This window comes from Plutella xylostella, chromosome 28, assembly GCF_932276165.1.
Source record: "Plutella xylostella chromosome 28, ilPluXylo3.1, whole genome shotgun sequence".
Lineage (NCBI taxonomy): Eukaryota > Metazoa > Arthropoda > Insecta > Lepidoptera > Plutellidae > Plutella > Plutella xylostella.
In genome coordinates, this window is record NC_064008.1 from 7,576,376 (window position 1) to 7,700,783 (window position 124,408).

A 124,408-nucleotide genomic window follows, 5' to 3' on the forward strand; every position below is an offset into this window, starting at 1 on the left:
GGTTAGAGACTCGGACTGCTGTCCCGGGTTCGAGCCCTGGCCAGAGCAGATATTTGTTAAAAACGATAATTTTATTCTAGGTTACGGGTGTTTAGTATTTGTGTTGGGTATCCCAACGTGGTCGCAACATTCATAAAAACTACCTATTGTCTTGTATGAAAATGTTTCACTAATGTTACCACTACAACTACACAAAACAAACCGAGACATCTACCAAATAACACTATTTCAAATAGCAAGCCATGCAAATGATCTCTGCTCTAACCTCAGATTAACAATATACTAACAAGATGCTGTGTCACATACAAAAAACTAAGAAAAAGAACATTCCGCATTTGAGTTCTACCCAATGACAATTACAATGGTTAAAGTCGCAAATCTTCTATCCCAAAACGGCGATATGGTTCGCAACTTATTACGTGAGTAAAAATGTGCTGCGAAAAGTGGGTGGCTCGCTTGTGAGCCACCCACGTGGATAACAGTCGTGAGTGCATATGTATATGTATGTATGTATCTTCTAGCCAAACTTATTAAAAATAAGAGGTCAGTGGTACAAGTGGGATGTTATTAATTTGTCGAGACGTTTCTCTAGCACTCCATCTAGTTTGTATTAAAATATCGTAGCTCCCCTAACAGTGCCAACTAAAATAAACAAGTGAAACCCTCTAAATCTAAACCCTGTATGTTCGTTTTATTTCCATTTTGTATATCTTTGCTTGGATGTCAGATAAGCGTCTTTATAAGCTTAGGCATAGAGGCCTATATCCGGATGATCTGATATCCCACTTACTGGTTGTCAGCGAGGCGTCACTCGAATAAGGCTTTTACACTGTGCGATTCATTCTGAGTCTCTGGTAAGGTATTTGCAATAAGTATACAAAAACGAAATAAGTTTAGCTTTTCTTCGGCCACCTACATTATATCATATAAAATATACAATATTTCAAAAGTTTCATGATAGTTTCCGCTAGAGGCTCCACTTTGTATCCTACTAATTCTATAAAGTTATAAACGCGAAAGTTTGTTAGTATGGCTGAATATCTTTCACCGAGAAACAGCAAGAACAATTTTTATGAAATTCTGTATGTAGTTAGCTGTCAAATGGACGGCTGAGGAGCTGACAAAATTCTCAAATCTAAGGTGGATGCGGAGCTCACGGGAAAAGACAATGATTTAAATAAAGTTGGCCTTTTTAACACACAGCTGTACTTAGGTGAAAAAAAACAGCGTACTTTATATGATTCAGTTGTACCTACATTTTTTATGAATAAAACTTACCATACCCTCTTCCAACACCATCATTTTATATTTCATACTTTTCTTCTTGTTTACCGGATCAGATAGTACAAAATCACAGTTAACGCTCCACCATACACAACAACAGATGCTGGGTTGTGTAGTTGCGCAACCGAGTGCGTGGAACCGATGATACGTGAGATAGATACATCGGATCCGAGAGAACTAATAAAATACTCCATTTGACAGAAGAGTACCTATAAGTTATTATTATTAATAGTCATCATCTGCCTATATGTATAGCAGTCCACTTCTGGACGTAGGCCTCTCCCGAAGCACGCCACTGGATGCGATGTTTAGCTTTCCGCATCTTTAAAGTAAAGAGTATGATTATAGTAGAATGCTACATTTTGGGTTTAACACAAAGAAACAATTTTATACAGTGGAAATTACACAATCGCTAAAAGCAATCTCTTCCAGGGAATCTATGGGTAGGTGAATGACTTGAAGAATACAATGTACTAGGTACGTACGTACTTTTACTCACATCATCACAAATCACGGCACCATCGCACTGGCCCTAAAATCTTATAAATCTGTCATAGTTTGATTGAATTAGGGCCAGCGCGCAGGTGGCATTTTCTTTAAGCAAAATCCTTCCTTTTGAAATCATTGGAAATAGTTATTTTAAAATCATTGGATATATCAAAGAAGTCCTTGTTTTTGACTGACAATAGATATGAAAGAAAAATAATACCTACTAAATATACGCTTTCAAAAAAAATATGAAACTCTACATTTGCTTTACTTTGCCCAAATAAAGATTCGTCAAAACACGGCGTTGTTATTATTAAATAACAACCAATACACAATAAACACGCAAATAATTCAATACACCACAAAAATAGGACACTGCTAAATATTTAAAACAAACAAACCAATAATTAAACCATAATTGGCGCTGCCAAATAAAAACACAAACAAGATATTTTCACGAGTGGAAATTCTAACAAACCGACAAATTAATTTGAGTGGAACGGTGTAAAATTTAATTTTCAAGCGGAGATATCGAATTTTGCAAATACTTACCCACATAATAGTTTCGAAACAAAGGATTTTATTTTATATCAAGAAGTATCAATGTTGGCATTGTTTCAAAAATGGATGGGTCCCGGTTGCTGCTTCGACAGCAGTCGTTAAGTCTAGTCAGAGGCCTTCGAGCGGCTTGAAAAACATCTGACAGTCAGGTTGCCCACTTACCTGACAACTCTCTCAGCACAAGCTTGCTTGTGTTCGGGTCCACCAACCCACACTAGGCTAGCTTGGTGGAATAGGCCTAAACCCTTCCTTCATTGGAAGGAGACCCGTGCCCCAGCAGTGGGGACGTAATGGGTCGTGATGATGATGAAGCCAAAAGGGGTGACTCAGCTATTCACTTTTAACTTTTGCTCAAAATTCAACGACTATAAGGATGCCCATTCCCATTCGCGTCTTCCTAAAGGAACGTTTATAGTAAAATGGCAAAAAAAAACATACAAATCAAATTCAAATTGAAAACCTCCTCCTTTTTTCGAAATCGGTAAAAAATATAACGATGCAACGCACCAATCGGGCCACGCCCTAAGTGTAACAACGTACTATGAACTACCAACACCGCACAACGTCAATATCTCTAAGAATGCGCAATAATCTTAAAGAAAATATTAATAACCCTTTCCTTCGCCGTCACTTGAAACATAAGCCTCTCCAGACATTGTCCTTAGCAATCCCTAAATTACAAAGTTCTTTGTTTTGGAACGCACTTGAAGATATTTCGACCTTTATTGTATAAAGAGCCGACTTGGGGTTAATGGTACTGTAGACTGATGAATCAAACAGAATTTTATGAGAGAAAGTAATCAGTTTGCCTGTTTTCGCGCAGGTGGGCTGTTATTGGCTGAATAATTGGACGTGAAACTTCAAAATGGTGGAAAAGTACGTGGACCTCATCATATTTTAGAAATTCGGGTCGAATGTGGCCGGGTCGAATCCGGAATGGGGCGAATGTGGCTGGACCCATTTTAACTAGCTTCAGCTTCATATCATAACGTAATGTTAAAGTAAGTATTAATTTATCTTTCTGTATTGGATGGTGAGCATATAATTATGTCATCAGAGACTGTTTATAGGTACACTTGTCCAAAATTAATAATGCACATGCTGATCTTCACACCCGAATCATTAAATCGTAAGAGCCTTAAAAAAATACTTGCATTTTGCACCTTGTTCGAAAGAAATAGGAGTCAATATCATGTGTCACATAATCGAAAACAACCGATGTGTCAAAGATTTCTATGCGCATTATCAATTTTGGAGCACTGTAACGTGCACGGGTTTTGCAATTCACGGAGGTTTAGGTTTTCTTTGGAAAACAGTCATTATCTGTCAGAAATTTTCATTATAGTTTACGCTAACGCGCCAAAAATACGTTTTCTCGCAAAAAAGCGAGAAAACGTATTTTTTATAGTTTTCGACAAACTATCAAACCTGCACTAAACGAACTGTTAGCTGCCCATATTATAATCTAGAGTAAACATAGTAGGTCCGTTTTAACTAATAAAATTTCAGACACAGATTTCGTAGTATAATCGACATAATACGTATGTAAGTACAACGCAACAGTATCAGTAGGTCTAGTACAGGTTTGTTAGATTGTCGAAAACTATAAAAGTTTCAGTATTCTCGCATACAAAGTGCCGCCTCTACCGGAAGCTATCATGAAACTTTTGAAAGATAATGTATGCAGGTGACAGAAGAAACCAAAACATTTTACGTTTACGTAAATTGCAAAACCCGTACTAGAGGCCCAGTATGTTTTGTCGTTCTTTTTAAGCCCAGGATAAAAAAGGGTGATGATATTGAATAAATCACGTCGAAGTTGCAAACATCACGTTTATGATGGGTTAGGAAGGAAGCGGCTTATCTTATTGCTTACGGAAAATGTATGGCGATATGCGGCATACGTTACGTGTAGCTTGTACGTTCGTATTTATAGTCGTTGTGATATGATAAGAATTTTATGATGATGAAAAATCAGTGTGAATGTTTGAATTGAAAGCAATAAGGTAATAAACACAAAATCAATTAAAGATAATAAAATTATGTGGTGTAAAGTAAAGGGAATTTAACGAGAAAAGCAAGTTTGTTTTCACAACGATTAGTATTATCTATATATCATTCCGTCGTTTGAGTCCGAACTAATCAGTCGCCTCCTGTTACTCGAGTCAAAGTGCGCGTACAGACACCGTGAACTTTCTAGTGTCTCGTCGGAGAAACCAGTTCGCATTGCAAAGGCGCGTGGTCTGTACATACACGAACCGTCTGGCTGCGACAGAGTAAGTTACTGCCACAACAAACAGTACCTATCTGATAGAAAATGTTGAGGACTCCTTCAAAGGCTGAAATGGAGCATGCTTCATCGGTGCCGAATCTAACAGATGTATCAGTTGTATCGGCGAAGCAAGGCGAGATTTTTCATAAAAGAAAAAGGCGTGATTCAAGAGAAGAAATGACACAGGAACTACAGATATTTAAAACGGAGATATTGGGCATGTTAAACTCATGGAAAGAAGAACAAGCTCCTATCATAAAAAATATCCAGAAAGACTTATCGGAGGTAAAGGCACAAAACGTATCAATAATTAAAAAATACGAGGATTTAGAGAAATCGATCAAATTCTTCTCAGCCGAATACGATGACCTGAAAATAAAAGTTGAAAAATTGGAGAAAGAGCGAAAAGGTAATATTCTGCTAATTGAGAATCTGGAATCAAAGTTTGAAGAAGTTCAGAGACACATCGGCTGCAAGAAAATTGAAATTAGAAATCTTCCCGAGATACCGAACGAAAACCTAATGCAAATTACTGAGAAACTGCATGGAGAGATAGGATGTGAATATGGTCCCACAACTATTTGCGATGTTTTTCGTGTTCCTGCCAGAGGTGGTAAGATACGGCCAATAATTGCAGAGTTTGCATCTAGTAAACAACGCGACAACTTCATTAAATGTTGGAAAAAGGCGATGGGTGGAAGCAAGCCATCGTCATCGCTGTCAGGACACAACAAAATATATGTATCCGAATACCTAACACCGCTGGCTAAAAAACTGTTCTTCCATGGCAGGGAACTAACTAAACAAAAAATCTTCAAGTTCTGCTGGACAAACCACGGCCGAGTCTTTCTACGTAAAGAAGAAGGATCACCGTATATTTGCCTGAAAAGTGAATTGCAACTTCGAGAGATTACCGAAACCCAAGAATGACTAGCTAAGTTAATTCTACTTTTATATTACTCTTTCCAAATACAGTATTATCTATTGCTTTCATGTATCTTCCTATTACTATCTTATCATGCTAAAACACATCTCATTGCAACAAACACAGCGCAAACACACAACACAATACTAATAACACACTACACAACACTATATACCTACATATTAATACTACACTCCTATAAAATACATACATCACAACTAAACTACTCTTTAATACAAAACAGCAGAACTGCTCGACCTTACGCTGGTGTCTATGATTACACCTCGCAGAGTGGAGACCGCTACTTACCAAAACACGTCCGCCTTTGTTTGCCAGCTAAATCCGCTGGTAAAATTGTGTCTACCCCCAAGCTGCAATATTGGAATAAATTTATCTATAGTGAATAATTTACTTGAAATAAGTACCGAACTTGACGAAAACATTTCATTGAGCCACTATGTGAATTCCGTCGATGAGGTGAAACAATTTACGTGTAATAATTCACAAAAAATATCTATATTTATGCAAAATATACGTAGTGTAAGATGTTCACGCAATTTCGATTCACTGTTACTCGTTCTATCACGACTTAACTTTACCCCAGACCTAATAGTTCTTACGGAATGTTGGTTGGTAGAAGATATGATCCCTATACAGCTAGATGGATATAAGTTTAATTGCTCGAAAAAATACTTAAACCAAAATGATGGCATTATAATATACTCTAAGATACAGCTGAATATTACGATACAGGAACCGGATTTTCTAGATGCCAGTTGTTTAATGGTGAACATTGAGAACATAATTACATTAATATCTATATACAGATCCCCATCTATGTACAATATTGATAATTTTTTAACTTCATTGGATAGTGTTATCTCAAATACAAAGTCAACACACACTATAATTCTGGGTGACATTAATATTGATATTAAGCCATTTAATAAAGACAGTCGTTCTGACTCCTACCTAAATTTAATAACTATGCATGGATTCTACCCTACACATACTTATCCAACACACGAAAACAATTGCATTGACCACACTCTGATTAAATCACAGTGTAAACCCGAAACAATTGTTTGTTCATCAAAAATTACTGATCATGACAGTGTTATACTAACTTTGGATTGTAGGCTACAAAATAATGTAAGAAATATGAAAAAATATATGAAGCGAGTTGATTACGATAAATTGTATGCTATTCTCAGTGGCGAAGAATGGACTAATGTAGTATCCGAGGATAACATAGATATTGCAACTAATAATTTTATACAAAAAATAACTGACACCGTCGATAGCTGTACTGTTACTGTGAATATCCCACATAGGAAACAGTTCCAACAACCGTGGATTACACCCAATCTCCTAAGATGTATTCGAAAACGAGATAGATTGCACCAAAAATGTAAAAAAAGACCTAAAGACAATGCTCTAAAGCAAACTTATTATAACTACCGTAATTACTGCAACAACTTACTACAAAATCTAAAAAACACTTATAATAGCGAAAAACTTGTATCAAACAGTAGTAATCCAAAAAAACAATGGAGTATCATAAAAAATATATGTCACATCACTGAGAATAAAAGTAGCAGTAATAAGCTGCTTTACCTTAACAAAGAGTCTAAAAAAGATTCATTAAACTTAGTAAATAATTACTTTACCTCTGTAGGACGTAATCTGGCTAACACCCTACTACAAAAAAATCATCAAACGGAGCAGCGTTTAGCAGAAGCTTGTGAAGGTGAGGCCGTTTTGCAGTCATTCTTTTTAAGACCGACCAACTCATATGAAATTGCGAAACTTATAGATAACCTTAAAACTGATAGTTCCTCGGGGTGGGATAACATAACGCCTGAAATACTAAAAAATACTAAAACACTAATTTTAAAACCACTTGAGTATATTTTCAACCTCAGTATTAAAAATGGCAGCGTCCCGATGGCCCTAAAAAAGTCTTGCATATGTCCCATACACAAAGGCGGCGATCCTGAGGAAGTATCTAACTATAGACCCATCTCTTTACTGAGTGTCATAGCCAAACTCCTAGAAAAGATAATTAATTCACGTTTAGTCAGTTACTTGGAAAAAAATCAAATTTTGCCTGACAATCAGTACGGTTTTCGAGCTGGAAGATCCACGGAGGACGCCGTGAACTATTTGGTAAACCACATAGCTGAGAGCATGGATAAAAAACAGAAGTGCATTGGCGTCTTTCTTGATTTAGCCAAGGCGTTCGATACTGTTTCAATACCAATACTTTTAAGTAAATTAAATCATATAGGGGTAAGAGATTTACCATGGGCATGGTTCAAAAGTTACCTCTCAGACAGAAGACAGTATGTTAAAATTTCCGAGGATGTAACAAAAAGTGAATGCTCAGCTATTAATTTTGGTGTCCCCCAGGGCAGTGTCCTGGGGCCAACACTATTTTTAATTTACATTAGCACCCTTGGAAAACTCCAACTGGAGAACTCTAAAATATTTACATTTGCTGACGATACAGCTATTGTCTTTAATGGAAATACTTGGAAAGATGCGTACCAGAAAGCTGAAAAAGGGATGGCAGAGGTAGCTGACTGGCTAAATAGCAACTTATTAACCCTAAATGTTGGTAAAACAAAATTTCTTGGTTTTCACATCACAAAAAAAACAGAACCAAGACAAGACCATCTAACCATACATACCTGTGGCAAATACGCTAATCCCCCCAACATCAACCCGGATGCCTGTGATTGTACGTCCATCGAACGCACAGACAAAATAAAATATCTTGGAGTGATGTTGGACCACAAATTGTCTTGGAAACCCCATATTGAGGTACTCTCAAAAAGGGTGCGTAGACTGATGTATACCTTTAGGTGTCTTCGGAAGGTTGCCACACGAGACTTACTAAAATCAATATACCTTGCCCTATGTCAGTCAGTTGTGTCTTATTGCATAATAGCATGGGGCGGGGCCCCAAAAACCACCCTTATATCACTAGAAAGAGCACAAAGAGCTGTAATCAAAGTGATGTATTGCAAAAGATTCCGTTTTCCAACAACACAACTCTATGAAGAGACGAAACTTTTAACAGTAAGGCAACAATTTCTCAAATCACTTATATTATACTTTCATCGGAAATCTCTTCAAACTATTTACTCTAAAGAAAATGCAAGATTGAAAAAGTGGCTAACGCCTAAAACAAATACAGAATTTTACAAGCGTTTCTACAACTTTCTGGCTCCTTTTGTCTATACTAAAGTGGAGCAATCTCATTGCATATTTAAAAAAACACGCTTTGTGTGTAAAAAAATTATTAACTCCTGGTTACTTACACTTAATTACGACGACACTGAAAAAGTCATTAAAGTAAATAAATAAATAATTTGCTGTTTTCAACAATATGTAAGTATATAATATGCCCACTTAGTGATACCTTAATTATGGTCCCTCGATCCCAAGACTTAGTCGCAGGGCTAAGTGGGCTCTAATGTGAAAACACACACAATCACACACACACACACACACACACACACACACACACACACACACACACACACACACGCACACACACACACACACACACACACACACACACACACACACACACACACACACACATACACACACAAACATACACACACCTGACACACATACACACAGCTCACACACAACACTCACTATCATACATGATTTGGTTTTTATTTTTTAACTTTTTATATTCTACTTTCATAAAATGTACCTACAAAGTTAAATGTTCAATAACTGTTATTTTTAAATTTATTCATTAAGTATGTACCTACCAGATGTAATCTCATCAGATCTAAAGTATATCCCTAATTAGCAAGTAAGCATCTAACTTTTGTAATTTATATAATTATGCTTCTAATAGGCACTTTTAAATTAGATAAATAATCAACGACGGGTCCTGGTCCTCATAGCACAGGGAATCCTAGTTTGAGGACCAAGGTTGCAACAATTTGTATGTGTCTTTGTTGGTTTTCAAATAAACGAATTTTTATTTATTTATTTATTTATATTATAATTTTGCATAAATAAATTATACTGAAAACTCGTGACATAGGTATTTTTCATAAATATTAAATATCTTAATCATGATTTTGTTTCTGCAATTATTTTTTTTTAAGACTACAATGTGTAGGTTTCACTTTTAAATTTCACACAAAAAATATCATGCCTGTTCAGAAGTGAATACTATGAATACGGCATTCCGGGAGTTCAAAAGGATACTAACCACTCATGCATATGTGCCGATGTGTGAAGCCAATCGATCGTAAGAAGTCATACGTTCACTCGCATTGTCTGCTAATCTCATGTCAAAGTGACAAATAAACGATATTTTTAATGAAAATGTTTTCTCAAGGGAAAAAATGACGAAAATGACGAAAAAAATTTGCGTTGCGTAAAAAAAAGGAGAAAGTTTTTTCGACAATAAGTTTAGGTTTTGACATTTTACATTTAAATGTCTTGCCTACATAATCAGTAAGGGCCTGTTTCATAATTTCTGGCTAATAGCTACCTGTGGTATAAAAGAAATGCGGTCACTGTCTTAAACATTATTACACAGAGTGGGATATTATGAAACAGGCACTACAGACGAGGATCTAGACGTACGTCGTACATACCTACATACGGACATTTATGTAGATACTTTGATGTTTACTTTTAAGACCACTACGAATTCTGTTTCATGCAATTCTAGGAATCAATTATGGGTTCGTTTACTAAGTCTACATTGTCCGTGAGTGGATCTGGAATCTAGACCTTGGGCAGTGTACATGCACCATTTTATACAACATTCCCAGATCTCATATAGCTCTTATGAGTCACAGATTCAGATTGTTTGAAAATCCAAAGTAAACGCATGGTAGGCAACATTTATACACAAACTATTAGGATGAGTCTTCCAGTTACGTTAAATATATATATTTTTTTTACAGAAAAATAATCTACGTAAAAATTAAACTACAATTTTAAAATTTAACAGTGTTATTTTCGGTAGTGCATAATGGATTATTGATTGCAAACATCTCTATTGAAAATATTCATAGTTTAAGTACCTATACTACCTATAAAGTTGTCGATTATCGATCTTTTGTTTTTGATTAAGTACTTTAATTATTAATGGTATGAAACTATTGAAATAATACATAAGCTATAGATATTGTGTTTCATAATTTTTATTTTTTTTCACCTACCTATGAAGGTTTTCGTAATACTTACTTAAAATGTTTATTGTTGAAGAAATCAAGTGTACCTAAGTACCTAAATAAATTAATAAACAACGAGCCAAATTTAAGGGGTCTGATGTATTTCCCTTAGGGTTAACGAAATCGTTTGTGCTTACACTTATTGCGAGTCAACAAGATAGGTTAGATAAGAATAAGATAAAAAGCCATACTGAGAAATTCGTTCAAAAGAATAAATTTTCTGATATATACTTACTTATTCCTCTACCATTTTGAAACATGGTTATGGTTATTTTCTAATAGCTAAAAATGACCGTTTAAGACCTTCTGGGCCCCAAGTCTGCTAAGGAATGGCGGCACAGTTGAGTGTCGGCAGCATGGGTTTCGCACCGTATGTATTATCTGCGTTTTAGGAAATATTTATTGCATCTTTTTTAAAGAACTAACGTTAATAAACAGTAATAAGTGTTAAGTGTTTCATATTGCACTACTGGGACTCACTAACCAAGAGAAAACAGATACCTAAAGTCGGGGAACTATTCAGACGACACAGCATTGGGCCGCCATTCCTTAGCAGACTTGAGGCCCTGTACTCTTCAAATTTGAACAGCATAAAGCAGAAGACGCGAGGTTTTATCAGGTTTGTCGTGCGGGTCTTGCGCCCCGTGCTAGGCATGCAGAAGGTGAGGCCGACGATAGCGAGCAACAAAAAGTATGTCATCCGCAGCTTTAGACTACAAAATTGGTTCCGGAAATAAAGAATTACGGTTTCAAATGTGTGTTAAGTATTAATTTTGGATAAATCGGTTTCCTTTCACAGAGAAATGGGGTTTCGTTTCGGTTTAAAGCTTGTTGATTTTCGGGAGCGTGTACTGAATTACTCTCAGTATTTTATTTGTCAATACCGTTATACTTTCTGTTCACTGGGGGGTTATACTGCCTTGCGATAGCGATGTTTTGGTACGCTGCTGCACTAACAACGACTCTATCTCGTTTTATTATTATTATTAAATTCTTTATTGCACAAAGTAAATTGGTACAAAGGCGAACTTAATGCTAGCAACATTTTCTACCAGTTAACCTTTGCTGATGTTGAAAAAGTGATTGGTAGTGCTTAAGGTTTTGAATAAAGAAGATGGTTTATATTGAGTACTTAACCGAAATATTAATATCTTAATATATACCTATCTATACAATATAATTATAATTATACACATGATACCTAAATAAATACATTACATACATACATACATAAATACATACATAAAATTACTATCATCATCATCATCACACAGATTATGGGGATCAGTTAGGCAGAATGTTCTGCTCTTGGAGGTAGTGAAGACGAATTTTAGTTTTTTTTTTTTTTTTTATTACCTACACTTATACTTTACACCCAAAGGTTGTCTAGAAAAAAGCGCTTTAAGCGATAAACCCGCCATTTTTGTACCTATGTATTAGTACATAAGAATATTCTATCTATCTATTTTATTACATGGCAGCTGAGAATGAATATAGGGAGAGATGAGATTTTTGTAATTCTTTTTGAGAAATAAATGTTTTGAACCGTAAACCGTAGATAGGATGTAATTATAAATGCTTATGATTGGATGAGGATCATTATCATCCCGTTATCATCCCCTGTGAGACATAGATGAAGATGGTACGATACAAAGGGAAAGACTGTTTTGTCACTTGATTATTTTCAGGTTTTCGATTGACTAAGTAACTACTTTTTATTTATTCTATTTATTTAATTTTATTCTATTTATTTAATCTTTTCAATCTTTATTTAATTTTATTCTATTCTATTCTTTATATAAAAGTATAGGTACTTGTAGCAACAATAAGTAATTTAAAACGAATGAAAATGGCAGTAAGTTTAGGAATACAATCAGTAAAACAAAAGTTGTTCCTAGAATTTTCCGAAAGGTTAGTAGCGTTCCTATAGAAATACATGAAATATATTTCCAATATTACTGTTTCTCTTAGTATAAATTGTTTACAAGTGAAAATGTCAACATCTGGCCACAGCGGTAGATTCTTGGGAAAATAAACTGGCGGCAAAAATAAATAAGTATACTACCTATACCTTTAAATTCTTTCTTCTAAACTCCTTTATTCTATGAAACTTTGAAATACATGAACAGAATTATGTATCCGTTATTATATTATTCATAGTAGTATATGTATCAAAAAAAAAAAAAACAAAAATATTTATTTAAACACCTATGAATAAGTACAATATTATGAAATTAAATTGGAAGTGTGTGAGTTAGTAAATTTACGAGTTTTGGTGGCTTCCACACTAGGCTCGGCCTGTGTCGTGGATGCCGGTGTACCGGTTATAAAAGGTATAATATTAACTTTTTTAATTATTAAGTATAATATAATATAATATTAAGTATAGTTGGTAGGTACTTTCATTCAAGCTTTCTAATAGAAAAATCTAAGTTTTTTTTTAAAATTTCTTTCATTGTTCTTCAGAATTACTTACCCACTGATTTACCCGCTTTCAGCTACTACTTATAATAATATAGCTTTTTTAGCTTAGACGCGCCGACACTAAGGTGTGATTTGAAAAACGTAGAGTGTAGGATGAGTTGCATATGCTTAAAGTCCCTTACTTTAAAGTAATGTCGACTTTAAATGTATTTTTGCCTTACTTTGACTGTATACTGACAGAAAGAGATATACATAGATTTAATGTCGACATTAGCTTAAAGTTATTTGTGCAAATGAGCATTTGTCATTCATTTCAGTTGTCAATAAAAACATGCTATTAAAAGATTACAAAATGTATATTTTATAAAAAAACTTAAAGGTACACACAGACTCACTTAATCTAAAAAAAATATACCATTAAGTAATTGAGCTTTGCATAGGTATTAATTACATTGTTTTCGATGACAGTGTGAAGAAAAAGTTTGGCGATTGCTTAAAAATATACAGGATGTTGCAAAAAGAGTATATACTAAGCCGAAAGGGGGTGACTCAGGAGGTCATTCTGAAGGTGAGTTGATCAGAATAGCCCCCTGAGTCACACCCTTTCGGCTTAGTATACCCATTTTGCAACACCCTGTAGATACTTTAACTTAATTCTATGATATAATTTTATTGATTCGTCATTAAAATGGGATAATTTATTCTTTCAATAATTTCTCTCTAATATATTAATTGACTTTCTTGAGTTCATTTTAATATTCATCAATCCTAATAAAAAAAGTAGGGAACAAATAAATAAAAAATATATAGTGACGTACAAAATGCATACATACATACATCATTCTTATTTTACTCAGTTATCATTCAAGAAGAAGAATTAAGTATTGCAAACTTATATGTTAGGTATATTATATTCAAATCAAACGCCTCCTGAATTATGTGATACCTACTTATCAGGTACTACCAACCATCTATTTCTGAAACGCTATTCAAAGGTGATCATCTTAGATTAACAATATACGAACAAAACACATACAAGAAAACAAATTCCATCATTATTACGAATATGCATTCACATAATTATTACATAGCCGTTTCGAAATTTCAAGCTATAAAATCTAAAAACCTTGCACAAAAAAAAGATTTTGATAGCTGTTAACTTTTTAGGTTCCATCTGCTATTGTATAATTTTTAACCATAGATCAACTTTTCAGAAACAATCCCATCTATACTTTCTCCTTAATAATACTGTTTAAATATGCGTGGACACAGTGGACACGGAAACAGTCGAGATGCCGGGTTTCACTTGGTTCCCGTTATCATCTTCTTGCTCGTTCTTTGGTCTTCTTTTTGGCGTCAGAAGGAGTTTCTGAAGCGCGCACGCCGGAGCTTCTACGAAGAGGTGGAGAGGGAGGGAGAACAGGTATGTGACTGTCACTATTCCTCCGAACAGCATGATCTGAATAGGAATGATTATATCGTAAGTAAATTCTTTGTTCGCTACTGTGATGATGGAGATGTGGGCTGGTATCACACATGGTTGTTTAAAGTTTAATCCTGACTGCGAAAGAGAGATGAAAGATACATGAGTAAAAGAATTCTTAGTTAATCAATAGAACACCGATATTAGACCGATATTATTACTATCGATAGTATTACACGATTGGTAACCGACAGTAGATGATAATTATAGTATCGATGATTGTGCTATGTAATTTTTTTTCCAATATCTTCTAGCATCCAAAACTAAACCACAACGAACAGTAGTATAATCAGTACCAAAACTGACTGTCCGTTGTTGTTCCTAAACACAGTATAAAGAATCGAACAATACATTCCAAACCTATACATTTTTTTTTAATTTTTTTTAGCAACTGTCTCTCTTGCGTCTTACTCGATATCGCGCTTTCGGAAGCTCACAGGTTAAAGCTAAAGCGGTACTCACAGCGGTATAGTCAGTAGCATAGAACGATCTCCTCATCTGCCCCCCGTAGGTCCTCAACACGGTGGCGTGCAGCAGCATGGCGCAGTAGGAGAGGCGCCCGAGCGGCTGCAGGGGGCCCCACTCTACGGCTCCGACGTAGATCTCTGTGGGACACCGGGTAAGAATTAGACATGTATAGGGTAATAGACTGGTACAACACCGATACCACATCCTTGTTACGAGCAGCAGTCTGGAAGGAATGAATAAGCCAGATAATTGCTTAACAAAACAGGCTTAAGTCACAACAAAAAGGTACACAAAACACTTACTGTTAGCTCTATAGAAGCATCCGATGATGAAGACACAGATGGCCAGAGCGAACAAGTTCTGGTTGAAGGCGTTAAAGGTGGCTGCCTCAAAAGCACTCGCCTCCCTGTGGTGGAGGTCCCAGCCAATCAGGACCGTGATACACGCGATCGGGATGGAAGCTAGGAAGAGCAGCTTCATGAACTGGAAAGAGAGAGATGGATGTAGGTAAGATTAATGGATTGATAGACTGGTGAATGGGCTATTGGAAGGCGCTGAATGGATTTTTATTATCATCATCATCATCATCATCATTAGTCAATAATGATTCACCTGTAACGGACAGCACAACTTATTTGCGCCACAATACACTGTCAGCTGTCTTTTTGATACAACCACTACTTCTAAGCACCCTGAGGTTGTAGGTTCTACGAGTTCAATTTAGTATCGCGCTATGTTTGCCTATTCGTGGTCTCCACTTGAACTAATTGGAGATAAAAACGGCTAGAAAAGCTGTTTTGTCATAGCTTGTCGGTGACAGAGACTAGAGCTAGAATAGGTGTTTCCCCTGTGATGAATAACCAGTCAGATTATGGTCAGTCGTAGTTAGTACTACATTTAGGTTTTTAGTCCGTAAGCCATGAAAAAATCAACTTACGATAGACTCATGCAGGTTCCACTTCTCAGTCTGCGCCTTGTGGTAGAAGTAGGCGGTGATCACGCCCAGGTGGTAGCCGGCCCAGTTGCCCTGAGCCGACACGTACGCGTGGTAGAAGGTGTCGTTGAAGCCGAAGATGTCTCGGATGGATCTGGGAACAAGATTCGAATTAGTTAGGATGGTAAATAAACGACTTTTAAGAATGGATCTGGGGATGAGGTACAAATTACAATGGATGGTAGTTGACTTTTAACAGGAGCGCCTCAAATTGGATTTCTATCGAATGATCATCGTGGTTCATTGATTCATCATGTCGATTACACTCGCTAGGTTAAACTAGGTTATGCCTATAGTATAAACCTTCGCTAGGAGACGGCATTAGAAGAAGAAGAAGAAGAAGAAAAAGAATGACACTCAACACCGCAGTCCAAAAAACAAAAGCCACTCACTCCGGGAACAAGCTGACTCTGATTGGCAGGAGGTCCATGAAGTAGCTCTGCAGGAACGGGATGACGAGGCTGACGACCATGACGCTGGAGAGCAGTGGGACGGCGGTGCGCGGCCAACGCCAGATGATATGCATGATCACCAGGGTTATTAGGAAGAGCTGGGTGTCTGTGCCGAGGTACCTGGTGATGAAATTGTTGTTATGAGTAAAGGTGTAGAATTAGATTTCGTAAATGGCACAATTCGCTACAAAATGCATGAAAAAATAAAAGTGCCAGATGATGTGGAGAATGACGAGGGTGATGAGGAAGAGCTACGTGTCGGTGCCTAGATACCTGGTGAGGGAATTATTGGTATGAATAATGGTTTAAAATTATATAAGGTATAAGATACACTCAAGAGAAACAAAAAGTTTCAGTGACAATAGGACCAAAGTGCTTCTCTAACATCTTTATCACACATCTATGTCCTCCTCATTCCAGTTCCTACAAGATTTCCAAAAACGGAGGGATTAAATTGACTATATCTTAAAATTAAAATTCAATATACCTACTCAGCTTTATGAAATAGTTTTTCCGACCCCAGAAAAATCATTCTACACTTTGTTTGGAAACGTCACCAACTCTAGCTAAAATAGCGAAGTTATTAGGGTAAATGTTTTATGCGTTTTAATACAATTTACGCAACCCGCGGCGTGATAGATAGGTATATATTTATAAAATAGACACTAAAAGTTAATAAAGTTTGATTTTAAAAATGACAAGTCAATATTTCATGCTATCATTTCATTTGAACTAGCACGTATAAAACCATTACACAATAGTATATGCTAATAGAAACAAAAATCATAAAAAGCATACATGAAAAATATGTTTAAAAAATAACACATTCAGTTGAATAATCCTAGTGTTTGGCAAATAATAATTGGATGCCTCTATCAGCTGTTGCAAAAATGGAATTGTTTATGGGATAGAAAATGGTGAAATGAATTTTTGTATCAAATTCTCTCTTACACCAGAGAAGTACATAAAAAGAGCCTGCGCTAGTGACATTTTAATTGTACCTTATCCAGCGAATCCTTTCACCATGATGACAAACCCTTGTCTTGTCTAGTCCTAACGCCAAAGTAAAAGTTCAAATCGAAATACTCAAGAAGAGCCAGATTGGCAGTTTCCAAAATAGACGAGTGCATGTATGACATAATATGAAGAGACTTATGAAAAGGATACGAAAGAAGTAGGTACTTATGTCAGGATAGTGGCACGTAATTGATATTATTATAGTCCGTAAAGTCTCTGCCAACTCCTCTGGGAGAACTAAAGTGGTATAGTAAGCCGAAAGGTGACTCAAGAGACTTTTGTCCTACGACTTTTACAAAATTCGTGAAGAAACCCCTTTCAACGTCTACTATACCACTTCAACAAAACCCTGCACAAGTAAAATCACTCACCAAGCCTGCGGCAAGCACAAGTACTCAAACGGGAACAGATTGGGGCTCAATATGGCCAGTTGCCACCAGTTTTTGCGGCACATCTCGCGTTCCCGCCCCACGACAGCGTCCCACATTGGCCCTGAGCCCATGTGGGGCACCCACGTCATGGCGAGACCAGCTACTACTAGCACTGCGGGCATCAATCTGTGGACAAAATGAAGGGTTCATTGTTATTGACGACCGAATGGCGTAGTGGTTAGTGACCCTGACTACTGAGCCGAAGGTCCCGGGTTCGATTCCCGGCTGGGGCAGATATTTGTTTAAACACAGATATTTGTTCCCGGGTCTTGGATGTGCCCGTAAAATGGCAATAGGGCCGCCCCCTATTACATTGAGACTAACATAACACTCTGGCGAAAAGTCGGTGCAGCAATGCACCTCTGCCTACCCCGCAAGGGAGTACATTAGTACAAAGCGTGAGTGTGTTTTTTTTGTATTATTGTTATTGGAAAAAATGATAATGCGGTTCACAGAAGTCATCTAAAATCAAGTTTCAACTGTATAGAAAAAATGTTCTTTTAATAAAGTGATTGTTAAAGGTAAGCTTCCACCTATCGGTATCGTATGTATGGCTTCAAAAGGATTGTCATAAATGTATGGAGAAACTGCGTCGGCAATGCCGATGAAGTGGACGAACTTGTGTGAATTTTTATTCAAAGAATACTGAATCCATTAAATACGATGGCGAAAGGTGGACGCCTACCTTAAACAGTGATAAACAGGGACAGGCAGGACAGACATGATGAATGTAAAACAGAAACATTACCATAAAAACATAAACATTCTGAGCGATTGAAGCGGATATCGGGGAGATTTTAGACGGATATATAATAATATAATTATTATTATCTCGACACGACACTTAACAGTATCTCCTTAACTTTGGAATTGGTCTCCAGTGTGTTAGATTTAAAGATATTCATGTGTCTTTGTGTTCTCTAAATGAAACCATGTTATAGGAACTCAAGCAGATGAGAACAAAACAGATCTCGCAAACACCTTCCAGAAACATCCACTGAATAATTTCCAAGAATGCGAGTCCGGAAAAGATTTACGAATTCTCTAATCGTACTCCAATTTTCGTTTCAACGTTACCGCTAAAGGTGAAATTGCGTAAATTGATTCTTCGAACGTGAGACTAACGTTTTAGCGAGAAAAATAAGTGTTTTTCCCGACTTCCTCCTAATTTAGACATTTGGGACAAATTCAATGAGAATGCGCCACCCAAATCAATTGACAAGCCTTTATGACAGGAAGGATAATGCCGTCAGTTCTGTTACTTCGGGTTTGAATCTCGTCCGGGACATATTTTTGAAAGATAGACTTTGCGTCTCAGATCATAAATGTGCTCATAATATTATAATATATGGAAATAGGTATATACTGGAAACTTTCGATGGAGCATGGAAACATGAAAATATTATATACTCAGGGCTTTAAGACCGCTCTTAGTATGAGAATTGCCGACCACTAAAGCTTATAACTGAACTACATACTTACTGCTTTAATATAATAAATTCATTATAACAAAATTCAAAGAATTTGAAAAATACCTTAACGCTAAAAGAAAACGTTGAAAATAAAATAAAGGGGCAATTGGAAATATTTTCATTATTTCATTTAAAAATGGGTAAAGCGACCCCTTTCACGTTTCAGTCATGCGGTCAGGTTCCGGCAATTTGATAAATAACCGGTTCTTTTTCCGTTTTACGGATATTTTAACACCCCTTTGTTTAATTTTTCAACGGTGGAATTTACTTTTGATCGCAACGAAGTGAAAAAAAGAATTTTAAAATAACATTTTTAGCGACAAAGAAAACATTATGTTTTTGTGTGCCAAAAACACACACAAGAAAAACTTAGCGTGGGACCGATGGTATTTTTATTAGAAAGCTATTAAAACCTTAAATAAAAATTTATAGAGGTGTATGAAAGGGTACATCATTAAATAGGTAGGCTTTTCTTATGTTTAATTTCTCTCCTCCGAGGTAGTCTGGAAGAAATTACTCTTAGTAATAAGGCCGCCAATTGTACCATCTGTGTTGTGTATTTCCTCTTGTAATTTCTGTGTTTGTGTGCAATAAAGAATTATCTATCTATCTATAGGCACGTTCTATGGAAAACTCGCAAACAATTATAAATTAAGTATGTATTACAGTACGATCGATTGTCAATGTGTTACGCGAATTAATCACTAAACATAGTGAATTAAACTGTTGCACCGCATTCATTACGCTTCGTTCATGCGATTTCAACCAATGCAGGGGTCGACAACTTTGATGACCATTTTGTAATAAATATACGAGTACCGAATTAGATTTGTTTTGTGTCCTTTATGATCCGTTACTTATCATTTCGACTTTATTAGCTTCTAAGCAAAACTTATATTTACACAGTTAATATTCTAGTCTTTTGTATTTCTGACAAAAAATAATTTAAATTAAATAAAAATTTCCATTTTAAATAGTACATTGTGCAAGATTACTAAATTCAGCTACTCTAAGTAATTAATTCTGAGCCTTGTGCGGTTAGTCAATGAACGAGCCCTGCATTTTGTATGTTATACAGGAAATAATGCACCATCAAACCCACTCTACACAAACTATTCTCGTAAAACAACGTTATAAACAACTTAACATCTTTCATCGCAGTTACCTGTAGCGAAAGCATGTAAATTTCCCAACTAAATTAAGTTATAAATTGCACTGCCCTAAGTTTCGAATTCCCGACCGCAAAATTTATCTCGCAAAAGCCACTGTCTCGCAACTTCTTGGTGCTGGCGGGTAGACACACCACTTGTAAAACTTTTCGGTTAACAACTAAGCAACAATGCGTTTAATGTTGAAGCCTGACCACTTGTTGAGCGCCCCTGGCCGCTGTGCGGTCAAATGATATGCGGCTAACGCCACTTTGGATGACGTTTTTGCTTTAGTAACGGCGTTTATTGTGATGGTTATATCAACTAAAGAATTTACCATAGAAAAGTGCCCTTTCTGATTTAAATTATGGGGATTATAAATTTTAAAAGTAACAAAATTACGTACTGCTATTATATTATTATTCATCAGCAAATGTGCAGTTGTGCACTCCTATTACTTACATTTAAAATAAAAACAGGTCTCGTAATGTAAAACACGAAATGCATTAAGTACTTACCTACGTACCTGCGGCGCTACCGCATCAGGAAGGTTAATCTAGCTAAAGAAAACCCGAACGGACGTTGTAATGCAACGTTATAGTGTCTTGATTAGAGTGCCGATTGCACGACGGCTCTCGTTGGTTTGTGTATCGTCGTCGTGAGTATAGAGTAGCCCTTCTGATCTAGCATTGTACCTAATTATGATTGTAATCAAGTGTTGTTACATACACTACAATATTATAATAATGTACAAACACTACAAATAATTATCATAGGTATTGTAGAGTTCCTGGATAAAAAATGCAACATGGAAATGTTGGATTTACTCAACTGCGAGATTGCTAAGTACTACGGAGCAGGAGCACTATTCAGTTTAGTCACATCACATAGTTGCATTAAAAAAACGGTTCCTCTGTTGGAATCACATATATTTTATAACGACTAGTTTTAGTAAAATGATAATGATATTGAACATAATTATTAATGGTAACATCAGAGGTAAGATAACTTTGAACTGTCCGGCATGCTATGATGAATCAATTTTTTTAGCTGTGAATTAATCTCGCCATAGTCACAGTCACCAACTAGGTATGTGACGACCGAATGGCGTAGTTGTTAGTGACCCTGACTACTGAGCCGATGGTCCCGTGTTCGATTCCCGGCTGGGGCAGATATTTGTTTAAACACAGATATTTGTTCTCGGGTCTTGGATGTGCCCGTAAAATGGCAATAGGCCCGCCCCCTATTACATTGGGACTAACATAACACTCTGGCGAAAAGTGGGTGCAGCAATGCACCTCTGCCTACCCCGCAAGGGAGAACATTAGTACAAAGCGTGAGTGCGTGTGTGTGTGTATGAATACATACATATACCTATATGATATAACGCAAACTAGATATTTTAACATCGGCTGTAGCCTGCTCTATGTAGCACAAGAGAAAGGATTAAAGTTAAAATAATTTTGTTAAAGCACTAAGTGTTCCATCCGTATGTTACTTTAATGCAGCAGGTATGCTGGGGGTTAATTTAGCTTACGAGAAACAATCGATAGAAGAAAAGAAAGAAAGAAAGAACTTTATTTGAAACAGAGAGCGAGGAGTCATGTAAAGTCTGTTTTTTAATCTCAGATACTAAATTGACAGATTCTGGACAGTTCATCAACAGTCGACGTATCGTTCTATTGGCGGGGAAATCGACTGTTGATGAACCGTTCAGAATCTGACAATTTAGTATCTGAGATTAAAAGCAGACTTTAGTGTTGCCGCACATTACACTATCGGTTGTCAATAGGACAAAAGTTGAAGAGAGGTCGTTAGTATCGATAGTCTGTCGGTAACAATATTTATGTTTGGTAAGGCCTCTACACACCAAAGCCGCTGACCCGGCGGCATAGCCCGGCGGCCTAGTGCCGGCGGGTTAACATAGTACAACAAAATGAGGCATGATTGTACAAAATCACTCGCTCACAAGTTGTAGCACCGAACGCTCGTCTTTTTGCTAGCAAAAATCAGTGGCTGTCAACCTTTTACATTCAATAATTAATCAAATCATGTTGTGTGCTGACTGCAATACGACATCTGGGGACGGCGCCAATTGCTCTAATTGTCACAAGGATTTGTGTTTCTCCTGTTCCAACCTTACGGAAAGGGGATACCGCAACCTGGGGTCCGAACGTAGAGCAACATGGAAGTGTCCGAAGTGTCGTATCTCGTCCCCGAGGATTCCGAGTCCATCTCTGCAGAGGAACGATGGTGCCCTCGAGGAGATCCTCAGTCGGCTCGACCTACTGACACAAAAGCTGGATGTACTGCCCAAACTTATTGCTGATGTCAATGACTTGAAAACCAACATGCAAGAGGTCATTAAAAGCTGCGAGTTCGCATGCCTCAAGGTGGACGACTTCGCGACCAAGCTGGATGACTTAAGCGGCCGTGTTGGCCAGTTGGAGGAAGTCAAGAAGATGGTGGAGGTCTCTCAGGTAGCCGTAGACTCGCTGAAACAGGAGAGCGCTGAGAGAGACCAATGGTCGAGAATGAATAATGTGGAGATCAAGGGTGTGCCACTGAAAAGCACTGAAAATCTTTTTAAGATCGTCGAATCACTTGATGAGCATACTAATTTCAGCATTTCTAAGTCTCACATTAACTTTGTCTCTCGCATCCCATCCTTTCACGGCAAAGATAAATCGATAATACTTGGCTTTGTTAATCGCTACATTAAGGAGGATTTCATTGCAGCGGCCAGAGGGAAGAAAAATATACTAGCCTCTGACATCGGATTTGCTGACTCAGATCACCGTATATTTGTTAATGATCACCTATCGTCAGGTAACAAAAAACTTCTAAATGAAGTTAAGTTACTGGCGAAGGAAAAAAATTGGCAATACGTATGGGTAAAACATGCGAAAATCCATGTCCGAAAAAATGAAATGTCTCCGGTTTTGGTCATTAAATCACTAAATGATTTAAACAAATACAAATAGTCAGTTACCTTATACATATAATTACACTATTTCTATTCATAGTAAATATTTGTAATTGTTCCAAATTGTTTGCAATCTCTGTCTGCCTATCGCTTGACCATTTTTTTGTGCCGCTTCTTATCTTTTGTGCTCGCCTCGAAACCCTTTTGTTCGTAATCGCTACCTGCTGCCGCTCGCCCATTACTTGTTTTTTAACAAATCATGCCAATATTATATTAGCTTCTATTGCATTGCGTATTACATGTTATATTAGCTTACTTGCCGTACTTGATGTTTTGTGGTGTACTATGCTGTTTTGCCGAACTGTGACTATAATATTATTATGTTTACCGACTTTAGTTGTGAATTACATCGATATTTTTTTAATTATTTTTTACACGTATTTAAGTGTTCTGCGTTATACTTTAATAATAACACTAAGTACCTACGTTAGTGTGTGTTTATTAAGCTATTGTTGTAATATTCTATCCCCATGAGTAATTTATGTATTTATTATCAGAATGCCCGTGGACTTCGTACTAAAACTAATATTTTCAAACACAATGTTAGACTTAATAACTACGACATTATAACTATAACAGAATCCTGGCTGCTAGGTGGTATATCAGATGGTGAACTTTTTGACGAAAGGTATTGTGTATGGCGCCGTGATCGCGACTATGCAGCTACTGGGCAGACCAGGGGCGGGGGGGTCTTGATCGCAGCTAAGAGTGAGCTCCACGCATCTCGGCGGGTGGAATATCAGTCCTCAGCCGAAGATATATGGGTGACGATTCGCTCCCCCGACACACGGCCGCGCGGTGGGTCACCTAATATCCAACTTTGTCTGCTGTACCTATGCTCCGATAAAAAAGACTTATCTTTTACAGCGCAGTTACATAACTATCTCACCAAATTATCAGACGTTATTATTATTATTTATTATTATAGCCTTTATTTCCCAAATTGAAATAACTGTTTACATAAACATGACATAATTATACATAGACATTTCATGCAACTTAATAATAATTTCTAATCATTTAAATATTTAAATAACATTTCATTAATAAATAATAAATTAAATCAATATAAATTTCAACATATCAATCTTCTTTATAAATACCTAGCTTAGTTCTTAATCATATTACTACTTATTCATAATTACTAATTTCTAATCATTTAAATATTTAAATCACATTTCATTAATAAATAATAAATTAAATCAATATAAATTTAATTAGCCTAGCTTAGTTCCTAATCACATTTCTACTTATTAATAATTACATTTCATTCATATTCCTAATAATAATAACTTCAATTTCATTAATAATTTATATAGATTTCATTCCCTAAATATTACGACTATGTATTTTTCTATATCTATTAAATATATATTTACAATTGTATGGTTTGGGACGTCCATAGTTGGACGTAGGCCTCCTCCATCTGTTTCCATTTGTCCCTGTCTCCCGCCAGCCGCGTCCAGGTGCTGCCCGCCAGCTGCACCAGGTCGTCCGCCCAGCGCCGCCGCGGCCGGCCGCGCCCGCGCCGCGCGTCTCGCACCTGCCAGTGCAGCACCCTCTCGCTCCAGCGTCCGTCGCGTACTCGTGATATGTGTGTCCGGCCCATCTCCATTTCAGACTACATGCCATCTTTACGGCGTCAATTAAATTGGTTTTTCGTCTGATGTCTACAGCTCTTACTCTGTCTGTTAGTTTTAACCCCAACATGCTTCGTTCTGCGGATCTTTGAAATACTTTCAACTTGTTAATGATAAGCTTTGTTAACGGCCAAGTCTGGCAGCCGTAGAGCAGTGTAGGGAGAACCACAGAGTCGAAAGCTTTCTTTTTTAGCCTCAGTGGTAATTTTGATTTAAAAACATCTTTTAGCGACCAGTATTTGTTCCAAGCTTTTGCTACCCTTCTTTCCACTTCTTTGATGGCCCAGCCTTGCATAGTAATATTTTGGCCAAGGTATATATAGTCACTGACATAGCTCATTTTAGTTCTTTGAATCAGTATGTCCTTCTGTTCTCCGTTTGTGAGTATACAAGTCTTTTCGGGGTTCATTGCTAGACCGCACTCTCTACTTTGTTCATCTAAGGTACGAAGCATGTATTGTAACTCATCATGATTTTCACTTAGTAGAACAATATCATCTGCGAATCTCAGGTTGCTTAGCCGCTCTCCATTGATGTTCAAGCCAATAGAGTCCCATTCTAACTTTCTAAAGATGTGTTCAAGTAGAGCCGTAAAGAGTTTTGGTGAGACGGGATCTCCTTGTCTCACTCCTCGTTCGATACTAAATGGATCACTCTTCCTTTCTAATTTCAATGTGGCCTTGCTCTTACTGTAGATTTCTTTGAGGATATCAATGTATTGTCGGCAAACTCCTTGTTCTTTAAGAGCCGCCCATAAGGGAGCATGCAGTACCGAATCAAACGCCTTTGCGTAATCAACAAATGCGATGTATATTGTTTTGTTGAACTCTGAGTATTTTTCAATTATTTGAGTCAATGTGAACATGTGATCGACTGTCGAAAAATGAGCTCTGAATCCTGCCTGCTCTCTTGGTTGATTAAAGTCAAGTGTTGGTGTAATTCTTCTAAGTATTAACTGGGTAAATAACTTGTACATAGTCTGAAGAAGGCTAATTGGCCTGTAGTTACCGATTTCTTTCGGATCACCTTTCTTATAGAGCAGGCTAATCGTCGCTGTTTCCCATTGCTCAGGCACTAACTTTTGTGTTATTATATCATTGAACAAGGAGGTTAATAATGGTGTTATTGGCTCTACAACTGCTTTCAACATTTCGTTTGTGATTCCATCTTCCCCTGGACTCTTTGAAGATGCAAGTGAAAGTATGGCATGATTAACTTCTCGCTCTAAAAAGGGTGGTGGTGCGTCATCATCTGCCGAGTTTGATAGTACTAAGTGGGGCAGTGTCCTATCTGTGCTTTTATACAGTTGTTTGTAGAATTCTGACGCTATTTCTACTAGGTCAACACGATTAGTAGAGCTGCACCCCTCTTTATTTCTGAGTGCCGGTATCCATGATCTGAATGTTTGTAGTTGTTTCCTCGCTTGCTTAGTTGATCCTCTCTTCTCTAAGTTTTCTTCTAAAATATTTAGTTTGTATTGTCTTATATTCTTCTTTACTTTATTCTTAATTTGGATGTAGAGCTTAGTTAGTTGCTGTTTTTCATGCTTGGTTTTACCTTGTTTGTTTTGCAGTTCAACCCTTTCCTGAATTAAATTTTCGATCTCGGTTGTTATAAAGTGTGATTTGACGTTTTCGCTTGACACCTTTGGTAACATTGATAGTGTTTTCGTGATTTTTGAAATGATTTCATCGTAGCGTTGTTGTATAGTAGACTAGTAGTAGATTTATCAATATTTTCTGTCAGGAGACGGAAAATATTTTTCATAGACTCTGCTTCTAGTGGTGAGAACTTAGACTTTTTCGTTGTGAATGATTTTCTACTTTTTTTATTTTGCTTCATGTCTATTGAGTATCTACATCGTAGTAGTCTGTGGTCGCTCAGGTAGAGGGTATTCATGACTTGTATGTTTTGAATTTTTTCATTTTTCTTAGCTATGACAAAATCTATCTCGTTACGTGTAACTTGATCTGGAGACCTCCAGGTCCATCTTTGCTTTGGGTTCTTTTTGAAATGTGTGTTCCAGATGTATAGTTGGTTTTCTCTACAAAATTCAAGTAGCCGAGTGCCTCTTTCATTTCTTTTCCCGTAGCCCCATGGGCCCATAGTATTTTTATCTTCTGCCGTTGGGAACCCTATCTTGGCATTAAAATCACCCAAAATTATTACTGACCCTTCGCATTCCTCCATAGCGCTTGTTATTTCAGTGTAAATATTCTCTATCTCTTCTAAAGGGGCTCGGCCGGTAGGAAAATATACTTGAATTAAGTTCATATTTTGAGATGCTCCGATTTTAAGACTTAGTCTCGCGACTCTATCTGAGATTGGTTTAAAATCAATTATATTTTCTTTCAGTTTCTTTTTGATCATGAATCCTATTCCATTTGTTCCGCTTTTCTCTCCATGATACATAAATATGTACTCTTCTTGTTCTAGTATATGTGTATCCTTCTTTTTTACTTCCGACAATCCTAGAATGTCCCACTTGATGTTATTTAAGGCATGATCTAACAGGTAATTTCGGTGCGGATCAACTAAACTTCTTACGTTGAAGGTTCCCAGGTACAAGTCACTTTCCTTTGATTTTGTAGAAATTATGATGGAGGGTTTTGGTCTACTACTCCCGCGGTGACCAGCCGTATTGGGAGAGGAATCTGCTATGGTTTTAGCTGTTTTAGTATGGTTATTGGGTTGAGAGGAGGTGGCCAATGATTGTTAATCTTCGTTTGTCTTTTGTTTAGAGTTCGGTGTTAAATAGCTTTTAATATCTGGTCTGTTTTTCTTTTTAGGTTGGATTTTCTTTTCTTTTCCTTCTTTTTGTCTTTCAGAATCAGTGTCCGAGCTATTTACTATCTCCGGGGACTGCGATAAGGTCCTTTTATTTCTGATTTGCCCATCCTGTCGCATTTGGTCTTCATTTGGTTTCTTTGGTAGAGTAATTATTTTTCCAGATCGGATAATGGCTCTATTACCTAGCTCTCTTTGACGGTCTAATTCCTTTTTTAGTACTTGACGTTCTTGGAGTGCCTTTTGAGTATAATCTTCATTAATGTATATCTGTGAGTCTTTTAGGTATTTTTTGTGCTTAAGTATTTCAATTTTTTTCCCCAATGTTGTAACTGACAGAATAACAGGTCTTATTTTATCGCTTTTTTTCCCCAGTCGGCGCACGGATTCGATTTCCGATTTATTACAGGGAACTTTCATAGAAGAGTTTATAATTTCCAGAATCATATCTTGTAGTTCTTCGTAGCTGTGCTCCGACTCATTGAGTCCAAAGATAATTAAGTTCTTTCGCCACATCTGCCTATTCATTTGCTCAATAGTAATTTCTTGCAATTCAATTTTTTTCTCAAGTTCAATGGTTTTCGATTCCATAGCGTTAAATTTTTCGTCTATTTTGTGTGTAATAGCCTGTTTTATATTCTCCTCCATATTCTTCATTTCTAATTTTTGTGTTGCTAGGTCTTCTTGGATTTTTTTAAGTATTTTCATCATTTCATCCATTTTGTAGGTTTTAGTGCCCTCTAGCGTTGAGTAGCTGTACTTCTTGATTAGCTAGTTAGAACTCTTTTGTGTTGTTGATGTAGTTTGGCTACTTGTTATTAGATGGCGCTGTTAAATGTATGGTTTCGTGTACTTGCTGAGTAATTCTTTGTAGGTTATAAAAAACAACAAATGTTGAAAATAGTTGGTTTTCAGACACTTATTTGAGTACTAATCAACAAACTAACCTTTTTATCCTCGTCCAGCACGAATTCTTTGAAAAAGATGACTGCATTCAAAGTAACGGTCTATAACGGTCTCTTCACATTTATTTGCACTTTTCGTACTTAATTCCCAATGTAATCGGCTGCTAACAATAATCCTTTTGTTTTGGCACTTTTTAGACGTATTGGATACTTTTTTGAGTAGGAATCTCCAATAAAACTTAGAAAAACTGTAATTTTTGCACTGAGCGTTTGTTTACATGAGCACACCAGCGCCCTCTCATCAATCAGACGTTATTAGTGACAATGAAACGGATATTTTTTTGGTTTTAGGTGACTTTAACATGAGTTCTATAACCTGGTCCCCTTCACATGAAGGTTTTATACCAAGTAATTTATGTTCTGATTATATGATAGATTTTATTGACACTATTAATACTTGCAACCTACAACAGTACTGTGATATCCGTAACGCTCATGGCCGTATCTTAGATCTGGTCTTGTGCACCCGCGCGGTGTCGGTGCAGGCCTGTTTGGACCCGCTGGTGCCCGAGGATCCCCACCATAAGGCTCTGAGTATCAATGCATCATTCGGTAACTTTAAACCGTTAGCTAGTGTTCCGCACAAACGATATTCATACAACCGTGGGGATTATTCAGTAATAAATAAACTTATGAGTAAGACGGACTGGACCATCCTGTTGAGCGCAGCTGATTTAAATAACGCGGTTGAAGTGTTCTATAAATTTATTTTTGATTTAAGGGACACCTACATTCCTACCCATAGTCAGTCTAGGTTAAAGTACCCTCCATGGTATAACAGCTCTCTCATAAAGATGGTTAGAGAAAAGTACAAATATTTGAAAAAGTTTAAAAATTACAAAAATTTATCAGACGAATCATCGTTTCGCCTTCTGAGAGACCGAGTCAATAAAACCGAGCGACATTGTTTCTCAGCCTATATTTCAAACATTGAAAATTCTATTAAAACAAACCCTAAGGCATTCTGGTCGTACTTAAAAAGTAAAAACAATAATAGTACATTTCCCTCTTCCATGTCTCTTGATGGTGTAACTTCTGACACTGGCCAAGGTATTAGCGAACTTTTTTCATCATACTTTCAGTCAACTTTTTTGAACCACTGTAATAGTAATATTTCCTCTAGCAACGCTAAACAGAACTTATTTAATAATATAGCCCCCTCTAACTCAAATTGCGATATTGGCTCAGTGGAAATCAATGCATCTGAGGTTGAGAGACTACTGCGTTCATTAGATCTGACCAAATCTGCAGGGCCTGATACCATACCAGCCGTTTTCTTAGTAAATTGTGCATCTGAATTAAGTGTACCGGTTGCATTACTCTTCCAACGCTGTATCAATGAAGGTATTATGCCGTCTCGCTGGAAAGCCGCCTTTATTTCACCAATTCATAAAAAGGGCTCCAAAGACTGCGTCGAGCACTACAGACCTATATCCAAACTGTGTCTACTGTCTAAGATCCTGGAGCGCATTATCTACACGCAGCTCTACAGCGCTCTGAAGCATACGTTTAGTCCAGCCCAACACGGTTTTCTAAAACAAAGATCCACGGTCTCTAACCTTTTAATTTTTAGTGACTTTGTTACAAGTAATATGGATAACGGTGATCAAGTCGACGCAATATACACTGTTTACAGTAAAGCCTTTGACCGAATAGACCACTGTTTACTCCTGAACAAGCTTCATCTTGCTGGCATTAGAGGTAATCTATTCAGATGGTTTACATCCTATGTTAGCAATAGGTCTCAGGCGGTTGTACTTAATGGTTACACTTCTGCTTGGAGAAATATCCCTTCTGGAGTACCTCAGGGGTCTCTGTTAGGTCCCTTACTATTTATTGTTTTTATCGGCGACATTGACACCTGTTTTAAAAACTCCTCATATTTACTTTTTGCAGACGACATGAAAGTATTTATGGTCGTCAATAATGCTGCTGATGCCTTATGTCTGCAAGAGGATCTATGTAGACTTGACCGCTATTGCGTGAGTAACAAGTTAGACCTAAATGTCGCCAAGTGCTACTGTGTTACCTTTTCTAGAAAGAGACATTTGTTCGAAGCTTCTTATACAATCAAAGGTCAAAACTTAGCAAGGGCGCTCTCATCGCGTGATTTAGGTGTCACCTATGATAGTAAATTACTATTTGATCAGCATATTGACCATATTGTAAGTAAAGCGTCCAAATCTCTTGGTTTTATTATGCGAGCCTCTAAGCCTTTTAAATCAATGAAGACTGTAAAGCTGCTGTATTGTGCGTATGTTCGAAGTCATCTTGAATATGCCAGCCAGATTTGGAACCCTCAATACGATGTTTACATAAATAGGCTGGAGAAGATACAGAGGAAGTTCACACGCTACATCGGATTTAAATTTAAGATTCCCTACACCGACTACGAACACCGCTGTGAACGCCTCCATCTCCTTCCCCTTAAACTCCGTAGGACAGTAGCAGACGTTATTTTCCTTTTTAAAATAATTAGAGGTTACGTAGACTGTCCGGAGCTGCTCCAGATGGTAAACTTCCATGTCCCAACCAGACCATCCAGGAAATTTAAAACCCTCCACATACCTGCTTGCAGCACTAATTTCCGTCAAAATTTCTTTTCCTTACGAGCAAGTAATGCAATTAACAGTCTCTGCAACTCAAGCGAGGTCGATATATTTGGCAGTAGTTTGGAAACGGTCAAAGCAATTTTTATCCGCAATTTCGTGTCGTCTTTGGCGTAGCGGCAGTAGTAGTGTATTATTATTATATTATTAAGCCGTGCACGTTGCTTTGTATAAATGTTTCATGTCATTGTATAGGTAAGTATTTGGTATGTTTACTTTTAAATGTATATAAAAAAAAACTATAGAAATTATTTATTAATTAGTTAGTTATTGAGTTAAAATTTAGATAGGTAGTTAAATTACTATATTTACGTTTAATAACAAAAACTATGTTACATTATTGTTAGCATAATTAAGTATGAGTGTACAATCTTGTGATCTTTATATTATTAAGTTGTATATCAGTGAAAACTGATCATTGGCTTTTAGTTACACTTTACAATTGCTATCCAACTATTAATAGCTGTAAGTTTTCCTCAAATGTAAAATAAAAATAAAAATAAAAATAAAAATAAAAATAAAAATAAAAATAAAAATAAAAATAAAAATAAAAATAAAAATAAAAATAAAAATAAAAATAAAAATAAAAATAAAAATAAAAATAAAAATAAAAATAAAAATAAAAATAAAAATAAAAATAAAAATAAAAATAAAAATAAAAATAAAAATAAAAATAAAAATAAAATAAAATAAAATAAAATAAAATAAAATAAAATAAAATAAAATAAAATAAAATAAAATAAAATAAAATAAAATAAAAATGAGGCCGGCGGGTTGATCCGGCGGCCTGAGCCGCCGGGTCAGCGGCTTTGGTGTGTAGAGGCCTGTACATAGCAGGACAATCATCATCATCGTCATCTCAGCCATAATACGTCCACTGCTGCACCTTGCTTAATGTTCTCCACCTTGTCCTATCGAAGGCGGCCCGCATTATAGATAGACAGAGTTAGCATTTGTACACCAAAAAAATATAATTAAATAGCTGTTCCCGCGCGCTTTGCTTCGCCTTAAAAAGTTTTCCCGTGGGAATTCCGGGATAAAAAGTAGCCTATGTTCTTTCCCAGGGTCTAGACCATATGTATACCAAATTTCGTTCAAATCCGTTCAGTGGTTTTGGCGTGAAAGAGTAACAGACAGACAGACAGACAGACACAGTTACTTTCGCATTTATAATATTAGTTAGGATTAGGATTAGGATTAACAAGTTGTAACTTGACTTGCTTGAATTAGAGTACAAAAGGCGGTCTTATCACTAAAAGCGATCCGAGGACTTGACTAGATAATTCTATCGGTAACTTGAATGCAACGACGACGACTTGAGTCTGACTGCTATATAGTCCCGGGTTCGATTCCCGGCTGGGGCAGATATTTGTTTAAAGACAGATATTTGTACTCGGGTCTTGGGTATTTATCTATCTACAGTATGTATTTGTGTAGATATATCAGCTGTCGCATACCCATATTACAGGCTCTGCCTAGCTTGGGGTCGGATGGCCGTGTGTGAGATGTCCCCATACATTATTATTGAACTTAACTGCCTCTGTGGTCTAGTGGTAGAAGCTACGCTTCATGGCCCAGAGGTCCCGGGTTCGATTCCCGGGTGGGACCATAAATTTGTGTTTCTAAATTGTGGTTATAAGTTTGGTTAGGACATAGAAGGCTGATCACCTGATGTCCGAAACAGTGAAACGATCCATGCTGCTGGATGGGCATGTAAAGCAGTCGGTCCTGCGCCTAGCTCTCTCCAGTCGTTCAATCCGTCCCATTGGGCTATGAGAGTGATGGAACAGAGAGTGCTCCTGTGTACTGCGCACACACTTGGGCACTATAATCTACTCCTGCGTAGATGGCTGATCTCAAATGTGATTGGCCGCCGTAGTCGGAATTCGGCTAGGAGGACATTATCATTATTGAACTTAGTTTCTCGTAAGCCAGAGTGACCCCCTTGTACCTAGTTTCTACTTTATTTAAACTTACTTAAGTGTATAATGGACTAAGTGAATTCGTGTTTAAGGATGCTGTTAGTAGAGCTTTGTTTTTGAGAGTACTTTAGTTATGGCTACACCGGTTAGTTAGTTTCCATTCATTCATAATGCTTGTATGTATGTACTGAAAAAACTTATTTACCTACTTTTTTATATACTGCGTTTCTAAACCCTTTCTTCATTGGATGGAGACCCGTGCTCCAGCAGTGAGGACGTGATGGGTCGTGATGACCGCGTTTATTTTGTTTTCACAACGAGTGAAATGGATTTTTGTTAGTCCTAAATGGCTGTTAGCAGGTAGGTACTTAAACTGACACCCTGAGCTGAAATTTTGCAAAATATACTTAGATACCTACCTAAAATTAATAGTATGTCAATTGTATTTAAACACGAGGAAATGACATATTATTTGCCTACCAAATAATTATCAACAATGATATTTCCTAGTGTTTACATCAAATCCCCAAAGGGCAACCAAAGATCGCGGGAAAATCTAGTACTCACATATTACAATATGGGGGCACGGCAATACCCCAAGTCCCACCAATTCGAGCAAAAACAGCCGTACCGTCCCTTTTTCGAAACAGTTCTGGCCAATTTTCAGGCCTTTTTTGACCCCCTATAACATTGTTGTGGAAAGAAACAGATGACTGCAAACTTTATTTACCTGATCCACCGGTTAACCAGCGCCATAGGCACCATCTTCAGCGTGAACCGTTGAGTCTCCGCGTACTGGATCATCTTGTAGGCCATCAGGAAGCCTCCCATCACGAAGAAAGGCGGCCTTATTGCCAAGAACCACTTTCTCCCAATCCTCCTTCTTTTTCATTCCCGCTACTCCTCCGAGGAGTCTGGGGCTGACACCAGGCGCGAGGCGCTTCCATCCTTCTCTGTCGGTGGCCTACAGTTTAGCTCTGGCCACAGTTTCCCTTTCTCTTGAGCCTCGCTGACTATGAACCGCTTCCAGTTATGAGCTTGGTCGGAAGAAATTGCTTCTTAGTAATAAGGCCTCCCATGTATACATAGGTACATCATTTTTAAGTCTGATTTCGAAACTGTGCCTTTAGTTTATAATGATGAAGTGTTAATAAATAAATACTTATTAATAAACTGTACCTGATCCACCGATTAACCAGAGCCATGGGCACCATCTTCAGCGTGAACCGATGCGTCTCCGCGTACTGGAACATCTTGTAGGCCATCAGGAAGCCTCCCATCACGAAGAAGATTTGGACTATGACGCGTGCGTTGAACAGGAGCGCTTTGAAGAAGTCGTCGTAGGACTGGGGAAGAGGAAAAGTCAAAGTCAAATGCTTATTCGTCGTAAAAATATAAAATTTTCTAATGAATGTATTTTTTACAAACTACTCTAGTTAAGCGCTTGTACACGAAACTTGTGCTTGTGTTGGGGTCCACCAACCCGCACTAGACCAGCGTGGTGGACTAAGCCTATACCATTCCTTCAATGGAAGGAGACCCGTGCCCCAGCAGTGGGGACGTGATGGGTCGGATGACAAGAAACTGAGTTGCGACGTCGCATCGCAAAAACCTGCGACAGTGTGCGACAGTAATCAAGCATTCGCCCTGAAAAACTGTTAAAATGACAGTCACCTGTCAGCAGCATAATGCAGCATGTGCTGTAGACAATAAGGTCATAGCATTGGTTTTCAGATGGACCTTAGAAGCGAATTCTTTGTTAAAAATTCGTCTTTTTAAGATTTACTGCAAAAACTATTTTTTTGCCTTGTAAGGTTCACTATTAGTATTTACGCCGTGAGGAATATGGATGGAAAGATAAGTACCTAATTAAATATTTTTTATTGTGTACCAAGGTAAGTACATAATGTACCAACCAACCAATGTTTAACTCGACTTTGAGAAATACCGTTCCCTTCATTAAAACATTTCGTTTCCTCCTAAAATTACAATACACACAAAAAAAAAACATTAAATTTACTTCCAAGACCATTTAAGAAAGACATATGTATAAAGCATAATATACGATTTGTAATTTTTAATCTAGGCATAATCTACATAGTTATTAGGTTATTACACAGAGGAAACATGAATCTAAGTTTTACCACATACAATTTATGCTCAGTTTTGTAACTAACTTAGTAACGCAAGCATTTTGAAAGGTGCTTAGAGAATCTGGCCTTAGTTTTGCCCTCAAAAAGGTGCTGGCTGATAAAATTTAATATTTAATTTAAAGGAAATGTTACAAACTGAAAAATGAAAATTAAGAAATTATAAATAATAGACAGGGTGACTAAAATCAATATCGAATAAAAAATAGCTTCATATTTTATAAACGGCTGACAGTCAGACAGGCGGACAAAAAAAATATATTATTATAAGGCTTCTCTGTGTTTAGCTATTGAGATACAGAACTCAAAAAAAGAGCCACTAGTCTGATTATATTAAAAACGAAAGCAAACAAACAACATCACAGAGGCCATCTATCTATCGAACTTATAATACCTATCCCCCTTTTTTATCGCCACGACAATCACAACTCATATTTTTGTATATAAAAATTTAAACCATCGTTGCCATTTTTCCCTTGCCGCTTAAAATTTTTGTGGTTTTTTAAACACAGTATAATGGTTGCATAATAATTGTTTTTGAGGCTTTGACATGCAAACAGGGCAACATGTACTCTGTCATTTGGAGGGAAACATTTTTGCGTACATTCTTTGTCACTTTGTATAATATCATTTAAAATTTTCAATGTGGGAACGCGAAAAAGTATATTAAACATTATGAAAATATCGTCACAAAACCAAAACTTAACCTACACAGTATGTACAATATGCAGGTTGTTGCAAAAGTGGTAAACTAAGCCGGAGCGGTGGTAGCTCAGTCGGGTAAACGCCCGCTTCTCAATCAAGAGATGCGGGTTCGAATCCCGGCGCTGACATGTACCAATGAGTTCTTTTAACTTAAGTACAATGTATACCATCGCTCTTACGGTGAAGGAAAACATCGTGAGGAAACCTGAATATCTAGATCTAGCACATCTAGATATGTGAACCCACCAACCCGCAGTGGACCAGCGTGGTGGGAAATGGTCCAAGCTTAGGAAGGCAGTTTAGACCTTGGGGATATGCACAAAGGTTCCACTCGAGAGAGCCAGGTGCAGGTACTTACACCCCCACAGAGAATAGAATAGAATAGAATAAATAGCCGTCGGTGATTCAGGTCAATCACCCCCTCATCCATCAATCATTTGGGAATTCAGGACATAAAATGTACCGTGACAACATGTTTTTATGGGAAAGCGAAATAGATTTTTGAAAAATTTCTAATGTGAAAACTAACGTTGAACTGAATGATCCGCTTTGTTTAACATCCTAACTAATCCTAACTAATATTATAAATGCGAAAGTAACTGTGTCTGTCTGTCTGTCTGTCTGTCTGTTACTCTTTCACGCCAAAACTACTGAACGGATTTGAATGAAATTTGGTATACATATGGTGTAGACCATGAGAAAGAACATACGCTACTTTTTATCCCGGAATTCCAACGGGAAACTTTTTAAGGCGAAGCGAAGCTCGCGGGATCAGCTAGTCCTGTATAAATCCCTCGGCACACCCTGGGTTTGACAACTGATCTGACTGGCTAATCCTTTCACCACGGTGTCAAAGGTTAGTTCAGCTGTATTTTTTGTCAGCGACACGCTAAAAAGAAGACGTAGATATGACCGGGGTAGCACCACTTTAGCTTTCAGATTTTAAAGACCTATTCTGTATTATCGGCCAGTTTTGCAACACCCTGTATACAGTGGCAATCAAATAGCGCAATCTGATTTTGCGGTCAGCAATTTTAAACGTTTCAAAACCTACGTTGTAATATTGTGATTCCGTGTAGCTAGTCAGTGCAAATTTAATTTATATGCAGTATATAGCGGTAACATGCGAACTAATGTTTAATCTGTGCTATAACGATATTTTGTTAGAGCGGTTAAAATTATAGTCAATTTATTATAAATGAATCCTTCCCCACTGTTCCCTATTCCACTATTCAAATCTCTAGTATACAGGTTGTTGCAAAAAAAAATACCAAAATGGGGTGACTCTGAACTAATTTTGTTGTACAAGTCATAATAGTTCGCAAAAAAAAAGTTCTCCATTGTAAAAAATTACGTGAAAAAAATTTCTATGTGAAAGAAAATAATATTTTTTATGTGAATTTTCAAAACTTGTAGAACAAAAGTTGATCGTAATAACCCCCTTTCGGCTTAGTATATCTTTTTGCAACACCCTGTACAGTTTCATGGACGGACGTGAAATATGACTGTGTATTGTTTTCCTATTTTCGTATTCATATTGGTTATCTACTGTAGAATTACTTGTGAATGGAATTGGGATTTATGCGATTTATACGTATTGAAGATTTTGCAGCGTACAATTAAATAGTTTGCATACAATGTAGTGATGAGAGAAAATCTAATAGGAACTTATGGGACACCCTGTATAAGTTCATTGATCTTAATTCATTATGTCGTTTCGGTATTACAAACTAAAAATATTAATATTGTGTTTTTTTTATTGGGTTCATTTTGTGTTCGCATTTTGTAAGAGGACTTTGTCATTGCCCGTGAATTATACATTCAATGAGAGAAAACAATAAATAAAACATAAACATTACAATTTTTACGAGGCCTACAGCCTTATTATAAACCTTATAGAGTTATATTTGACCGCGGCACGGTCAATCCATTCTCTATTGAGCAACAAAATTGGCCTTCCTTTTGCCGTAACATAGCTACCACGTTTTGATAAATAAAGATAATTTTATTCCATTTTTTTTGTCTTTGTGGCTTTATCATAATTATTTGGCTTATCATCTTTCTTAACCAAATTATGTAATTAGTTACTGATTAAGTTTTTTGTAAAATCGGATCGCGGTTATTAGTAATGTTGTAGGACTTTTGGTTTTTTGATCCGTGGTTAACTCAACCATTGGTCAAAAATCATAACTAACTATTGGTTATCAACGAAATTCATGCATCTGGCATATTCATAACTTATGTTGTACCTAACTTGATGTCTCTATTAGTGAAACCCGAAGGAAAATTAAGATAATAGTAAAAATTACCCATGAGTGCCCTTGAAGTAAAGGTTCCTCAAGGTCAAAGTCTCAAAGTGCTAAAACAGCAACTTTAATCGTAAACTCTTTTTATTATGAGCACACAAAATATATAAACATATTAATTTCGCAAAATTATTACTCATGTTAACTCAATAAGGTTTTTATTCGCGTGAAGACTAGTGACATAATAAAATTGAACGAGAAAAGTGAGGTGCGGCCACCAAAACGTATAAAAAAAAACCCGGTCACTGGAACAGTATAGCGGAGTGTGGTACAAGGTTATCAGTTTTTTTATACGTAACTACATAATTTGAGAGTGCAAAAAGATATCCCGTAATAATATTATGTGTGTGCTTAACTGATTAGTATACAGTGTGTTGCAAATTTGGTATAGTAGGGTGAGAGGGGGTGACAATGACATCACAATTTTAACAAACGACTTTTTGAATATTTTTTTTACAAAAAAACATATTACTCTCTATAACAAAAAGTCCGTGATCTGCAAAATATTATCTACTAAATTACGGTCTGAAATCGCTCATAGCGATTTTTTCAAGACATCCTATTCTACAATAAAACATTTCTTACTGGTACGTTTTCTATTCCTAAAGTTGAAATTCGAAAAAAAGTAAGATTCGTGTAAATATACCTACCTAATTTGTTTGTATTAGGTATATTTACACGAATCTTACTTAAATATTTGCAATACTTTGGCCGTTGGCTCACTTGTTAATGTTATATCGACCATGAAGCGCATAGTTCATTGAACTGCTTCGCCTCGGTCCTAACTCCTACTATACATGACTTTTACCGTAGATTAACAATATTACGAACAAGATGGAGTGTGCGGTATCAGTGCAAAATAAATGTCTTGAAATCCCACTTCCACGCAGCTCTTATTTTTAATTGGTCCGGTTAGAAGATTTGTGACTTTATTCATTGGTACAAAAAAAAAAAAAAACACGCACTCACGCCTTGTACTAATGTACTCCCTTGCGGGGTAGGCAGAGGTGCATTGCTGCACCCACTTTTCGCCAGAGTGTATGTTAGTCCCAATGTAATAGTGGGCGGGCCTATTGCCATTTTACGGGCACATCCAAGACCCGAGAACAAATATCTGTGTTTAAACAAATATCTGCCCCAGCCGGGAATCGAACCCGGGACCATCGGCTCAGTAGTCAGGGTCACTAACCACTACCTACGCCATTCGGTCGTCGTTTTTTGAATTACAATTACTTTTATTCCAACAAATTGTGTAAGCACATATTATAAGTAGTATTAATAAGTATGTAACTTATTTTGGTAAGATCTTGTAGCCTGTCTCAAGAGAACAATCTTCTTAACTACTTCAGTCTCCAGGGATGTAAAGTCAGTCTCGAATAGTTCATTCAACTCCATTGAAACTTTATTTAATTCCTGCTGTCTATTTTATTTCAAATTCTTTCCTGTATGTTTTTTTAACTCTGTTTTAATAACCTAACCAACGTAAAATTTTGTATCGACATTCTGCTGAACTGATTTTCATGAATCATGGCTAGGAGCACTCGGGATAACATCACTTACGACCCGAACGTTCGTTTCAGCCGTTTGAGAGCTAAAGCTACCATAGACATGGATCTAATACGGGGAAATAATATAAAAAAAAATGTAGACCCAAATATGTATCATTTACAGTGCCACAAACTTATCTGTTCCGGTGACAGCTGACGTAAATGTGTAATATTTCTTCATTCTATTAGATTTTATGTTTGCCAGTAGTGGTAATTCGCTCTTTTGGTTTCAATAAACCCATCTAATCTATATCAATATGTAATTCATTAGTAAATAATGAGATATGCATCAATTTAGTTCGCTCGCTGTCACCGGAACAGATAAGTTTGTCGCACTGTACATTTAACAGACAGTTGTGTATTATATCGACGGTGGAAAGGCAAAATGGTTTAAGCGCCATGACATAAAATGTTCACCAGAGCGATTTAAAGTTTGAAATTTTCGAAAAAAAATCATATCTCTGTAATTATTCTAGCTATGGCTTTGAAAATTAAAATACGTTAAATTGAAATAGTTTTCTATGTTATTCTGTATATAAAATGAATGTACATATTCTATTTACTGAAATAAGGGACATAAGACATAGGCATCTGAAATCTCAGTCAGGTAAAATTGGCTTAAACACCAAGGAGATTTAACCATCACACCAGCATAATGTTTTATAATAATTTATGTTACTTTAAACATTCCATAAGAATGAATTAACCGCCAGACTAAGGCAATTTATATCTAAGATGAATGACTTAAAGAATAAATGAACTTATAATTGGACCTCAGAACTCGAGAACGGTTGAACCGATTTTGGTCTAGAAACATTTGTGGAAGTCCAGGGAAGGTATAAAAGGTAAGAAGGGTAGGGTAGGGTAGGGTAGGGTAGGGTAGGGTAGGGTAGGGTAGGGTAGGGTAGGGTAGGGTAGGGTAGGGTAGGGTAGGGTAGGGTAGGGTAGGGTAGGGTAGGGTAAGAAGCGGTACCTGCGGGCCAGCTAGATTGAAAACAAAAAATTCATAATATCTCACCAAGTCGAGCAAAGAAGCGGCATGGCCGTACCTTTTCTCGAAGCATTATTTTATTATAAACTTTATTAACATATTGTTCACCGCGAAATCACTTTGAGATTGAGATCCAAGTGATCAGCAGGTTTACTTATTCATTAATTAATAATCATAATCCAACCGACATTTCTTCGTCCGTCTCTATGCCACCATTCTGTCACCGCCTTTGTCCACCTTCCGTCCTGCCTTCGAGCCAAGTTTCCTGCCGACTCCCATTTCAGTTCCGTGACCTGCATACCGACGTCGAAGACTTTTGCCTTTTGGTGATTTACCACGCTGGGAATACGGTCTGTAAGCGAAATTCTTAACATGGATCGCTCCATAGCTCTCTGTGCAACTCTGATTCGGTGCACAGTTTCCTTGGTCAGCGTCCATGTATCGGCACCGTATGTTAGTGTGGGCAAGACACATAAGCAATTATCAATCCATAAGCAGCGTCGCTCGCTTTAAACTATCTGTCAGATTCATACAAGATACGCTAGATTTGATAAGCAAGCGACGATGCTTTAGGATTGTTAATGGCTAAGTTTTAGTGGTGGTAACCCCAAAGGACTATCACAATGTGAGTTGGGTCTCACCCGACAGCCGGACCGAGAACCAAATCGACCGACGATTAGTCGAAAATGGAGACACTTCTGGATGTTAGGAATAAGAGGGTTGCTGATGTCAATAGTGATCACCACTTAGTCGATGGAAAAATGTGCTTGAAGATAGCGGGAGTTTAGGAGCAGGCCACAAGATCTGCCAAAGGTGTCGTGTAAATAAGCTGCAGGACCCACAAGTTAGAAGAAAACTTAGTATCCAGATCGGCAACAACTGGCATCAAAGACGTGTTGTTAAAAATTAGCGAAGAAATAATAAGGCACAAGGAACACTTACAGAATGAATGGATGTCTAAAGAAACATGGGATATGATCAACCATCAAGGAAGACTTAACGTCGAACTAGACGACCATTCTAAAGAAGCACTTGCGTACGAGTATTTTCTTTGTGAACTTAATATCAAACGAAATTTATAAAAGGACAAACGCTGCTAGGGGTAACCCTATATCCAGCGATGGTCTCATCGGCTGCCATAGGAAACATGAAGGATCTATACAAAGCATCTTGAAGAACATTGCAACAAAACCCAGGATATCTCCTTGTTACTATGAAAGATTGACTTTCAAGATGGTATGGCCACATTGCCGAAGTTTTTAATGATCCTAACCACCACCTGGGGAGTTGGATGCAGATGCAAATATACCAGGAGCATCTTGTATCTTGATGCATAATCGTAATCATTATGATTAATAAAATCGGCAGGTCTTACAGGCTAGTCAGAGGCCTTCGGGTGGCTTGAAAACGTCTGACAGTTGGGTAGCCCACTTACCCGAAAACTCTCTCAGCACAAGATTGCTTGTGTTGGGGCCCAATAACCCGCGCTAGGCCAACGTGGTAGACTAGGCCTAAACCATTCCTTCATTGGAAGGAGACCCGTGCCGGTGGAGTGGGGACGTAATGGTTCGTGATGAGATTTATGACTATCCTGCATCTTGACAGAAATTTAAATATCCAACCCCCGAATAAGACGAATTGATACGGACCATACGATCGCTGAAGAGTGGCAAAGTACCAGGGAACGATGGATTTCCTACGGTGGCATAAAAAGCAGGATAGATGGAATATACCAGATATTGCACTCTTCAGCGATGGAGGATGATGAAGTGAAGTTAGAGAAAAGTTAATTTAATTCATGTCCAACTTTTTCCTATAAGGTTTGCTTTTCGTTGAAATACTTTATTCTGAAAATTATGGGATACAAACAGGTCGTGGTACTCGTGGTCACTGGTCTTCTATTTCGTATAATTACCTAACAATTATCAAAATCGGTTAAGTTGATCCAGAGATTTGCGCTTGGGAACACATTTTCGGTTAGATTTTTATATAGATAAGAAATCCTGTTTCTGACTAGATTTCGATATAAATTATTTATGAATAAGTTTATTTATGATATATAATTATTATTTTGTATAAAAAGTAATGTCATGTTAATACAATACAAATATTTTACATTAAGAACCATATTGTCATAGAAAAAATATTTTATAAAAAATAAATATTTGGTTGGATCCTTTTAGAGAAACGTTAAAATTCCCTACTTGCATAGAAACAGCAATTTAGGCGAAAGGATCCAAGTGCATATTTATAACTCAATAAATATTAATTATAGCAACACTATTTTTTAGAACCTGTGTAAAGAGTAATATAATAGATATCATAATTTAATGTAGTTATCGGTGATATAATCAAAAAATATTTACAGTTTTATACTGGCGAACGAATCTGAGTTTGTACCTACGTAATTACGCTGCGCACGCGGCGCCAACTGTCGCATAGACGCACGTCCTCTCCCAATGAACGTCCCGGCGGGGTGCTGAAGCGACACCTTTCCAACCGGTCCTATTTATATTATTGGCGTTTTCACACAATATCCTTCTGGATATAACAGCTTAAACACCATAGACCGCTTCATTGCGATTCTTTTGAATTATTTTATATCACTTATATCAATTATCTACAAATCGCAAAAAGCTGCTTAAGTGCCAATTGTACCACTAAACAGATTTAGGTAAAGTTGTATTAACTGCCAAACGCCGCGAGTAAGGCTGACTGGTAAAATGGTTTAAGTGCCAGTATGGCTTCAAATTACAAAATTGTAAAATGTATTAAGTGATTTTATGTTATTTTTGACCAGAAGGCATTTTGTTTTATATCAATTACGCAATCAGGTAGGTCGCTTAAGTAACTAATGATACAAATTCACATTAGTTCAAAATGAATTAAGTCACAATGTTTTACTGTTTTAGTGAGGGTACAATGTTTTATATAACTTTAGTTTTGATCAAGTATGTTTGAACATACAAATGACTAAAAAAGTGGCTCTTAATACAAGAAAAAAGTATTAAGATTTCCAAAATCACCGTTGTCTTAAGCGCCAAAAAGTGCTCAGATCGAAACGAGACCCGCACCATTCGAAAGAGAAAAATCAGGCGATTCCAACGGTATATATAACTCATATTCGCCAAAAGTGGCGGATAATACATTTTGCCTTTCCACCGTCGATATGTAGTTGCTATAGGTATTGAAATAATCTAATACCACTCCTTGCTAGACTAAACGCGGAGTTGTAGCGTGTTATAGCAAATTGGCTGCCGTATTGCACATTTAGTTGAGAAATAGTTTCCTTGCTAGCTTCATATACTGGGAGTTGGGAAGAAGTTTGCATTCCAGTGCTGCCTGCGTATTACTTGATTAAACAGTTTATTATAGCGAGCGAGCGTTGTATGTAGACGTTAGTTCTTGGGAAGCACACACATATAATTAAGTACTCTACATAGAGGTAAGTATATCCTGGATCAGAAGCATCGTGAACATAATTATTGTACATTTGTATACAGCGTGTGCTAAAGTACATAGTAAGTATAGTAAGCCGAAAATAGGTGACTCGGAAGGTCATTCTGAAAACCTAAAAAAAAAGACTCTTAAGGTAAGGGTGGTCCATCCTATAGATCGGTATCGTACGAATCGGACCAAACGGGTTTTCAAAATATAATAATTGGAGAAACTGGAGAAGAAGTGGGCGCACTTGTGCGAATTTCTGTACAAAGAATACTGAATGCGATGCGTCCGTTGCGTACGATTCCGAAAGGTTACCGCTTACCTTTAATGTTACATGGTTCTTGGTGTAGGTACTCACATGTTCGATAAACTCGGGGTTGGCGGTGTAGCCGTACCCTATGAAGATCATCGAGTGAAGCCCCAGGATCATCACCATAGTGTAGAATCTGCCGAGAGAAACAATGAAAAAACATTAGCGGTCATTATGAACCACTTTTGTTCAAAGATTTAAAAAAATACGCGAAAAGAAAATGCTTCTCCACATAGAACAGAAACAATTTAGGTCACGTGACTATAAACACACACACTCACGCCTTGTACTAATGTACTCCCTTGCGGGGTAGGCAGAGGTGCATTGCTGCACCCACTTTTCGCCAGAGTGTTTTGTTAGTCCCAATGTAATAGGGGGCGGGCCTATTGCCATTTTACGGGCACACCCAAGACCCGAGAACAAATATCTGTGTTTAAACAAATATCTGCCCCAGCCGGGAATCGAACCCAGGACCTTCGGCTCAGTAGTCAGGGTCACTAACCACTACGCTATTCGGTCACGTGACTATTTAAATTTATTTCACGAATTTCCAAAATTCGTAGAACAAAAGTTGATTGCCTTTACTGGTATCAGTTTGCGTAAGTTTGAGCGTTGTGCGTATGTTTTGATAGTTTAAGTATACGCAAATATGTGCGTTTTTGTTAATCACTATTGTTAATCATTATTGTTAATCAATATTATCATTAATCACACTCTAAGGGCTGATTTTTCTATTCTAAGAGATGGAGAACCGTTGTGTCTGCCCTTTGCCCCACGGGGGGGTCATAGGACGCCAAGAAGAAGAAGAAGGGCTGATTTTTCAATAGTCAGATAAAAGATATCTGTGGAATAATTCTGATGCTGTCACATCTGAATGTTTGTATTAGACAGTGACAGCAACAGTTTTATTATTCAGATAACATTTATCTGACCATTGAAAAATCAGCCCTAAAACAATACGTCAAATCTTTCAGATAAAACCTACTGTACTGAGTCATTATCACTCATTTTATTAGTACCTCTGTATAACTGTAATAGAATTTCGTCAGTTTATCAGAAAACGTATAAGGTATTAAAGTCTTTAGTTAATAACGTAAGCCCCTTTCACCATACTCTGTTAAATCACAACAAGGAATTAGTTCTTGACTTTTTGACACATCTGTCAAAAATTAAATATGGAGATGATTTATAAATAATAATTGATGACTAGAATGTAACAGGGATGTTAATAATCTAGCAGACTACGGTGAAACTAGGCATAAAGCTTATAATGTGGGTCATAATATATTTAGACCACTATTTGTAAAAACGTTATGGCATGACTAGTGCCGATGAAAACTAACCTCAAAGCCTGGAAGCACTTGAAGAGGCCTCCATCAGCTTTCCCGCCGTATTTCAAAGCCTTCCAGTTCTTCTGTACACAGAACGCCAACACGAATCCGTTACCTAAAACAAATAATTAGATCTGAATACCCATATATTTTTCTAAATGTTAAATATCTGACGACATCTTATACACAGCCATCTGATGCCTAACTAGGCAGAGCTTGTGATATGGGTGTCATACAGCTGATAAATATCTACACAAATAAATACATAGATAGATACATAGATAGTTCCGTCTCTCTCTCGACACGGGTGACATCGGCTCTTACTGTTATTTATCGAAAACGATACAAAATGTCGCAAAAACCGCTCGAAAACTTAGTACGTGAACTGCAAAAAACAGTGACATTGCTAATAAGCAAAGTGAGTTCTCTCGAAACTAAAATAAGTGAGCAAAATGCGCTATTAATTGCCCAATCAAAAATAATTAACAATATTAGTGAGTGCGGTAGTTGTGAATCCGTGTCCACCCCGCCTCCAGCCGCTGCAGCGCCCGCGCTTAAACTTGTACGGCAAGCGCGTTTAAAAGCAGCTACAGCGCTTAAAGCTGGAAGCAGTCAGCGGAGATCATCGCCGAGTACTCGCCAGGCGGGAGCTGAGTCATCCACGACGCGGGCCGAGAGCGGCCGAGAATCAACGAGCGCTTCCCCCACCACGCCCGCAGCCCCGGCCGTGCGCTCGCCGGCCAATTATGCGGCCGCGGCCAGCAAACCAGCGGAAGATGACTCAAGTAAACAAATACGAAAGACGACGGTGACGACTAACCAGAATGATAATGACGGTGGCTCTTGGGTAGTGGTTAACAATACCAAACGCAAAAAAAAGCCACAAACCATCATTGTCGGTTCGGGATGTGAGGATAATGAACTCCAAACAGTCGAAACTATAAAATATTTACAGGCTTGGTCGTTCCGACCCGAGACAACGGAGGATAATGTTAGGCACTTTCTGAATAAAGTCGCCAAATCAGACGACTATTTTATTGAAAAACGCGTTCTAAAAACAGACAGACATGCATCTTTTGTAATTGGCATTCCCGAGAGCCTGTATACGAACTTCAAATCGCCCACTGTATGGCCCCCGCGCGTCAAGCTAACGGACTGGTTTCAAAGACGTCCCCGCGGCTCGCAAGAGCGGCAGCGGGGCGACTCCAGACGAAGTGACGAATGCCCCACACCGCCATCCACCGCCGCGCCGGCCCGAAAATAGGAATGTTTCGTCGTTAACTACTACTCCTGGAACATCATCAGCGAGTGTCCCTAGTCCTTCCGAGATGACACTTCGAATTTGGTACCAAAACATCCGAAAACTGGATAATAAAATTGCAAGAATCGAATATTTATTGCAAACAATGTATGATTGTGAGATACTATTGTTATCAGAACACTGGATGAAAGAATGTGAAATTGATAAGATCAATATTTTTAACTTTAACTTAGTTTCTAGTTACTGTCGGCCTACCCGTGAACATGGTGGTGTTTGTATCTATGTTAATAAGCGTATGAATGTAATAGATAGGTCAGACATTCGAAAATTCTCTGTAGAAATGCACTGCGAAATAACAGCAATCGAGTGCGTCGACATAGATTTAATAATAATGTGTGTTTATCGTTCTTGCACAGAGGGCGACTATGATATTTTTGTGTCTCAGCTGAGGCTAGCGCTGGACTCATTAGTTCATGAATCATGCAATATCCTCGTAATGGGTGATTTTAACGTAGACCTACTCGTACCGTCCGCGCGTAAGCGTGAATTACTTGGACTTATATCTGAGTTCAACCTGAGTTCCCGGGTGCGGTTCCCGACGCGCGTGCAGGGCGGCTCCAGTACGTGCCTGGACCACGCCTACACTGACCTGGACGCCGCCAGGACCGACGCCTCCGCAGCACACTCGGACCTCTCGGACCATAAAGGTATTTATTTTAAAATAAAATATTTAAAAAAATTTTGCAATGTTAGACACATCAAAAAACGTATTTTAACTGACGCTAATATTAATAAATTTCTGGATAACTTACCATACTTAGATCTCTCACGGTTTGATAATATAAATCTAAACATCTTCATAGATGAAATCATTCAGCTTTTTCACAATTATTGTCCAATAAAAAAAGTCCCTGAATCGTATAAACATTTCTCGTGGAAAACAGAAAATATTTTAAATACGTTTAACATCTTGCAGATGTTGCAAATGTATAAGGACCACTATACTACAAATCATGATATTAAAGAACTTTACATGGAGTATAAGTCTAAATTTAATAAAGAGGTGAGGGCGGCTCGTCGTGATTGCATAAACTCAACCATTGCTCACAGCTCCAACATATCACGGTCATTATGGACTGTCATAAAATCGGAGACATGCAAGGGTCCCGCTATGAATCCGTTGACAATATTACAGAAATGTGTATTAGGGCCGTCGGGCTCGGCGCGCTCACTGGCGTGCCGCCTCAACGAGTACTACATATCGGTGGTGCGCGACACGGCGCTGCGGCCGCGCCTGCCCGCCGCGCTGGCCCTGCTGCGCGCGCGCCGCCCCCCGGAGCCCTCCTCCATGTTCCTCGTGCCCTACACGGTGGACGAAATTCAGGCAACTATAAAACGAATTAAGAAAAAACCAACCAAAGATGCTTACGGATTTCCGTGTGACTTACTTTGCAGATTGCCCGATATAATATTAGAATGTCTTTGCAGACTTTTTAATGAGAGCGCAACCGATGGCATATACCCTTCGGCTCTCAAATTAATAAGAGTCGTCCCAGTCTGGAAGGGCAAGGGTAGCAAAACTGAGATGGGGCGGTACAGACCGATCGCACTCGTACCGGCCATCTCTAAAATATTTGAGACAGGCCTCTGCAGCAGGCTAATGGGCTTCCTGAACCGGAACAAGGCGCTCTGCTCGGAGCAGTACGCGTACTGCCCGGGGCGCTCCACCGTGTGCTGCGCGCGCCGCCTGCAGCGCGAGCTGCTCGCGCGCCTGGAGCGCCGCCCGCGCCGCCGCGTCGCCGCCGTGTTCGCCGACCTCTCGCGCGCGTTCGACCTGGTCGATCACTCCCTCATTATCGCGAAACTGGAACACTATGGCGTCCGTGGACAGGTACTGGACGTATTTAAATCCTTCTTAGCCAATAGAACACAGGTGACGGAGGTGGACGGTGAATCATCCGAGCCGCTATCGGTTGGTGACAGGTCGGTCCCGCAGGGCTCCAACGTAGGTAACACCCTCTTTGTCATCCTGATGAACGATCTGCCAGGAATCTCGGAACGCGCCACATTTCTGATGTACGCCGACGATATCTGTGCGATTGTAGATGGTAAGGATGACCTGGAGCTGACCACGAACCTGGAATCAGTCATTGACAGTCTCACTGGATGGTTTTCGGCAAATGGGATGCAGTTGAATTTGGAAAAAACCCAAGTACTGCGATTCTCCCTGCGTGGGCAGTCGTGCGGCGACGCGGCCGCGCCCGCGCTCGTGGTGGGCGGGGTGCCGCTGCCGGCCGCCGCCGCCGTGCGCTTCGTGGGCTTCACCGTCGACTCTGCGCTCCAGTGGGGCCAGCATATAGATGCCCTGTGCTCCAAACTCGGTAGTGCGTACTATGCCCTATCAAGGCTTTCCGCCACCTTAAGTAAAGAGCATATGGTGACTGCCTATTACGGCTATTTTCACTCTTTGCTTACTTATGGCATAGACCTATGGGGCGTGTCCGCAGACTGCAACAAACCATTTATACTGCAGAAGCGAGCAGTCCGCCGCGTGGCCGGGGCCCCCGCCGACGCGCCGGCGCGACCACTGTTCATCGGCATGCGCATCCTGACAGTGCCGTGCCTTTACATTTTAGAAGTCCTAAAATATGTAAAGCGCAACCCCAATGAGTTCCCAGACTTCACTTCAGGGGATCGCAGATTCGCCTCACGAAGACCTAACGACCTAAGGTCTACTGAATGCCGCTTATCTAAAACTGGAAAGTCATTGCATGTAATGGGTCCCCAGATTTTTAACAAACTTCCTGAAAATATAAAGGAAATCAGGAGAGTTACTAGCTTCCTCATTAGCGTGAAGAATCACCTATTAAAAAACGCGTACTACTCTGTGCAAGAATTCTTAGACTCATAAGTGATATCACTATGTGTGTTAAATAATAATATAATATACTTACCTAGTTACTTTTATGACTTTAAATAATTAATTAACATACTTACCTATTATTAGTGTGTCTACTAACCATGTGATTGACTATCTATTCATTCTTTAAACATAATTATTCGAAATTTATTAATACTATAATATGTGATAATTAATTAATTTAATCTCAATTCTAATGACGTGTAATGTTTATTTATCAATAAATGAATATGAATATGAATATGAATATGAATACATTTTAGCACCTAAAACCCGAGATTGGTAGTCTGTATTTAAACAAAAATATCTGCCCTAGCCGGGGATCGAAGTCGGGACCCTCGACATAGCAGTCAGGGACACTAACCACTTCACTATTCAGTCGTCTTGGTCGTCGATGATACTTGATATCGTACAACATCGTACCTTCTACAATATTGGAGACGGCGGCATTAACTAGCCTTTTCCGCTTTGGAGCAATTTGGTGCTATTATCACTGAAACTGTTTCATTGCTCGCAAGTGTAATACGTTTCAGACATGAAACTGTACCTTATTATCTTGTACCTTCTGTTTGTTGGCAGGTAGAAAATGCTTTTAGCATCAAGTAGGTACACATTGTATGTCATATTTGTGGAATAATGTATTAAATAAAATAAAACCTGCGATGAATGTCTTACACCTTACCTAGCTGAACTGAAACCTGCCCCAAACCATATTACCGGCAGTTGAAAAGTTTCTATTATAAACTCCGAAACCAAAGTTTAATTTATGTAGGTGGAGTATTTGAAATGCAAATTCGGAAGGTTTGTCACCTGGGAATATTCGATATGATGAAACCTTGCTTTTACGAGAAGTTTTCAAAATACACACATAAAATTTGAGATTTGCGAAACGTATTTTTGGGAAATCATTAATTGCAGTGCTTGAATATATAAACCGGTTTAGTCACATAAATATAATCAAATAAAATTGTAAATAAATCGATGTATGCCGTCTTAACCACGGAGTTAACACTGGGTTATAAAAGATAAAGTCAAAATTTTTATAATATTTTATTGTGTATATATACTACTTAATGAACTTTATTGAATTTAATCTTTTGAAAAAATACTTAAATAAATTTAATTACCTAGCTAGTATTCTATGTTTAGTGATCCACTTCATGATGATATCAATAACATTTGAATATAATACAGAATGAGTCTTTGTAGTTGCACGTCTGAAAGTAGGTCGCAAAGCTCTTTATTCTGTTTTTTCTACACTTTGGGATAAACATATGCACAATACTCGTACGTATAATAAAGTCTCGTAAAAATATTTTTTCCATGTGGAAATAGGTATATATATATATACCTATATGTATTTATTTCGTGATTACTAAAACCATTGCAAAAGTTGTTTCAAAGAAAGAAGAGCTCTGGGACTTAATTTCAGATATGCATCTAGGAAAGATTCACCCTGTATAGGTATTATTATTAATCATTCACATAGAGTCAGTTCATTGATTGAGTGTCTTTGGCATGCAAATTGTAGACCTAATGCCGAATAGAATACCTATGTTAATTGGCTTGGTTGAGTGAACAGTTATTTGATACAATATCAATCAAATTATGAATAAATGAATCTCTTAATGAAAACCTAACCTGGACAACTTTAAAAACCCCGAAATTCAACTCTAAAAGTTGCATAACTTTTGAACGTCTAAGCTGATTTTGATATAATATGACAAAGAACCCTCGGGGTAACACTACCTGTGACCCTAAAAATACAAAACAAAAATCGATCCTGTAGTTTGGAAGCTATGCTATCACAGACATATACACAGACAGGGCTTAATAAATGAACTCACCTTCCCCTTTCTCCGGCGGTCACTCCCTTTCCCGTTAGTATACCAGTGGAAACTTGTAAAAGGCCTTTTACTGCTCATTCTATTGTTATACCTTCAAATTGTGCTGTAAGTTTTCCTTAAATAAAATAAATAAATACCTACTCTTTTTGCAAACCCCTGTATAGCTAGTAACATCATAACGTATACATGTGGTCCTGTGTACCTGTTCTGCGCACTTGGGCACTATTTACTCTCACGCAGATGGCTGTTCCCATAGGTACTGGCAACTGTGGCCGAAATTCTTTGAGTGTTTATTATAGCTATACATATAGTAGGTATAGAAATAAACCCACCTTCTCCTTTCTCCGGCGGCCATAAGAAGTACCAGGCGGAACACGCCAAGTAGACTAGAAACAGCCCGAGCAACACAATCCCGATGCTGATTTCTGTAGCGTCGATGGGAGACACCCAGTTGCCGCTACACGGGCTCGTTGTCGATGTAGATAAATGGCATTATATCGCGATTAGGTATAAATACGGCGCTGTGATTAGTAGATCGCGCATTAAACCAACCCTAGTGTTTGAATTCGTCAAAGAAAAACACAGTTTCTTAAAGGAAACGTTTTTCAGGATGAACGCCCATTTTGGCTTACTCTTTAACGAAGTCCTGAAACCTAGTGTATGCATGAAGCAAACACCCTACAGTCAAGTCGTCGTCGTCCGCATAGGCTACTTTTCATCCCGGAATTCACACTGGAAATCGTTAAAAGCGAAGCGGAGCGGTTAGCTAGTAACATCATAATATTAACATATGAGGTCCTGTGTATATGAACGTACCTTCTCCTTTTCCGGCGGCCACAAGAAGTACCAAGCTGAACACGCCAGGTTGATTAAAAGCGATTAGCTAGTAACATTAATATATGCTGAGGTCCTGTGTATATGAACGTACCTTCTCCTTTCTCCGGCGGCCACAGGAAGTACCAGGCTGAACACGCCAGGTTGACTAGAAACAGCACCAGTAACACAATGCCGATGCTGATGTCCGTCGCGTCGATGGGAGACACCCAGTTGCCTTGCTCAGGAGTCTTGCAGTACCGGACTTCAAGGGAGTCTACCTGTTGGTGAAGTGAAGGCAGATGTTTAGAAGGGTTGTGAGAATAGCTACTAACAGAGCGCCTATCTCAGCTTTTACATTGTCTAGGCTTGCTGGCTTTCTGGCTTGAGCTTAGGTGGCTTAATAGCTAGTCACCCCATAGGTATTTCACGCATAATGGCCCACCTTAGAGGCTAAATACGGGAAATCAGCTCGCCATGATAGAGAGATAGATCCAGGCTTGCTGCTCAAATTTTTGCGGTAGCTAGGCTGGCTGACCTGAAGAGGAGGACCTGAGGGATACATATCCCCCTAATTTCAGCTCAGAGGTTTTCAATTTCAGAACAAAGGATCCACTCGAGAGACACGGGTACAGGAGATTCGGCATCCTCAGAATAGTTTCTTGCAGTCTGGGGTAAAGAAACCTAATCCTATCTAGAAATTTAGAACAGAAATACACACAGATTTTAAATAGCTTACTGCAGCTACTGTACCACCAACACATAAGCAACACAAAAAAAGCAGCATCACTTATGCGTAAAACAACATATACGATACTAGCTGTGTCAGATTGGCAGATAAGCAATGCTGGTTAAGGATTTTAATTTCAAATGTGGAACATGGTGGTACGTTAGCAGCACCAATGCTATAACCAATTACTACAATTTTACTATCAATTCTATAATTAAATTTCAATTTCTAGGGTTCTCAATTTAGAACTCAGACTTAAATCTTGTCATGATCTAAACACCTACAGCTATTTTCAGTTTGAATTCAGTGTTTATTTCCAGAAAGTTCTAGAGATTGCACTATCATCTCACGTAAACTTAAGGAATTGAACTTTCAAAAGGTGTCGCGTCTATTTTAAAAGCTTTCCAGACAATGTCTAGACATTTTCTTGCAAAAACTAAATTTGTATTTACAAAGAACGTAGCTATTTTATACCGGAAATAAAATTTAGCCATTAGGTATATTTAGGTAAGTATATTGGAAAAACCAGACTAAAATTTTATCAGTGATAGCTACATAATTATTATTAAGAAATTATCTGCTCTATCTTTCGCGCAATACGAATGTGATAACTGCATATTTGGTAATTTGTCACAATACTCTGACCTTGGCCTTACCTATAAGCCTATAAGACAGAATATGTCTGAATTGGCCGATATTGCACACATATTTACATACCTACATCTGATGTGTGTAAATATGTGTGCAATATCGGCCAATAGAGACATTCAATTTGGTAGGCAAAACGACATACTGAGGCCTAGTTTCAACGTACTCTGTTAGATCATTGTAATAACACCAATTTTATAATTGTAATAAGGGATTAGTTGTTGATTTTTGACTTTTTGGTGAAAATTTTAATTCAGAGGTAACTTACAATGTAACATGGGTGTTAATGATCTAGCAGACTATGATGAAACTAGGCCTAAATTGTTCAATTTGATATCAAACACATTCTACGCATTCACACAGTGAAAACGCTGCTTTTCATGAATTGATCATCTATCGACGTATCAATATACAATGAGCGACTATTGGGAAACGTTTTACAAACTGTTAACGCTTCACAACGCTATTTAGCTATAATATATTGTAGCAGTTTAGCTGTCGACTATTATGCTAATTTGAACTCAATGTGCAGCGGTGCTAGCATGTAATTTAATTAATACCACATAAAGGAAAACACATTAAATGTAATAGAATAATGCTAGTACGTTTACAGCGCTAATGAAATCATTTTGGTTTGCAGGGTTTAATTCGAATTTTGTAGCCAAAGCGTAGTGTTCAAAGTGGATTCATAATCACAAAATATAGGCACATCCAAATTCCAAATATTTATCATTTCTAGCCAGATATTCAAGTTAAATGTACATAATACCTAGTCAATCGCCGATGACTCTGAATGTAACACGAGTCTTTTGTAAATCTTTTTAACCGACTTCAATGAATTTGTGGTAGAGTGGTTAGATTGTATTAAATGAGCACGTTTGTTTCCCTACAACGGTTTCTCTAGACCCTGGTTGCTTTAATTATACTAAAAGTATTTCCAACCACGCTCCAGCAATAATATAAATCAATGTTCTAGGTACTATTTAACACAATACTCAGGGATATGCTGAAAAACAGCGCTGTCACAAAACATGCCTCTGTTTACAGCAGCACATGCTAAGCATGGCACCATTTCCGTAGTTTCGTTTAATATTAGTGTTTTTTTTTACAACGTGGCAACTGCTACGACAATAAATTATTTATCTTTCTATCAGAACCCGTTCTCACCTGCAAGCCGTACCCTCGATGAATGCTCTGGTTGAAGCAGTCCCTCAGAACACTGACAGTTTGAGGGTTCACATCAGCATGACTGGTGTTCAGGCCGCAGTGCTTGCTGCCGCAGACTCCACGGTGGAGCTTACTGTGACGGTAGTTCTTGTAGGTTAGCGATGAGAAGTTCTGTGGAAGAGGAGATGGAGGTTAAAATCTGGTGGTTTACTACCTCTGGTAGTGCTTAAACAGTATAGTATCGCCTTTCTGTCAAACATATAAGTATCCTTATCATTGGCCAATCATCATCCATCATTAACATCCAATCCACTTTCTCATACCATACCACTACTACCTTTCAAAAGCCTTTCTCTCACCTTGAAGAACACTCTCTCACCTCATGAAGGAAAACATTGTGAGGAAATCTGCTCGTCTAGATTCTTTATTTGCACCCTAAGTGCATTGTACTCATTCAAAACCAGCGGTACGGCTCGCGACCTACGAGTATCACGTGAGTACAAAATAAAGTACAGCGACAAACGGTGACTCGCGTGTCACCTCTGACTATCCCTTCGGGGATTACAGTCGTGCATAATATGTAGGTACTCTAAATACAAATACAAATCGTTTATTTGGTGCTAAGTAAAGGTTCACACAAATGCATCTTATCTCTCTCACCTTAATGAACTGGTACAGCGGAGTATCATCCTCCAGTAGTTCCATGTCCACGATGCAGTAGACGGCTCCAGGTTTCCTCATACAGAGGTCGAAGTCGTCCAGCTCCGACAGAGCCGGCATGGAGTAGTAGTCCAGCTCGGCTGGGAACTCATCTGGAAAGAGGAGTTTTGCTTAAAGGTTTATTTGTTTATTGGCCGCATGAATGCCTTGAAATCAGGCACAGTATAAATATACATATTATCATCAGGCGCGACATTGCGACTTAAAGACGAAAAATAATATACAATTAAGTGTGTTCATAGGTAAAATTAAAAACATAGGTTCAAGCAAACCGATAACCTCTTCCTTTTTTGTAGTCGGTTTAAAATGAATAACGTTTGTAGCCCTGAGCCACATCTCACCCCTTAGTTCCGAATTTTAAAAAGCTGTTTAGGCAAAGTTGTTCAGAATATATAGATTGATTCACCCCTTTCGGCATACTACATATAAATTTATATATTTTTTGCTTCAAACACACCGACACTGAGATTGCTAAACAAGGTTTTTATAAAAATATTTATAATTAATTTATTTGTAAACGTATTGCAGTATTAAATTGTGTTTTCGAGTCCTTTTTATTTCGAGAGCACGTGTGTATCTTATGTTAGTACTTAAATATAAAGTAATTGCAAGTTTAAAGTTTAAAACCCAGTCTACCTATATCGGTTGTTTGGTTGCTACCTACCTACTCGTATAAGCTAGCCCCTACAACACAGGAAATCCTAGTGTAGGGACTAGAAATAAGATGCATTTTGTGTGTAACTTTACTTTAGCACTAATTTTTTTTTTTTTTGTTAACGATTTGTCTTTGATTTTCTGTGTGACTAAAGTTAGTTTTCGGACTTTACGGTGGAATTTCATCAAACGCCTAAATAGTCGCATGTCAAAAGTGTCATCATCACGACCCATCACGTCCCCACTGCTGGGGCATGGGTCTCCTTCCAATGAAGGAAGGGTTGTAGGCCTAGGCCTCGTATGTCAAAAGTGTAGGGTCATTTTATCCAAGCGCTAAATGTATAATATTGTACATTTCCTTATGCCCTAATCAAAACCATTACGTACGTGTCATAATTATGTGTTTATTCTAACAACCTTCGAAGTTCCATCGACCCTTCTAGCACAGCATATTGCTAAACATCCTTTGCCTTCTATCATTAAACTTAAATATCTGGTATTACATAGCTGTTGGGTGAAGGATCGGACTGTGCCGCAAATAGCAATATGGGTAATAAGATAGAATACTATTTGAACACCAAAAATAGTAATATAATGAACAAATTGTAACTTAATTAGGGTAGAAAAGGGTCTTATCAATAAAAGCGATTTTTGCCAGACAACCTTTCTATGGAAAAAAATGCATCGCTCATGCCACTAATAAGTATATAATACTACTAAAGTATACCAAGAATAGTTTGAGTTAGAACTAGCTATTCCCGCGAGTTTTAAAATTTATAAAAAATCGTCCAGCTATTTTCTAGTGAAATTTACCTATTATATTATTTTATTAGTTTTTCAAAATGACGAGATGAGTTACCGGTTTGTTGAATTTAAGTGACCTTAAACAATATTTTGTAAACAGAGGCTTATACAGTCAGTAGGGTGTATTCAAATGGGCCAAACTAAAGGTATTAATTGGCGGCAGACGATATGAAGCAATGTCACTTGTATTTGACGACCGAATAAAGGTTTAGTGGATAGTGGATAGCGACCCTGACTGCTATGCCGAAGCTCTCGGGTTCGATCCCTGGCCGAGGCAGATATTTGTTTAAAGACAGTTATTTGTGTATTTGTCGGGTCTTGGGTGTTAATAAGTCTCTCTCTATATATTAGTGTACATGTATTAGTTGCCCGATACCCATATTACTACAGACACCGCCTAGCTTGGGGTCGGATAGCCATGTGTGAGATGTTCACACATTATATAATTAATTATGTCCATTCTGGGGGCACAAATTCTAATTTGATTGCTGTCAAAATCTAAAATTCTTTGTTTAAAATTCGACTCTACGAATGTTTTTGTTTTATTCAAATTATAATTATTATAAATATTATAATTTCTAAAGAATTCAGCAGCACAATAAAGCTAGACGACGCTACACAGACGCTCGACGTCACGTCGTCAACTGCAACCTCATGTTGTCGGCCGCCAATTGGCACCTTAAAGTGGTATTCGCTTTTGAGCTCGTGACTGCATTTACGCAATAATATTGCTTTATGTATTTATGTACATAATATACAGACTCGCTGACATTGATGACTACGTGTACGCATAGGTGTTTATTTTACCTTATTAACTTGACCTTAAGGTTAATAATCGTATGGTTTGATACGTTTACAACCTGACCTAACGCAACGTTTGAAGAATAAATTGTTTTATTAACCGTAAGTAGTAAGATGTATGAGATAGTAATGATATTTGTATGTATGGGAAAGTGATTTTAAAAAGCTGACCTATTTTTTTTTACCTGACTACTTCGATGAAATAAAAAGGTTTACTCATGGTTATCTACAGGGTGTTACAAAAATAAATACTTAGATTTTTTTTTTAATTTGTCAAAAAAAAACTGTACAGAGTAAAAAAGTCACGCATCCAACAAAGTTGCACAGAGAAGCGAAATAGATTTTGGAGAGCTTTTAATTTACTGGCTTACTCTTTTTAACACCTGTATTGTATAAGTTCTGTGTGTATAACTTTATCTCTCAGACTTCAAAAGTGCTCAGTAAGTTTTTGTCTCGTACATTCATTGATCTGCCTTGTACATCACTGATAAAATTCCTCCCTTCGTAAGCTCATCACATAATACATTTCGATCAAAGAGAAATATTAAGTAGAGCGCTACTTAATGTAATGGGATATTAAATTCCGCCAATATTTTATTAAATTGGGACGACTTAAATAACCATTCATTTGGTCGTTCGTTTCTATAATTACCAATCAAATTAATGTACTTAACGTATATTATTACCTGCCAATAGTAAAAAATATAGATAAGTACATAAATATTGATGGAATTTCAGGTATCTTTCGAACATTGTGGATTTGAGAATTCTTTAGGTAATATACATAGTTTTAAGCGAAATAACATAAACATCAATATAATGGTAGTCAATACTGAGTGAGGTATTAATCCTACAGGGCAACAATTATTGCTTGTATATCTTGGTACGTCTTATTCAACATTCCTTTAGATTATCTCTCATATTTTACCCGTTGCAAAGTTAGCGATGTCGGACTCTGTTAAGGCTGATTCACACACTGTTTAGTGCGAGTGTTAACTAGACGTACATCGCTGGACTTGTTGTATGTATAGTGTTTGCAAAACTTTTGTGGCTGTGGCCAATGATGATGTATCTGCAATAGGTACATACTCATTAATGTAAGTTTATTTAACACTCGCACTGTGTGAATCGTCTTTTAGAGAATTACGATGAAGTTCTTAAAAGTTATGTACTTATCAAACAAATCGCATCGCAGCGACCATATTGCCGTGTGGAGATACCTTCTGCTGTGTTGCTAAAAGGGTATTAAGCCGAAACCTACGTGTGCAGCAGAAAAAAAATAACATTCTCCATAGAAACTTTGTTAGTCACGTGACTTTTATTATGGAAGATATAATCTTTTCGCGAATTAAGACATTCTGAGTTCATATCCGCCGGAAATTTTCCGGGCTTAGATATAACATCCTGCACAAGTAGGTTTCGGCTTACCCTTTTTGAAGCACCCTGTATAGACGATATACTATCGTCGCGATTTCTTCGCCTGTAGAGACGGCCCCTAACAATTCACACGAGTCATTACATTTGTAATGATCCACTTTAGTCCTACTACTTATGTGAATTCGTAGTTTTTGAATAAGTATCATGGACAAATTTGACGTAGTTAAATCATTAAAATAATCTAGGATTTCATCCATAATTGCTAAGGTGTAATAAATCCTCCAAGGCCGTAATATAAAAAAGGTATTTACGTCATTACTACATACACTACTGTTTATTACTTAGATAAAACATAATTTAAGTTCACGGTTCAAACTATTTAAATCTTACACATATGTAGGTATGATAGGCATAACATTGCAATTGTATGTATAAAAATAGAATTCCATTGTAAATGGCAAGTGTTTGTTTTCATCACTGAACTAAATTATCAATTCTAAACCCTAATAATTATGTAATTTAGAAAAAGTGAAATAAAACCAACTTTATAAATTAGGTTGTTAACTTATATTATAACGAATTTATTGATATTTTTTATCCATATTAGCTGTACTAAGTAGTTAAATATAGCAGTTTTTGGTCAAACCATGATACCTACCTACCTACTTAAATTATATTTCTACCTGTATTAGTGCTAGGTTTCCCATTCACTTAACATACTGCATTACTGCAAACTCAAATGGAACCTACTACCTACAATATTTATACGTTTAAACACAAACCGGTAGTTTTCGCAACTATTCTCTTTAGTTCGTTACGAAAATTACCAGTATATTTGCACTGACCGCTGGCCTACTTTGTGTTGCAATCGATTAAGCAGGTTAAGCAACACCTGTCGCCTGCCGAACGGATGGGCAACCGGTGGAATGGGTGCCTGTGGAAGGGCATCTAAAGAGTAATATTTTTGAATTAACATTTACATACTTAACTCTTTCATGCTTCAGCATTAAAACTCGACACCTTCAGGACAAGTCAGGTATAGAAGAAAAGAATCAACGTATTTTACAATTATTTGTTGATTATAATCATCAGCCAATAATCATCCACTGCTGGACATAGGCCTCTCCTAAGGAGCGCCAAAACACTCGGTCATCGGCCTTCCTCATCCAACCACTACCCGCCACCCGCCTACTGTCCGTCAGTCCAGCGGGCAGGAGGGCGTCCCAAGCAGCGTTTGCCTGTTGGTGGTCATCACTCGAGAACTCGTCTACCCCAACGATAATCGGTTCTTCGGCACATATTATGACCAGACCACTGCCACTTCAGCTTGCATATTTTGACAGCGATGTCGGTAACCTTAGTCCTCTGACGGATAACCTCATTTCTGATACGATCCATCAGATATTTTTTTGATTGTCAAGATTATAAGTGTACCACCATTTCACGAAGGCTCAGTCACCAAGGAGAAGAAATGGCGAAAGAAACTTCTCGAGCATCTTAACAGACGAAATAATAAATTATAGTTGCATTATACATTCCATTACATTGTTTTATTGTCTGTAACTTATTTAACTTAATAACTAACCTTGGATAACTATTTTTTTATTGTGTAATAATAATATCTCCAGCATGTCTGCCTAGCGTGGAGATTGTGGCAATAACCTTTTGGAACAGGCTAAAGTGAATTGTTCAATGAGCTATGGGCTTGTGTGTTTGTGTTTTAACTCATTTATTCTAGTATCTTCCATAAAAACAAAATCTTCGGACTATCTAAATTATAATATTTAAAAAGTGAACGGAAACACCCAATGGAAAGATTTTGGTAAACAAGCTTGCGATAACCATAGCCTATTTTGCCGTTAAGTCTGGGTTCCGCTCATCTGGCATAATCTTTATTGACCAAAACTCATTTCGCATAACTCGTATGGTCTTAACTTTTTTGGCCGAACCATCACTTTGCCAAGACTTATGTGGCATAAGGCTCGTTTCGTCTAAAACTCTTTAGGCACAATCTTTAAACACCTAAGTTTCGATTGCTCAAATTTATGTTCGTCTATACCTATGTATAATTTTGTTTCTCGTAATGTTATCTTAATAAATAATATATTAAGTATGTAGTAAATGTACAAATTGTGGTATTTTTCTCCTACATCCCGAAAATCACGATATTGTATGACCAAAAAATCGAAAGTTAACGACCAATATAATTATTACAAACCCCATGAGATCGAAACCTAAAAATAGGTGCGACGACGAGCAAAGCGAGGAGGAGCGTGTTAGGTGCACATGTTCATCAAAACCAAAGCGGAGCGCAGCGAAGCGGAGCGGAGCGTTTTCCAAACAGCGGAAACAATACAAGGAACCAGTTTGCGCTATGTAGGGAGACGCTCCGTCAAAGTTAAAGCCAAACGAATATTATTACTTTGTATAAACCTATGCCATAGCATTATTAGGCTATTCAAGATTTGGCCATACCATTATTAGGCTAAACAATGTTATGCGAAATAACTTTTTACTAAACGAGATTTATGCCATACGATTTTCGGCGTAACGAGACTTTGACCAAACGTTACTATGCAATACGAGATTAGGCAAATAAATCTTATGCCAAAAAAGGTAGAACCGTTAAGTCTAAATATAGATCGTTAAAAAAACAAAACACTATCCCTATTTTTAACATAATATTTACGTTTTAGTTGGAGATATTCCTATGCGCTGTTAGATGTATTTCAATATTGCAGACACTTTTCCATTTAGAAGTAATTTGGGGCTTATTATACTGGCTATATGCTATTGACACTGGAACTTATTCATTGCTGGCCAGGGTATCTACACTAAGCTAGGTATGCGGATTATTAAAATTGATGCAATCTATTCTATTCTCTGTTGGGGGTGACAGTACTTGCACCTGGTTCTCTCGAATGAAACCTTTGTGCATATCCCCAAGGTCTAAACTGCCTTCCTAAGCTTGGACCATTTCCCACCACGCTGGTCCACTGCGGATTGGTGGGTTCACATATCTAGATGTGCTAAATCTAGATATGCAGGTTTCCTCACGATGTTTTCCTTCACCGTAAGAGCGATGGTATACATTGTACTTAAATTCAAAGAACTCATTGGTACATGTCAGCGCCGGGATTCGAACCTGCATCTCTTGCGTGAACAATTATGGACTTCGTAAATGATTTTATCATCAACCAAATGCACAGTTCAACCTACTTTTACATCAAAATGGCGACATCATTACTTATTACTCACGAGTTTAGTGTTGCAATAACAAGTCTGGATCTGGATCTAGAAAATGCAGGATACCTATCTGTCTACATAGTAGGATCAGTTAGCAGGCTTAAGTTTCATCTTGTGAAATAAAAGATTGTAGTAATGATGGTTTAGAACGGATTTGCTAATTGTTTTTAGCGTGCTTCACGGAAAAAAAGTATTTTTTAGCAGAACCTTATAACAACTACAGTATTCGCTGAAAATTTTAGTGTTGAATGTCGGGGGTTTTTAAAGTTGGTTAATTTTATACATTGTATAGGTACTAGTACTGTCAATGTAGTTTGAAAAAAATATAGGTTTATAAATCAGGTTTTAACAATTACAATATACCTACTTATATGTTCAGTTATTGACTACTCTGCTGACGTCAAAATGATTGTAGATGTTTTTTTGTTTATACTTAATAATAGTTTTTTTTTTTGTTTTTATACACACTGCTGTTGAGAAAGGACAAAGGCAGGGTTCTAAGGACGTTTTGTACCACTATGGAAATGACGGGTTCCGTAATGAAAGTACCATGATTAGAGAGACACTGTACAGGTACACAAGTCAATTAATTACAAGATTTTTAGAAGCTGGGAGAAAAGAGAAAAACGGAAAAAAAGAATCTTTAAAATGTAGTCGCAATGGAACGTAAACATTCATACAGGAAGAATGGAACGTCAAGTGAAGTAATGTTTATGCCAAGTACTCTGTGATTTACGTCATAAATGTCTAGGTTGGATCTCAGTATAATGATAAAAATCGACAAACCAGAGCAGAAAAATTGAAATGATAAAAAAATGTGTCATGTCAACAACTAAACGTCAACAACACAAGACGAACAACGTGAATAATAATTTGATAGTAATATGTTAGGTATATCAAGTTATATGTTTACATTTAAATAAATACGGGACGTGCAACGTACATAATAAATATTATAATGATTTTATTAATATTATCGACTAGATCAGGCTACTACTTTCATCATGGAATAATGTTATACTTATCCAACTTCTGAAGTTTTAAATTGCCATTCCGCAACAGGGATCTGCTATGCCATTTCGAAATGCTATATGTAAAGGTTCTACTATATGGGTATGCATTTGGCGAGTAATGTAATGAAATAAAATATACTGTTTAAAAGATCATTGTTTTATTTACATAACATAATTTGCCTGGAATCAACTTTAGGAATTTTATGTTCCTATTACCTACTCTATTCTATTCTCTGTTGGGGTGTAAGTACCTGCACCTGGCTCTCTAGATGTGCTAAATCTAGATAGGTATGCAGGTTTCCTTCACTGTAAGTGTAATGGTATACATTTTAATTAAATTCAAAGAACACATTGGTACATGTCAGCGCCGGGATTCGAACTGCAGAACGCAGTTGCTCTTCTCATATTTATTACTTAGGTATTTATCATCCTATGGTTCATAGAAAATATTGTCAGGATTTTGCGTGTTCTTGTTCTGCTGCTTCTGCAGGTTCCTGATGAAGAAGTGGGACGGGAGCCTGCCGGGGAGGTGGAACAGGAACCGGGTCTGGTTCTCCCCTTTTTCACATTTGTTGTATATCTTCAGCAGTTTCAGCGGTATTCAAAATATTAAATAATTAGGTTAGGTAATGGAAAATGAAATAACAACTACTATGACAAGATTGACAAACAAGATTCAGTGTTATTAGATTTAAATATTCAAAAAATATCGATTATAGTGAATCGAATAAAGAGAAAAAGAAAATGGTTTACTATGGATAAAAGTCTTCAAGACTTAAATATAATGATATTTTATAAACCAAATGTACTAGTTTTGGCACAAATAGTACCAGAACATGTAATTAATTGATAAATAAAATATCTTTTGTATTTAAGAATGTATCGATATTTCTATTCGATTACTTTTTTGCTCGGATTTGCTGGTAATATTCCGAGGTCTGGCACCACTGCTGTTACGTTCCGTTCTCTATATGTTTGTTTTTACGTTCCATTATCCTTAGATTTAAATATTCTTCATTTATCATTTTTTCTTTTCCCCCGACTTCTAAAAATATTGTAATTACTGAAAATACCTTATCTACACTGTATTAATAAATGGTGAAAACATGGTTCTGAAACGCTCCAAAAAAAAGGCGGTACGCCCACTGCCGTTCTCCTTTGTTTAAGGATAACTGTTTTGTTTTGTCCATTCTTTCAAGGACATCTTGATCGTGGCATGCTCCAAATAAGTAGGTAGGGTAGGGAAGCGTAGAAAATGCTTGGTCAGGATTTGAACCTAATAATCCATGGGTCGATCGAATGAGAAAGAGTGATTATCCACTGCGCCTCAGCCTCAGCCACATCTTTCAGCATAATACACTTACCTATGAGCAATGAAAAAGTTTCACTGACATTATTAAAAATAATAATAAAATTGAACAGTAAAACAGTAACATTACAATAGTGACACTATTGTGATGTTACTGTTTTACTGCTCAATTTTATTTTTGTTACCCGTACTAGGTCATCCCTGTATTACAGGCAACAGTAAATTGTCATTAATGGCAGGTGGCAACTGACAGTCGGGTTGCCCTTGAGTTGCCCACTTACCCGACAACTCTCTCAGCACAAGCTTGCTTGTGTTGGGGTCCACCAACCCACCACTAGACCAGCGTGGTGGACTAGGCCTAAAACCCCTCCTTCATTGGAGGGAGACCCGTGCCCCAGCAGTGGGGACGTGATGGGTCGATGATGAGGTGAAACTTTTTCATGGCATGAGTGTAATGATGATGAATGACGACACAGGAAATGCACAAATATGTGATGACCCTATCACGATTTTATCACTATACAGCTACCTACTTATAGTTTTTATTTCTAATACGCTAATGTGTTTTGCTCTATCCTGCACAGTGTACGTATGAGATAAAATAATAGGTGAACATTTATGTTTTTATTGAATTCAATTATGGACATAATTACGAGTATCTCTCTCGAGAGCGGTGGTAGCTCAGTCGGGTGAGCGCCCGCTTCTCAATCAAGAGATGCGGGTTCGAATCCCGGCGCTGACATGTACCAATGAGTTCTTTTAACTTAAGTACAATGTATACCATCGCTCTTACGGTGAAGGAAAACATCGTGAGGAAACCTGCATATCTAGATCTAGCACATCTAGATATGTGAACCCACCAACCCGCAGTGGACCAGCGTGGTGGGAAATGGTCCAAGCTTAGGAAGGCAGTTTAGACCTTGGGGATATGCACAAAGGTTCCACTCGAGAGAGCCAGGTGCAGGTACTTAAACCCCCACAGAGAATAGAATAGAATAGAATAGAATACGAGTATCTCTATTACATAAACTTCAACAACATATTGATCATAATTTATTCAACCGGACTGGGTTTTACTCCATAAAGGACGCCTCACTCATACCTATAGGTATCTATTAAATTTATTGAATTCTTCATTAATCAAAATACTACTCGACGACGAATGGTGTAGTGGTTAGTGGCCCTGACTGCAATGCCGAAGGTCCTGGGTTCGATTCCCGGCTGGGGCAGATATTGGTTTAAAGAAAGATATTTGTACTCAGGTCTTGGGTGTTGATATTTATATTTAGTATCTATCTATCTATGTATTTGTGTAGATATATCAGCTGATATCGGTCGGACAGCTGTCCGACACCCATAACACAGTTTCTGCATAGCTTGGGGTCGGATGGCCATGTGTGAAATGTCCCCACATATTTATTTAATATTTACTAATATTAAAAACTTGAAAATTTGTATCTATTTGTTACACTTTCACGAATCATGAACGTATTTTGATGAAATTTGATATGTAAGAAGCTGACACCCTGGCAACTTTTTATCCACACATAGGCTCCTTATCAGTAAACTTAAATTTTGAACTTTCGTATGAACCCCCCCTCAGAACTTGTGAAGTGAACTAACCAAAAGATTAATGGAATAGGGGTGGTCCTCAATTAACATATCTAAAGCCTGGTTTCTCACATTACAAATTTTACTCAAGCACGATCTTAACCGAAAATACAGCGCTGCATTCCACATTTGAGTTGGGCTTAACTTGACATTCTCCTGTGAGAAACTGGGCTGGATAATAAATTAACTGAACCACCAATCTTAAGTCAGGTGTGAAGTTCATTTTGTTTAAAAGCCCGCTTGAACAAATTGAATACATGACTCTACTTGTCTGTATTTTAACTTTAAATTGTAATGGAATAGCCAAAGTTTTAGTTAAGTTCATTTGGTTACTTTTAGTATGTGTGGTGTAGTAGGTAGGTAATTAGCTTAACTTAAACGAAACTTTATATTTTATCCTATATACAATACATTGTTTTTGTTAAGCGTATTACTATACTAATATTTTTATTATTTATGTAAAAACATTACCCTCCTCCTTCGGCAGTCGGGTAAAGATACATTTTTAATTCCTTTTGAAATGGAAATGAAGATATTTTTCAGTGTGTAGCAATACATAACCGTGGACCACACTAATAGTAGGTTTAATTAATAATTACTTATTTTAATTAAAATATGAAAACATGAACTCACCTTTAACTGTCACATTTTGATCCTGTCCGTAAACACAACACACTGAAACACAAAACAGAACCAAAGCGGAACGCCAACAGAACCGCATTTTTGAAAAAAGAACCGAGCACCAAAAAGTTTGTCAAACTTTTCGCGCGGCCAAACTATTTGATTGTTATACTTTTTTCGCGGTATAACTCGCGCGAGTATGTTTAACTTTTTTCGAGGTAACGATACTCTTTGGTCGCGGGCGCCGACTGCCTGGCGTATCGATCGCGAGCCGTTTCAGAACGCTGTTGCAACGTTGGATTGCGAAGGAGTGGGTGTCTGCAAGGATGTTTTCGATTTATTGTACAGTCGACCATAGTAGGCGAATGCACCCCAGTGAAGACGTTTTGGTCAAGGTGAAAGATGATCGATGATACGGATACTTCAGTTCAGTGGCAAATATGGCATCAATGGCAGTTTATACTGGATACATCACTCGAGGAAGCTCTTAATAATATAATAGTACACCAAATTTTTTGCTAATGATGATAACGATGATGACTGAGAATCATAGATTCCCCACACTACATTTACAACAAGCCCATTTACGTTGCCGAGAACCGAACCTGAGAAACAGAGAGTGTTTAACTGCTGTACCCTTGTGGCTTTTAAGTATAAAACCTATGACGCTATATTGTACATCTGAGTGGTTTTATTACGCATGTAGCTGATACTTTATTGGACCGCAGGATAACATAATAATATTATGTATTTATCGATGTATCGATGATTTTGTATAAATTATTGTATTTTATGTTTATGAATGTACATCGATCGTCATCACATAACATATCAAACCACATCAAACACCTGCAAAGGGTAATTTTCCACATGAGTAGGTACTTAATAATAATATTGAAGCCATTTCTTCTCCTTCATTATCGAGTTTAAATTATAACAGAAATATTATGAGGAATAAACAATAATACATTTGATTTTAAAGAAAAACTAATTGAAAGAATTTAATTAGGATTAAGTAAGCACTGTTACAAGTACAGAAGTTTGGTATAAATATCATCATCACGACCCATCACGTCCCTACTGCTGTGGCACGGGTCTCCTTCCAATGAAGGAAGGTTTTAGGCCTAGTCCACCACGCTGGCCAAGTGCGGGTTGGTGGACTGGACCCCAACACAAGCAAGCTTGTGCTGAGTATACATATAAACATCACGTATTTACCAGCCATACCTGCCATAGCTATGGCTGGTAAATAATTCCATCAATTAACAACATCCACACACTTGAGTGCGGAAATCCTGCGCCCGCCGACACGAAATCAACGTTGCGAGGCAACTTGTTTGTGTGCTAGACGCGTTGGGACCTAGGTTAAGACCCTTTTTATATAGGTTTTGCAAAAAAGGGTATACTAAGCCGAAAGGGGGTGGTTCATGAAGTCATACCAAACAACTTTTAAAATTTCAAAATTTCAAATTTATTTATTTAACTAATACACATTTGAAACACTGCGATTCTCACACTAGGCAAGCCTGTGACGTGAGGGTCACACTACGGGATATTACATACGAATACCTAAGGCCTCGGTCTCCTATTTACGCCGTAGGTCGCGTCTAGCGTCACGCCGTAGGCCGCGTCACAATGCTCACTATAGAAATGTACTGATGCGGTCTCCCTCACACGCCGACGTTGGCGCGTAGACATAATGAGCATTGTGACGCGGCCTACGGCGGTGACACTTGACGCGACCTACGGAGTAAATAGGAGACCCGGGCCTAAGGTTTATAGACGTTGTTCTACAATTTTTAAAATTTTCGGCTTATACCCTTTTTGCAACACTCTGTATAAGGTGTAAATTAAGAAAGAAAGAAGAAAGAAAGAAACATTTATTTGACACACTGAACAATAAAAACAAAAAATATATATGAAAAAAAAAACCCAGAAAATAATACAATACAAACAAACAATGTTGCTGTCCAGAGCGTCAAAAAGGCACCAGCTCAGCGTGTGCTGTGGCCAGAGAGGCCACAGCGCTGGTTTTCAGCTGGCCCTTAGTGTTGTGACCTCAGTCACGAACGCGAGGTAGGTATATAATTAGGATGTGTTATAATATAATTGTGTTGTGTTGTGTATATGTATGTATGTGTGTATGTGTGGAATGTGTGTTTATTAATTAAAACAAGTAAACTACTGATAGTAGGTACCTACATGCTGTTTTTATAAACTTATCCAAGATTGTAATGGATCCAATAACCCTTTCAATTAAGTTCTCCTCCGTAATATAAGTATGTATATTTTCTGTCAAAATGGTTTTCGCTAAACACATCACTTTCTATGTCAGAAAACGTAAACTTTCAAAGTTAACGCAAAAATTTGCAAACATTTTCTTACTGGACGTACCGTACACAGTATACAGCTTGCATAACCTGTAACGTTTTTTTTATTTATTTTATAAATTTAACGCATATTGTCATTGGGCCCAACGCGACTTAATCTATGTGCTGCCAACAATTTTATGCAACACTGCAGTCTGCATATACGCCGTTTTGCTCTTAAGTGTAAGTATTCGAGAGTAATACGATAATGTGTTCAATTATATACTTTATCCTTACTAGCATTGGGCAAAATGATAAATTAAAGGTAAGAAAGGTGGACACCTTTCGGCAACGCATTCAGTATTCTTTGTATAGAAATTCACACAAGTGCGTCCACTTTATCGGAATGGCCAACGCCATTTCTCCATACATTTATGACAATCCGTTTGGTGCGATTCGTAAGATACCGATAGGTGGACGCTGACCATTCATTATGACAGTCCAATAGGGAAACTTCATTTTCAATATTGAATAACAAAAGTTGTTCCGAAAGAAGAGCTTGATGACCTATTTTCGGTGCACCTATAAAAGACTCACCCTGTATTATTTTTTTGCACTCCCATACAATTTACTTCCTGTACTTCCTGCAGGTTGACTGGTAGAAAATGCTTTTGGCATTAAGTCCACCTGATTGTACATAATTACTTTTGTATATTGTGCAATAAATAAATACTTTACCTATTTGTGTTGTGCATGTGCATACCTACGTAGGTATTAGTATGATTACCAAAGTATTACCAAAGTTACAAAGTCTATCATCGGAAATGGAGGCTGTTTCAACATGCCGTCTGTCTGTTTGTAATATCTTATGTCCTCGATTTCCAATCGAGCCTTATACTAATAAGGATTGAATTGATAAGTAAAGAATTAAGTACGGTTTATATTGATAGACCTAAACTAAACATAGAAATTTACCCCCTTATTCATAAAAAATCTTACTGGACGCTTTAGCTATTGAACTGTTCTGTCACTCTCTGACAGAGAACAATTTGTTCTTTGACAGAGAGTGACAAAACAATTCAATAGCTAAAGTGTCCAGTAACTTTTTTATGAATAAGAGGTTAAGATATTATTATTATGTATACCTACTGTGTTTGACCATTCTGCACCAGGAGACAAAAATCTAAGATAAGATAAGATAAGATATTCTTTATTTGCACACAAAAATATGGACAACAATACAAAACTTAATCTAACACATATGTACAAATGGCGGTCTTATCGCTAAAAGCGATTTCTTCCAGACAACCTTTGGGTGGAAGGATATTTAGATGTAAAGGGTAAAGTGTAGCAGGAATAAAGAATATACCAAAACATACTACCTACAATATATTTACATACATAATTTATATACCTAGCATCATAATATATAATATATTAAAATATATATTAATATATAATAAACTACATACCATGTTACTTATATATAATAATAAGCATATTAAAGATATTAAATCTATTATAAGATTAAAGATATTGCTGTAGAAAGCGGGTTTAGCCATTGGTTATTTTCCTTGATGCAAAAACGTTGCGGTAACAAAACAATTACCATAATTTTCAACTCAATAATCCCATCAAACCTATCGAATTTTTAGTCAAGTGATAGCTGGCCGTGGCATTTACAAGATTGCTAACAATGTTTTGTGAACTATTACACGTATTAACTCTTTTTTGTTTTAAAAACATGCAATTTTAAAAAATATTTATTGTTGCTATTTAATTAAAATTCTTCTATGGATAGCTACTTGTATTCGACCTCTAATGATGTCTAGACTTGCAAAAAACTGCAGTTATGATTATATGAACAACATGTTAGGTGTACAATAATTTATAAGAATGATTTGAATTGGCTATATTTTGTAGTTTTAGAATGTCCCATTTGAGGATCGTAATATTGATTGATTTTATCAATAAAAGGTAAGCAGAAAAAATAAATTTGTTCCGTACACGTTATAATTTGCGTTGTTCCCAATACCTTTCATTTGGGACTGCACAATCTAAAATTACCCAAACTGCTATACAAAACCAACTCCTCAAAACCACTATTGTAATTAACTTAATCCCAACGCAATTGTTATACAAGTGGTGCGAGAAAACGAAAAACGGTCTCATTTAAAATTAAATGTAACAAAACCACCGAAATGCTTTATTCAAGTAAACGATACAGCAATGCAATGGTGCATTTATGCAACATCCACTGTCCTTGTCTGACTTGCAGTGATCACGATGCTATCTATCTTCCTCTAGTAACCTTCACTCGTCAAGGCTTTTTGGTGCGCTTCCACTAAATTCAAACGAAAGTTGGAACCTATATGAAGGTCGCGCGACCAGTGGCCTCATTTTGTTATTAATATTATCTTCTATCACGATCATGTTCAAATTACTGGGAGCATTTTTGTGACCGATCATAACAATCCATGGTATTTTATCCTGTTATCAGTGTCAATCTATTATTAAAATAAACTTAATAAGTTTTCTTATTATTATTTTATTATCACTCCACAGACTTTATGTCCGTGCCTTTTTTAGAGATCAATATATTGCGAGAGTTTTTTTTTTAATATTCTTCATCTTTTCAACTTTATAAGTTTAACCCAGTGTAGTCGTAGGTAGAATGAAAGTCATGTGAGTCGTGTAATGTAATAACACCGTATTATTCTGTAAGTTCGTCATAACTCTTATTATAATCCACTGTTCAATGTAACATGTTTTTTAATTAATATTATTTAAATAGAGCTATAGCGTACAATTTCCTATTTTCACTATCCAGAACACCATTTATCATTTGTTGTAATATGACTGTATATTTTATGAATTTCTTCTAAGATAATTATTTACTTTTTAGTTTTTCCTCCTTTCATAATATACCTGCTTATTTATTTTTTTGCACCTTTTACCTTTTTACTTGTACCTCCTGTAGGCTGGCTGGTAGAAAATGCTTTTAGCATTAAGTCCACCTTTTGTACACTTATATATTATCATATTTGTGCAATAAATTAACATCAGCTCTAATCAGATCTTTAAAGCGATTGCTATAGATGTATAATTGAAAACATAAACTACAAAATAAGGCCGTCGCGATCGTAAATTAAACTGGTTATTCGTTAGGAAATATTTTAGTATTGCGTCGGTGCGTTTTGTTTCAACGCAATGTTTGAGGCATTCGGACCATTGCACCTACTTTCAAAAGACTTATGGAACGAAATCCGTGTTTAATAATAGTAATGGTTAAGGTCACGTCAAATAAAGGTGTTTAATTGGTTGAATATTAAGTTTTTTTTTTATCCCAGTGGGTGCAATTTTTAGGTTATTCATAATTCCCATAATATTACGGATATTAAACAAAATTGCAATAGTAATAAACACTCAAAAACTCAGAATAATTAAAAATTTAAATAATAAAACACGTAAATTTGAAGTCCCCAATATTAAATTAATCACTCCGAGGCTCAAAACTTCCATATTTTAAACCTGTGCAAAACTTTCTTCCGTTTTTTGCCTCCGAGCGAAAACAAAACGCTCATAATTTGATAAACTGTACCATGACTCTCAACTCCTGCGTTTAACTTCCAACTTACCCGACTTAGCTCTGAAGACACCTGATAAGGAAGTAAGAACAAGTATTAAAACTTTTTTCCGCCTTCGTCCACGATCTGGGGTTTCATCCAAAGACAATAACGGTAGGATCCTGAGCGTAGAGTGATGGTTTTAATTGGTCCGACCCGAAAAGTCTAAAATGCGGAACGCAAAAAACATTTATTTCAGATGACTAGATCCATAATTATAAATACGGTAATGTCAATATTAAATAAAGAATACTAACACAACAAACAATTTAATAATAAAAAAAATATTTTACACAATCAAAAATAATGTGAATAATAATATTAATAATGTCAGAAAGACTGTTTCTTATTTGTATATTTTATAGCGAAATAAACAAATATGAATCATTCATTAGCATAGATTAAGTAGTGTAGTAATAAAATCGTATCAAACATCGAATAAAATATCACCTTAATCTTAAAATCAACAATTAAAGCCGAAACTACTGAACAGATTTTGCAGAAATTTGATGGGCTCTTTATGTGTTTGCTATAAGTTCTAAAAGTGCAAATGCTGCCATGTTAAGTCTAAAGTACCTAGTATGCTCGCAACTGCAATTATAAGCTTTTTCTAATAAATATATACACAAAAAACAGGAATCCAAATACTTAAAAGCCGTTGAACAAAACATGACTCAAACCAGAGGGTTCAGTACCTGTGTGCCCTCACAAATTAACACATCACCCGTCACAATCCGTTTCAGAATCCAACGTTAGCAAACACACATGAAAAAGCCAAGTACGACTGTACGCCATTAGAGACCGTTCAGTAGGGTGTACACAAATCGTCCTTACGAAGCACACACTCGGGAATTCTCGTGTGACCAACCGTTTGGAGTGTCGGGGACCCCCCCTTTTTAATTGTACACATGGGAAATCTGTACGAGTTTTATTCTATTCGCCTTTTAATCTACGTCTTTTTTGTGACTAGCTCGTTTTCGATTTCCCCCCGGGCCGCGACGCTTCTTGGATTGTGACGGCAAAAAGTCTTGGTTGCGCTATTTGTTGCTATTCTTTTTGTGCAGGAGCTAAAAGTAAAAATAGTGGTAGAGCTTAAAATTACTTTTTAGGTGGCCTAAATTAAAACTTATTTACGTCATAGGTACTTACTTAATTATAATATTTTTTGAGAAGTTAATTTAAGTATTTATTCCGATTATATACACCTATAATCTATACTAATCTATAGAAATACCTACTGCGGCTGTAAATGGTAGCTAAGCACAGGAATACCATGTGATTTAGTAATCTGACCTAATCAGAATGTATTTATTTACTGATGTGTTAAGATATCCACAGACCAGATAGCATCTGATTGTCACCTATGACCTAATGATGGGCTGCACAATATACAAGTTAGTGGTTCATTAAGGGTGAGAATTGCACGCTCAATCGCTCTTGCTTCCACACACTAACGCACATACTTAGTATTCTACAGGGTGTTCAAAATTGGTACAGTCAGACAAAAAAAAATCTATCTTTCAGATATGGGGAAACAAATACTGCTACTCTCTGACAATTACCAGAGTTTCTATGAATAAGCTGAAAAAACGCAAAATTCCGAAGTCGCAGGTATAGCAAATTTATTTTGGAATGACTCCCTGAGTAAACTGTTTGGCATCATAAATTCTTTTTCAAACAACCTATAGATACAAAAATATGTGTGTGTTTGTCTGTGCACACTTGTTCTTGCATCCCCATAGAAAGCAGAATAGATAGCTACGTACCTACATTTCGGTTCTACTTCCCAAATTAACCCTGTCTGAGCTAATTTAGGGCAGACTTGGAGACTCAACAAACAGTGCAAGATGCTGCCAGTCTGCAAACTAACCACGATCTTCACTTTGCAAAGAGAAAAGTATATTTCGAGTCCCCCTTGCGAGGCGAGTGGCGGAGAGTACAGGGGTGAAGCTTCGGATGTATTTCAGTACGGAGTAGGATTTTTAACCCACAATGGAAAAAGTGGGGCTAGAAAGTTATCCTAACTAATATTATAAATGCGAAAGTAACTGTGTCTGTCTGTCCGTTACTCTTTCACGCCAAAACTACTGAACGGATTTGAATGAAATTTGGTATAAATATGGTATAGACCCTGAGAAAGAACATAGGCTACTTTTTATCCCGAAATTCTCACGGGAAAACTTTTTAAGGTGAAGCGAAGCTCGCGGGAACTGCTAATCCTAATCCTAACTAATCCTAACTAATATCCTGCGAAAGTAACTGTGTCTGTCTGTCTGTCTGTCTGTCTGTCTGTTACTCTTTCACGCCAAAACTACTGAACGAATTTGAATGAAATTTGGTATACAGATGGTCTAGACCCTGAGAAAGAACATAGGGTACTTTTTATCCCGGAATTCCCGCGGGAATTTTTTTAAGGCGAAGCGAAGCGCGCGGGAACAGCTAATATAAAATGAGTTTAACTTGTAGGTGTGTATATTTGTGTGGTAGCATAGCTCCCAAACGGCTGAACCGATTTTCGTTTTCTTTTTTAGAGTCATTGGTAATGTACCTTGAGTGTTCTTAGCCATATTTTATCAAAATAAGCTTAGCCATTCAAGATTTAGTGACTTTTAGTGTGGAAAGTCAGGAGTTTTTAACGTTGGTTTTAAAATGAAACTATTATTTGTGATGCAAATATTTGCCAAACGTTTTAAGTCACGCTGTTTATTTAATTTCATTATTTATTTTCTTTTATTGTTTCATATAGAACTTTTTTGACTGAAGAATACAGGAATAACTCTCTTATTTCTTAGTTCAATCAGTATCTTTACCTACCTCTACCATTAAGAGCTGGACTATTAGGTATAATATTGTTAGTCATATTAGCGAATAATGTTTTCTAAAAAATAATAATAATTTATTATTACGTATTTATTATTATTATAAAATCCGAGTTACACTTCTGTCCTCCTTCAGTACGACTTCTTGTCGCGTTCTTTGTAAATAAAATACAAGTGGGGGAATATTTTACTGGATTTTCCTCTAAGAATAGCCGCGGACGTCTTGTTATGCAGCAAAGAATTTTCCAGAGACAAACATAAATAAACAAAGATAGTTATCCGTAATTTTCTGCTGAAACTATTGTCTTGTTACAAAGCTTCCGTTTTTAGCTGCCAATGTACAGTTTTTGGTTAAAATCGTTTTTTTATTGCCAGTTTCAATAACTATATCTACCGATGACTGGGACTTTCATACTATTTTAACTCCTTAAAAGTTACAACCTGTTAAAGTTGTATGAATGTTCCAGTCATCGGTAGATAGAGTTATTGAAACTGGCTGTTAAAGTTTTGAAAGTTACATTGTGGCATTTATTTTCACTGAATCTTACGATTTCTGTTTCAAGCAAAGTGATTTTTACAAGTAAGTAGGTATTTCGACTTACAATATTTTTCAGACATCATAAAGATATGAACAGTCTATGTTAGATAAATCTTAGTCAAATATAAAACTCATAAACTGCTTTATCCCTTACGTATAAATCATCGTCAGAAAAATATTACTGCTGTGAAATAGAAAAGTAATATTTTCTGAAATGTACGAACACTGTTTGCTATAAGTAAACGGCCATATGACAAACTATGAGGATTTATTCAGTTCGCGTGAATTTATTTACCTGCGTATTTACTCATGCCTTCAATAACCAGGGGGAGAAGTGTGAGTTCCGAACCGATCGAGCAGTGAAAATCAGCCAGCCATATCCAGAGATAATGTGACCGAGTAGTTAAGTAGTCTTGCAATTTTTGCCAATCTCTTAAATCTTTTCGGTTTAATCATAAACTCACTTCACTAAAATTTAAATACAATTTCAGCTACTCTTCTCTAAAACAGGATAAAACCTCTAATACGCCGTATCTTAGAGATCAAATTGCCAACTCGTTTATTTTTAGTTCCTACCCTTTAATAGCTTTTGCTTAAGGCTTCCACTTAATTTCCCCATCACACTGATAGCCTTAAGCCTTTCTTGAGAAAATTTCAAAGTGTTAAACCGCTTAAGAATTTATTGACTCGATCATCTTCTTTGAACCCGTTTATTGCTCACTTCTTGACCCAGTACACATTTAACACTTCACGCCAATACAAGCAATGGAGTCAGGATTTGTAAAAGGTAATCCTTATGATGGTTATGCACTTGAGTTCTTTAAAGGTTCTTAAGGTGCTTTGGTCACTGAAGGAGAAAAGACAGACCTACCTATTATACAGGGTGTTGCAAAAAAGGTTTTTTTTCTCGAATTTTGAAATTCTGATTTCATTTTCGGGCTTAGATATAACATGCTGCACATGCTGGTTTCGGCTTAATATACCCTTTTTGCAACACCCTGTAGAGTTATTGGCAGGAAGGATACACAACACAATTCTAAAATTTAACACTAGAGTTTTAAAATAAAAAAAACATAGATAAAGACAAAGAAGTAAAAACAAAAAAAACTGTTCAAGTCACTTTACTAATTAGATTAGAAACAAACATTGACCGAAGCAAGAAAAGATATCGTTGTTTGCGATAAACGACCGGCTTCCAGCTCTTATAGAATACCATGAAGGTTTCACTTAAAATCACAACTAAAATAATTATACTATAGTAGCAACAGTAGTGTTCTATTATAGTTGTCTACTTAGCATTGTTGTCTACTTAGCACCACTATTAATAATTTGCCATAATTACTCTCCATCTACATAATTGACAATAAATATTTGCATATATTTACCAACTTCCAGTATTATTCGGCTTCTTTTTCAGAAATATGTTCAGTAGGACATCTTTAGTCATCCCCTTTCGGCGTACTATACATACCTTTGCAACTCGAATACGGTACAGTGTATGATAACGTATCACGAGTATTGTCGACTCAAGTCGATAGCGTAATTCGACAGCAATTTGTATGACATCTTGATCAGCGCCGGTCACGTTAGAAACTAATAAAACGCATACAAATTTCAGTGAATTACCTATCGAATTACTATCGACTCAAGTCGACAGTACTCGTAATATGCACACAGTTGATACATAACTCGGTGAGGCTTCTGGAAAATATCAGTTTGGCATCTCTGTGAATTTCTATGACTTTTAGCCTTTAGGCAAACGTGTTCTATGGGGCAGAAAATTAGGAAAGTTTTCGGTCGTCTGTCAAAATACTATTCTTTAGAGAGCGGACACGTTAATTTGCGGTGGAATTTAAAATTTCTTCGGAAAAACTTCAGCTACGGTAACTTTCTTACAACTTTTTTATTCAGAGGTTTTTTATAGACAGTGTGCAAGGTATCGCACCCGTAATATAGTGGCACAACTCAAAAACTTATAGATTTCGATGATAATTTTATTAAAAAGCGCATTGAATATGAATGAATACCTCTAGTACTTTAAAGGAGTGATCCAAATAAAATCTCCAAACCTAAGTTTTTTGTGTCCTCTTAATTATCACTACGGCTAAGTTTTGGGCGAAACAATTTGAGGGCCAGTTCATGGGTCAATGGACTGTGGATGTACCATTTCAGAAACATCATCATCAGGTAATGATCATTCACTTGCCAGTGAATATTGCTTACAATATTGCATTTTGTACGAGTGGCGCCCAAAAAGCTTATCTGAGGTGTCGATTTTCACGAAATTTATAAAAAATGACAATATCTCGAAAACCATCGACTTTTAACGAAGGCAATATTCTGGTCACTCCTGAGCTTGGCTATCAGGCCTCCAAGGCATGACTTTTGGGACACTCCGTATAAGAAATGTTGTCCGACTGAAAAAGGAAAAAGAGAAATGTAAGGTTTTTTATACGGTACCTATTAGGAGCAGATTTAATTATAGGCCCATTGTTGTGCAGACTCTGTCCGTAACAAAAATACACAACAAGTTTCCTTAAAAAGAAAAGTTTAGTAATCTGTTTTCAGTGTTCCTCGCTGAATGAGAAATTATCCGAATTAGAGAGAAAGGTTTTTTGCTAGACATTGACGGCAGTTGGAAAAGTTGTTCATTATGATAAATAAATAAATAAATATGTGGAGACATCTCACACACGGCCATCCGAACCCAAGCTAGGCGAGCCTGTGTTATGGGTACCTATCGGACAGCTGATATATCTACAAAAATACATATATAGAGAGATACATATTAAACATAAATACCTATCAACACCCAAGACCCGAGTACAAATATCTGTCTTTAAACAAATAATTGCCCCAGCCGGGAATCGAACCCGAGACCTTCGGCTTAGCAGTCAGGGAACCACTACGCCATTCGACCGTCGACGATGATGATGATGACGAGCTGACAGTAACTTGCTTTGCAACACCCTGTAGAGGGCAAATATACCTGTCAAACTATTGACACTTTAAAATATAGAGGCAAAGGTGTATTATTTATTGTTATCACTCCCGCCTTGTATGTCTTGATACTATAATATTATTGTAGGGGCCGATGCGAGGTACCCGTCGACTCCAATCAGTAAAGTCAGTGAGGAGTTTAGTTCACAAAATATATTAAATAAGTATTACAAAAAGATGGACTGTAATGGTTCAGTTGTAAGTGACGACTGATCTAACTATGCAAGATCTAGGTTAAGTAAACTGCTGCGTAAGACAACATAACTCTAGGTATGTGAAAAGGCTGTAGCCTGTACATGCTCCCAAGGGCACAAAAAAGGAAAAAAAATTAAAGTACCTTAAGTTTTAAAAATCTCTAGTAAGTAAGTGTATATAAGTTAAGTTATTATATTACCTAGCTAATTACAAAATTAACAATAAAACTCTGAACCATATCAGTTTACAAAGCAAAAAATTAAGTAAAATAATCAAAACTAAAAATCAAAATTAAATCCTTTTGAGTTCGCTTGCTCCTGCGACTCAATAGGAATAGCTCTCTGGTGCATAATCTCCTGTAACTCCATTCCTTGGTTGGAGTGAGTGTGTCGACCCGCGCCGCCGCCGCCGCCGCGTGCCGCCGGCCTCCTGCCGCAGCGCGCTCGCATCCACCACCAGCATCCGGCTGTGGCTGCTATCACCAGTAGTATTGACGACACCGCGTAGTTGCCTATCTCATGCACGGATATCGAGTTCAATGTCACCTCGTGCTGCTTCTGCTCTAGAATTCGCTCCTCAAGTTCACGATGATTCTCAGTCAAATTTAGTATTTGTAAGTTTTTATCCACATGCTTCAAATTGACGGTGACCAGGTTGTTAGTAGAGTCTATAGTAGGAACTTGTATCCCGGTATCTACATCCACTCTATTGTTTCCATAGGTGTTGTATGCGTAAATAATTTCATCCTCCTTCTGCATTACGCAATCCTGTCCAATCACAATCATTCCGGTGTTATTCAATGTTGTACTGGTTTTCACCTGACCCCCGCACATTATGCGTAGTAAATATGAATCACAACAAACAAATATCCAGTGATTCGGTTTGTGCAATTTGATCCATTTTTCCGAACATGTGTCTTGAGTGTAGTTGCATTGTAAGGCATTTCCCTGACTTAACAATTTAGCTTCGCACGGAGCCGCTTTATTGTATAAGTTGTATATTGGGTGCCGCGCGTGACATAATATATTGTTATCGTATGTTGTTATACATTGCTGCACTTCTAATTCATCCATGGCTATGTAAGTGTTTTTCACAAAATTAGTAGCGATGTAATCCATGGACCGCCTTATCGTTAGTTGACTCTGTCCAATTTTCATTGGTACCGGTATAGTGCGATATAAGACATATTCGTCATCGCTTATTAGTGGTATGTGCAGTTCAAATAGCATGTAGTTTGTTATTCTCGCTTTGACGTAGATCAACTTGTAAAGGTTGTTTATGTCTTTCCGTAGGTCTTTGACCGGAAAGGAGAGTCTTTTCTGTAATGTGGATGAAATATGACTCAGTTGATCAATCAGCTGACTGGGTGTAAACAGTCTCATATCCAAGTGTCCTCGGAGTACGTCAGTAAGTGCGTTGGTAAGCATTTCTTGCTGTTGTTTCAAGTCTGCTATTAATAAGTTCGCCGTCAGTGATTCAGCATTTAACTCATTCATTACTGCTAGTTGAAGTAATCGGTTTTCAATCTTTGAAAAATCCGATTCAGTTTCATTTATGTATTTATTGATGGTTTGGAATTGGCTGTTGATAAACTTCTCATGGCTCTTGATAAGTGAATTCTCCGCTTCAATTATAAGTGTTTGATTCCTCATCAATTCTACTTGGTATGTAAGCCTATTTTCCACTGTGTAGTGGGTAGTGAAATTACAATGAGGTGGAAAATAAAAATATCAGAATGTGGTACAGTTATTAATATTTATTTATCAAAACCCTGCCCCACACAATATTTTATAACTCAAATAGGTCTAAAATGAGACCAGGGATTAAGTCCTTATAATTGTCTGGTTGAAGTATACAAGGTATGGCAAGGAAATTACATTAAAGTGGGGAAACCAAAGGTTCTACCCCTGTGTTTCACGCCACAGGGATAGAAAGATGGTATTAACCCCAGAGAAACTTCTATATTACTTCAATGGGATAGCAGTTTATCGTTAAGGCCCCGTAACCGAAGGACGTTGATAGCCTAGCGCCTACAAAAGGTTCAAAGTGCAATTTAGATACTACTGCCCGTTCTAACGGGGCTCCCTACGAAGTAAAAAAAATAAAATAAAGGTTTTAACCCGCTAGAGTCCACCCGGGTTCTGCCTTTGCAATCCTACATTCAGCAGCGGCGTTAGAAGGCTGATGCCGCTGAAGATTAATAGAAATCCTAAGGAAATTCCTCAGTATCCGCTCAACGAACATACAACGGCCAACCTGGACTGTCGGACGGGGCCAGGACAGGAGCTCCGGACGGCTCGTGGCTCGCTGACGGCTCTGGTCACCAACGACACCTTCTGGAATCGCGAGAAACAGCCTTGGGTCAAGGATGGGTCGGTAAGGACAGCGAAGGCCTAGCTAACATGTCTCAAGTGACGTGTCTTGAATGGCCCCTGGGTATTTCTAACCTAAAACCTACGGTCAATCACTAATCAAACGATTATGGGAAGGTTAGATCTCATCTCAAAGGCGGTAGCTTTGCTATTCAAACGTGACACTTGCAAAATAACCTAATCGACACGTGGAAGGTCATGGCTCTTACCTTGGGGTTGGGTCAGGTGACACGCGTCTGGCAATCGCACGCTTCACCGGGCAGGATTGAAATTGCTGTAAAAGAAATACGCGGGGTTAGACGTTGCTACGTGTAGAAATAAAGACAAGGCAGATGGCTTTCGAAATCCAAAGTCATCGGAAATCGAATAACAACGAAATGCTAGTTTACTCACTCGGCAATTCAGGTTAGGTACACATGGTGTGATGCTGCGTGGGTGTCTGTGGCACGTATCTGGTAACTGCAAAGAAACAACTTAGTCAGAATCTATCCCGTAGACCAATCAGATAACCTGAACCCACGATCGAAATACTCACCAGGAAATATGAAGCAAGGAACTTGGTACCAATACGGCCTGCGCCACGCGGGCGGGAAGAAAAAAAAAACCACACATTTACTCGGGACGTTCTGACAGAGAATGGTTTGCCTCCTTGCCAGTTCCGAAAAAGCCGTCACCGGGGATGTCAGCTCATCGTCACAAAACTACTCTGTGGCCAGTCAGCACGATCATTGTTCTGAGCGTCATGTCGCCACTGACCACTGTCCGATGACGATCTAGCACGAGTTTTCTCAAAGGACCACAGACAACAACTGAAAATCTATCCTGTGTGTCGAATTTGACAGCTGATACTTGACAAGACTAACAAAGTAAACAAACAGAATGTAAACAATAAACGAAATGTTAAGTTACAAAAATAATGGTGTTACAGTACCCCCGTCCCCACCAGAATTTTTCGAGGGTACGAGAAAAATTCAAAGATGGCCCTCCATCTTTAAATCCTAAACACCTAAAACAATCGGAATATGTGGGTCGCTCATTTAAGAGAAACCTAAATCAAAGATAATAGCTGGAAAACCCAGTGAATATCAATAAGGTTAAGATCACTCACCGACTCAGTAGAGTCCCTAAGCAATGAGATAAACCCTGAAATAAATTATATGGAAAATCCCACAAAAAAAACTCCACGACGCAAAGTGAATGGGTCCTTGGCATTGTTGGCCTACTCAATAGAGTAAGTCAACACACACAAAGGTGGCCTACGAAACTATTCACTGACTTTGCAACACAACGACGCATAGTAAATGAGCCCTTGGCATTGCTGGCTTACTCAATAGAGTAAGTCAACACACACAAAGGTGGCCTACGGAACATCAATTCTACAGAGAATATCCCTGGCGTGACACTCTGTCTGGTTCCCATTGCTATCTTCAAGAATGTAGACAAATCCAGACACTTGTTGAACTACTGTATACCTCTCGTAATTCGGAGTCAAACTAGCAGTCAAGTACGACTTTGAATCCATGCTTCGACGAACCCTACTGAGTTGGCAATCCTGTGAGCGACGACCACGAACTACCAAACTGGCAGTAGCGTTATCAGCCGGTACACACTTCGAAACACTCAACTCGTTGCATGAGTTCAAATGTCTAACCTCACTTGCATACGGTTCCCTGCTTTTAGAGACTCCTCTTTTATTGAGTAGGTTCAGAACATCAGGTGCGATATTAAAAGCACGCCAGAAATCTATACCTAACAGCAATTCTGAAGAAATATCAGGAACGACATAAAATTTCACGAAAGCCGTAACATCCTCTACAGTCACCGGTAAAATCTTAAAACCAGAAACCGGAGAATGTGATCCATTAGCCGTGATAATGGATTTCTCCTCAGCTGGATACAACGTACCACAACTGGAGAGGGATTGGGCCGCCTTTCCGCCAATGACCGAAACTGTAGAACCCGAATCCAACAACCCTCTGCAACGATGGTGGTAAATCGCGACATCTAAATAAGGTCGCAAGCCACTGTCCGCGTCTCCATCACCTGCCTCTTCACAGCGGCGGCGACGGCGACGACGACGACTACCACTGCCGGAGGATTTGGTTCCAGGCTGCTCGTTGTTCACGCTTACCCCAGCAACGGTTGGTCCAGCAGGATCTGGCTTTTGTTGTAGTTTCGGTGGCTCAGCGACTGACGGACCACACCGTGGGCACGTGTGCAAGGTGGCACCCTTTAAACCACAAGAGTAACACAATTGGGTGGGTGGTGCACTACATTGCCAAAGGCCATGTCCAAGAACCCTGCAACGAACGCAAAATAAGTCCACCTCGGTGTCCACGGCGTTAACCGAAAGTCGGTTCCTAGCCTGATAGGCTAAGTCCGGCGCTACCGAATTCGCAGAAACTCGGGGCGGCTCCGCAAAAGAGTCTGCTCGGTATTTGGCGTACTCCAGCTGCCTACAGCGTTCCTTCAGCTCGTTCCAGTTCCCGACGTTTGTAAGAGCAAGCTGACTCGTGTAAAACGGTCTAAGGTTACCTTGTACTATCTCCAGCTGCTCTGACTCCGGTAACGGCACGCTGAGCCTAGAAAAATAATTCCGCATTGTGCTTAAGTACTTTATGATGGATTCATCAGCACCTTGTGTCCGCGACCGCACCTCCTGTAATAAACGCCGATTATAATCGAATGGCAGGAACTCCTCATACAAACGAGCCTTAACCTCTTTCCAACTCGAGACCTCCTCCTTGACACCCCGAAACCAAAACAAGGCGTCACCGCTAAATATTTCTGCGACGGAATTAAATAACGTCTCCTCACAGATACCTCGAGAATTGCAAAGCTCCTCCAGTCGCTGCACGAATGCTTGCACACTATCACTGCCGTTAAAGACAAGGTTCAGTTTTTGGATCTGTGTGTGGTCCACCTTAGGACATGGCTCTATACACCCTACGACAGGGATATCCTGTTTCTTTTCCTGCTCCTGATAAGCTTTAGAAATGTACCTCAGTTCGCTGTCCCTAGATTCGAGTTGTAAGAGCAAGTCCCCGAGCATACAAGTCTCCTCCTTACTGACGGCATTTATACGACCTAAGCGGTGATATAAATGGTTAGCCAATGATTCGCAACGCTTGATGTGTTTTAACTGCAAATTTGGTTTTGAGAGTGAGCTCTGCAAGTCTTTAATTTTGTTTTTAACTTTTTCTAACTCTGAGGTAACATCTCCCTCAAAGTAAATAACCTCGTCCGAAGGCATCCGCGTAGCTAATTCTGTTAATTGTAATCTTAATTGGTCCGCAGTGGCCTCAGGTTTGACACCTCGGACTGTGGCCTCGTATGTCAATTCGTCTTTTAATAAAAGGTTGAAACATATCGGACGTTCCCCCATGATGTTACAACAATATGGATCTAATCCCTAAGGTAGCACACGTTCAAATCAATTTGTGACCCCAGGCTGTATCAACGTTCAATGTGAAGGTCGAACAATAAACACCAATATAAAAATAAATGCTTTCCCATTAAAGTGTGTTTCAGTAAGTCTAAGTACAATATTAAACTTAAGTAAAGTTAAGTTATAACTGACAGTTAAATGGTTATGTAAAACACGCAACGTTCAATGTAAAAGCAGAACAATAAACAACAATATCTTCAAAATAAATGCTTCCTCCTTAAAGTGTGTTTCAGTAAGTCCAGGTACAATATTAAACTTAAGTAAAGTTAAGTTATAACTGACAGTTAAATGATAAAACAAAACTGTAATTATTAAAAGTTGAGTGTTTAAGTTAAACAGACAATAACAATGTCTCAGCAAAATTGTTTAAAAACAATCACCAACTGTTCAATATTTAATTGTTCAATAATTAACTAAATAAAATTCCAGCAGAAGGTTTTCCTTTGAATAACGTTTGGAATAAGAGGTTATACAAATTTAACGCAATCTCAACAAAAAAATAAGGCATGTTAAGTCAATAAAATAAAATGTCTGAAATAAGAGGTTAAAAATTTTAACACAATATCCACACAAAAAAAATGTAGCCTTATTAAGTTAATAAATTTAAAAAGAAAAGGAAACCTTCTGCAGTGATTCTCTGTCAGCACGTCTCGATGACACACACAAAACACACACAAGAAATTATAAGACACTAATTAATTACACACTAATTAATACCCCCCCGGGTGGACTCAGGCCTGTCTAAGCGATAGATTAGACTATAAGCTAACGGATTAAACTCTGCTCGGGCGCCAAATGTAAGCCTATTTTCCACTGTGTAGTGGGTAGTGAAATTACAATGAGGTGGAAAATAAAAATATCAGAATGTGGTACAGTTATTAATATTTATTTATCAAAACCCTGCCCCACACAATATTTTATAACTCAAATAGGTCTAAAATGAGACCAGGGATTAAGTCCTTATAATTGTCTGGTTGAAGTATACAAGGTATGGCAAGGAAATTACATTAAAGTGGGGAAACCAAAGGTTCTACCCCTGTGTTTCACGCCACAGGGATAGAAAGATGGTATTAACCCCAGAGAAACTTCTATATTACTTCAATGGGATAGCAGTTTAACGTTAAGGCCCCGTAACCGAAGGACGTTGATAGCCTAGCGCCTACAAAAGGTTCAAAGTGCAATTTAGATACTACTGCCCGTTCTAACGGGGCTCCCTACGAAGTAAAAAAAATAAAATAAAGGTTTTAACCCGCTAGAGTCCACCCGGGTTCTGCCTTTGCAATCCTACATTCAGCAGCGGCGTTAGAAGGCTGATGCCGCTGAAGATTAATAGAAATCCTAAGGAAATTCCTCAGTATCCGCTCAACGAACATACAACGGCCAACCTGGACTGTCGGACGGGGCCAGGACAGGAGCTCCGGACGGCTCGTGGCTCGCTGACGGCTCTGGTCACCAACGACACCTTCTGGAATCGCGAGAAACAGCCTTGGGTCAAGGATGGGTCGGTAAGGACAGCGAAGGCCTAGCTAACATGTCTCAAGTGACGTGTCTTGAATGGCCCCTGGGTATTTCTAACCTAAAACCTACGGTCAATCACTAATCAAACGATTATGGGAAGGTTAGATCTCGTCTCAAAGGCGGTAGCTTTGCTGTTCAAACGTGACACTTGCAAAATAACCTAATCGACACGTGGAAGGTCATGGCTCTTACCTTGGGGTTGGGTCAGGTGACACGCGTCTGGCAATCGCACGCTTCACCGGGCAGGATTGAAATTGCTGTAAAAGAAATACGCGGGGTTAGACGTTGCTACGTGTAGAAATAAAGACAAGGCAGATGGCTTTCGAAATCCAAAGTCATCGGAAATCGAATAACAACGAAATGCTAGTTTACTCACTCGGCAATTCAGGTTAGGTACACATGGTGTGATGCTGCGTGGGTGTCTGTGGCACGTATCTGGTAACTGAAAAGAAACAACTTAGTCAGAATCTATCCCGTAGACCAATCAGATAACCTGAACCCACGATCGAAATACTCACCAGGAAATATGAAGCAAGGAACTTGGTACCAATACGGCCTGCGCCACGCGGGCGGGAAGAAAAAAAAAACCACACATTTACTCGGGACGTTCTGACAGAGAATGGTTTGCCTCCTTGCCAGTTCCGAAAAAGCCGTCACCGGGGATGTCAGCTCATCGTCACAAAACTACTCTGTGGCCAGTCAGCACGATCATTGTTCTGAGCGTCATGTCGCCACTGACCACTGTCCGATGACGATCTAGCACGAGTTTTCTCAAAGGACCACAGACAACAACTGAAAATCTATCCTGTGTGTCGAATTTGACAGCTGATACTTGACAAGACTAACAAAGTAAACAAACAGAATGTAAACAATAAACGAAATGTTAAGTTACAAAAATAATGGTGTTACAGGTAGTCATCGTTCATTTGCAGCTTTTGTATGTCTTCTGCGTACTTATCGGCAAAGTTTTGATCTAGTACGCCAAATAAGGTTCGTGCGAGACTTCCTACGCCGTTTATGTAGCCTCGTTTCTTTCTTGATGAGTGGTCAGTTAATAACATCATGTTGTTTTTTGATATCATTTTTATTTCATGTTGCAAATGATCTGTCACTTGACTACAGTACCCGACTTCTAATCTTCCACACTGCTTGCTAAAGTGATCGACAAACCGCTGAACCTTTTCCGTAGTTTGCCAGTAATTTGTTAAGTTGTAGTACACCAGTACAATCCATTCGTCGTGTATGACTTGAACCTTGGCTATTTCATCAAAGTACATTGGTCGATTAGCTTCAAATGGCGTAACTTGGTATTTCGCTGATTTTTGTGCATTACCCGTCGGGAATATCATAAGTGTTAGCATAAGTGTTGTTATAAAGTTGCACAGTCTGCTCCTTTTGGTTCTAGGCTTCAGTTTGTTAGCAGTATCTGTCTCTTTTGATTTATGTTGATCCTTTTCAGTTGGTAAGTTATTGTCAGTTTTCATTGGCAATGGAGTCAGTTTAGTTATTGGGCGCTTGACTGTGTTATTTTGAGTCTTCAGTGTGACAACTCTAACACATCCGTCAGCTCCTGGATGAACTTCAGTTATTCTTCCCAGTGCCCATTTGCCTGGAGGTAAGCCTTTTTCTTTCACCAAGACAAGATCTCCTTTTTCTAGCTCTTCTTTTCGCGTCAACCATTTACTTTTGGTCTGCAGTTGATGAAGATACTCACTGGACCATCGCTTCCAAAAATGCTGATGCATCAGTTCTACATACTTCCATCTATTCCTTAGATCCAAATGTTTTCCATCGGTAAGTTCTTCCTGTGGCAATGACATTATTGGACCACCAGTGAGAAAGTGGCCTGGAGTAAGGTATTCCAGGTCTTCCGGATCTTCGGTTATGGGGCAAAGAGGCCTACTGTTCATACACGCCTCAATCTGGTGTAACAAGGTCGTGAATTCCTCATAAGTCAATTTCTGCTCCCCGAGGACTCTTTTCAGGTGAAACTTCATCGACTTCACTGCCGCTTCCCATAGTCCGCCTGCACTTGGCCATAATGGCGCATTAAAGTGCCAGTTAATGCCTAGTTTATTCACTTCTTTGAAAAATTCTGGTGACATCAGTGTTTCAAACTGTTGAAATTCTCTTTGTAATTCTTTTGCTGCTCCGACAAAATTTTTCCCGTTGTCTGAAAACATCGATTTCACCACTCCTCTTCTTGCGCATAGTCTCTTCAAGGCCATCATAAATGACTGTGTTGTTAAATCAGACACCAGTTCTATGTGCACCGCTTTAGTAGACATGCAAATAAATATCGCTATATATCCTTTGCATGTTCTGACCCCTCGTCCCTTGTTAATTTTAACATCGACGTGTCCTGTGAAGTCGACACCAGTGTTCGTAAACGGGCGCGACGGGGTTATCCGTTCAGTAGGTAAATTTCCCATTATTTGGTCAGTCTTCGAAGCCGCGTATCGCCGGCACTTCATGCACAATCGAATTATTTTCTTGACAGCTCTATTTCCTCCAACAATCCAATAGCGTTGTCGCGTCTGTGCCAATGTTAAGCGTGTCCCTCCATGAAGAGTCAGTTCATGAGCTTGCTGTATAACTAGCTCGGTTAATCTCCCGCCATGTGGCAATATCATGGGATGTTTAGTTTCGCTAGGTAAGGCGGAAAACTGCAATCTTCCACCCACTCTCAGTACACCATTTTTATCCAAAAATGGGGATAAGTTTAATAATTTACTCTTGGAGTGCACCAATCCAGTTTTCAAGATCATCTCGATATCTTCTGCGAACGCGTCTCGCTGTACAGCTCTGATAATTACTTCAGTTGCGTAGATCAGTTCCGATATAGATAAGTATTTATTGTAAGAGTCATTAGTTAATTGCTTCTCCCAACGTAATAAATAAGCAATTACTCGTGTTACATATTCGAGCCGACTATTGTTGTTTAGCAACGTCATCACTATGCACTCGCCGGCGCTTGTAGCTGCGGTGTCTGCACCTTTTGTCACAGTGCAAGTTTGTCGTAGGTCATGATCAGTTGAGTATGATTCATCGGTCTTTAAGTTGTCTGGACTCCATTTTTTCAGCCACTGTGGACCATTCCACCAGATTTTTTCTTCAACTAGCTGTTTCGGTGATAAACCGCGAGTTGCACAGTCAGCAGGGTTTTCTTTAGTATTCACATAACTCCACTTTGATGCCGGTACTAAGTTAGTTATCAGTATGCTTCGGTTAGCAACATATCTATCCCATCTTGTTTTATCTCCCTGAAGCCACGCTAAGACCACTTGTGAGTCAGTCCAGCAGTAGGTTTCCAGTTGAAGGTCAGTTAATGCCATCTGACATTTGTTCATCAGTTTAGCCAGTAATTGCGCACCACAAAGCTCTAATCTCGGTAATGTAGTTTTCTTTTTCGTAGGCGCGACTTTAGTTTTTGCTGTCATTAGTGTAATAACGGCTTCTCCGGTATCATTCGTCGCTTTACTGTATATGACGCAGGCGAACGCCTTTTCGCTTGCGTCGCAAAATCCATGCAACTCGGTCACATTGTTATAACAGCTGATCCACCTCGGTATTGTTACATCATTTATGTTTATTATTTCGCTTCTTATCAGTTCCCACTCTTTCGACGAGCTTTCGGAAACGTTTTCATCCCAGTTCAGTCTATCTAACCAAAGTTTTTGGAAGATTAGTTTTGCTTTGACGGTCATAGGTGATAACCATCCTAGCGGATCGTAGATTTTGCTGATGTTTGACAATAGTACTCGTTTAGTGAGCCTTGACTTTTGCTGAGGTAATTGCCAATTGAAAACAAATACATCTTCCGTAGTATTCCAGCTGAGTCCCAAGGTTTTCATTGACTCGTCTTGTTTAAAATCGATCGTGTTTTGTTGACGTTTATAATTGTCAGGTAAGCCTTCCAGGATCGATGCTTCGTTAGTTGCCCACTTTTTTAGTACAAAACCACCTTTCAGTAATAGGTTATAGAGCTCATTTTGTAGAATTTTTGCTTCTTCAATAGTATCTCGCCCAGATATGACGTCATCCATGTAAAATTCTGACATTACGGCTTTTCTTGCTTGAGGGTAAGCGTCTCCCTCGTCGATGGCCAGTTGTTTTAGCGTACGCATAGCAAAATATGGGGCAGATTTACTCCCATAAGTTACAGTGCAGAGTTGCATTTCTCTCAGCTTATCAGTAGGTGTAAACCTCCAAACAATCTTTTGTAACTGCTGCTGATCTTCATGTATAAGTATGCCTCGGTACATCTTCTCGATATCGGCGATAACAGCGTATCGGTAACTTCTCCATTTGATTATTAGAGTCAGTATGTCGTTTTGCAAGTTAGGCCCTTTTTCCATGAGGTCATTCAAACTGTACTTGCTGCTAGTTTTCATAGACGCATTGAATACAACTCGTAGTTTTGTTGACGTTGACGATTCCTTTATTACACCGTGGTGAGGTAGGTAAACTTGCAGTGTCATAGTATTCGGTTGATTGACCGCCGGTTTCATGTGACCCAGTTCAATGTATTCTTCGATGAATTGTTTGTACCGACTTGCCAATTTATCGCACCTTGCCATTCGTTTCTCTAGCTGGTGAAATTGACAGATAGCCTGAGGTTTTGAGCTTCCCAGTTTGGAGGCTATATCTTCCTTGAGAGGCATCTTAACGATGTACCTGCCATCTTCTTGCCGTTCAGTTGTTTCCGCGTAATACTTTTCACAGTACGCTTCAGAATCTGTGAGCTCGGTGTCCTTTGTTATTTCCTCTGATTCCCAGAATCTAGTTAACTCCTCTATCTCATTGAGGGTTACAAAGCACTTGAATGTTTTGGTGTTCCCGCAGAGAATCCAGCCCAACTTGGTCTGCTGCGCGACGGGAGAGTTTGAATCCTGCTTCAGCACTCCCTCCAGTATAATCTCGGAGTAAATATCCGCTCCGAGCAATAGATCAATAGGGCCAGGAGTGAAGTAATCGGGGTCAGCCAGTTTAATATTGTCTAGGTGCGTCCAGTTTGACGTGGTTAGTTTAGTGTTGGGTAAGTTATTAATCAGTTTGTTCATTATGAGCACCTTTGTAATAAATGTATAATCTGAATGTATTGATTTACACTCCAGTGTCAGTAAGCCTTTGCTGCTGCCCATTGCTGATCCAACTCCTGATACGACTGCGTTTCCCTTTTGCCTCGCCAGTCTGAGTCGCTGCGCCGCGTTCTCAGTGATCAGTGACACTTGAGATCCCTGATCCAGTAAAGCTCGCAATACTATATAGTTCCCATCAGTATTTTTAACCATAATTTTCACGGTGGTAAGTAAAACTTCTTCTTCCTCTTTTTTAACAAGGTTAGTATTTTTCTGGGTGACCACGAAGGGGTTGATGTTGATTGTCCTTTGAAGTTAGTTTCGTGCAAAAATGTGTGGTGCGCTTTATTACACACTTTGCATTTTTTATTAGAATCGCATTGTTTACCGTAATGGTCGAATAAACAATTTCTGCACACTCGTAATTTCGTGACAGTTGCAATTCTGTTTGGCACGTTCGTGCTTAAGAATGTTGGACAATTCATGAGGACGTGATCTTTCTTGCATAGTGGACAGTTTTTAATAGAAACATGGAATGATTTGCTGCCTTTTTCCGCGTTCTTGAAGCTCGGCGCCTTGACCTTGTTATTCTTGTAATAACTTTTCACCGCTGGGTGATTAGTTTTGACGGTTTCTAAGGCCATGAATTTGGATTCTAGAAAGTTCAGCAACTCCTTTAGCACTGGAAACTCTCTCGGTTTTTGTAAGCCTTGCACGTAGTCATTGTAAGTGGCTGCATCCAGCTTCTGTGACAAGAGGTGAACCACTATCGGGTCCCAAGTCGAAGTATCCAATCCAATGTTCTTTAGCGCGTTCAAGGCTTCTAATGTCGTATCATGCATCCTCTTTATTTGATACGCATTCGGTTGCTGGACAATAGGTTGGTTTAACAGAGTATTGATGTATGATGAAAATAGCAGTCTCTTATTGTCAAACCGGTTTTGAATAATTTCCCAACAGCACTCGTAATTATCTGCTGACACAGTTAAATGCTGCACCAGTTTCTCAGCTTCACCCCTAAGTTTTGTCTTCAAATGCTGCATTTTCTGTGTTTTACTGATAAGGGGGTTGTTATGAATCGTTTCCATGAAGATATCTTTAAATGAAACCCACTGAGCGTACTCGCCAGAGAATTCCGGGATTTCTACTCTCGGCGTAGACTTCTCGTAGTGTAAGTTGGCCCACATCTTCTTGTTGATGACCTTGCGTAATTCTTCATAGAGATTCTCTAACCTGTTATACTCCTGCTCATATAATTCGTTAGATCCGTTGAGCCAGTTGTCCAATTCCCAATGAATTTTGTCAATAGCATTCCATTTAGTCTTGAGAATATTTAACCGATCTTCCAGGTCCCATTTTTCCTCGATGGTGTCGATGTTGACCTTGGTAGCGGCACGTTGAAAAGCTTTGAAATTACGTTGTTGTTGTTGTAACAAGACGCTCTTCCTGTCAGTTAAATCCGTATTTATGTGGGATGAAAATTAAAGCCGCCGGATGCACTTTAAATAACGTAATTTAATTTATTTACACACCAAATCAAGAAAACCATCTTTCCTCCAACACGCCATATTTGCAAGAGCAATTCATAAAAGGAAACACCATAGTCAACACTTCTATTATTTCTAATACTCTATGTTCCTACTCCTACAACCCGGCCATCCTGCAGATAGTCTGCCCTCAGACTATTACAATGATCGAAAATTAAACAACATAAAAATCTTTACTAACTACATTCTTAACACAATATAACAACTCTATTATGTAAACTTCAGAACAAACAAATATACATAACATTACAACACTGAAACTAACGCAAACAACAACTTACATAACTTCTTTGAAAATAAAAATGTGCCCCAGACTAAAATACAACTTCAATAAAAATATACTCATTCTTCGTCATTCATTCATCGTCATCATCATCACACAAATAAAAACCTATAAAGATCATCGCTTCATGTATTCAACGAAGTATGTGATAATCTTTGTCCATCGCTTCTTTCATCATCTTTGCTGAGAAAGTACCATTCTCGTGTACCCTTCTCGCTATCTCCATAACTCTTGAAACCATCATTTTCTTCTGGTTCCCTTCGTAAAGTATTTTATTCTCCATCAAACCATCTTGAAATCGTCTTTCTACATATCTTTTTTGGCCATCTTTCTTCTTCACAAGATTAGCAAACTCGCCTGAAAAATGCTCCTTTTTAACTACCTTTTCAATTTTTTCTTCCACCTTTGTCTCACATACCTCTTCAACTTTATGTTCAACAATCTTTTCCTCCTTAATACTCTCCAGCTCTATTGGTACCTCTTTGCTACTTTTCTCCTTTTTATTCTGTATAACTTGCTTATTATTTACATTATTTACAACTTCCGTCTGACGTTGACATTTCTCGTATTCGTTCTTTATCGCTGTCACTTCTGTTTCCTGCGAATAATCATTACTCCGTTTGTTGGCCTCGTCCATCCTGACTTCGTACTCGAACATACTCGAGTGCTGTTTTACCGACACCACCGACTTGTCTCCGCATCCGCTGCTCTGTTGCTGTTCAGGGTCCTGCTTTACCGACACGTCGTCTATCGGTCGTTCGCCTCCTGTGCAGCTGTAACACCATCTAGCCGGGCTTTCTCTTCTCGTTCGTGCACTCATCTCCATCTTTCTTTTCATATACTCGTAAATTTTCAGCTTTTCCTTCAGGTCCGGATATGTGGTGACACCATACAGCATGACTTTGTGTATCACACAGTCTTCGATACCATCCACTATATATTGTATTGCCACGTAGTCTTCAAATCCACCGCGCTTTCCCAGCTCCTTCATCACCAGCATGTACTCATAACAGCTCTCGTCGCGCTTCTTCTTGCGGTTAGTCATGAGCTCGTGGATCACCTTCGGGTTGACATCGTAGGGAAACTCCTCCAGCAGAGCCCGCTGCAGTTCGTCGAAAGTCTTAAAAACTTTTTCACTCCGGAGCCACAGACCTGCCACACCAGTCAGAGCACGTCGCGCCATCAGCAACTTTTGGGAAGGTGACCACCCGAATATCTCCGCATTGTCACTGATCTCCTCGACCCACCTTGCCGCCGGGTACGTCGGGTCTGCTCCTGAGAACGGTGGGATTGTCGCCTCAATGCTGACCAACGAGGGTTGGGCCGCCGTCATCATCATGTCGTCTTAGTCATTAATAATTTTTCACCCTGTTTTTCACCTTCACCGTATTTAAATCATTATCACCTTCTTTATTTATATTTGTTCACATTTATTTATTTCACCTTTTTTAATTTTGAATTTTCACCATAATTTCGCCTTAGTGCGCGCCGCCATCTTTGCCGTGTGAAAAATCCTTCACCAACACGGACCCGTATTTACAACTATTTACACCATCTTCTGCACCTTTGGCTTATTCTCATCCCGGACGAGCCCCCAAAAGTTGTGGGATGAAAATTAAAGCCGCCGGATGCACTTTAAATAACGTAATTTAATTTATTTACACACCAAATCAAGAAAACCATCTTTCCTCCAACACGCCATATTTGCAAGAGCAATTCATAAAAGGAAACACCATAGTCAACACTTCTATTATTTCTAATACTCTATGTTCCTACTCCTACATTTATCCCTCCAAATATGTCTTGCACTACGCCGAACGTCCCGGCTGACTCTCCTCTCTCTTCCTTAGACGTTCCAGCAGTCGGTTGTGGTTGAGTCTTCATTAGTTCAGCTACCCACTGCGCTTGTAAGGCCACCATCTGACTTTTAGCTCTAAGATATTTCTCCTGAGCTTTCACAAACACGTTGCTAGTAAAATAAGATAAGTTTTTCTCCTCACCCGCGTTCAGTAACTTGTCAGTTTCTGCAAATTGTTGCCAGTGCGTATCGAGAGCTTCGATTCTCTTCTTAAGATACTCCAGTGTTTTTCTTTCAGGAGCGTCCTTGCCAAAATTAACACATATCCTCTTGATGCTATCAAAGCAGTCCTCTTGACGCTTGATCAGTGCTTCGGTATTCATTGTGTTGAATGTCGAAGTTAGTTTTCTTGGTAAGTAGTTAGTTTTCTTGATAAGTAGTTAGTTTTCTTGATAAGTAGTTAGTTTTCTTAATAAGTAGTTAGTTTTCTTGATAAGTAGTTAGTTTTCTTGATAAGTACTTAGTTTTGCTGGTTGGTCGTCTACACGATTGGTTTTCGTGTCAGTTAAGATTAGCTGGTACAAACACGTTCAAGTATGTGCGATTTTCCTTGTCTCAATACTCTCGGGGAGGTCCGCTGGTGGAAGGCCGAGAATACCGATTCGCTACCGTCACAGATGCACTTCACTAATCACTTAGGTTCGAAGGACCATAAACATGTAGGGGCCGATGCGAGGTACCCGTCGACTCCAATCAGTAAAGTCAGTGAGGAGTTTAGTTCACAAAATATATTAAATAAGTATTACAAAAAGATGGACTGTAATGGTTCAGTTGTAAGTGACGACTGATCTAACTATGTAAGATCTAGGTTAAGTAAACTGCTGCGTAAGACAACATAACTCTAGGTATGTGAAAAGGCTGTAGCCTGTACAATTATGCTGATTCTCATGAAAAAACAGTGTATTAATTTTTAAGGCAAACGAACAACAAAGTTATCCTATAAAGTTTCCGTTTTTACCTTTTGAGGTACGGAACCGTAAAATACGAAAAAATGACCCGCAAAATTCTCTTAATACCTACTTACATTCATAATTCTCTTGAAAATGCTTTTATAGAACTGACTTTTTCTTCAAACTTTCCCGTTGGTGATCGTTAACTTGAATTTATGTCTCAAAGGTGTAATGTAGGTAGATCTATATATGATATGTATAATTCATAGTATAGGGTAGGTGTCTATGTACCGCGCCTTTAGTCTCGCATTAAACGGTCAACCGATAACTTGTGTTTGATTTATTACACTGGCGAACGAGGCTGGTTCAAATTTAAAAATGGCCGGTAAAATAACGGAGTTCGACGTGGTTGCCGGGAACTGGGAAGCTTATTGCGAACGGTTGGAGATGTCGTTCCTAGTAAACGACGTTAAGGAATCACTGAAGGTGCCTACATTAATAGCGTGCGTCGGTGAGAGTGCATATGAATTGATGGTTAATTTGTGTAGCCCGTCAAAACCAAAGGACAAAACATACGCGGATCTGGTGGCCCTCGTCAAGGAACATTTACAGCCGAAACCAGCAATATTAGCAGAGCGGTTCCGTTTTAGACAGTGTCGTCAGCGCAGTGATCAAAACGTGGCTCTGTTCGTGGCTGAATTAAAGAAACTAGCGAGGTATTGTGAATTCGCGAAAACGTTGGACGAGAACATGCGAGATCAATTTGTGTGCGGGTTAGCTAGTGACGCCACCCGTCAGAGGTTATTTGCGGAGGACACCGTGGATTTTACTAAGGCAGTGCAAATAGCCACCACTATCGAAGCAGCGGAACGGGACGCGCGAGCGGTGGAGCCGGGCAAGATGGCGGCGGGCGGCGGCGGCGGGCCGCCGGGCTGCAGCGAGGTGCACCACCTGCGGGCGGCGCCGTGCAAGGCGTGCGGGGACCATCGACACCCGCACTGGGACTGCAAGTTCCGACTCTTCGAGTGCAGCCGGTGCCGAAAAGTGGGACACTTAAGGCGAATGTGCCCGATGGGCCTGGAGCAAGGCGGGCAGGCGGGCGGCGGAGGCGCGCCGGGGATGGCGCAGCAGCAGCGAGACTGGAGTAGCGGAGCGCGACGCGGGGCGGGCGGCGGCGGCGGGCGGCGCGGCGGGAGCGCGCGCGGCGGCCGCGCCACGTGGCAGCGGCGCCGCGGCGGCTACACAGGGCGGGGCGGCCCTACCTCCTCATATCTCATGAGGGAGGAAGAAGAAGGACAAGAAAGGGACAGCGATGAACAACGGGAAGAAGACGAACCTGTTCACCAAATGTCCTTGAGGGAGTATAAGCCGGTTAGTTTAATTTTACAAGTAGAAAATTGTAAACTAAATATGGAAATAGATACGGGCTCAGCCCTTTCGTGTATTAGCAAACAAATGTACGATAGCAATTTCAGCGATTTCACGATTAAACCATGTGAATTAATTTTATCATTTTACGATGGGTCAAAAACGAAACCGGTAGGTTACATAGAGGTCAAAGTGAAGTATAAGGGGGTCAGTAAATTATTAGATCTATACGTAATAGAAAAGGGTACAACGACGCTCTTAGGACGACAGTGGTTAACTGAACTCAGTATAGATGTACCTAAATTTCAAATTAACAGTGTAGAGGTGTCAGAAAAAAATAAATTAATTGGCGAATTGCATTCCAGGCATGGTGATTTATGGAACGGTGGACTGGGATGTTTCACCGGCGGGCGCGCGCGCCTGCACGTGCGCGAGGGCGCCGCGCCGGTGTTCTGTAGGGCGCGGCCGCTGCCCTACGCGCTGCGGGAGCGGGTGGACGCCGAGCTGGACCGCATGCTCCGCGACGGCGTCATCGAGCCCGTCGACGCCTCTGACTGGGCCACGCCCCTCGTCATTGCCAACAAGGCGGATGGTTCACTACGGTTGTGTGCTGACTATAAGGTAACTCTTAATCGTGTTCTCGCAGTTGATAAGTATCCGGTTCCTAAAATTGAGGATTTATTTACTAATTTAAACGGGACTAGCATCTACAGTAAAATTGATTTATCTCAGGCGTACAATCAAGTATTACTAGATGACACCAGTAAGTTTACAGTGATTAACACACATAGGGGTCTTTTTAAGTATAACAGACTGGTGTATGGTTTAGCGTCGAGCCCGGGAATTTTTCAAAGAATAATGAGCAATATATTCAAGGATATTCCGAATGTTATTGTCTTCTTGGACGATATTTTATGTGCAAGCTCGACAATAGAGGAGCATTTTGAGACATTAAATAAGATCTTAGATCGATTAAGGGATCATGGTTTAAAAATAAAGCGGGAAAAATGCGTATTTTTTACAAATGAGATAAAGTTCTTGGGTTATGTCATAGACCATAACGGAATAAGAGCGGACCCGGACAAGGTTAAACCCATATTAAGGATAACTCCGCCGAAGGATGTCTCTCAGCTAAGGTCTTTTTTAGGAATGATAAATTTCTATGCTAAGTTCATTAACAATTTAAGCTATACTTTAGCACCGTTGTATGATTTATTAAAAAAAGATCAGGCCTGGATCTGGGGGCCGGAACAGATGTTAGCTTTTGAGAAGGTAAAAAGTCTATTATGTCACGCGGAGGTATTATGTCATTATGATGTGTCACGACCGGCGGTGCTGACAGTGGACGCGAGCTCGCGGGGGCTCGGCGCCGTGCTGGCGCAGGGCGACGCCACGGGCCGGGAGCGCCCCGTCGCCTACGCGTCACGAGCACTCACCAACGCGGAACAGAACTACAGCCAAATTCATAAAGAAGCATTAGCTATTGTATACGCGGTTAAAAAATTTCATCAGTACCTATATGGTCGTAGGTTCGTACTTAAGACAGATCATAAACCATTGGTTAGCATTTTTGGACCGGGCACGGGAATACCGAACATGACAGCGAGCCGATTACAGCGTTGGGCGTTAACTTTATCAGCCTATGATTTTGATATACAATATGTGAGCACGGATAGAAACACGGCTGATTGTTTGTCCAGAATGATAGCGGAACACAGGGCCGAGGGCGGTCGGTTAAGTGGGGATGACCTTGTACCGGAGCAAACTTATTTACATTTTGCTACAGAAGCGTTTCTTTTAGACTATAACGACCTTAAGAAAATGACTCAGCGGGATCCAGTGCTAAGTCGCGTGCTAAGTTACGTTAGGGACGGCTGGCCAAATGAAGTAGAAATACGGGAATTGAAACCGTTTGTAACTAGAAAAAATGAGTTGTATACGGAGCTAGGTTGCCTCATGTGGGGGCATCGGGTAGTTGTTCCGGCGGAGTGCAGGGACAAGGTTTTAAAAGAGATACACGACTCTCATATGGGCATAGTAAAGAGCAAGTGCATTGCACGGAGCTACGTGTGGTTTCCAGGGATAGACGAGGCGCTGGAGGCGATGTGCCGCGCGTGCGCCGTGTGCGCCGCGGTGGCGGACGCGCCGCCCGCGCACGCGCCGCGCGCCTGGCCGTGGCCCGACAGGCCGTGGTCGAGGCTCCACTTAGATTTTCTGGGCCCTATAGAGGGCAGTACGTCGTACCTAGTATTGGTGGACGCGTGTTCCAAATGGATAGAAATTTGGAAAATAAATTCTACCTCAGCTAGGAATGTCATTGCGAAGCTGAGAGAAAGTTTTGCGAGATTTGGCTTGGCAAAACAAATAGTTACAGATAACGGACCACCTTTCTCCAGTAATGAGTTTATTCAGTTTTTAACAAATAATGGAATAAAATCAATCCATTCTGCGCCCTATCATCCTGCTTCAAATGGGGCAGCAGAGAACGCGGTCCGGACTTGTAAAAAAGTTATTAAAAAAGCGTTAATACAAGGGGTTGATGTTGAAACGGCGTTATGTCGATTTTTGTTAATATACCGTAACACAGAGCATTGTACCACAGGGGAAACACCCGCTAAATTGTTACAAGGTCGAAATTTGCGTACACGTCTCGATATGTTAAAACCGTCGCGGTCGGATCACGTACGGGAGGCACAGCAGCGCCAGCTGGCGGCGGCGGGCGGCGCCGAGCGCGGCCTCGCGCCCGGGGACCTCGTCTGGGCCCGGAGTTACCGGCCCGGTGCGCGCTGGTTAGCCGGTCGAATTAGCGAAAAATGTGGTGATACGAATTATAAAGTTAAAATGCTAGATGGAACCGAGATACATAGGCATATAGATCAATTAAAGAAACGTGTCGAGCACTCAACACATTCCACACCGGTGAGGGTGGAGGGAAGTAGGCCAAAGAACATCAGCAATCCTTTCATTTATCCGTGTGAACCATCCGAGGGGCAAGGACGAGGGGGTGGAGCGGAGGCGGGCGCGGCGGCGCCGGCGGCGCTCGCGGACCAGGCGCGGCTCGACCCGGCTCCCGGCCCGGTGCCACATCCCCGTCCACAAAGGGACCGTAGACCTCCACATCGTTTCGGGATTGACGATGTTTTCTGATAGCTTGTTTATTATTGATTGTATTGGATTGTAATTTGTATATCTACCTGATTAATGTTAAAGATTGTATTTTATTGTTATCGTGTCAAGTAGGTACTTCTCCTGATCTAAAGCTGTACTACCAAACTAATAATATGTTAGTAACTACATAGTCACGTAACCTGTAAATGTAAAAGTAACTATAGTAGAAACATTGTTATAAGTACTTTGTTATTATTATTATGTATAAGCACAAACTAACCAGTAATAAAAATAATAGCTAGGTTTGAGTAAGTAAATAAGTTAGTAGGTACCTATCTAAACGATAGTCTTCTGCCTCAGAGATGCAACTTTATTTGTATAACATGTTCGTAATTAAGGGTGGAGGTGTAATGTAGGTAGATCTATATATGATATGTATAATTCATAGTATAGGGTAGGTGTCTATGTACCGCGCCTTTAGTCTCGCATTAAACGGTCAACCGATAACTTGTGTTTGATTTATTACAAAAGGATAACATTTTAGGTCACAAAATGAAATGACCTGCACAGTTACCATCATTTACTAAAAAGAAGAAATTCATACTGTTCTACCATAAAAAAAACTTTAAACACTGTTTAACTAGTGTTTAAAACAAAATTTTACATATTTTGTAGGCGTTTGACAGCGCTTAACATCTGTTAAATATTGTCTAAGTTTTTGTGGTAAGGCCCATGTTTAAAATCAGTTTAAACCGAGAAAAAAAAAATAGGACTCATGATATCATAGTCTATGACGGAGGCAGCCGTCACAACCCTGTTGTACTTGTAGGGTTTGTTACTGTGGACAGAGGATTTATCGGTCAGATAAATTTGTAAGTCTTTGTCTGGTCAAGGTGACCGTATGAAACAATTGCATAATATTATTATATAATATAAAGGAAAGTAAGGTGATACTTCACACAAGGAGGCTAAGTTTAAGGATACTTAATTTTTTCAGATTTAAGTTTCTTTCCTTATACGTGGGAAAACACAGTTAATCAACATTGGATAGCTAGCAATTACCTAGCAAGATCATGAGTGTAGCAATATGAGAACACGAGAAATATGCGTATATTAATTAAAATTGATATGATTGACATTGACATTCAACGTCGATTCATCGTTGAATCTTACAGAATTACGGTACTGAATAATCGATGCCGGAAAATTCAAATTCAAAGCGAACAATAGCGAATATTATAATGTAAAAAAATACTATAGAGAAGTTGAATGAATCGTAGCTCTTTAAATAATTATTTTACGTACGTCACCGGACCGCACCCAATAGGTCAGTTTTAGCTTAGTTCTTAGTTCTTAAGTTATTAGTTTAATAATTTAGTATAGCGTTTTTGTTTATATTTACTTAGTTTAATAATTTTGTTAGTTAGCAGTGCATATTTTTAATTGTATGTAGTTATAAGTTTTGTGTTAAATGTTATTTAGATTCTATTGAATATAATAAATTTCGTTTCTGTTTACTTCGGTTTCATAATTTTACGTTATTGTATAAAATTTACAAAATAAAATGTTCTGTGAGCTGAAAGGAAGTCAGTCAAATAAGTTATTAGAATAGCAAAATAGTCACTCCCCTTTTTACTGTATTTACCGCCTTAATTAATGAAGTACCTACTTATCATTATTATTTAGATTTTTACTGATACGAAGTAAGTATATTTTGTGTAAATATAGATTCAAGCGCTCGATAAAAACTGAAATACACTTGGATGAATTTCATCAGTAAGTAAAATTATACTATTACTACATATTTTCTTTGTAGCTTATAGAGTTTTAACTTAATTATTATATTCACCCCACTTTATACTGCTTGAACAAAGCTTGTTTTTATGTAATTTTTCTCGTATAGTTTTTCAGAAAATATGAGTAAACTGAAGCTGAATTTTACCTATATTTTTAAGTAAGTAAGTTAATTAATTACTTATTGAACCTTCTCTTTAGTTCTTGCTCTTTGTTGCATAATTTCGTCAAAGCAATGAAATTTTGAATTAATTTATTAGAAGACTTTTATACAGGGTGTTACAAAAAGAGTATACTAAGCCGAAACGAATTTCGGTTACACCTACTTATAACATCATTTATTTTCATTAATTTTTTTATATTTTACACCAAAGTTTAAGCTTTATTTTCATGTTCTGGGTACATCGTAAGTTAGTTTGGTGTGACTACATATTCGCATTTACATCTGGTCAATTTATTTCCATACATAAATTCATATCACACTCCATTTCAATATACATATCTGTTGAAATTCCGTTAACATTATGTGAACGCTCAAGTTAGGGACATGCAACTGTAACTTATGCGATTCCCGAAGGTTAAATAATAAACTCATCATCATCATCAGCCAATAATCATCCACTGCTGGACATAGTCCTCTCCCAAGGAGCGCCAATAAACTCACTGGCAATGTAAAAGTACATTTAAGAAAATCAACAATTATCAGCAATTTTTTGTTCGAGACTTGCGAAATATTACTTTATGAAAATATTGCTATGTCTTGCCACTTTATTTTCCCGATATTTTGAAACGACAAATTTAAATAATTGAATGTAACATTTGTCCAAATTCCATGAATCTAGTTCAGTGCTGCTTAGATGACTCTCTTCACAATCCTCAACCTTCCTTGTCTAACTACCGCCATGTACCTGTCTCGTCGATAGTCGGTCCTGCGGGCTGAAAGGCATTCCACGCTACGTTTGACTGTTGCTTACAACACAAGAGTACCTATATTATGTATCGTCTGATATACATCATCAGCCAATAATCATCCACTGCTGGACATAGGCCTCTCCCAAGGAGCGCCACAACACTCGGTCCTCGGCCTTCCTCATCCAACCACTACCCGCCACCCGCCTAAGGTCGTCAGTCCAGCGGGCAGGAGGGCGTCCCACGCTGCGTTTGCCTGTTCGTGGTCTCCACTCGAGAACTCGTCTACCCCAACGGTTATCGGTTCTTCGGCAGATATGACCAGCCCACTGCCACTTCAGCTTGCATATTTTGACAGCTATGTCGGTAACCTTAGTCCTCTGACGGATAACCTCATTTCTGATACGATCCATCAGAGAAACCCCAAGCATAGCTCTCTCCATAGCACGCTGAGCGACTTTAAATCGGTGGACCAGTCCTACCGTCAGTGTCCACGTCTCTGCACCATACGTCATCACTGGCAGGACGCACTGGTTGAAGACTTTTGTCTTCAGGCTCTGAGGAATGGCCGAGGAGAATATGTGACGAAGTTTCCCGAATGCAGCCCAACCCAGTTGGATGCGCCTTGCAGCCTCCTTGTCGAAGTTGCTTCTGCCTAGCCGAATAGTCTGCCCGAGGTAGACATATTCTTGCACAATTTCGAGTGTTGCCTCACCAACGGCGACCGGCTCCGGTTTGATGTGAGCATTGTACATGACTTTCGTCTTGTCCAAGTTCATTCCGAGGCCTACACGTCGGGAAGCAGCATTTAGGCCACTTAGCATCCAGCTGAGTTCCTGCAGAGATTCTGCCATAATAACGATGTCGTCCGCGAAGCGGAGGTGTGACATGTACTCGCCATTTATACATATGCCATGTCCTTTCCAGTCCAACGTCTTAAAGACATCTTCCAATGCATTGGTGAACAGTTTCGGAGATATTACATCCCCCTGTCTCACTCCACGTTGCAGTTGGATAGGTCTTGTCTTGTGGTCCTGTACTTGGACAGTCATAGTAGCGGCATTGTACAGACATCTCAACACCTCGATATAGCGCCAATCGATTTGGCATCTCTGCAAGGATTCCAAAACTGCACAGGTCTCGATGGAGTCGAAGGCTTTTTCATAGTCCACAAAGGCTAGACACAGAGGCTGATTATACTCTTCGGTCTTCTGTATAATCTGCCTTACTGTGTGGATGTGGTCTATTGTACTAAAGCCTTTTCGAAACCCAGCCTGCTCTGGGGGCTGAAACTCGTCTAACTTTTGGGCAAGACGGTTCGTGATAACCCTTGAGAACAGCTTGTATACATGGCTTAAAAGCGAGATCGGTCTATAGTTCTTCAGAAGGGTTAATACCACGACGCTGTCAGACCATGCCTCCGGTGTAATGCCATTGTGAAGAACCGAACTGAAGAGCCTCTGGAGCTGTTCGAGGATTGCAATACCTCCAGCTTTCAGAAGCTCTGTAGTAATTCCGTCTTCACCCGGAGCCTTGTTGTTTTTAAGCTGCTCAAGGGCTATCCTAATCTCACCTATGTCGACGTCAGGGATGTCGTCAGTGTAGTGGCGTATTAGTGGCGCTCTGGAATCGGTGAGCTGCGCCACACACTTCTGCGCGTGTGAAGCATAAAGTTGTCCGTAAAAACCTTCGATTTCGGCAAGAACCTCTGGCTTAGAGGCAACGATATACAGGATATAGCAAAAAGGGTATACTCAGCTGAAACCTACGTGTGCAGCATATTATATGTGCAGCATACTATACCCGAAAATAAAATCAGAATGTCAAAATTCGTCAATAAAAAACCTTTTCCATACTAAAAAGTAACGTGGCCAACAAAGTTTCTATGGAAACGGGAGGTTCGCTTCGCCCTAAAAAGTTTTCCCGTGGGAATTCCTGGATAAAAAGTATGTGCCTATGTTCTTTCTCAGGGTCTAGCTAGACCATATGTATACCAAATTTCATTCAAATCCATTTTGTAGTTTTGGCTTGAAAGAGTAATAGACAGACATATAGACAGACAGACAGACTGACAGACACAGTTACTTTCGCATTTATAATATTACTTAGGAATAGTTAGGATTAGGATTAGGATAAGTGTAAAGTCACCCGAAGAAGCTCCTTTCATCCACCAATAAAAAGAGGTGATAAGTGCAGGCAACAAGTATATATTTTGTATGCGATCTAACGAGTTGCATTGAGGTGCAGATCTCCAATAGTCGGGGTCTATGTGTGGGGGAAATTTAAATTTAGAAAGCGTAGGACCCGGATAGTACTGGCTGGAAATTGGACTTTGAGGTGGCTCTCTCATGGTTTTAGCGAATGTAAACTATTTTGGAGTTAGCGTGTTGCTAAAAAACAAATGAACGTGCAACGGTTAGTACTCGGCTCTGAAAAGCCCTGGGTTTGATCCTGTTCCGAGAGCGTTTTTTTTCTTACGCCAGATCTTTATATTACAAAGCAATGAGTTCTTTGGAACTTTAGTACAATCTATACCATCGTTATAACGGTGAAGGAAAACATCGTCAGGAAAACGAAAAAAGTGGCAGGTGCTGTAATTTTCAATAAATTTACGTTGCGAGTCCTACCTCTACTTAGGTGCCTATAATGTATACATTAGTACTGAAAACAGTTTCCTTTGCAACACATTGTATTTAAAAACTACCAACCATTCACACTGAACTCTTACGGCGTATTAATACTAATTGAACGGTAGACCAGATACTATTGGACGTTAGAGGAAATTTATGGCCCCTCTAAAGATATAAAACAAAGAGTAGAAGTTTAATGTAGACTAGTGTTGTTGAACTAACGATATTCACGGTATCGATAAATTAGTGTGTTAGACTGTAACCTTTTTCCTTTATTTTTTCTACAGCGCATGCTGAGCTGGTGCCCTTTTGATGCTCTCGAGTACTCTCGACATAATCTTTTACGTCACTCTCTGTTGTTAGGTATTGTTGTTGTTAGCAGTGTATCAAATAAATGTTTCTTAATAATTTATTGAGAAATTAGTGAATATCTAAAAACAGGTTATCCAACTCCAAACTAGCTTTCACAAATATACATAGTGCAGATACCATGTGTGAACATAAGCCTGACACTAAGTAAACACATGAAATAAATGTTTGCCCTGGACGGGATTCAAACTGGCGGCCCTGTGCTACAGCTATCATTAGAACAACACGGCTGAACCGATTTTCGTTTTGTTTAAAGGGTCGTGAGTAATGTTACTTCGAGTGTTATTATAGCCATGTTGTATGAAAATCGGCCAACCAATACAAAAGTTATTGGGATTTTTAGTGTTGAATATCGGGGGTTTGTATCGTTCTTATCATCGTCAGCCAATAATCATCCACTGCTGGACATAGGCCTCTCCCAAGGAGCGCCACAACACTTGGTCCTCGGCCTTCCTCATCCAGCCACTACCGGCTACCCGCCTAAGGTCGTCAGTCCAGCGGGCAGGAGGGCATCCCACGCTGCGTTTACCTGTTTGTGGTCTCCACTCAAGATTTCGTCTCCAAACCCAAACGGTTGTCGGTTCTTCGGAAGATATAGGTTATTACATTCTATCTAATCGACATTCGTTACTGACAACACTATTGACATAAAAACCAGGATACGGCGTGTAAACCAAACCGTTGATCATTGATAGCTCTAAAATAGACGGGAAGTACCTACTGTAGATAAAATTGTTGTGACAAAATATACGGGGCTTTTTATCGGATGGTTAAGCTTTTACTGACTTTTGGCCCTTTTAAACTGGTCTAGGACCGATGTTTTTACACCAAATAGGTTCTTAGTTTTCGGCACAAAGTAACAAACTTTCTAAATAACTAAGGCAACCTATACTGATACTGATAACAAACTGAAGACTGATAATAAAATTATTATACACTAGCTGTTCCCATGAGCTCCGCTTTACCTTTAAAAGTTATCCCGTAGGAATTCCGGGATAACAAGTAGTCTATAATTAGACCTTTAAATCGCAATGCGGAATCAAATAAAAATTATATTTAAAACCATGAAATAAAAACACTCATTTCTCACCCAAGAAAGTTTGTCTTGTGGTGTGAATAAATAAAATACTGTGACCACGATTTAATAAAACATATTATTAAGAATGACTCACTCAAATACTCGTAAAATTTCATGCATTGTATTTGTAATAAAAAAATAATTTATTTTATACTGCTTATTGCTTTAACGCTAACGATTATCATTGTTTTTAGACAGATATACATTTTCTCAAATCTTTACATCCCTCTGTCTGACAATTCGTATTGTAGCTCTAGTGTTTGTCATCCACACACGTTCAATCATACCTTAATTTTTCATTACGCGATGGGCGAGTCAGAAATCGCAATTATTATTATACGTACCTACGTAATGATAACGACAGTACAGTCACAATAAAATAACAATCACAATAATAATAGTCACAATAATATTACCATTTGTTTTACACCATGAATGAAAAAAATACAAAAACACAACTTATAAATAACATATTACAAAAGGCGGCCTTATTGCTTTAAGCCAATCTCTATCAAATAGCTTTTATTTGAAATTCTGAAACACAAATCCATGGTCACCCTACTCAAAGACACCGCAGCGCCAACGAGGGTGGGCACAAGTAACGTCCAACTCGGGATACATTTTAAAAACTACTTAAGTAGTTATTTTTCAACGATATCCCCAACTGAAAGTTGGGCTGGCTTCCGAAGACTTTCTTTGACTTTTCTTCGGCTTTAGTGTTGAATGGAAACTTGGTTAAGAGGTTAAAAATGACAGTGTGGTTTTGTTAGAAAGTTTATAGGTTATGCTGTTAGCGAAGTTATTTGCAAGGATCACCACTAGGGATCTGTTTCAAAATCTCTGGTTAGCCATTACCTGTGGGATTATAGACATGCTGTTACTGTCTATTTACAGAGAGTGACATCATATCTTTTATATTTATACCACAGGTAGCCATTATCCAGACATTGTGAAACAGGTCCTAAGTCTTTCAGTAGTCATTATTTTATTATTGTTTATTTATAGACTCTTTATTGCATACAAAAAACATAGACAGAAAAAAATAGAAAATTTAGTACACAAAGGCGGGCTTATTGCCAACCCTTGGTTGGAGGAGAACTACTGTAAACTGATGAAACTCATTTTATACAATAATAAAACATGTAGTGCAGGTTATTATTGTTATTAGGGAGGGTAAAATTCTATATTATATATAAAATAGTGTGGAATTTTGACTTGACTTATGTGCAATTATATACCTATAAACCATATCAAAGGGAAGCCTACCGGAATCGTGTTATTTGGGTCCTTCGTCACTACACCTTACTCGCTAGATAAGAATGGAATTTACAAAAACTCACACACACGCACTCACGCCTTGTACTAATGTACTCCCTTGCGGGGTAGGCAGAGGTGCATTGCTGCACCCACTTTTCGCCAGAGTGTTATGTTAGTCCCAATGTAATAGGGGGCGGGCCTATTGCCATTTTACGGGCACATCCAAGACCCGAGAACAAATATCTGTGTTTAAACAAATATCTGCCCCAGCCGAGAATCGAACCCGGGACCATCGGCTCAGTAGTCAGGGTCACTAACCACTACGCCATTCGGTCGTTACAAAAACTCACAGTAAGTATAGCACTAAAATTGCCCCAACGTTGGGCCTCATTCATATCTCAGATCGTATGCAAATAGCGGGTCGACAGAGATTAATAGGGGATCCGAGTCAACTGAATAATAGGCACCGTGAGAGGGAGAGGGATGTGCATCCATCCCTTACTTTAAATTACAGGCACTGTAAGGTAGGAGCGGCCACTGGGAGACATTTTGAAGCCGTCTTTTTAAGCTGTCAGACACTGGGAGTATTTTTGTGTTAGATTTTTAAGCGACAAAGTGCGAGCTTTTTTTTAAATGTAATAATATTTGTCTGGAAATGGTGGTGTGTTTTTAAAGCAATGAAATAGTTCAAAACTAACAAAATGCCGACACTAAATGAACTGAACTATTTTATAAGTCCTTACATTTAATAAAACATTTAAAACAATGTTAACTTTTTGGTTGGTTATGATTTGATCCTCTTAAGATAGATAGATAGATAGAATACGCTTTATTTGCACACCAACAAAGAATCAAATGAATAACAAATTGCAACTTAATTAGGGTATAAAAGGCGGTCTTATCACTAAAAGTGATCTCTTCAAGACAACCTTTGGATGGGGGGAATAAGAGATAAGATTGGGTGTAGTGTACATGTTAAAGGGAAATGTAGATTCATTAATATACTACACACTAACTATAATATTAAAAATATACTTACATAGAAGTACATACTATATTACATAATAATAATATATACCATATAACTAAATTAAAATGTTCTCCAATATTTCTGACGGCGTTATTAAACTATGTATGCAGAGAGGAGTATGCAGAGCTGACCGCCAACCTCCAGTAGTGGAGAGGCACTATAGAAGAAGAAGACGTTAATAAACTAGCCTTTTCCATTTAAAAGTTTTTTTTTTGTATTGTTTCTGGCTGTTTTTTTTTGTATTGCTCGCGAGTGTATTAGCAAGCTCACCAAATCAGCTGAAGAAATCCGGAAAATTCACTGAAAAATCTAAAATAAAAATCGAACCTCATCAATTTGACCCCATGCCAATTCGGGAAAGCCATCGCTTAGATAAAAGTTTATGCTTCGTCTAAAACCGTATTCCTTTGCTACTTATCAGATTCGAGTAACTTTCGTCACGAAACTTTCCCTATCTACGCTAAGTGGGCGTCTTGCCTAACTTTTTATCTAAACGAGGCGTCCTTACTTACGGAGAAGTTAGTAGGTATGTGGAGAAAATGAAAATGCGCCTTTTGAAATTAAGTGGGCGAGTTCGAATGGTAAACATTAGTTTATTTTAAATCTACAGTTTCCAAAAAAAACCTTGGTTTTGTTAATGTAACAAATTTTTTAATAACTCACTCATCTGGGTCATAAATAACATTTTGAGGAAACATAATTATTTTATTATTTGTAAATATAATTAATGTAGTATTTTTACATAGATACTTTTACATAGATTTTTACTTAATAATTGATTAATTTCTGTACTTGTCTTTATAAATTAATTCCATGAATAATTCCATTAATAAAATAATAAAAGGAATATTATTCCTCTATTTATTCGTATACCTATTTATAAGTGTAGATATTTTATATAATCAGCTGTCCGAAACCCATATTACAGGCTCTGCCTAGCTTGGGATCGGATGACCATGTGTAAGATGTGCCCACATATTATCCTCTCCTAATGTTATAAAAGCGAAACTTTGTGAGTATGTGTGTGTGTGCGAGTGCTTGTATGTTTGTTACTTCTTCACACCGAAAGGCTGAACCGATTTTAATTAAAATTGGTATGGAGTTAGCTGTCACCATTGATTAACAAATATAATAAGTGCTTTTATTGCGGAATTTCCGCGGAATAACTTTTTAAGGCGAAGCGAAGCTCGCTAGTTATTATTATTTATGAACTCTTGTTGACATCCGAAGCCACATCAGCAATTCCGAAAACCCCCAAATCCATCAACATACCAAATAGTCCCGCAATATTCAATAAGACAAATCGAAAGAAAAAGGACAAAAACCAACAATATCACAATAGACATAACAATAAATAGAAGGGAACATGTGTCCGAAAACATAACTTTGAATTGGTGATACGTAAAAGTTGCCAGATGAGCCTTCGATTGGATATTCTCGTTATTGTCAGTGTATTCAACCTAAAGGGCTAGCACGGGTGCATTTAAGATGTGACAGAAGTACTCACGCTCGCTCTTGAGGCTGCGCGATGTGAGTAATCGCGATGCAAAACTTTTGTCACTTCTTAATTGCGCCCCGTGCTAGCCCTTCCGATTGTGATTAGAATTCAGGTCACACTCTGGATCTCTAATTCAGGTTTGATAGTTTGTCAAGAACTACAAAAAATATCCGAGCAATACAATTGTTGCTGTCACTGTCTAATACGAGCATTCATACGGCCAGCCACATACCTAATTATTTCCCAGGTAGGTAACTTTAATGTAAACATAAAAAATCTGCCATTTATGAAACTGATAAAAGAATGTTCAGGGCCACTGAATGCTGGCCATTATGTAAAAAAAATACAAGAACATCGAATGCATTATCTTTAACAAGATAACAAAAACACCCTGTCGTAACTTCGAACCCTCATATTTTAAGTTTTCTCGAAAGATCCAAAAGTTTTCGTTTGTTTCAAAACAGATTATTCAATATTGTTTGGATCTTCTGCAATATATGACCAAATGCCGCCTTATAGACTCGAAGTGGTTAAGTTTTTTCCATCGTTTTTCATGAGAATGTTGCATGTAAACTGATGTGTATTATACTTATTCATCTAAAGATCAAGTCACTACATTACCAGATTTATGATTTCATGCCTAATTATGCATTAAGTACCTATATGTATTATGCATTTAGACAAACACCTAGAGCTACAAATTGTGCTCACGACAGTACTGGGTGCAACCGATAAATTTAAGGCCTGTTTCAAAATCACTGGATAAAGATACTTGTGGGATAAAGGACATGACGTCACTGTTAATTCATTAATGATGATGATACTGTCTAAAACTTAATTACAGAGAGCCTGTCTGAGATGTCTTTTATCCCACCCAAGAAGCAACTATCGAGATATTGTGAAACAGACCCTTAAATTCATGATATCTACTGGCTAAATTGTACAACTTTCTCTCAGAAACATACCGTCGGAAAAATAATACCTGTTTCGCTATTTAACAAATCAAACATGATAGCTTTTCTCGGAAAATATAGAATAGAATAGAATAGAATAGAATATATACAGCAAAATGTTTCCTGATATTTTATCTTGATTTGAATTCTGAGGTACTCTTACCATAACTTTGCCAAAAACCCGTTAGAGATACATTTTGATGAAAAATTCAGCGGTACCGGGAAGAATGCAATCAACATTGATCCATCAGATTTGGCAAAAGAAAATAAAAAGATACTGAAAGAATATGCCGGCAAGCCGCGGTAGCTCAGTCGGGTAAGCGCCAGCTTCTCGTGAAAGTGATGCGGGTTTGAATCCTGCCCCTGACACGTCATAAAATTTCGTGTTTTGAACCCGCGACGGAAAAAGAGGTACTTATATCATCTTTCGCTGGAAAATTGTTGTAGGTACCTACATTTTTTGTTGCATTTGTGTCCCACTGCCCCACTGCTGAGCAAAGGCCTCCCCATGCTTATTCCACACGTCTATGTTATCGACTTCCTAACGCCATTCTGCCAAAAAACTATCCAGGTCAACTAGCCATCTTAAGGCCAAGGTATAAATTTAATAATTAAAATATAAAAACCTTTTCGTATTTCATAAATAACTTTATTGTCTCTAACTTCCTCAAAAATACTAGAGTTTTATTTAGCGCAGCGAATGGTACCAGTACCATATTGAATTACAAACTCGATTGCAACAATTTGTAAGAGAATACCTCTAATAAATGGTATTATACGATTTAAAAATCAAACCGGACAACAGTTTGGCACGATTCCAAGTGGTCGCCATTTTCTCTTTTATGAAACAAAAGTTTTGTACAGAATTTAAATGCTGGCTTCAAATGTATTATGAAATAGGGTTTGGCGGATGATAGCATATTTTGAACAAATTATTGAATACACATGGTGTTCAAAATAGGCTAGGTATAGTAAGCCAAAGGGGGTGACTCATAGGATCATCCTACTTCTATTCAAGTTTTTTTTCTTTGATCCTAACCCTCAAATTCATAGAACGTATTGTAATTATAACAAGGTTAAAATGGACTTTGAAATACACGAGTTTCGACTCTTTACGTCAGTGAAACAGTTGAAATTCGTATGTCACCACCTCAATTTTAAAACTATTTTAAAGTGTCAAAAAGCTCTATGAATTTGGGGGTAAATATGTAAATTTTTGAATATGTGCAAAAAAAAAATATATTTTATTTTATCTTATGTTTTATGTACAAATTTTACATAAATTTTGTTTAAAACTAAAAGGATTTTTAAAACCAGACCGACACGACATTATGTCAAAGAGGAAAGCAAGAATTCTGAAGTGACGATGCAGATCTCACTTGCATATTTCAACGAGTTCCTTCATATGACACACTTTTACGTGGCGACGGGAAAGTATATTATGTAACGAGAGAGAGGAAGATATACAAAAAAAAATAATTATAAGAAGAAAAAATACCTCTAATAGGTACGTAGAAAATAATAATTTCCAAACTTTATAATAATATTTTTTTAAAGTAACGGCGCTACTTATCCTTTGGTATCGCATAAAGGTAAGCGTCCAACTTTCGGCATCAAACGTAACATACGTACGATACCGAGGTGATATCCATCACCTCAGTCTATTCGCGATATAGAGGTGCGAAATCGCGAAGCACTATTGAAGCCTTTAGGTCTATAAATACATACTTAAAAAAACTTGTTTACTCTTAATTCTGATATTTTTTCAACAGTTCTTTGTAAAGATAGATAAATACAAAAACATTTAATATTTAAAAAAGATCCTAGAACTTGAAGCGAAGCACTTTATGACAGCTGAAAAAGACTGTTCCCTAGAGATTCGCGTCACGACTCAAAACTTAGACTTTGAGGACGGATTTTAGTGTTGTTAAGTTGGCACTATAAACCGTTTATGAGTGCCTAAAGATTACGGCATGGCTGAAGTGTGAGTAAGTAAAATTAAGTTATGGATGTGGCAAAAGTGGTATATCTAGTGAGCCGAAATGCATGGGATGACTCACGGGGTCATTCTAAGCAACTTTTGTCCTAAGACTGATGGATAGATTTTCATTTTATTAAAAAATATCGCAAAGGTAATACAAGAATTGTGGTGGCGTAACGTATGAGTTCTCGGCTCACGTTTTTGTTTCTCTATGTACCTATAACTATCTAATTATTGAAAATGAAAGCATAAATTTGTAAGGCATGTGTCACTTAGTGTCAATTTCTCCATAGTCGGTTATCTAACCGACCAGGGATTGGTTCATCAATTATATGTCATCTCCATATAAAATTCATGACAGATGTGTCAAAAGTTAACCACTACTCCCTGGTTATGCTCTAACCGAGAATGGAGAAAAGGGCAAGCATTTGTAAGTCATGTTTCTTTATGAAAGTTGATCTGTTTGAACAGTATTGCGTGGTTAAATTTTCTGTAGTCATTATATCAATTAAACACACCTATGTACTATATCAGCTGCCTACCCCTCTGAACTTAAATTACTATCCTAACTAAATAAATTAGGTTGCTCATTAAAGTTATAAAAAAGTTTTGGAATGCCCTAAAATCTTAATTTAGTTACAAGTTTTACGTCTTAACCCAAAACAATGTAGCGAAAAATAAATCATACTATCACTGCTAAGGATGTGCCTCAATAAAAACCTTAAAAATGAGCCAGTTTTCCTTACAAGTTCGTCCACCGCAAACTATGCACTATGTATTAAAAACTGGCTCAACTATGCGAACTGACTTAGTTTAGCCGGTAGTGGAAGTTGGGCTTCATTAGTTAATATTTTTTTAGTTCATAAGTACCTAGATATTTTATTAGTAAATAAATTCATATTGTCCAATTCTCAACATCGAAATTATAACAAAGATTAATAAAATGCCGTATTTATGGTTTTGCAAAAAGGCTTTACTACGCCGAAACCTACATGATTTCATTTTCGGGCTTAGATATACCATGCTGCGCATATAGGTTTGGGCTTAGTATACCCTTTTTGCAACACCCTGTATAGAGAATAGAATCTCTCTAATTGTTTTCTAAATCGCGCATAATTCAGTAATGTATTTATTTATTTAAAGTTTATTGCACAATTTACAATAGTAATAATGTACAAACAGGTGGACTTAATGCAAAAAGAATTTTCTGCCAGTCAACCTGCAGGAGGTAAAAGATCAAAAAGCAAAAGGTACAAGATGTATCCGCTTCATCGTACCACTGTGTCCTAGGCTCTACATCCAGACTCAGTACTTGTTAACTTTTCAATTAATCTTATCAGTCTACCGAAACGCAGCTCAAATAAATTTAATATAACATTGTTCCGGCTGACTTTTAATGCCGAAGATTAAAACTCAAAATCGGTTGGCATTGTTTACCGTTTACTGTGCGAGAGATGAGAAAATGTTTTTTTAATCTGTTAAGGTACATAACTTACAAATGGGTCGCGGGGAGAGGTAAAAATGAGAGAATCCATTTTAGATTACACGTTTTGTTAGTTTTTCTTTGCGGTTTGTCGACTTATATCGCTTAGACAAGGGAATGGTGGAAATTGACAACTGGAGAGGGTGGCATTTTGTGATTGTGAAATCATAATCACAGTTGCCGCTACACGGGCTTGGTATCGACGTAGATGTACGTCACTATATCGCGATTCACCATAACTTAGGCGCTGTGACTGGTGGCTGGAAATGATTGGATGCGGAAAGATAAAGAGTCAATCTTACTTTAAGATTAAAAACTTACTCATGTATTTTTTTTGTAAAAAAAACAAATACCACAAAATTACGTTTTATAATGATGTCATAAACGAGTTTACTACGCGTTTTGCAGAGCAGGTGCGGAGAAAATATTATTGTAAATTTTATGTTTTTTTATGTTATTACGTTACGTAACGTTATTTCATTACGTTACGTTTTTATGGGTAAAGACATGCGTGATATAAAACTTACTCACCACAAATTCAGCGCAAGCGTAGGATATTAAGGAGGAGAATAGACAGCAAGGTACTATACATTTTTGAACACCCTGTATTTTTCAACATCACCTTTTATAATACACTCACGAGAAATGCAACCATTCCAGTGATTAGCACCAAATTACTCCTAAACGGAAAAGACTAGCTAAATTACGCTTTTTACCATATTACATTACACATCGCATCAGAATATTATCAACTAAAAACGTTGAAAATATTTTGAATAAATTCTAAATTCAATGTTTTTAAAGTAAAATTTAGGTGTCACTTTGTTACCGCAATATATAAGGTTGCTTGTAAGAGATCGCTCTCAGCGATAAGACCGCCTATTGTACATTAGTTCTAGTCTATAAGTATGTTTTTGTAGGTATGTATGATTTATGTGGTGTTCATTATATATTCTATTCTATTCTATTCTATAGGTAGTTATTTGGTGTTAACATTTTTTAAGTGGAACTTTTTTATTGCTCGTAAGTATTTTAATAGAGCAATAGTAGTACTTAGTTAATAAAATATTTTCGCATTTTCCTCCCTTCAGCTTCAAGTCTTCAGCTGTAAGGTCGCATACATATTGGTCATTTAAATTCTGAATCGGATTTGACAATAAATAGGGCACGATATGAACGCTGTGCAATAAATACGAAGAGAAATTTTAGGGTTGTAACGGTATTTAGTTTTAGTCGTTTGATTAATGTAGTATTAAAAAAACTACATTAAATATACGACTAAATGCTTTTAGCATTAAGTCCACCCTTTGTACTTTTATTTGTAATATTTGTGCAATAAAGAGTTAAATAAATAAATAAAACTGTAAGTTGTTTTTTCCTTACATACAATAATAATGCTCACGACTGTAATCCCCGAAGGGGTAGTCAAAGTCAGAGATGACTGGAAGGCGAGTCACCTGCTTTTTGCTGTACAGTTGTACTTACTTTTTATTTTATTTTATTTTAATAACTGAACAAACACACAAACAAACAATGATTAAATACATTTGACACAAATAATAAGGCCTACAGTTCAGATAGATTAACTAACTATTTATAAACTATGCGTTAACAGAACAGCTTATTACATAATTATAAACGTAAGTAATTTTACTTAACTATAAGTAATAAGAGAGAACACACATATATAGAAAGTCAATTGAAGTGCTTATCTTTACATTTAAATTTAAGAATAATTCTTTAAGTTTAATTGCGTTTACATTATACTTATACTTATAGGTCGCGAGCCGTATCGCCGTTTTCTAAAGAATACCATACACTTAGGGTACACGTTAATCTACACGTGCAGGTTTCCTTACTATAATTGTACTTAGGTACATTATTTATTTATAAATAACTAGCTGTTCCTGCGAGCTTCGCTTCTCCTTAAAAAGTTTCCCCGTAGGATTTCCGGGATAACAAGTAGCCTATATATATGTTCTTTCTCAGGGTCTAGACCGTATGTATACCAAATTTAAATTCATTCAAATCCGTTCCGTACTTTTGCCGTGAAAGAGTAACAGACAGACAGACAGACACAGTTACTTTCGCATTTATAATATTAAGTTAAGATTAGGATTCAGTGGTTCATGGCAGGATTTGAACCCAAGGACTATCGAATCAGTGCAGAGACCTTACCGTATTACAAATGGTAGACAGTGCACACCCCTAGCACAATTATGCGTCGCACGTCTTAGTAACGACCGGTGGCCGCCGCGGGTATGAATATTCAGTGTGAACGGAGCTTTATATAGTAAGGGTCGAGGCCCACTGGGCTGTGGGTATTTAATTTAATTTAATTGGGTTGTATTGTTGGTGTGATTGGAACGCAAATAAGTGATTCGTTAGCCGTTTAAGTAGGGTGAATACGAAATCGAATTAAGTACCTACTGCTGGTTTCGCTATTTAGGTTTACTATACAGGGTGTTGCGAAAAGGGTATACAAAGCCGAAACCAGCATGTGCAGCATGTTCTTATTTCGGATTTGGGCTTAGTAGGCTGCACATGCTGGTTTCGGCTTAGTATACCCTTTTTGCAACACCACTACTATTTTGAGGACAGTCTGCATTTCATACTTACAATTTAACATTTATGCACGTGAATAGACTACACGAAAGATGCTTTATGTTGTATAGGTTGACAAATGTTTATAAAATTATATTATGACACACCATCTTCATCGCATATTGTCAATCTAAGTAGCTTTTAGTTCCAAGTTCTGACTTCGCATTTCCTTACATCACAGTTTCCATAGAACGAAGTCAACGAGCGTTGAGTATGTGAGTTTTGCTGAGTCATTGCAATAAGTTAACTGAATAGACGCTTTCCAGACTACCTTAGTCTTAGGACTTCCAATTAACTCAAAAGGATTAGATTTAACAGTGTCATTCTTCTTAGAAAATCCTAACTAATATTATAAATGCGAAAGTAACTGTGTCTGTCTGTCTGTCTGTCACTCTTTCACGCCAAAACTACTGAACGGATTTGAATAAAATTTGGTATGTACATGTCGCAGGCATCTGGTTTAATCTCCTGTTTGATTGAACCGCTAGCCCGTTCATTGGATGACGCTACTCAGTTGAATGACTAAAGAACAACTCGTCAAGTGGTTGACTGTAACATCCAACGTCTTGACTGAACGTTATTCAGCGAAGTCGATAAATGGGATATAGTATAGCAACTTTGTAATGTCTGGTTAGGATGAACATGACCAGACAAGAGTCAACAAAAAGACTATGTTACAAAGCTCTCATCTCACAAATTAACTAAACAATAACAATAAACGTACCTTGATATTGTTGTTCATAATTATCCAGTTACAGCACATTTTTTTCTTTGAAACTATCCGCCGGCGGTGTAATAATAGGTAAATCTATGTTGTCACACTATTTTAACATAAATAACGGACTTTAAAGCTAATTTTTTTGCAAAAAATAACAATACAAGTGCTTTTTGTGTCAGCTGTTCGCTGTTAGACGCCATATTTGTTTTATTCACCACCTGACTGATTTTAAGTCCGCTAACTAGTTGGACGTTTTGTGACGCTTGTACAATCAACGTTCGGCCTAGTCATACAACTGAATAGCGTCATCCAATGAACGGGCTAGCGGTTCAATCAAACAGGAGATTAAACCAGATGCCTGCGACATATACATATAGTTTAGACCCTGAGAAAGAACATAGACTATTTTTATCCTAGAATTCCCACGGGAAAACTTTTTAAAGCGAAGTGAAGCTCGAAGGAAAAGCTAGATAGAGCTGTACAGATTGGTTTACTATTGGCATAGAAGCACATTATTCTGAAAAACTTTTGTAATGTTTAATTTTTATTTTTTTGTTTTGTATTTTTTGTTCTTGGTGCAAGTTAAGTGTGATGGTGACGATAAAAAAGCATCGTACAAAAACCATAGTAATAATTTAACATGATACGTACTTATTCCACAGTTTAGTGTTAACACGTTTCCGTTTCCGGAAAACCTTTTAAAGTGATGCAAAGCTTGGTAAAAGCTGGGTTTACACAATCAATTATGAAACATTGGGCGACCGAATGGTGTAGTGGTTTGTGACCCTGACTACTGAGCCGAAGGTCCCGGGTTCGATTCCCGGCTGGGGCAGATATTTGTTTAAACACAGATATTTGTTCTCGGGTCTTGGAAGTTCCCGTAAAATGGCAATAGGCCCGCCCCCTATTACATTGGGACTAACATAACACAGGTGAAAAATGGGTGCAGCAATGCACCTCTGCCTACCACGCAAGGGAGTACATTACAAGGTGTGATAAAAAAAATGTTAATAAAAAAAATGTTCATAAAAAAATATTAATCATCTCTGTGTGACCACAGCCTTACCGCGGTATTCAGTTAAAGAGAACTGCGCATTCAAATATGCCAACAATCCTTGTGTATAGAAGATCAGTCGACATAAATAAGGCTGTAACTACAATACACACACATGCGGGTACAACATAACTAACTTACTTATTTGAATAGGATTATTACATAACTTGCATTGGAAGAGTATTAGTACTGGCTGCATGGTTCCGTTAGCGAGCGTAGATAAATGTAGATATATCGCGATTCACGTTAAACACGGCGATATGATTGATGGAACATGCACGACTTTATCTAGTTTGATAAAAATCTGACGCCAAGCCAACTGGCCTAGTGTAAATTCAGCATATTTACATTGTTACATGCACAGATTATGAATAATGTGTGAATAAGTAATAATAATGAAAGAATAATACACTCGACATTCATATAAATAATATTATAACTTATAAAAGTCAGAAATGTATGATAATTTACTTCATTAAATAATGTAATCACCTGTTTTTCTTAATTCTTATACAAAGCATGGACTTAATGCAAAATAACACCCTTACTTTCCGACCAAGGGATTATACAGGGGGAAGCGTGAACCATAATTATACTGCCACAATAGCTCATTAAATGTGCATCAACCATTAGCCGAAACTGCTACATTCATCACTCATCTGAAATTTTCACTTTCGCCCAACTCCCTGAAACTTCGTAACTCCGGAGTGATTTCAGAAACTTCTGGAAACATGAAGCGGCATGAATCACCGTTTGGAATTGCGAAATACTTATGCATTAATTAGTTTTTAACTGACTTGAAAAGAGTGGAGTAAAGAGTACATACTTTCTGAAATTCTATTTTGGACGTGGAGACTGATCAGTTTCTAAAACTTAACATGATATATTTACCACTTAACTTAGTTTAAGCAAGGTTTAAGATGAGTCTGACAGTCCCAAATGTCTGTTTTGGGTATGTACGTGAAAAAATTGTGCTAAAGTGGTAAGACTGATCTAGAAGTAGTCCTACTAAGGTCATATAAATATGGAGAAAACGCACCTACACTCACAGGCAATGAAAAGGTTCCACTGAGAAAAGCACCACATTAATCCTAAACGTAAAAGGCTAGCTCTAGGCGTCATTACGCCTTCTGTAACATTCAATTACATTTAACAGAGCATCAGTATATTACCAACTAAAAACGGTTAATATTTTGTTCAAGTTTTTAATGAAATGTTTGAAAAAAATGGGTTTGTTTGGTGTCGGCATTTTGTGAGTGGAACTTTTTCTTTGCCCGTGAGTGTAATACGTAATTCCTTAATTTCTGTTTGAATCTACATGCCTGTTTTTACTCTCGATAAAAAAGGGGTGTCATAAGTTTAACGAGTTTGCAATATGTACCTATCTGTGTTTGTGTATCTATCCGTGGTAATGTACTTGTCTTTTCGTGCATTCCCTATAAAAATACTATGCATAACCTAAATAGGAAGCATACATGTTGCAGTGAGTTGACATAGGTGCTGATGATTATGATATTAAAAAAATATATTGTCGTAATAATAACAACGACATCCAACGAATTAGTAGGTTCTAGGCGTGAACTTATTATTTTAAAATGACGAATGACTGGTAATAAATTTAAAATGCAGCTGTTAACTCAAAACTTGGCTTCAACTTCGGCTTGGGGTGGACAGTTTACGAATTGTGTGAAATATTTAAGGCTCCGTCTATAAAAAGCCTTGAAACTTTATTATATAATTTATGAAATCTATTAATACAATTATAATTATTTCATTTCTAACATTACCACATAATTATATACATTTTGTAGTCGTTAGTTCTTAATGTAATAGAAAACTAATAAATACCTGTCTTTGCTTCTTAACGTGTTCACGACAAACCAACAGTCGCTAAATACATACCTAATACCTTCGTAAGTATTGGAACAACTCACAAGTAAATCACATTTTGTGAATTCGAGAATCTGTCTTTATTTCCTTACTGAGCTATCTTTGAAGTAGGTTTAAGAACTCCCAATGAAAAGTCAGTAACCTAAGTTCTCTAACAAATCACCTAATTCCAGATGCTAAAACATCCCCCTGTAGAAAGACAATTCGAAAATCCCACAAACCTCCCCTCCACAGTAAACCATTTGGCCCCCAGAACACGGTAATTAAGGGATTACAGTCACCTTCACTACAAACGATGGCACACTTAAGATGGTTTAATGAGTAAGTCATTAGGAGAGAGCGTGACCTGATTTCCATAAGGACTCTCTACTGACGAGTCGGCTGGGGTGCTCTAGTCACTGCATTCACATTCGACGCTTATGGTTTTTAGTTTATAATATACATACATATTCTATATATTTTTTGTGACACTGTTGTTTCCTGTAACCGGCTCACTTGAATGGAATCTTCGTGCATATTCCCTTTAACTTTTCATGAAACAAATTGTTTTTTAGAATATATCGTTATTCCCTCCTACGAAAGTATTGCGCATGACAAGTTTAGATCTAAAACCATTTCCCACTACGCTGGTTCGCTGAAGTTTGGTGAGTTCCAATATCCACAGCTAAATTAAGAGCGATGTTATATTCTATATAGTTTTCCTGTACCCCTGTAGGTTGGATGGTAAATATTTTTTGTAGCACTAAGACCACTTTTTGTACATTTATATCCTATATTTGTGAAATAAAGAGTTTCGGAAAAACCATCCCATAATGTTTAAATGCACTAACCCGCACTAGGCCAGCGTAGTAGACTAGCCCTAACACCCTTCATTGGAAGGAGACCCGTGCCCCAACACTGGGGACGTGATGGGTTGTGACGAAAAATATTTAAATGTAAAATGCAATTCACGAGTCCTTAACCCGAGCAACCCCTAGGGAACTTAGTCGCGCTTCCAGTAATAGTCGTAATTTGTGCTGCGTCACGATCCCGGCCGTCACCAAACTGATAGTGTTGCGTCACTTCTAGTAGTTTACGTGCCACCGAGAACTAGTGTATGGGTAGTTGCGATTACTCACTAAAGTGTACTTAATTGGGGGAATGCTCAATAAATATTTACACTTATTATATATAACACATTACAAAAGACCGCTATTTATAAAATTATCAAAAATTATACAATACATTCTAGTTAAACTTACCATCCCGAGATTTACTCGACGCAAAGGTACCCATCACACTGGCAGCGTTACCACGCTGCACAGCCAGGGATAGCTTCTGCAT

General features: G+C 38.1%; 6 protein-coding genes and 1 long non-coding RNA gene across 7 annotated transcripts; 2 read left to right on the top strand and 5 right to left on the bottom strand.

Moving 5' to 3' along the window:
* Positions 1-13,593: 13,593 nt before the first annotated feature.
* On the bottom strand, positions 13,594-68,192 carry LOC105385712 (O-acyltransferase like protein). Its single transcript, XM_038110912.2, has 13 exons — positions 67,890-68,192; positions 56,382-56,533; positions 55,722-55,892; positions 53,292-53,457; positions 46,348-46,450; positions 45,053-45,140; positions 34,731-34,897; positions 17,963-18,148; positions 16,515-16,694; positions 16,066-16,216; positions 15,431-15,611; positions 15,123-15,265; positions 13,594-14,636 (listed from the first exon to the last, which is right to left on the bottom strand). Exons 1-13 carry the CDS (start codon positions 67,975-67,977, stop codon positions 14,430-14,432), a joined length of 1,983 nt encoding a protein of 660 aa, XP_037966840.2. The 5' UTR covers positions 67,978-68,192; the 3' UTR covers positions 13,594-14,429.
* Positions 29,869-31,838, top strand: LOC125490855. The gene is made up of 2 exons (XM_048631230.1): positions 29,869-30,721; positions 30,917-31,838. Exons 1-2 carry the CDS (start codon positions 30,034-30,036, stop codon positions 31,744-31,746), a joined length of 1,518 nt encoding a protein of 505 aa, XP_048487187.1. The 5' UTR covers positions 29,869-30,033; the 3' UTR covers positions 31,747-31,838.
* A 14,045-nt stretch (positions 68,193-82,237) lies between the features above and the next one.
* On the bottom strand, positions 82,238-86,453 carry LOC125490848. The gene is made up of 4 exons (XM_048631215.1): positions 83,272-86,453; positions 83,130-83,195; positions 82,946-83,010; positions 82,238-82,700 (listed from the first exon to the last, which is right to left on the bottom strand). The coding sequence occupies exon 1, from the start codon at positions 86,119-86,121 to the stop codon at positions 84,097-84,099; it is 2,025 nt and encodes a 674-aa protein (XP_048487172.1). The 5' UTR covers positions 86,122-86,453; the 3' UTR covers positions 82,238-82,700; positions 82,946-83,010; positions 83,130-83,195; positions 83,272-84,096.
* Positions 86,454-86,832: 379 nt separating this feature from the next.
* On the bottom strand, positions 86,833-88,613 carry LOC125490850. Its single transcript, XR_007267925.1, has 4 exons — positions 88,221-88,613; positions 88,079-88,144; positions 87,895-87,959; positions 86,833-87,649 (listed from the first exon to the last, which is right to left on the bottom strand). It is a non-coding gene; the product is annotated as an uncharacterized LOC125490850 (long non-coding RNA).
* Positions 88,614-92,290: 3,677 nt separating this feature from the next.
* LOC125490840 lies at positions 92,291-97,343 on the bottom strand. The gene is made up of 4 exons (XM_048631199.1): positions 96,402-97,343; positions 93,314-94,252; positions 92,380-93,056; positions 92,291-92,294 (listed from the first exon to the last, which is right to left on the bottom strand). Exons 1-4 carry the CDS (start codon positions 96,792-96,794, stop codon positions 92,291-92,293), a joined length of 2,013 nt encoding a protein of 670 aa, XP_048487156.1. The 5' UTR covers positions 96,795-97,343.
* On the bottom strand, positions 94,349-96,320 carry LOC119693234. Its single transcript, XM_048631218.1, has 2 exons — positions 95,415-96,320; positions 94,349-95,378 (listed from the first exon to the last, which is right to left on the bottom strand). The coding sequence occupies exons 1-2, from the start codon at positions 95,950-95,952 to the stop codon at positions 94,747-94,749; spliced, it is 1,170 nt and encodes a 389-aa protein (XP_048487175.1). The 5' UTR covers positions 95,953-96,320; the 3' UTR covers positions 94,349-94,746.
* Positions 97,344-97,593: 250 nt separating the features above from the next.
* On the top strand, positions 97,594-99,274 carry LOC119691384. The gene is made up of 2 exons (XM_038108647.2): positions 97,594-98,732; positions 99,095-99,274. The coding sequence occupies exons 1-2, from the start codon at positions 97,740-97,742 to the stop codon at positions 99,101-99,103; spliced, it is 1,002 nt and encodes a 333-aa protein (XP_037964575.2). The 5' UTR covers positions 97,594-97,739; the 3' UTR covers positions 99,104-99,274.
* The last annotated feature ends 25,134 nt before the right edge of the window (positions 99,275-124,408 follow it).

Excerpts from the sequence above, each read along its gene's own strand:
- LOC125490855 (XM_048631230.1), top strand. The coding sequence starts at position 30,034 with ATGTCTCTTGATGGTGTAACTTCTGACACTGGCCAAGGTATTAGCGAA. Across the intron at positions 30,722-30,916 it reads TCATCTTGCTGGCATTAGAG|ACGACATGAAAGTATTTATG; the intron begins GTAATCTATTCA and ends TACTTTTTGCAG.
- LOC105385712 (XM_038110912.2), bottom strand. The coding sequence starts at position 67,977 with ATGCGGTTCTGTTGGCGTTCCGCTTTGGTTCTGTTTTGTGTTTCAGTG. Across the intron at positions 46,451-53,291 it reads GCCGCCGGAGAAAGGAGAAG|GTAACGGATTCGTGTTGGCG; the intron begins GTACGTTCATAT and ends TATTTGTTTTAG. Across the intron at positions 14,637-15,122 it reads ATGCTACTGACTATACCGCT|ATCATGCTGTTCGGAGGAAT; the intron begins GTGAGTACCGCT and ends ATTCCTATTCAG.
- LOC125490848 (XM_048631215.1), bottom strand. The coding sequence starts at position 86,121 with ATGGGGGAACGTCCGATATGTTTCAACCTTTTATTAAAAGACGAATTG.
- LOC119693234 (XM_048631218.1), bottom strand. The coding sequence starts at position 95,952 with ATGATGATGACGGCGGCCCAACCCTCGTTGGTCAGCATTGAGGCGACA. Across the intron at positions 95,379-95,414 it reads GATGAGTGCACGAACGAGAA|GAGGCGAACGACCGATAGAC; the intron begins GAGAAAGCCCGG and ends ACAGCTGCACAG.
- LOC125490840 (XM_048631199.1), bottom strand. The coding sequence starts at position 96,794 with ATGAATACCGAAGCACTGATCAAGCGTCAAGAGGACTGCTTTGATAGC. Across the intron at positions 94,253-96,401 it reads TGCAAGACATATTTGGAGGG|ATAAATACGGATTTAACTGA; the intron begins ATAAATGTAGGA and ends TTTTCATCCCAC. Across the intron at positions 93,057-93,313 it reads AAGGCAGCAAATCATTCCAT|AAAAATACTAACCTTGTTAA; the intron begins GTTTCTATTAAA and ends GTGGTCACCCAG.
- LOC119691384 (XM_038108647.2), top strand. The coding sequence starts at position 97,740 with ATGGCCGGTAAAATAACGGAGTTCGACGTGGTTGCCGGGAACTGGGAA.